The sequence below is a fragment of the Phocoena phocoena genome, chromosome 3 (assembly GCF_963924675.1).
Source record: "Phocoena phocoena chromosome 3, mPhoPho1.1, whole genome shotgun sequence".
NCBI classification, from domain to species: Eukaryota; Metazoa; Chordata; class Mammalia; order Artiodactyla; family Phocoenidae; genus Phocoena; species Phocoena phocoena.
In genome coordinates, this window is record NC_089221.1 from 93,445,735 (window position 1) to 93,589,913 (window position 144,179).

The window sequence follows — 144,179 nt, forward strand, 5'->3', positions numbered from 1 at the left end:
TGTATTTTATGTATTTTAAAAATTCTTTCCTAAGAGTAACTGAATCTACCAACCAGCTTATCAAAACAGGCAATCCTTGGAAGGTGGTTGTTTTTTTTTTAAAAGTTTCCATCTGCAGCATAATGTTGTATATCCAGACCTGCTTCTTTTATCACTTCTTTCACCCAAAGTTCCCTCAACACATCGTGAATCAACTTTTCAAATTTCTATTCTGGCTCACCACATGTCAAATCCTGCTAAGCAAATGAAGAAACAACACTCAACATATCTCTTCCTGTCAACGGCAACATCTGCGTTCGAGTCATTAAGGACTAGATACTGAATTTTATCCCACTGTTTACTCTCATATCAAACTTGGTAAGGAATGTATACAAGCACTTTCCCTTATAATTATGGACTGAGGTATGCAGGGCTCAGAATCAGCGCTCTTTGGTTTAGCATCTTGTGCCTTGATTACTAATTAAAGTAACTCATCTCCAACTAATTCCATCACATGATGCGTATCCTGCCTGACAGGATGCAAATTTAACTACTCTGCTAGACACAGGATACCTTCTACTGCAGACAGGGAAACTGTAGTCACCAGCATGAAATGTCATCTGCTTAAGTCATTTTAACTCAAAATAGTAGTTTCTGTATCTACTTAGATACAGAATACTTTGTATTACCTAAGTTTTTGTACTTTAGTTCCTGCAAAGATTGTTTCTACTTGAGGGCATTGAATGCCAGTAGATCCTAAAAAAGTCACTAAAGCCAAAATAGTCATTGTGCCCAAGAAATGACACTTAGTCCAGGAAGACATGAAAGTGTTGGGTAGCTGGTAATTTGCCATAATTTAAGACCCATCTGAATAAATAGTGAATGAGGGAACCACCCTCTCCACCTAAAAAGCTTGATAGAACAGTTGTTTTATACACATTTGAAACTAAGCTATTGGGTTTTAAAAATTCAGTAAACAAAGAAATATGGACAGTAGTTGATTGTATGTGCAGGTTTCAGCTCCTCCTGCCCACTTACACCAAGTGTCCAGCACATCAAATTATTCATCTCATATCAACAATCTCCTGTTGGAAATCCAACAGTCACTTTAAACTCAGCAAGTCAAAAACTGATCTGATCCCTTTCCCTCTTATATTATGCTCCTTCTTTTGACTTTGTTACCTCAGTGAACGGTAACCTACTTACCCAGATGCCCAAAGCTAAACCCTGGGAGACATCCCCACCTTAACTAATCACCAAGCCCTCTTTTTTCTTATATGATATTTGATAGTATATGATATTTCTCAGTTCCTTCCTGTTTTATTCTCAACATCCATGTCTTTATTTTGTTCCTCAAAATTTCTTACCTGAATAAGTGACATATCCTTCTAATTAGTCTTTCTGACTCCAGACTATTGCCTTTCAATTAATTCTCCAATTGTAGGTCAAACCAGCTTTCTGAAAAATACAAATAGGATCCTTGGGCTTAACTATCTTTCAGTACCTCCTCATATCTTTAAATGCTTTTTAAAAATCCAAACCCCTTATCATGGCATACAACCTGCTTTATAATCTGACCCCACCCTTGTGCCTTCACCTGATTTCCTGCCACTCTTCAACTCTCACTTGATACCGAAACTGTAACAAACTACTTGTAGTTTCCTGAACAAGGCCTGTAGTTCCTCTCTAGCCTTTACACCCTAGCTTGTATCTCAAGTGGGGCATCTGTGACCACCCCCCGCCCCAGAACACATTAGGCAACATCTGGAGACATTGTTGATCGTCAGGCCTGAGAGGGGTGCTACTGACATGTACAGCACAGTCTCCCACCACAAAATATAACCCAGCCCCAAATGTCAATAGTTCTAGGATTAAGAAACCCTACCCTGTTCCTTTTCCTTCCCTTGTGTGGCAGAGATTACTCATTATTCGCAGTATCATTCTTAATTTTTCTTTGAATCATCAAACCTCCCAAGTTTAGCTGGGCTACATTCCCCAGCTTCCACTGCAGCCGAGTGTAGGCATGTGCGCCGTAAAGGGTTATTATTGTGGGCCTGAGATTTCTATCCTTAGGAAGCCCTGCTAGCCAGGCTGACCTTTGGCTGTCATCTGGGAACTCGAATTTCGGGAGGGTTCCCACCAGTCCCTGATAGGAGTGGGTTACTATGCTTAAACTGTATATAAATATATAGTTTATGGTGACCTCTTGCTTTTCTTCTGGGGATCTGGAATTTTGGTACATTCTCAAGTAGAGAGTGACATGACCAGCTCCAATAAAAACCCCTGGTACCGAGTCTCTAAGGAGCTTTCCTGGCACAGAGCACTTCATACATGTTAACCACAGTTTGTTCGTGGAGGAATTAAGTACATCCTATGTGACTCGACTGGGAAAGTACTTTCGGAAGCTTGCAGCTGGTTTCCTCTGTACTTCACTCAATGGGCCTTTTCCTTTTGCTGATTTTTCTTTGTATCCTTTTCTTACAGTAAATCTTGGCCATGAATTGAATTGTATGCTGAGTCCTGTGAGTACTTGTGTATCACTGAAACTGGAAGAAGTCTGGGAATTCCTTATAAAACATGTAACTAAATTCTAGCCAGGGAGAAGTGAAAAGAAATTAACTTCTGGGTCACATCCTTAAAACAAATTGTTTCACCCTCCTTTCTCTTTTCCTTCTTTCTATATACTGGATTGTAGATTGGTACTATCCAGCCAGCTTCAGTCAGGTGGACAAGGACCATACCCTGGAGTAGAGGTTGGCAGAGTTTTTCTATAACCAGGCCATATGGTCTCTGTTGAAACTATGCATGTCAGCCACTGTAGCACTGAAACTGCCATACACAATATGTACATGAGTGTGTATAGCTGTGTTCCAATAAACCTTTATTTACAAACACCAGAGGGGGGCCAGATTAGGCCTGGGGGTCATGATTTGCCAATCCCTGCCCTAGAGGACAGAGACAAAAGGTGTAGAAAGACAATTATCCATGGGTTTAACTCCTATGATGTGATCACCCCCACTTGCTATCCATACAAATATCCTAGGAGAGTACTCTCCTAAGTGTTTCTGTCTAGTCCCATATATATATCTATCAAAACAATTACTCGTCTGAATTGTCATCTCTCTACTCCGTTATTCTGTAAGCTCTTGAGAGCAAGGACCATTCATCTCCATATCTTAAGTGCCCATCACAGGGCTCAAGATGTATCGGGACTCAAAACAAATTTTTTGATGTGGTTAATCAAGTACACTTTGCTTTTTTTTTTTTTTTTTTTTTTTGCGGTACACGGGCCTCGCACTGTTGTGGCCTCTCCCATTGTGGAGCACAGGCTCCGGATGTGCAGGCTCAGCGGCCATGGCTCACGGGCCTAGCCGCTCCGCAGCATGTGGGATCTTCCCGGACTGGGGCACAAACCCATGTCCCCTGCATTGGCAGGTGGATTCTCAACCACTGCGCCACCAGGGAAGCCCACACTTTGCTTCTTATACTCTCTTTTTCTTTTATTTCATTTTTTAATACAGTAGGTTTTTATTAGTTAACCATTTTATACGTATTCGTGTGTATATGTCAATCCCAATCTCCCAATTCATCACACTACCACCACCACCCCCGGCCACTTTCCCCCCTAGGTGTCCATATGTTTATTCTCTACATCTGTGTCTCTATTTCTGCCCTGAAAACTGGTTCATCTGTACGATTTTTCTAGGTTCCACATATATGAGTTAATATACAATATTTGTTTTTCTCTTTCTGACTTACTTCACTCTGTATGACAGTCTCTGGATCCATCCACCTCATTACAAATAGCTCAATTTCGTTTCTTTTTATGGCTGAGTAATATTCCATTGTATATATGTGCCACATCTTCTTTATCCATTCATCCGATGACGGACACTTAGGTTGTTTCCATCTCCTGGCTATTGTAGATAGAGCTGCAATGAACATTGTGGTACATGACTCTTTTTGAATTATGGTTTTCTCAAGGTATATGCCCAGTAGTGGGATTGCTGGGCCATATGGTAGTTCTATTTTTAGTTTTTTTAAGGAACCTCCATACTGTTCTCCATACTGACTGTATCAATTTACATTCCCACCAACAGTGCAAGAGGGTTCCCTTTTCTCCACACCCTCTACAGCATTTATTGTTTGTAGATTTTTTGGTGATGGCCATTCTGACCGGTGTAAGGTGATACCTCATTGTAGTTTTGATTTGCATTTCTCTAATGATTAGTGATGTTGAGCATCCTTTCATGTGTTTGTTGGCAATCTGTACATCTTCTTTGGAGAAATGTCTATTTAGGTCTTCTGTGCATTTTTGGTTTGGGTTGTTCTTTTTTTTGATATTGAGCTGCATGAGCTGCTTGTATATTCTGGAGATTAGTCCTTTGTCAGTTGCTTCATTTGCAAATATTTTCTCCCATTCTGAGGGTTGTCTTTTTGTCTTGTTTATGGTTTCCTTTGCTGTGCAAAAGCTTTGAAGTTTCATTAGGTCCCATTTGTTTATTTTTGTTTTTATTTCCATTACTCTAGGAGGTGGATCAAAAAAGATCTTGCTGTGATTTATGTCAAAGAGTGTTCTTCCTATATTTTCCTCTAAGAGTTTTATAGTGTCCAGTCTTACATTTAGGTCTCTAATCCATTTTGAGTTTATTTTTGTGTATGGTGTTAGGGAGTGTTCTAATTTCATTCTTTTACATGTAGCTGTCCAGTTTTCCCAGCACCACTTATTGAAGAGATTGTCTTTTCTCCATTGTATATTTTTGCCTCCTTTGTCATAGATTAGTTGACCATAGGTGTGTGGGTTTATCTCTGGGCTTTCCATTCTGTTCCATTGATCTATATTTCTGATTTTGTGCCAGTATCATATTGTCTTGATTACTGTGTCTTTGTACTATAGTCTGAAGTCAGGGAGTCTGATTCCTCCAGCTCCGTTTTTTTCCCTCAAGACTTCTTTTGCTATTTGGGGTTTTTTGTGTCGCCATACAAATTTTAAGATTTTTTGTTTTAGTTCTGTAAAAAATACCATTGGTAATTTGATGGGGATTGCATTGAATCTGTAGATTGCTTTGGATAGTATAGTCATTTTCACAATATTGATTCTTCCATTCCAAGAACATGGTATATCTCTCCATCTGTTTGTATCATCTTTAACTTCTTTCACCAGTGTCTTATAGTTTTCTGCATACAGGTCTTTTGTCTCCCTAGGTAGGTTTATTTCTAGGTATTTTATTTTTTTTGTTGCAATGGTAAATGGGAGTGTTTCCTTAATTTCTCTTTCAGATTTTTCATCATTACTGTATAGGAATGCAAGAGATTTCTGTACATTAATTTTGTATCCTGCAATTTTACCAAATTCATTGATTAGCTCTAGTAGTTTTCTGGTGGCATGTTTAGGATTCTCTATGTATAGTATATGTCATCTGCAAACAGTGACAGTTTTACTTCTTCTTTTCCAATTTATATTCCTTTTATTTCTTTTTCTTTTCTGATTGCTGTGGCTAGGACTTCCAAAACTTTGTTGAATGATAGTGGCGAGAGTGGACATCCTTGTCTTGTTCCTGATTTTAGAGGAAATGCTTTCAGGTTTTCACCATTGAGAATGATGTTTGCTGTGGGTTTGTTGTATATGGCCTTTATTATGTTGAGATAGGTTCCCTCTATGCCCACTTTCTGGAGAGTTTTTATCATAAATGGGTGTTGAATTTTGTCCAAAGCTTTTTCTGCATCTATTGAGATGATCATATGTTTTTTTCTTCTTCAGTTTCTTAATATGCTGTATCACATTGATTGATTTGCATAAATTGAAGAATCCTTGCATCCCTGGGATAAATCCCAGTTGATCATGGTGTATGATCCTTTTAATGTGCTGTTGGATTCTGTTTGCTAGTATTTTGTTGAGGGTTTTTGCATCTATATTCATCAGTGATATTGGTCTGTAATTTTCTTTTTTTGTAGTATCTTTGTCTGCTTTTGGTATCAGGGTGATGGTGGCCTCATAGAATGAGTTTGGGAGTGTTCCTTCCTGTGCAATTTTTTGAAGAGTTTGAGAAGGATGGGTGTTAGCTCTTCTCTAAATGTTTGATAGAATTCACCTGTGAAGCCTTTTGGTCCTGGAATTTTGCTTGTTGGAAGATTTTTAATCACAGTTTCAATCTCATTGCTTGTGATTGGTCTGTTTACATTTTCTACTTCTTCCTGGTTCAGTCTTGGAAGGTTATACCTTTCTAAGAATTTGTCCATTTCTTCCAGGTTGTCCATTTTATTGGCATTGAGTTACTTGTCATAGTTTCTTAGGATGTTTTGTATTTCTGTGGTGTCTGTTGTAACTTCTTTTTCATTTCTAATTTTATTGATTTTAGTCTTCTTACTCTTCTTTTTCTTGATGAGTCTGGCTAACGGTTAATCAACTTTATCTTCTCAAAGAACCAGCTTTTAGTTTTATTGATCTTTGCTATCATTTCCTTAATGTCTTTTCATTTATTTCTGATCTGATCTTTATGATTTCTTTCCTTCTGCTAACTTTGGGGGGTTTTTGGTTCTGCTTTCTCTAATTGCTTTAGGTGTGAGGTTAGGTTGTTTACTTCAGATTTTTCTTGTTTCTTGAGGTAGGATTGTATTGCTATACACTTCCCTCTTATAACTGCTTTTGCTGCATCCCATAGGTTTTGGATCATCATGTTTTCATTGTCATTTGTCTCTAAGTATTTTTTGATTTCCTCTTTGATTTCTTGAGTGATCTCTTGGTTATTTAGTAATGTATTCTTTAACCTCCATATGTTTGTGTTTTTTATGTTTTTTTCCCTGTAACTGATTTCTAATCTCATAGCATTGTGGTCAGAAGAGATGCTTGATATGATTTCAATTTTCTTAAATTTACTGAGGCTTGATTTGTGACCCAAGATGTGATCTATCCTGGAGAATATTCCATTGCACTTGAGTAGAAAGTGTAATCTGCTGTTTTTGGTTGGAATGTCCTATAAATATCAATTAAATCTATCCGGTCTATTGTGTCATTTAAAGCTTGTGTTTTCTTATTAATTTTCTGTTTGGATGACCTGTCCATTGGTTTAAGTGAGGTGTTAATGTCCCCCACTATTATTGTGTTACTGTTGATTTCCTCTTTTATAGCTGTTACCTTATGTATTGAGGTGCTCCTATGTTGGGTGCATATATGTTTATAATTGTTATATATTTTTCTTGGATTGATCCCTTGATCATTATGTAGTGTCCTTCCTTGTCTGTTGTAACATTCTTTATTTTAAAGTCTATTTTATCTGATATGAGTATTGCTACTCCAGCTTTCTTTTGATTTCTATTGACATGGGATATCTTTTTCCATCCCCTCACTTTCACTCTGTATGTGTCCCTAGGTCTGAATTGGGTCTCTTGTAGACAGCATATATATGGGTCTTGTCTTTTATCCATTCAGTGAGCCTGTGTCTTTTGGCTGGAGCACTTAATCCATTCACGTCTAAGGTAATTATCGATATGTATGTTCCTATTACCATTTTCTTCATTGTTATGAGTTTGTTTTTGTAGGTCCTTTTCTTCTCTTGTGTTTCCCACTTAGAGAAAGTTCCTTTAGCTTTTGTTGTAGAGTTGGTTTGGTGGTGCTGAATTCTCTTAGCTTTTGCTTGTCTGTAAAGCTTTTGATTTCTCTGTTGAATCTGAATGAGATCTTTGCTGGGTAGTGTAATCTTGGTTGTAGGCTCTTCCTTTTCATTACTTTAAATATATCATGCCACTCCATTCTGGCTTGTAGAGTTTCTGCTGAGAAATCAGCTGTTAACCTTATGGGAGTTCCCTTGTATGTTGTTTGTCATTTTTCCCTTGTTGCTTTCAATAATTTTTCTTTGTCTTTAATTTTTGTCAATTTGATTACTATGTGTCTCGGCGTGTTTCTCCTTGGGTTTATCCTGTGTGGGACTCTCTGCACTTCCTGGACTTGGGTGGCTATTTCCTTTCCCATGTTAGGGAAGTTTTCGACTACAATCTCTTCAAATATTTTCTTGGGTCCTTTCTCTCTCTCTTCTCCTTCTGGGACCCCTATAATGCAAATTTTGTTGCATTTAATGTTGTCGCAGAGGTGTCTTAGACTGTCTTCATTTCTTTTCATTCTTTTTTCTTCATTCTGTTCCGTGTGAATTCCACCATTCTGTCTTCCAGGTCACTTATTCGTTCTTCTGCCTCAGTTATTCTGCTATTGATTCCTTCCAGTGTATTTTTCATTTCAGTTATTGTATTGTTCATCTCTGTTTTTTTGTTCTTTAATTCTTCTAGGTCTTTGTTAAACATTTGCTGCATCTTCTCGAACTTTGCCTCCATTCTTTTTCCAAGGTCCTGGATCATCTTCACTATCATTCTGATACATAGCCCTCTGCCTTTTCATCTTGTTTATATTTCTGTGTATGTGGCTTTTGTTCCACAGACTGCAGGATTGTGGTTCTTCTTGCTTCTGCTGTCTTCCCTCTGGTGGATGAGGCTATCTAAGAGGCTTGTGCAAGTTTCCTGATGGGAGGGACTGGTGGTGGGTAGACATGCATGTTACTCTGGTGGGCAGAGCTCAGTGAAACTTTAATCTGCTTGTCTGCTGATGGGTGGGGCGTGGTTCCCTCCCTCTTGGTTATTTGGCCTGAGGTAACCCAACACTGGAACCTATCTGGCTCTTTGACGGGGCTAATGGCAGAATATGGGAGGGCTCACACCAAGGATTACTTCCCAGAACTTCTGGTGCCAGTGTCCTTGTCCTCACAGTGAGCCACAGCCACCCCCTGCCTCTGCAGGAGACCCTCCAACACTAGAGGTAGGTCTGGTTCAGTCTCCTATGGGGTCACTGCTCCTTCCCCTGGGTCCCAATGTGCACACTACTTTGTGTGTGCTCTCCAAGAGTGCAGTCTCTGTTTCCCCCAGTCCTGTCAAAGTCCTGCAACCAAATTGTGCTAGCCTTCAAAGTCTGATTCTCTAGGAATTCCTCCTGCCATTGCCAGATCCCCAGGTTGGGAAGCCTGACATAGGGCTCAGAACCTTCCCTCCAGTGAGTGGGCTTCTGTAGTATAAGTGCTCTTCAGTTTGTGAGTCACCCACCCAGCAGTTATGGGATTTGATTTGTGATTTCACCCCTCCTACCATCTCATTGTGGCTTCTCCTTTGTTTTTGGATGTGGGGTATCTTTTTTGGTGAGTTCTAGTGTCTTCTTGTCGATGATTGTTCAGCAGTTAGTTGTGACTCTGGTGCTCTCGCAAGAGGGAGTGAGCGCATGTCCTTCTACTCAGCCATCTTGAACCAATCTCTGCTTCTTATACTCTTTACTACTTATTCCCCAGGGTCCTTGGCAGTCAAATCAAGAAGGCAGTATTACTCATCCAGTCAGAACTCTACCCTATAGCATTCTCCCAAAGCCTTCTAATCTCTAAGCTACATCTCAGAAGGACACTCAGGGGTACACATGTCTCACTTTAGGGGTGCACTTGTTCTAGACCTTACATAGCACTTAATGCAATAGAACAGGATATACACTGATAGAATGTTTATATCTCACTCCCAGAATCAGGTCCAGCATTTAAAAATTTTACCCAGTGAACTTCATGTTAATTGATCACAGGATAATGCTTCTTCTTCTGTGAAAATAAGGGTACCAGAAATGTCCCAATAATTCAGCTGCTGTCACTTTTAGGAGTATTTGCTAACACAGCCAAGGGACAAATTATACCCAATGGGACTTGTCTTGCTTATGAGAGACAAAACTGCTCGCTTGTCGGCCACAATTTCTGGCTCTTGTATATCCTCCAAATCCTGCTTCACTGTGCACACTCTCTACAAATGAGTTCCAAACACCTTGCTATAAACCCTCCTCTGTTTTTGGAAACAGCCCCACTGGGCATGTTGAAGCTATAGCATCCTTATTTACATAATTCCTCTTTCTTTTCCCTGTGGCCATGACTGGATGTTAGCCTTCTAACATCCAAAGTTGTGTGAGATAAAGACTTGATTGTAACTGGGAGCCATCTGGCACAGGTCAGAACATGTTTTATGGGTAGGCTGTCCAAGTGCAAAGGCTTGGGTGTATTCTCTGCAGGCCATCAACTTCCCTATGACTAACTGGGCCATCACTTGCAGTTCTGATTAAGCACATCACTACCCATATGAAGCATTCTCTGGTTCCAAATGTTCACATTGTTTCCATCATGGCTATCTTTTCTGGTACCTGTCTTCAACAGTGAAGTGACATCAACCCCTTGATAGTTCCCTGAGGGAGTCAACAGAACCAGCCTGTTTCTGGCCTCAGTGTCTCCTGAGGCTGCTTGTATAACTCCTTTGGATGTCAGTTATTGGCTGTTAATTGTTTCTTAGTTTGAAATAGAATAAATAATAGAAGGACATTGAGACTTTCTGAAACCCAAGATGGATATGAATTACATATTCATAAATATTTGTAAATATTGACAAATAGGAACTTATCTGACTTGACCATTCATAAGGCAAGAGAAGCAAATGTTACGTGAAAGTGGTATGTCAAGGACTGCGTGAAGCCTGGGGTGGAAATGGATCTGATCCCAAATAGACAATATTGAGCATAATAGCATAAAATTGTTGGCTGAAAGAAAATGATGATATTGAAGGAGGATATGGTGTTTTGGCCAAAGTTTATGAGAACTGGGAGTGTCATCCTTAAACCCAAAGGGCAGATGTAAGTAAATACCTAGGGATTATCTGAATCTGTATCAAATAGAAATCAAATTCCTTATCTTGCATCATATAAAAAGGTAATACAAGATAATGAGACAAAATGATAAATCAAACCAATCTGGTCTGTTGTCCTATGCTTTAGTTAGTTCACTATTTCTATCTATCTGAATAAATTCAGATAATTTTTCTTGCATTAAAGCCTTTAGTATCCATCCACTATTTAATTTCTACCCATCCTACAAAGCCTACTATAAATCTATTTCTACTCGGAAGCATCCACTGCTCTCCCTTTAGGATCCATCTTTACAGAACTTGTCTGCCACTCACGTGAATACCTTCATGACACACAGCCTTGTGTTATTCAGTGTTCCCTTTTATGAATTATTTTTATTATCTCACCTCTTGAGATTGGAAGCCTTCACCAAAGCAGTTAGCTTAGCACAGCTATGTGGCAGCTACTCACACTTGTTGATGGGTGGGGTTTTAAACATTGTAGAAGTGAAGAAAAACTAAAATAACAAACACTGTGACACAACGGACATGACCGATGTGAAAACCAATTTGTATGGGAGCTGAGGCCTCCCAAGGAGTTTCAGGGCTTCTTTCTCAAGAAGTTCCCAGATGCCAGGCCTGAAGCTGAGTTCCCAGGGCAGGAGCTCCCTGGCTGCTCCCTTCCCCGAATTCGGAAGTCCAGTATAAAGTCCTAGTCAAAGGCCCCAAACTCGCTGTCCAGAAAGAAAACTCAGGTTTGTACTGTTTGACAGGTCACCTTGCAGGACAGACCCCGGACTTCAGCAGTTGTCTTCAGTGACCCAAGCACGGGCAGGACATTCCGCAGGAGTTCTTGGATCCCAGCACGAGGCCATGTAGGGTGAGTCATGTGGGGCCTGAGAAAAACCAGATGCTTGGGAAAAAAGTAACAGGAGATACTGGAAATACTGTATGGTCTAGACTGAATGCTTCAGTGGTTTCAAGATAAATAAAGTAGGCCAAGGGTGAAATGTGTGAGCTCAGTCAGCTTTACCCAGGAGACTTCCAGCTCCTATCTTCAGGAAACAGCTAAGGCTCGCTTATGTGACCACAGGCAAACTTGGCATGCACTTTCCTTGCTTTCTTTCAGCCTGATCTGTGTACTTGAATTTATAGGATGGCACATTCCCATTACAAGCATTTCTCCAGATTCTAGGGCCTGATCTTGGGGCATATGGAAAGGCAGTCTCTACAGGCGTTTCATTCCTGCAGGAGGTGCTAACTGAGGTACCTTCCCCTGCCGAGGAAGGATGGGTGTTCTGGGGCTCTGCTCTGGCTATTTGCTCTCCTCAGATGTTACCTGCAAGTGGATCAGTGCTGATGATTGGCATGTTCACCAGAGACAGATTTGCAAAGGCTGAGGGAGGACTGGCTGGATCCAGGAGGGGCCTGAGCCTAACGGTGCTTTAGCCAGATGGCATCAGAGAACATTGTCATTCACACGGACATGAGAGATGGTCAGTGCAAATCTTTCGTTCAACAGGCTAGGGAAACAATGCTCCAAAACTAGTGCTTGCAGAATTGTCTCTCAACATTGTTTTCTTCACATCAGGTTCGGAGGTTCCATCCAGGCTCTGGTACTGTCATAACACAGGTCCTGTCCAGCTGGGCTCACCCATCTGTGCCTACGATATGCCAGAACATTGTCTCAGCTTTCCCAGGGTGAGTTCCTGAATTGGCTTTGTTTCCAGTCATCCTGTTTCTGACCCTCACTTTGATCCTTTGGCTCATGTCCCACTCAGCTCCTCTAGCCTGATGACCTTTTTGATTTATTATTCTTTTGACTTGACTTAACTGGACTTTTAATCAGCTTTCTTCCTCCTGCTAGTCCTATGCAAGCCCCTGTTGGCACCCTTCCAGGCTCCCTCCCACCCTTGCAGACTTTTCTCCAGGATAGCCTGATTGGGGATGAACTAACTTCACCATCCCTCCCGCATCTGACTTTGCCTGAGAAGGCTGTAGGAAGCAGCTCTGCAGAAACAGATGTGTAACCAAGTTATGTGAGAAAGCCAGAGTCATTATACTTAACAGACCCAAATTCTCCATCAACAGATAGACTATCATAATATTTAGTCTATTGACTAATCAAATTAATGTTGAAACCACCAAGCCCTTAGAGGACCACAGGTGGCAAGTGTCAAAGAACTGACTTTGATGGGCAAGTAAACTTTTAAGTGTTTGAAGAAAATCCAGGCTTGAGATCCCAGGCTTACAAATGGAATTCACAACCAGGCTTGTGATTACAGTGGCAGTATATAGTGGTAATAAAAAAAATGAAGAAATACAAGTCTTCTGAAGAAAATTGAAATTGTATCCACATGAACATAATTTAAGTAAATACTCTGAGCACTAACGCAACGCCTTTCAGATTGTCAGCTTTCCAGGCAGACACATTCAAATACCGGAGTCTGCATTCCCAAGATAAATTCAGTTTTTCATGCCTCTCAGACCTAATATGTGAAGTTAAGGACAGTAAGTGAGCAGTAATGTTTTTCTTCATCGTGTTTTACTATTTATTTAGCCCAGCATTGCCTCTGTGATGTTGCAGTCTGCACAATGGAGAATAAAGCATCTTATAATTTCTTCCTTTGGACTTGTGGTTCCACTGTGCCTTCTACCCAAGAAATTTCCCCTCTCATCTCTGTTTTTCCCAATCCAACCATCCTTGAAGGACAGTGAAAAGTCCTGCCTCTTCCTTGAAGCCTTCTATGATGTTATCAGCCAAGCGTGTTTTGTTTTGTCTTATCTTTTGAGCTTTTGTACTGATCATTGAACTTCCCATTCTTCTAGCATTGCTTGATTATACGAACCAAATATTAAAGCTCATGAAAATTTACCCGGGGATACAGATCAACATACGACCTCATCTAGCGTGCTTTCTATCAAAATACAGTTACTTATTTAGGAATTTGGATTTTTATTTTAATGATATCTTAGTTCTAGGATTAAGCGTGGCTTCCTTTTAAAATGGGTTGCAAACTGGCAGCTTGTGGACAATATTCAACACAAGAAATGGGTTTTTTTTGCCCTACCCAGTGTTGGGTGGCCCAATGTTTTAATCAAGTCAAATTATTATATGCTCAATATTTTAAAATTTGGAACTTTCCTCAAAAATATATATTTCTAACTTTGCTTCAGCTCTCTGAAGATTTGGCAGCACTGGGCCCTCCTGATTACCTGTAGGAGGGACGCTCACTCCGGATAGAGTCAGCACTCCGATTGCTCCAGTCCTTATGTCACTCGTGTTTCTACAGCACGGAAACTGAGGGCCCTTTGCCTTCCATCATCTTCCAAGCATCTCACTTCATCCATTTGCCTTATCTGTCTTGTCTTCATAAGCATCTGAGTTTGCAAGGTCCCTTTTCTCTAAATTGTTTTTACCTACAGTTTAGCCTAACTCTTTTTGCTTTCTTCAGATTTTAGTAGCAGTTTTAAACTTCCTCTTGTCTTCACTTTAGGTGTCAACATTCTCTGACCTAGCTCACTGGCTTGCTGAGAGTCTTCAGAACTTCAAAGCAACTTAATTTCAAAAGCTCTTAAGGACATACCTTGAAATAATCTGCCTTCTTAACTCTTAATTATCGAAACACTTCTCATTCACTCTCTGCTCCCTAACTCTTTTTTGAAGAGAAACTGACTTCTGATCAGTATTGCCTGCTCCATTCTGTTCGGTGAAAGTTAGAAAGAGCAAGATGGTAGCATCATCCCCCCTGCCCGTGTCCCTAGACAGTGGAGAGCAGCCTATTTTGCAATACAGGTGAGAGAAGTCTCCCACCAGCTTGAGGGTCATGCTGGCATCCACATTATTGTAAGTCACCTCCAGGAAGCAAGAACTGATACCTGCAAGGACCACACAATTGTGATGATCTTCCCTGTGGACGAGACCCAGGGAACCAACCTGGCACTTATGGAAACTAAGCCTGGAGAAGGGCTGTGTAGTTCAGCCTGTTCTCCTCCTGATCCAGTCTGTAAATATGCAGCCAAATCTCGTGACACTCTGAGCTAATGGCGTTCAGCAACTGGAAGGTCTTTGGAGGGCAATCAGGTGCTAATAAAAATATGCTAATGACAGCTTGTGATCTAGCAGCAGGACCCCAGGATTTGGGGTTGGCATGGCAACTGCCAGCAGATAGTTCACGCAGAACAGGAACAACGGAAAGAATTAGAATGAGCTGCTTAAATGCAAGTGTTAATGAAAAATGTGAAACACAAGTGAAGATCAGAGAGAAGGTTTGGTGCCCTCAGCGGCAAAAACAAAACACACAAACACACAAAACCTGAAAGCAAAATGAAGCCCTTCCTTTCTGCTATGGCCATAGAAGGCAAGCCAGTCACTGGGAAGAATTTAGTATTTAGCCTGATGGTTTTATAGAAGACCTATGACCCTGTAGAAATCTGTGTCTCATATATGGATGAGAGAAGTGTCATATGTGTATGTGTCTCCCTGCCAAGGCTGAAAGAAGAGGTCTGACAGGGAACAGCTTTTAGCAATCTACTGTATCAAAGGCAGTACAGATGGCCGTTTTTGCTTTTAGTTTAACTGAATGTCAAAGAAAGAAAAGGGGAGCTCCCTCACAAGAGCATATCCAATATGTAGAAAGAGCTTGAAACTGGGGCTTGTACCCATGTGCATATCAGTCACTGTGAAAACCTAAGGCATGTTTCAATGTGTGTACACATGTGGGCATTCCTGTAGTTTACACATGCCCTGCTCTCTTTCCCCTCTTTGCCTGAAGCTGGAAGTTTCATAGTAAGTCAGTCTCTGCCACTGTGGGCTTGAGACCACAAAGAACAAGATTCTTTCCTGCTTTTCCACTGCAAAGAGTCAATGCCGTTGGAAATGATTTTCCATGGCGGGGATGGACAAGAAGGCTAAGTTCACTGTCTCCGTTAGCTTTGCTAGCTTATGTGGCTGAGGGGAATGATACAGAATAAAATCATTGGAAGGGAGCTGTCTGAGACAGGCAGGGATGGGAATGACTCCAGGAAAACAGAAGTAATTTATCTGCAGCCATCACAGACACTCTCACGTGCCGAAGATGGAAATGAAGCCAGCTATGCAGAAAATGAGGCATGCTTATCTCTGGGGGCGCAGAGGAAAAAGGAAACAGAGAGGTAGATGGACCATGAATTAAGTGAGTTTGGGAATATAGGGGATCCTGGGAAAAATCTGTAAAAGCTCAAAGGACAATCCATAGGCAGAAGAGTAGGAATTCAACTCCTAAGATTCGTGTTTCAGTTCATGCTGTCCTTAGCCTCACCTGAAACTTCTACTTTGGGAAAAGGTTGTGTCATTTGACAAATACACTTTTCCAATGACTTAGGCATAGCTTCCTTTTCTTAGTCACTTCCTTCCTTCTCTTTGATACAATAGGCCCTTAAAGAAAGACCAGGGGAGAAAAGCTGGTGGAAATGCGTGAAACTTGAAACAATTGCTATTGTCCTAGACACAGTCAATCTAGCAGTGACTGACAGGTGTTCTGCTGCTGAAAGGATGGTCCTAGGTATGGCTTCATGTAAATAATATCTGGGGAAATCAAGATTTTGTGGGGACAGCCTGAAGTTTATATAATTGGGGAAGCCCCATTTAAGAAAAAAAAAAAAAACAGAATTACAATACAAAATTGCTAAGACCCTCCTAGAGCCTTGGAAAGGGTCTGGGCAAGCGAGGAGCATGTCAGATAATATTCACTACCTGCCGTATATTATGATGTCAGCACCTGCGGGGGCAGGGGAGTGCCTTTCCATTGAGGAGTCCTTAGGCAAGAAAAAATAGGGTCCATTTATTCTTTTTAATTTAAGCAGTCAGCCAAGATGTAGCCTGGGCTTAAAACACCCACACTGTTGTCTGCTCATTAGACTAAATGCTGCATCCTGTACTGTTAATAGCACTTCCTGAGGAAATGGGCTGAAATTCCAAGATAATATCACTAAGAAACCAAGAGACGTTAAGGTGACAGGCATATTTCTAGAGACACCTACATGACTATAGTATGTCACCTCAAATAAGACACAATCTCTTGGTCTTGTAGCAGACCTGATGGTGATGTGTATGGTATAAAACTGAAAGAAGCCAAAAGGTTCACTTTGAATCCTTCTAGACGCCAAAGGCAGGCAGCTCATTGCTTAGAGGATAAGTACAAATTTGACTGGAGCTATTGTAAATAGTATGAGACTCCTAAAGAGTGATGTGACATAAGAAAATAGAGCCCTGAGGTGATAATAGGAGTCTTTTGTTTTGGACTCACAGGAACACCTGTGCTTCAGCTCCATAGGAATTTAAGGGAGCCACGGAATTTCTGTCTTCATCAGGGGATGTCTTCCTGCTGGGCTCTTCTGAGGGGCCGTTTCTTCTCGGGTTGCTGCCGTCAGGCACAAAGGATGTGAATGGATGAATGAGGACTTTCTTCTGCAAGGGCGCCCTCTTGTGGGAAACTCATTAATTATCTTGCAAGGGAAGGGGCTGTCCACCTACCCTGTCATCTTACACAAGGCACAGTTGTGAAGATTCCCAAAGTTTCCTATAAAGCCTCAAAGACCAAGTCTCATCTGGCACTGATCTCTCCTCTCTCTTCTCACTGTGGCTGAACTGGTGTATTTCTCAATTCTATGAGATCCTTCTAAACCGGTAACCCAGTTCCCTGTCAAAGTGAGTGTCCTGAACACAAACTGCTTGCACCCTCCTCGTTCATTCTCCTGAATTCTCCTAAATGCACAAAACCCTGAGTTAATCTGTCCCTTACTTGCTTCTTCCCTGGCCTTCACCCTTCATTCCTGCAGTCTTTCAACTCGCTTTTGCCTCCAGGCTCCCTCACAGGCTATTTTCCTTATCTGAAACCCGCTTCCTCTTAACCTTCTCCAAATCTTAGTGATCCTTCAGGTCTCAGCCTAAAAATCTGGGGAGATCTGTTCTCCTCCTCCAAGCCTGGAGTTGGGGCATGTCCTACAAGCATCCACAGTGCCCTTTGCTTCCCAGGCATAGCTCTTATTGGGTTCTGTTTTCATTACCTTTTTATTTATCAGCATCTCCCACTAGACCAGGCTCCCCAAAGGCAAAAATTCTGTTTTTACCTATTTTGTTCCTGGTGGTGACACCAGTGCCCAACCTGTTGTCTGTCACTTAATAGGTGTTAAATAGGTGTTGGGTGATGAATAAATGAGTGGCACACAACAAGACACCATTCTCTAACACTGCACACACTCCTTAAACACTAATGCACACACATTCAATACAACTCCTGGGCAGTATTTGATCACCACCAGTTTAGTAAACAACTACCCAGCACCTACTATGTGTCAAACACAGAAATTGACGCAGTGTAAAAGGAATCAACAGAGAAATTAAAGAGAAGTAGAATATAGCCGGGGCTACAGCGCCACAGGGGGAAAGGAGATCACACAGGAGAGGTATGATCCGCTGAAACTTCACCTGCTGAGAAGGCAAAATTCTCAAAGGCTTTACCACTTAGGTGGTCATTGTTAGAAACATCATCACGAGCAATTTCAGTTGAGTGGTGAAAATGACTGGCTTGTTACTTTTAATCACATTTGGAGGCGTCTAGGAAGAAGGAAGGAGTAGGCACTTTAGTGTCTCTTGCAAGAAAGATCCCTGAGCAGGTTTTAGTTTTGATTAATTCTTGGCCTTCATGTGGCTCCAGTAAAATGATCTGATTTGGCCGGCCCTCTAGTCAGGACCACCACCGTGGAGCTTCACATCCCCCATATCTCTCTTCTTTGAATATTTAGCCTCCTTGTCTTCTCATAGGGCTCAAGGAACAATCTAAGATTGTGAGAGTAGGGTAATTGCTGTGACTCACTAAAGAAGGCCTCCCAGCACCAAAGTGTTACCATGAGCTCTAAAACCTGCAAATCATATGATAATTATTCCTGAAGTTCCTTGGCAGCCCTTAAGTATAATTATCATGTAATCTGCAAGGCATGTAATGTTTTCAAAACAAGCATGAATGGAAAAGAAAGCTAATGAGCCTCTCCCTTTTTTATTAGCACAGCCCTACTCTGAGGTCAAAGGGACCAAGATGTAGGTAGCCACAGGTCATGTCCGAAAGCGCCTCCCTCTGGTGGGAGGTCTGTTACTTTGTAATCTATTGTGACAGCCTAGTTTGCCCATTGGCTCAGACGGTGACTCTGTGCCATCGTGCTTTGTTTCCTCTCTTTGACACTGCGGGTGGCTCTAGCAGTTCCTATCTGAAATATTCAAGTGGGTCCTAAGGATTCTAAGAGGAACTCAGAACAAATTACCTTTGTCAGGCCTGGTGGATGGAGGCTTTTCAGTTTGCTTAGATTGCCATGTGGAAAGGGGGGAATTGGGATAAATAGGCCCAGAAAGCCTGTCAGTTCTACTCCTGATCCACGAGGATTGGGGATTTCCTCCTGGAGAAGAGTATGGTGATCACTTATCTCCTCTGGAGCCATCAATGCCCTGGTGTGAAATGGGGCAACTATGTTTAAGAAACAAAGCACAGCACAATTTTACAGCTCAGGGCAGGAGACCAAGAAAGGCGAATTGTGTGGCTACTTGAGGAGATGTTAAGTGAAAGGTAATTTTGAAAACTGCAGCCCATGTCCAGCAGAGGAGAGCTTATTTAGCTGCAGCAGTGGCAAGGAGCTTGCCTGTGTAGCATGGCAGTTGGAATCACTGGATGCTGAGGTCCTACAGGGTGGAGGTCCTCTTGGTGTTCCAGGACACAGGTTCTGACACACAGAGGGACCTCGATAGTGGCTGAATCGCTATGATCCACACAAAAATGGAGACTCTTTCCAGAGCTCTTGGAATGTAGTAAATTGAGACAGTAGACTGGAGAGAGAAAAGAGAATGGAGTTTGCTAGTGTGGAGGCTACAACCTCTGTCTCCATGTGTTATCAGGTGTACTCCTGCTCTTGCCCAACCCCCCACGTTCCCTGCCCCAACTCTGGGGAAACTCTCCTCTAGCCAGGGCAGGAAGATCTTTCTTTTCAAACATCTATCCCTTGGCCAGCTGGTCAACCCTCAAGGACAGAGCAGTCAGATTCAATATAGGACAGTGCTTGGTCTCACAGCAGAGACAAAATGTCAAAAATGGATTTTTAAACATAAAATTTTATTTGATTTATTTCATAAACCTATTTTTAAAAAAATAAGTAAATATAGAAAAGACCTGGAATCACTGTAGCCTTTGATAATATTTTGAGCAGTATTATCTCTTATCTCTTTTTCTTATCTCTTTTTCTAAGCAGTATTTTGTTTTTTCTGTAATTGTGGCATATGGCACAAAGCGTTTGTATCTTACTTTAACTTAAGCCATAATTGTTTCCCTGTGATGTTATTATATACTCTCCATAAATATTTTTCATGGCCCTATGATGATAGGGGAATAGTTTATGTACCCATTGCTCTAGGGTGGCAACATGATATTATACCCACTTTTTCACTGTTCACTAATAGTGCCATAAAGAATGTCCTTAGGCATATAACATTTTCTTTCTTTAAAATTATTTTCTTAGGGAAATCTTTTATGACCTAGGGTTAAGCAAAGAGTTCTTAAGAATGACACCAAAATAGGATCTGTAAAGAAAACAATTAATAATTTGAACCTCAGCAATTTAAAAACTTTTGCTCTGCTTAGGATGTCACCAAGAGAATAAAGAGACAAGTTATAGATGGGGAGAAAATATTTGCAAATCACCTTTCTGACAAAGGCCATGTATTCAGAATGTATTTTTAAAAGGTCAAAACTCAATGATAAGATAGCAAACAACCCAATTAAAAAATGGGCAAAGGACTTGAACAGAATCTTTACCGAAGAGGATATAAGGATAGTGAACATAAACACATGAAAAATGCTCAACATCATTAGCCGTTAGATAAATGCAAATATAAAACCACAGTTAGATATCACTAAACCCCTATCAGAATGGCTAAAAGAAAAAGTGCTGACAATACCAAGTGCTGACAAGGAACTGGAACTCTCATACATTGCTGGTAGGAATGCAAAATAGTACAGCCACTCTGGAAAACAGTTTTGTGGTTTTGTATGAAGTTAAACAAATTCTAACCACTGACCCCGCAACTCCACCCCTGGGTATTTACCATAGAGAAATGAAAACTTATATTCTCACAAAAGCCTGCACACAGATATTCATAATATTGATAGATTTGTTTGTAATAGCTAATAGCTGGAAATACCCCATGTCCTTCAATGAGTGAAGGCATAAACAAACTGGTATATCCATACAATGGAACACGACTAAGTAGTTAAAAGGAACAAACTATTGATGTACTAAACAACTTGGAAAAATTTTGAAAGCATTATGCTGATTAAGAGAAGCTGGTCTCTAAAAGTTACATATTGTATAATTTTACTTATTTGACATTCTCAAAAAGACAAAGATAGAAACCAGATTAGTGGTTGTCAGGGGCTAGGGGATGAGGGCGTGACTATAAAGGGAGTTTTCTGAGTGATGGGACAATACAGTTTCCTGATTGTGGTGGTACAAGAATCTATCCATGTGTTAAATCTCATAGAATTCTACTCCAAAACAAAAAAGGTCAAATTTACTGCATGATCATTTGGGGAAATTAAATTAAATTTTAAAATAGAGTTAGTTTTTAGGGAAAATCACCAGAAGTTGAAAAAATGGGATAAACAGTCTGTCACAGGATGAAAGAGTTATGAGGAGCTTCATTAACTATTCAGCTCCGACTGTGGAAACTAAGATGAGATGAGACTTTCCCAAGGTCAGTGGCAAGCCTGGAACAAGAAGGAAAAGCTACACCCACCTGCTTTGGTTCTGTTTCCTTAACTGCTCAAGTCTCTTCAAATGAAAGATGTGCTGTACCGTTATGGAATAATTTCCTTCTCACAAATCCAGTCCAGAGAGGGTATGGTACAGATAGGGAGCAGAGGGGAATTGCATCACTGCACTTTGGAAAATCAGCCCCATTCTGTAGAAAATCTTGTTTTAATCGGTTTGTGACCATATGTTCTCCTAACCAGTAAGCAAATGGGTGTAGCTACAGGATTTCAGGTCCCAGCGCTGTGTCAGAAGGAAAAGAAGTTCAGAAAGCTGGTTCTTGGTTGGCTGGTGAAAGCTCCCAGTTACAGAGGGAAAATCTGTTACAACTAACAAACTGTAACACAAGCGTAAGACCTGAAAACTGCAGAGAACTATATAATCATTCATCAAAATGATGATAACAGGAACAATTCAGGGGCTTCCCTGGTGGCGCAGTTGTTAAGAATCTGGGGGACACGGGTTTGAGCCCTGGTCCGGGAAGATCCCACATGCCGTGGAGTAACTAAGCCCGTGAACCACAGCTAGTGAGCCCGTGTGCCACAACTACTGAAGCCCATGCGCCTAGAGCCCATGCTCTGCAACAAGAGGAGCCACTGCAATGAGAAGCCTGTGCACCACAATGAAGAGTAGCCCCACTCACTGCAACTAGAGAAAGCCCGTGTGCAGCAACTAAGATACAACACAACCAAAAATAAATAAAATAAATTTTAAAAAACCAGGAACAATTCAGTCTTTCCTATCAGTGAGTTATTTATTGGTTACATGAAAATCTATGCATTTAAATATGGATATTCTTAAGGGAAATATTTTTTTACTCATTGATATTCTATTTCATGATTGTTAAATGTTCCATTCAAAACTGAAGGGAGGGATTCCCTGGTGGCGCAGTGGTTGAGAGTCTGCCTGCCGATGCAGGAGACGCAGGTTCGTGCCCCAGTCCGGGAAGATCCCACATGCTGTGGAGCGGCGGGGCCCGGGAGCCATGGCCGCTGAGCCTGCGCTTCTGGAGCCTGTGCTCCGCAACGGGAGAGGCTACAACAGTGAGAGGCCCGCGTACCACAAAAACAAATAAACAAGGGAATGATTGAAGGGAATGATTCATATATTTTCCTATCTGTTTTTTTAGGATGCTATATAATATGATGGAAAGTTTTAATTCAACTATCATGTATATTCACAAATGTTTGTCTCATCTTCCCTTATTTTCTCTAGCTTTTCTTACAAGCTAAAAGTCACTGAAAACCTCAGGGTAATAAGACAGCATAGATCTGCTAATAAATAAAACAATCACAATTCCAACTAAATCAGTTGAGAAATAAATTTGTAAATGTGTTCTTGTATGTTGTAATAATGGATCATATGCATGATAAAAACCACATGCATAAAATCTTACTAAGAACAATGTTATATATCTGTTGGTTTGTAAACTGGCCCCAGTGCATGGAGGACAAGGAGAAACTGAAGAAAGAGGAAGACCACTCCAGATTGGCAGGCGGCAGTTTTCATAAGCAAGAAAACTTACGTAGGAGGCTTGTCTTGGGTGGCTGCAAGACCAGTAGATCTCTGAACCTGATAGCCAGAATATGAGCTTATATGGGGTCTTAACTGGGTTCAGTCACGTATACCATCCACATGGTCTCAACAACACATTACTGTCTCAAGGCTGCATCCCTGAAAATGGCTCCAGCTGTGGGAACGGTGGGCGGAATGTATATTCCAAGGAAGGGAAGAGCGTGGGGAGCCTCCAATTGCCTGGGTTCAGCTTACAGGTCACCAGGCAGTCACATCCACTCGATGACCTCCTCCAATAATATCTAGTTTGAATGTGTGTCAAGAAATCTGTTCTAAGATATTAACAAGCTGAAAAGTCCTTAATAAGCTTGCCATACGTTGGAATGTTGAAAACGCATTGTTTTCCAAATTTATTTGATTTTATTCAAATAAAAATTGAAATTGTAGATTTTTTAAACTGTAAGGTGCTTTAAAGATTCCTTATTAGCACCCTTACAGATGAGGAGATTGAGGCAGGAAGAATCCCACAGCTAGTTTGTGCAGAACTGACATCTGCTGTGAGTCCTGCCTCCTTCCTCTTCCCTCTGCTCTTGAGAAGTTCTCCTCCCTTGGCCCCTAAAAGTGTAGAATTTTTCCTGACTGGTTGTGTGAACTTCCGATTGGTCAGATAGCCTTCTGATAACATGGCCTGAAAACAAACAGAAGATATGCTTGCTGAAGTTTCAGAGCACTGTGTCCTGAGGGGCAAGTAAAATGATCACAGGTTTATCCATTTTACTCTTTATTTTACATAGAGCTAGAGAAAATCTAGAAGGGAAAAGGATAGAAATTGTTTTGTTTGCCTGCTACACTCTGGATATCCCTATTTTAGCTCAATATTTGGTTTGGGGAAGTAACAGGAAAATATGATAATGACTAAATTGCAAAATCAACTGAGGGAAGTATTTTAGGAGAGGCAATTAGATTTGTTGTAGGGAAAGAGATTTTCCGATGAGGCTGGGGTTTGGTGTTGGACAAAATCAATTACAATTGAGTTACACCTATCTCCAACTTGACTGCACCTTGGCTTGTGAGTGGGGTCTACTTGTATGAATGCCAGCTGGTAACGGGCAATTAATGTTCAATGAATGAATGAATGAATGATTTTCTTGCCCCATAAAATGTCGTCAGAAAGCTTTAAAAGTATTAAGATATCTCAGTTCAATATAAAGAAGAATTTTCTTAATTTTGCTTAAAAATGGAAGAGAAAAACTGTTAAAAAAAAAAAAGAATGAGATACCTTGTAGAATATTTACTCTTTTATTCTCTGTGCAAGCAGAGGCCAGAAAACCACTGGTAAGGAATTTAGTGGATGGTGTGTATATACAAAATCTAGGATTCCTTCCAACTCTAAGATTCAAAGATTCTGTGGTAAAAATGTTGCCTCATATTCAAAATTATTCAAAATGCTATTCTCTTGTTCACATCTTTATTTTTTCCTTCAATCTCTTAAAAGATTTGGTAAAAATGTTGATGAAAATTGAGGGAGTTATGCTATATGAATATAATATCTATCTTATATCTATCATCTATTTCCAAGCTAGGATAAACATTCATATATAGATCACATATAGTCATGTAATTCTACATATGAGATGATTTTAAAAATCCTAAGATCTCAGTTACGTAATTGATTTATTTAGGTATCAATTAATTTCTTATATCTGTCATGAATGTCAAGTGCCAAAGAGTGATATCTGGTCATTAAGATCAGCAAAATGCCCCACGTGGCTATTTCTATTCCATTTACTACTAAAAGGGATTGGTTATTTGGTGATTCTCTCTACAACTTGGCAATGATTCTATACACCATTTAAACTTATGTAGTATGCATCTATAAGCCTCAAATGGGAGTTCATATTTGAACATTTTTTTTCACATTAACCTTTCTCTCAAGGAAATGGTAATGATAATATGATAAATATTTGTATAGGAATTTATAGTTTGTAGAGCAGTTCTACACATTTATTTAATATAATGAATTTTACACCTTGTTATAGCCTCAATGCAATTCTACTGTGACTACCATTTTATAGATTAAAAACTCTCGGATTCAGTGCAGTTGGGTGTCTTGCCCAAAGTTACCCAAACAGTAAGTGATTGAGTTGAGACTGAAAACCCGGTTTCCCAGTTCCTGATACCACATTCCTTCCCCTTTACATAATATTGATAAATGTTCTCAGCAGTTTCTTCAGAGGTAATTCAGTCAATAATGGGGCTCTTTGATTTCTGTTTGAATGCTCTTCAGTGTAAAATGTGGGAATGTGATAAATCTAAGTACTGGAGAAATAGGCCCTACAGAAACAGACTGTTTGATTTATAAAATTTCTTCAAAGTCCCTTTACAAAATTGTAATAACGACATATGACTTTTTAAAAAATTATTTATTTATTTATTTATTTTTGGCTGTGTTGGGTCTTCGTTTCTGTGCATGGGCTTTCTCTAGTTGCGGTGAGCGGGCGCCACTCTTCATCGCGGTGCGCGGGCCTCTCACTGTCGCGGCCTGTCTTGTTGTGGTGCACAGGCTCCAGACGCGCAGGCTCAGTAGTTGTGGCTCACAGGCCTAGTTGCTCTGCGGCATGTGGGATCTTCCCAGACCAGGGCTCGAACCCGTGTCCCCTGCATCGGCAGGCAGATTCTCAACCACTGCACCACCAGGGAAGCCCTGACATATGACTTTTTAATAAACGTAATTTGGAAGCATTTAAATGTTGGCAAGATCTGCTACTATATAATGAAATGACCAATCAAACTGTGGTATAATCCCAAATAGGAATATATCATGACTGTATCTATATGACTCCAAACTAACTGCTTTTTTAAAGAAAATTGATATTGCAGAGTCTAATTTTTAAATTAATCTTTCCATTCGTTGGTCGTATTTTTGACATAACAGAGGCAAAGCCTCTATCTAAAAAATAAATACTCAAATGAAAATTGAAGAATTCAGTCCAATAGATCTGGTTTTTCTTACACGCAGTCATTTTTATATTTGACTTCAGGGTCTGCTCTTAGATCTTGAGCTTCTCGAGCACAAACTGTATCTAGATTATACTTTTCTCCAAGACACCGTTAGGCATAGGGGAGTGGTCTAATAAATGTGTACTGAGTTGAATAAAACATCAAACAGATGGGCTTCCACAATATTCTACTCTATGATCTGTGGTAATTTTCCACAGCTGTTTAAGTTTCTCGCCAAAATGAGAACCATTCCTTTCAACATGGACAGCCACACCTTCTTTCTTTAAATCATTTCATCCCACGGCTTGAGAACATTTCTCTCCTGGTTTCCAGCTCTCCTTCTTGCTTTGCCTTTCTCTTTAATGTTGGCACTTCCCAGGATCCTCTTTTCTACTTTTTCTGATCCCTTTACCCGTTATCCCTGGGTATCTTCATATATTAATAACCCCCAAATATATATCAGCAGCTCATAACTTTCAGTTGAGTTCTAGATCTATATATCTAGGTTCCCACTGGGTAGGTTCACATCTTCACTTGAATATTGCACACATCAAACTAAACTTATTTGCTTTCTCCACAGCTGGTTCCTCTTATTATGTCCATCATCCACTCAGTCTTCCAAGCCAGAAACCCCAGAGTCCTTGCCTCCCTCTGCCCCTCACTTCCCACCTTCTATGAGGCCCCTTGCCATGCACATAACATATTCATAGGTTCTAGGGATTAGGATGTAGATGTCTTGAGGGGCATCATTCTGCTTACCACATGGTCCATCAGATTGTCCTATAATAAAATGAAATGGCTGCACCTTTCTACCTCTGCCTCAATTAGTTATTGGATGGAGAGCCACATCCCACTGGATCTAAACCCCAGGAAGGTTGTGACCTTGGTGAGGTCTCTGTGGCAGAGTTGGTTCCTGATGGGCTGACAGCTGAATGTTGTCTACTGACAGCGCTCTTAGAAGCTGGGACAGTAAGCTCCTTTCTTGAAGGAAGAACTGCGTGGTGCATCTCCATGTTCATCACAGTTCACTCTTTGAGCCATCTGGATCCACTTCTTCATAGCTATTTGGGGAACAGCTCCTCTTGGATTCTGGTGTGTCTCTTAATCTGGGGGAGTCTTAGAGGAAGTGATGGGAAAAAGTACAATTCTGACCACTGCTGCAGGTCTTGGGGTCCCAAGTGGTACTCATTGTCCCCCTCCCCCACTAGCAAGTCTAGATTCCCCTTACCCTCAGAGAGCTGGCCTCAGTGGCTTACCTCATGGCACAACCCAGTTCCTCATCTCTGATTGTGACACTTGTTCATTTAATTATAACTGAACAAGGGAGTATTAAAGTGGTGCCCAAATGAATCACACAACATATTCCTCTTTGCCCCTATTGTATAACTATAGCCCTGCCTCTTCTTAATGACTGGGGTCAATGACCTCAGCAAAGATGTTGACTTTTCTTCTTGACTGCTGATATCTGTATCCCTTGGTAGAAGAGTTCTTCCATTGAAGACCAAGATTTCTAACCCTGCAAAGGCAAGAGCTTTGTGGACAGGAGGCACACATTTCCCAAAGGGGTCATGGGGAGTCAAGGTAAGTGTGGTCACTTCTGCTTCCACCCCTTGGCTTCTAGACCCATGTAGTCTTCCTAATGGGGATGCAGCACTATATGAAGCCTTTGATTCAAGGTATATCCTGTGTCCTGGAGGGGGGTCCACTGTTCTCATAAAGTATCACCCTCAAGCTGGTGTTTTAGCTGTACTTCCAGGAAGCTGTTCTACTTCTCTTTCCAGAAGCTTCTTGGTGGTGCAGTATGTGATATGACCAGTGGATCCCATGATCATGAACCCCCTCCTGTGCTTCAAGTAATGTGAGTTAAGTGATTTGACATAGTGTTATGTGGGATCTCATGCCCGTAGAGCAAACACTCTGTAAGCCCTTGGATAGTAATGCTGGCTGAAGCCCTGCAGGTAGGAAAGGCATACCCATACCAAGAATGTGTGTCTAGTGTAAGCATGAATCTCAGGCCTTTTCAAACTAATAGTGGCCCAATGTAGTCAACTTGACCAACAGGTGAACTGATGGTCAGTTCATCTCCTCAAGGAATAGTGCCATATTGGAACTCTAGTATTAGTCTCTGTTAATGCCAGGCTAGACATCTGGCAGCAGTAGCAGCAACATCAGCCTTTGTTAAGTGGGTGCCTATATTGCTGGGCCCAGGCATTCCCTCCATTTCTGTCTCCATGGCTGCTTCATTCATATGCCCATTGTGCTGGCACTGGGGTGGCTGATGACAGGGCCTGGCTGGTGTCATCTGGCTGAGTTATTTTGTCTACTTTGTTGCTTAGTGCCTCTTCTGTGGTTGATCCTCTTTGGTGGACTATAAAATATGATAGAAAGGTTTTCACATCTTTTGCCCACTCCCATGTGTCCTTTCATATGTTTCTATCTAGTCCTTCTTGTCTCCCTGTTTTTCCAATTTTCCTGCTTTCATGCTCCTGACCAGCTGGCTAGACCATTTGCCACTACCTATGAGTTGTATATATTCTAACTTGGGCCATTTCTCTCTATACATAGTAGATGACCACTTGAAGCTCTGCCCATTGGGAAGATTTTTTTCCTTGCTACAGTTTTGGTTCTCAGGGAAGATACCTGGAGGTAGAATATGGTGTGCAAGATATCTATTAAGGACTGTCCTTGAAAGGACTGTGGGAAAAAGAGAAAGGAAGCAAGATTAGGTAAAGGGAGAAGTATAGCTTGGTGTGGGCCTAATGTCAATCTGATAGGAAGCTCTGGAGTTAAGTAATCTTTTAGAGTTGTCCTATGTTGGTCTTTCATGGGCCTTCATATCTCCACCTCAATCAGTCACTGGGTTTCGGCTGCTCTGAGAAAGTCATGACTCTGGTCAAGGAGTTTCTTTGAGGCTGAGTCAACCCCTGAACAGTTTGACAGCTGCAGGCTGCCACTGATGACACTCCCAGCAGCTGGACAACAAGTCTTCTCTTGAAGGAGGATTGGGTGGCACATCTCTGTGTCCACACAGAATCAGATAGCCTGAGTTCAAGTCCTGTCTATGCTGATTACTTCCTAGGTGATCTTGGACAAATTACTTAACTGTTTTGCCTTTCGGTTTCCTCATCTGTAAAATGGGGGTCGTAGTGCTATTTATTTCTTAGGGATATTGTGAAATTCCAGGACATAATTCATGTAAAGCACATCATATGGATCACTAGGAAGAGCCCAGTGAAACTTAACTATTATTATTTTTTATTAGAAAACTGGATCAGGCTATGCATCATAGTATTACCAGGACCTTTATTGTTGGATAGCTATCATCAGACCTTCTCCTTTAAAATGTTTTCTATTTTTTTTGTCTGTGTTTAGGTATAGGAAGTTAGCTATACAGTATTTAGATTCAAATCTCTGGAGAAGCAGTTTGGTATTTTCTTTGCACACAAAGCACCTCTTGTATGTAAGAGGCTTGCATTTCTTCTTGCAGCTAAAGGGTATGGCAAACACAACATGGAATCTTGGAGCAGGCTGAGTGTGTGGATGGCTGTGCATCGTCATCACTCTCTCCTGACCTCAGATGATGACTGGCTCTCCAGCCAACTCCACCCCAGCTATGGCGAGTCTGGCAGGCTGTGAAGGGGAGCCTTCTATCTGGCAGTTACTCAATGTTGGTTAGCTTTAAATAATTCCTAGCTAAATATCATCTCTTGTAAGGAGCCTAGGTATCCTGGATTTAAGCTGAGCCGCCATACTTTGTGAGGGCTCAAACTGGCCCCCCGTGAAGGAAACAGTGAGACCAAGAGCCCCAGAGAGAAGCAGCCCAACCCAACATCATAGGCAAAGCCCCTAGGGCGATGGTTTCCAAACTTTAGATTGCAACCCATAAAATGCCAAATCATTTTAGTGGATGGTGATCAGCTTTTTTTTTCTTATTTAAATGAGCTGAAGAAATAGAAAACATCTGAATGTATTTAACCTAGTAGTCTTATATATTGTTTCAGAAAACCTTTTCATTTGTGCATATATTGCTTTTTTGGGGATACAATGTAAAAAGAGTGTGTATCTGGTTGTATATCTGGCCAAAATACATAACCTTAGGGAGAAGATACTTGTAGCAAGAACAATTACCCTGACACTCTGAGCCAGGAAGCCTTACTTTTCTTTCCTTTCTTTTGATGAGGAAAGGCTTGAGACATTTCTCTTAATCCTGTCCATTTCATTCACCTTCTGTTCATCACACTTGGGTTAATCACGGAAGAATGCTTTTTATTTCTGTTCTTCCTATGCCCCTTCTCAGTTCCAGGTGGTTTCCAGGTGGGTCTAGAAGGCCGGACTGCTCCGTTTCTCTCTCCTCTGGGGCAAAGCATTCAAGAGTGAGCTAGTTTGCTGGGTTCTGGGAGCGGGTTGGAGCAGCTGTCTTATCTGAGATAGGTGACGCCAATGAAGGAATTACAGAAAATCTCATTTAGATCCTCAAACCTAGGTTGCTAGACAGAAATCTGGAGCCAATGTGCAGAGGCAAACAGTGTTTGAAACAAAAGTGGAGTTGGAAGGGTTGATCTTGCAGTGTTGAAATAGGAGGAGGGGAGGCTAAAGGGAAGAATTCCCAAAATGAGGAACATCCACAGCAATGCTTCATGATCTGAAAATGAGAAAAGCTAAAAACCTGTAAGTTGTTTCCTTATCTATACATTTACATATTTTAAATGTGACCAGAAGGAGATAATAGGGGCGTGTGTTATATGGGCATATCCATTTCTAAATTATATAGCTAATTGTGCATTTCAGTATGTATACATTTTACTTTAAAAAACAATAAGCCCCTCCCACAATGGGAGGATACAGTGAGACTGCTCCAGCTATAAAAACTGGGGAGGAGGTCCTCACCAGAGAAGGAGACCATGATGGTGCCTTGATCTTGAACTTCCAGCCTCCAGAACCGTGAGAAATAAATTTCTGTTGTTATATATAGATATAAAATTGAATAAGAGTGGGAAATGTATGGAGGAACAAATGGGTCAAGAATGGCTGATTTGGGGATTCATTATACTATTCTGTTTACTTTGTGTTTGAAAATTTCCATAATACCTCAAATGCCTTTAATAGTCTTCCTTGTAATTAATCCATCCGAGGGCTGATATTACCTTTTTCTCCATAACCTCAAACCAACATGGAAGCAATGAATGGGTTATACTTTTTCTACATTCTTAACTGCTCCCAATAGCCAAGTCCTGAAGTCAAGGGAGATCAAGCTCTCTAGGAGAGGCATATCAACCATAGTCACTTTGGGCAATCAGAAGAGATCTAAGAGAGACAGTAGATTTGTGTCTGAAATATTTAGTAAATCCAGCATTTCTCCATGGGCTCCACAAATCTCTTTAATGTTAGACCTTTCCAGAAGTCTATGTAGGTAAGAAGAGACTTGTGCTTGTTATTTCAGTTGTGCATTGATAATTAAGGAGGCAATAAGACCTATGACTACCTAGAAAGTACCCGATGTTGTGAATTATGACTAGAGAAGGTGGTTGGCAACAGCTGGCAATTAAACACATGTGGTTTGCTCTAACAGGAAGTCACAAACTAATCTTTGAGGCCCAACACAGCATGAAACCTGCAGAATTGCTTGCTCAGGGCTAGGAATATAAAACCTTGCTGGTGAGGAAATGCTCCCCCTCAACTACCTCCTCATTAACAGGTCCTCTGTGCTGCCAGAGGCTGATCTTGATGTCTAATGATATGAGGCAGAACTGGAGCACTGATGTGAAATGATGTAGTAGAAAGGCATTCTAGTCTTGAGTCTTCAAGTAACCATACAGTATTGGACAATCCATCCAGCTAAGCTATACTTTCCTTTCCTCATATGCAAAATGATTCGGTTGAATTCTAAAGGTCCCTTTTATTGCTAAAGTTCCATGATTCATTTGCCATAGTTAAAGTTTCACTCACCCATATCCATTATATTGGCAAATTATCAGTGAGACAGAATTGTTCTCTGCTCATGCATTACCCTAATTCTTTTTTTTTGAATTGAAGTATAGTTGATTTACAATACTATATTAATTTCAGATAAGAGTCAGTCTCACAGGGAGAGTAATAATTACTTCTATGTGATTATTTAGGGCATAATAAGATGGAATCCCAAATTTGCAAACTCTTCACTAGCTATAGCATTTCCTGAATTACACAAAAGAGATTTATGTCTTTGCACTTTGGAGATCTCTCTTTAAGACTCCTTTATTAAAATGGAAATGTCCTTGGAAGAATATTTAGTCCTTAGCACTGATTTAAAACTTTATGGAAGTAGTCCATTAGGTAGATCTTGTGGGCAGGAGGAGAGGAAGGGGCTGAAGAAGAGTCCAAACACCAATGTGAATCTAGCGCACTTCTTGGGCTCCACTACCCTGAGTGATGGATTAGTTGTTATGGGAAAGGTAATATAGAGAGATTAAGGATAGACAATAGTTTGGGGAGGGTTGAATCAGTTGGAGTCAACATGAATTTTAGCACTTGACTCTGAAATTCCTTCCATCTCTGTTATGGACTGAATGTTTGCATCCCCTCAAATTCACATTTTGAAGCTCTAATCCCTAATGCTGTGGTATCTGAGGATGGGGCATTTGCGAGGTAATTAGGGTTCAATGAGGCTATGTAGGATGGGGCCCTCACGATGGAATTAGTGCCTGCATAAGAGGAATCTTGAAAGAGTTTGCTCGCTCTCTCTCCACACACACATAACAAGGAAAGGCCATGTAAGCATGTGGTGAGAAGGTGGCTGTCTGCAAGCTAGGAAGAGAGCTCTCACCAGAACGGGATCCTGCTGGATGTTGATTCTAGGTTTTCCAGCCTCCAGCACTATGAGAAAATTAATTTCTAGTTTAAGCCTCAGCCTGTGGTATTTATTCTTGGCAGCCTAAGCTGACGAATACAATCTCCTTTTAATCATGTAGCCCCCTTCCCTTCCAGTGTTAGCCATGAGCCAATTTGCCAAAGTAAGCATGACAGAAAAATCCTCAAAACATTTGAAAGCATTATTCTTAAACATTATTCCTCAACCAGTGGTTACCAGGTTGGTGTTTCTTCTGGAGCTGTTGCTGAAGTTGACTACTTTTGGATGAAGTTGACTACTTTCAGATGATCTATTCAAACAAAGTGGTTGCATTTCTTAAAGCAATTTTTACTCTCTTAACCTGTCCTACATGTGATGTAGATTTATTAACTAGATACCTGTTGGAGCTGGAAAGACTTTTTTTTTTTTTTTTTTTTTTTTTGTAGTACGTGGGCCTCTCACTGCTGTGGCCTCTCCCGTTGCGGCGGGGCACAGGCACAGGCTCAGCAGCCATGGCTCACGGGCCCAGCCACTCCGCGGCATGTGGGATCTTCCCGGACCCGGGCACAAACCCGTGTCCCCTGCATCGGCAGGCAGACTCTCAACCACTGCGCCACCAGGGAAGCCCTGGAAAGACTTTTTAAAAAATTATCAACATTTTCAAACATGTTCCAAAGTAAAGAGAATGGTACAAAGAGAACTCTTATACTCATTACCCAGATTCAGTGATTACCGGGATTTTGCTGGTGAAGATTTTAAAGAAAAATATCAGTGAGAGACAAAGTATTATATTTACAAAGTACTAAGTGTGCCATGGGGAAAGTAAAGTCATTATTTTGTGGAGTGTAAATATAGTGTTAAGGTAGAGAAAAATGTGTCTAATTCTTCTTCGACTACATGTAAAGGTAAATTTGGCCTAAGCTTTAAAAACTAGATTCTTTAATAAAATGGAAACAGTAAATATTTAGTGATAATTTTTTTTTCTGTCAGTAGTTTTTTTTTTTTGATGTTTTCTTCTCTTCAGAATGTCCCAGAAAGTGATTTCCAGGAGAGGTCTCCACAAATAGACAGGTTCTCCCTCTTCATATCTGAGTTCTTTTGAACATTCTCCTGAGGGAGAAACTTAGGGACATTCATTCTCCTCACCCTACTGCATCTCCTCTCATAGATTCTTATCTGATTCTTCTTATAATCACAGCTAAATCCTTGATTTTTACAGCCTACTCTTGACTGGCCTCCTAACAGCTTCATTTCCTTACAGTTCTACAGGGATGTATGCCAGTGGGCATATTTTTATCACTCCTGTCTTCAAGCCACATAGTGGTTCTGCTTCCCTGTAAAATCAATTTCCTCTTCTGCCAGACCATAGACTAGACTTACACATCTCCCCTCAGGTCACTGCTTTCTTCCTTGCTTCCTTCAACCTGCCTCGCCTTGTTCCCAGTGGGTAGTCTTCAGGGTTGTGACATGGTACTTTGTCTTCGACACCACCCCTTTGCTTAGAAAGTTCTTAACTGTGAGCTTTTCCATACCTCTTCTCTCTCTCTTTTTTTTTTTTTACTGTGCATCTCTTTAAAATTACATCTACTTAAAAAAAAAACCTAGCAAGACTTCACCTGGAAGAGATGACCTTCCTCCTCTCCTCGGTTATCCTCAGCATGAGATAGCAGGTACTGTTTTAGTTACACAGTGCATTTGCTGGTCTATTGTGTTCTCATTTTGGCACTGAGCTTTAGTATTTAGGAGAGGTTTAAGGGTGTCCCAGATATGTTTGAGGCACATCCTGTAAAAATATTCATTTAAAATTTACACTCTGAGATCTAAAGCACCATGTGTGTTTAAATTTTTCCCTGAGTGCTGAATATATAGCGTTCGATGTTTCAGGTAACAATTGGAATAGTCTATGATGACATGATAGTGGATAAGAAAAAGAGGAAGAATCCAAAATAGTTGATAGAAACTTTCAGAGAAAGGGTTTATTTTTATGGTTTTTAAATGTGCACACTGCCTCACATGAACCCAGTCTCTGCCATCTCAACCTCTACTCTGATTGCTGTGATTATAGTTGTTCACAATTGCATATTAAAACCAGTGATGGTCAAGGAGGGCCTAGAGCAAAAGATCATTTTCTAGTACCACCTTGTGGCCAACCTTTTAATATACCTTTATGTAGATAGATATACAGAGTATTAGCAAAATATATATTTTTGATGTCTGTGTAATTATACATGTAATAAATGATTGAGCTGGAAGAAATTTCACAATTAACTCAGGTAGTGGGGACAAATTTCACTCCACAGATTCTGATATGTAGGACTTCATTTCTCTGTAATTAACTTAATCTCAGTCAGTTCAGTGGCCCCTAATATACCCCTAGGCTTGCTTCTAAACTCTGGAGGACTTAAGGGGTATCAAGTCATCAGGAAATGTGGGAAGGGTTTCTCTCTTTTGTTGTCAAACAACATTGGTCACTTCTAAGTCTTTCATTCCTTGTTCCCAGCTGCACAAAACCTTCAGGTCTCGTGTATGTCTCTGCCAATTCTGGGCCCCTTTTGGGCACCAGGAATCCCCTGCTGTTATACACCACACTGAGCCCCACCTGCCTAGACAGGCCGCACCACCACTTTCCCAGGCTGCCTCCTTGGGGATCCACCTGGGAAAGCTGCACAGGTCAGGCTCTTAGAGGATCTCCCAGACCGTCTGGAGTTTCTGTTTTGTTCTCCTCTAGGAGGGCAGGGCTCAGGATCCTTCTTAAAAATTAATTAATTAAAATTAAAAAAAAATTTTTGTCATGCTGCGCAGCATATGGGATCTTAGTTCCCCAACGAGGGATTGAATCTGTGTCCCCTGTAGTGGAAGCTTGGAGTTCTAACCACTGGACCGCCAGGGAACTCCCTCAGGATCCTTCTTAGTGAATCACAAGCATGTTAGTACATGACTTCTTCCTCCCCCTGAGTCTCCCCATTTCTTCCACCTCCCAGCCCCTGACAAGCACCTTTCTATTCTCTGTTTTGATTAGTTTGACATTTTTTTCTTTCTTAAAAAAAACAAATCCACATATAAGTGCTTATAATTCCACATGCAGTGTTTGTCTTTGTCTGGCTTATTTCACTTAGCATCATGTCCTCCAGGTTCATCCATGTTGCTGCAAATGATAGAATTTCCTTATTTTTTTAAAAAGTGTGAATAATATTTTATTGTGTGTGTGTGTGTATATGCCATATTTTCTTAATCCTTTCATCTGTTGACAAGCACTTTGTTTCCTATCGTGAAGGATGTTACAATGAACATGGGAATAAACATATCTCTTCCAGATAGTGGTTTTGTTTCCTTTGGATTTCTACCCAGAAGGAGGATTGCTGGATCATATGGTAGTTCTATTGAGAAGTAACAATTCTCTTTTCCACAGTGGCTGTACCAGTTTACATTTCCACCATTCGTGTACCTGTTGGCCATTTGTATGTTTTCATACAAATGAAGAAATACTTATTCAGGTCTTTTGCCCATTTTTACTTGGGTTATTTGTTGTTTTGCTATTGTGTGAGTTCCTTATATATTTTGATTATGAACCCCTTATGGGATATGTGGTTTGCAAATATTTTCTCCCATTTCATAGGTTGCCTTTTCATTCTCTTGATAGTTTCCTTTGCAGAATAGAAGGTTTTTAGATTGATGTAGTTCCACTTGTTTATTTGAGCTTTTGTTGCCTAATCCAAAAAAGTCATTGCCAAGGCCAATGTCAAAAAGCTTATTCCCTATGTTTTATTTTAGGAGTTTTATGGTTTCAAGTCTTATGTGCGAATCTTTAGTCCATCTTTAGTTAATTTTTGTGCATGGTGTAAGATAGGGGTTCAGTTTCATTCTTCTGTTTGTGTATGTCCAGTTTTCCCATCACCATTTATAATTAGAATCCTTCTGTAAGGAAAAGCTGTCCTATCCCTTCTTTACTTATACATCCAGTTATGTATTAATATTACTGTGGGCTCATGGATGTTTATTTTATTTTATGGGTTATATTCCAATACTATCACTATTTTATTTGTCAGATTGTGCCAGCTTTAGCCCCTAGGAAAGAGCTCCTTGAGGTTGGCTCCTGTGTTCTTTTGATAAGCCTATATCCTGTTTTGAGCAATTCCTTACCTTCTGACAAATAAAAATGTTTCAGGTTCATCTTGTTTCTGTCCTGTCCCAGCCCCAGAGTCAGCCATTTCTGTAGGGAGCCTTGGTTCTTTTTATTGGAGAATGGAATTTGGAAACTAGGATCTGAGCGCTAGATGTACACAATAATATTGGGATGTCTGCTTCTAGGCCATCTCAGTGTTTACACTCACACATACATTCTTACATAGTTATTTTTATTTCTCTACCTATCCCTTTGCGTATGTATATTAAAAGCCATGATTTCATACTGATACTGCTAATTCCAGTCCAACACCACAGACCTCATTCTGGCTTTCCCCCTTTCCTTGTTTGTAATTCCTTCTTCCAAAATCTGGCTGCAGACTAGAGAAGAGGGAGGATCGTGAGAGGGGTAGGATAAATCACTTCTGTCCACATTCCACTGGCCGGCACTTAGTTAGTGTCACAATTTCACAGCAAAAATAGGGACAAAAACATGGGAGAATGTGGAAGAAATGTGGTCTAGTGTGCTTAGAAAGAAGAGGAAAACATGAAAATTTATGAGCACTAGCAGCTTTGCCATAGCCACAGTGCCATGAAAATATTGTAATTTTCTATGTGTGCCATGAAGTGAAAAATTTGAGAAGTACTAGAGAGACTCAATAACTTGTCAAAATTAAGGAGCAGCTAGGTTTCTTCCAATTAAATCATATTATCTAACTAGGGCTGAGCACAACAATTTTATTATTATTTGGGAATATTTTTGATATGTAAATAATGAAGTCAGTGGGAAAACACCAAAACTTGAGTGTAATAAGTAGACTCAAGGTTTCAATTCAGGACACATTTTCTTCACCTTAATCTCTAAGACAAATAAAAATCTGAGTGTTTATGTATATAAGTCTCTTTGTTGGGTTAGGTTTTTGGGTTTTAGTTTCTAAATTATCATTATTTGTAACTCTGTGACATCCTGTGAGGTACTGTAGGAAAATGACTAACATGGTGGGACAATAATTATTCTTTGACTGATACTGAGTTGCTAATTCAAATTCTATATGGATATATTAGCAGTTGTGTGGTCTTTTCTACTTTAGTGAAGGAGATGGCTGTTCTCTGTGGCTTACTTTCTAATTTCTTATAAAGTCTTAATGTATCTTCTGGACATCCTGTGAGGTACTGTAGGAAAATGACTAACATGGTGGGACAATAATTATTCTTTGACTGATACTGAGTTGCTAATTCAAATTCTATATGGATATATCAGCAGTTGTGTGGTCTTTTCTACTTTAGTGAAGGAGATGGCTGTTCTCTGTGGCTTACTTTCTAATTTCTTATAAAGTCTTAATGTATCTTCTGGGAATTAAAATATTCTGCCTTCCAAGATAGCCGTTCTTCCCCTTTTAGCAAAACCATATCTGAGATATTTTTTTGTGGATAATTAGACATGTTTACTTTAGATAAATTAATTATCTGAGCTAAACAGACCTACAATTTGGTACCTTGTATAAGGGAATATTTAATTAATACAGAATATTTGATCATTCAATTTGGATTGAAATTATATGTCAGTTTAAAACATAAAAGATCACACAACTCTTTATCTGGAGGTCCAAGAATGACTTTTATAAAGGAGGGAATATGCCTTCTGATATTATGTAGGAAAAAATAGTACTAGACTCAGAGTCTTGTAGGTTACTTTTTTAAAAAACAAATTTATTAAGGTATAATTGACATACAATAGCACATATTCACAGTGTATAATTTTAAAAGCTTTGATATATGTATACATAAGTGAAACCATCACCCAAATCAAGGTAATGAATATATCCGTCACCCCAAAGAGTTTCCTCATGTCCCTTTGAAATTCCTTCCTCTCCATGTTATCCCTAGGCAACCACTGATCTGCTTTCTGTCACTATAGATTAGTTTGCACTTTCTAAGTGTTATATGAATGAAATTACATAGATGTACTCTTTTTGTCTGACTTCCTTCATCTGGCATACTTATTTTGAGCTTCATCCATGTTACTGTGTGTAACAATATATAGTTCATTCTTTTTATAGTTGAGCAGTATTGCATTGTATGCATGTATCACCATTTGTTTATCCATTCACCTGCTGATGAATATTTGGATTCTTTCCTGTGTTTGGGCTATTACAAACAAAGCTACTATGAACATTTGTGTTCTTGTCTATGTACAGATATATGCTTCCATTTTTCTTGGATAAATACCTAGGAATTGAATGGCTGGATTTTTTGGTAACTGTGTGTTTTACTTTTTAAAGAAGCTGCCATACTGTTTCCAAAGTGGTTTCTTTCCCATCACTAATGTATGAGAATTCCAGTTCCTCAACTAGCTCTCTAATACTTTGTAAAATCAGTTAATTTTAGACATTCTGATAGGTATGTAGTGGCATCCCTTTGTGGATTTAAGTTACATTTTTCTAATGATGAATAATATTTAGCATTTTTAATGTGTTTATTTGCCACCCATATATCTTCTTTGGTGAAGTGCCTGGTCAAACTTTGCCCAGTTTAAAACATTGGGTTGTTTGTTTTCTTATTATGGTATTTGAGAGTTATTTATATATTCTGGACATGGCTTTTATCAGATATATGATTTGCAAATTTTTCCCGCCAGTCTGTGTTTTATCTTTTCATTCTTTTAACAATGTCTTTCAAAGAGCAAAATTCTTTTGGCTGTGTTGGGTCTTCGTGGCTATGCGCAGTCTTTCTCTAGCTACGGCGAGCAGGGGCTACTCTTCGTTGCAGTGCACAGGCTTCCCATTGTCATGGGTTCTCTTGTTGCAGAACATGGGCTCTAGGTGTGTGGGCTTCAGTAGTTGTGGCACATGGGCTCAGTAGTTGTGGCTCGTGGGCTCTAGAGCGCAGGCTCAGTAGTTGTGGCGCACAGGCTTAGTTGTTCCACAGCATATGGGATCTTCCTGGGCCAGGGATCGAACCCATGTCCCCTGCATTGGCAGGCGGACTCTTAACCACTGTGCCACCAGGGAAGCCCCCAAAGAGCAAAATTCTTAACTTTGATGAAATCCAATTTATCAATTATTTCCTTTAATGGTTTGTATTTTTGGTGTTATATCTAAAAAGATCTTTGTCTAACCTAAGGTCACAAAGATTTTCTCTTATGTTTTCTTCGAGAAGCTCTGTAGTTTTACCTCTTATATTTAGGTAATGCCTATAATCCATTTTGAGTTAACTTTTGTGTATGGGGTGAAGGAAGGTTTGGGATTATTTTTAAAATCTTATTTGCATTTGGCCATTCAGTTCCAGCACCACTTGTTGGAAAGGCCAGCCTTTCTCCAGTGAATTATCTTTTTACCTTTGTCAAAAGTCAGTTGTCCAAATATATGTGGGTCTATTTTTGGACACTCTATTCTGTACCAATGATCTATTTGTTCACCTTTATGTCTGTACCACACTATCTTGTTGAATGCAGCTTTATAATAAGTCTTTAAATCAGGTTGTGTTAGCCCTCAAATTTTTTTCTGCTTCAAAGTTGTTTTGGCTATTTTAGTGCATTTCCATATGAAGCATCAGCTTGTTAATTTTTTTGAAAAAAATTGTGCTGGGATTTTTTTTTTTTTTTTTTACGGTACACAAGCATGTGGGATCTTCCTGGACTGGGGCACGAACCCATTTCCCCTGCATCGGCAGGCGGACTCTCAATCACTGCGCCACCAGGGAAGCCCTGTGCTGGGATTTTGATTGGGATTATGTTGAATTCATAGACTAATGAGGAGAGTTGATATCTTAACACTACTGAGTCTTCTGATCCCTGAACACAGTATATGTTTTAATTTGTTTGTCTTTAAGTTTTTCTCAGCAATGTTCTTTTGTAGTTTTGGAGTTTTTAAATAATTTGTAATAAGATAAATTCACTTTTCTTTCTTAGACATGTTTTGTTAGTTGTTTGCAGCTAACTGCAGCGAAAAGTGAGGTCAACATGAAAGTGAAACATAGCACTTCAACTCACTCCTCATTGCCCAGAACTAATCATATGTTCCCACCTAACTGAAACAGGGCCAGGAATTATAGTTCTGGGACATCCCTGGGAAGGAAGAAAACCAGAAATATTTGACAAACATCACTGCTGACTACCATAATATCTTTGGTTGCCTACCCAGTAGTCATTCTCCATCCCTTTTTACTTGCTATGAGAACCCCAATTTTCTCCATTCTCTTCTAGGTGACCACCTCGTTCAAAAAAGACCAGATCTTTCATGGTAATCCCATTTTTCTTTGCTGGTTATTGGGTTAGCCATGTTCTGGCTAGGAGACATAAGGATGTCTATGTCTGGGACTTCTAGGAAAGTTTTTCTTTACCTTAAAAAGAAATATCAGATGGGGGCACTTATCTTGCCTTTATCTGGTTCTGTGTGATGATGTGCTTACTTGGATCTGCAACCAAGAGGGGAGTGTCAAACACTCTTAGGAGGCAGAGTGCTAAGCTGAACAGATTCTGCATGACTGAGGGCATTGATGTACAATGTTGAACTAATCATTCCTGGAACCACCCTATCCCAAGACTTCTTGCTATGTAAGATGATAAATGTCCTTATTTTGGGCCTTTTTAAAATCTTTGGTTTCCTGTTACTTGAAGTCAAAAGCATCTAGTTAGTACTGAATGCTAAGGATGAGCCAGGAATTGTACTAAGTACTTCATCTGCATAAAGGTAATACAGTCTAACTTAATTCCCATAATAATGCTGTGATATAGGTGTTTTTATCACACACATTTTATGGATGGGTAAATTAAAGCATAGGGAGATTAAGTCCTTGCACAAGGCCATAACTATAAAGTGGCAAAAACAAAGATTAAAACTTTAGGTCTGGGGCTTCCCTAGTGGTGCAGTGGTTCAGAGGCCGCCTGCCGATGCAGGGGAAACGGGTTCGTGCCCCGGTCCGGGAAGATCCCACATGCCATGGAGCGGCTGGGCCCATGAGCCATGGCCGCTGAGCCTGCGCGTCCGGAGCCTGTGCTCGGCAACGGGAGAGGCCACAACAGTGAGAGGCCCACGGACCGCAAAAAAAAAAACCCAAAAAACCTCCCAAAACTTTAGGTCTATCTGACAGTAAGTTCAACTTGAAATCATTTGTAAATATTCCATATCTTCCTTATTTTTAATTTTTTTCTGAAGCACATGTAAAAAGTAGAATTGCAGTGTTCACCCTAAGCACCAGAAATTTCTAGGAGTATGCAAAAACATTAGATAATGTAGAATCTGATTGACTTTATAATTTACTGCTATGTAACTTAAGTAAATATTCTCTTTTATTTCAATGAACATATTCCATATGTTTACGAGGTACTAGGAATACAAATATTTTGGCATTTATTCCAAAATAAAGGAAAGAAGGAAAGAAGAAGCACACATTAGATCAATGCCTAATACTTACATATTATGTCAAATTCACAATACTATAAAATGAATATTAAATATACTCATTTTACAGATGGGAAACCAGAAGCTCAGAAGGCAAAGTAAGTAGTCAAGTCACAAAGCTAATAAATGATGGAGCCAATAAAGTGTGGAACAAAGAGGTTATCGAGTGAAATTGAAAGCAATATGTGTCTTACCCCACATAAAATGTTTTCAGTTTTATCACAATATATTTGGTGCATCCAGGTATTATCTTCTATTTATGATTTGTCCTGGAATGAAGCCAGGCCTCATGATCAGCTGGGCTTTTTTTCTATTACCTCATTAATTATCACTAGCATGGCCTTGGACCAGTTTTTAACCTCATCCAGCCTGTTTACTCATTTGTATCATGAGGTAATATAACTACTTCATATGGTTTTGTGAGGATTGGAAAAATAAAGACAGTGCCCCTGGGCACTTAATAAATGGCAGGCATTATTACGAACAGCTAAGAAAATTAGGATCAACATAGTAGAAAATGTTCACACAGTTCACTGGTAACCATGACAGGACCAGGACACAGGACTTATTTCTGCTTATCCAGAACTCTTTCTAGTAGCAAATCAAATTGATTAGGATCCCAAGGATTATGAAGAAAGTTTTCAGAGGATAGAGATGACAAATCTTAATTCCAGATTCTACAATATGGAAAACCAATAAATTTTTATTGTATGCCCATATAGTTCTAGCTACTGTTGAAACAGTGACAAACAAGATAAGGTTCCTGCTCCTAAAAAGCTTATATTATAGTGAAAAGAGCAAATAATAAATATATAAATAAACAAAATAATTTCAAACAGTGGGAAATGATAATGGGTTGATGTGGGAGAGCCTATCTAGGTAACGGATGGAATCCTGGCTTATATGAGGAGAAAGAGGCATCCATGTGAAGTACTGGGAGGAAGATTGTCATGTGCAGGAGAAAACTGTGCAAGTGGAAAGTTCCCCTGCTGTAATAAGCTTGGTGTGTTCAAGGGACAGAAAGAAATTAGTGCATTTGAGCACTGTGAGGATGAGAATGGTGGGAGGTAGACAGAGGCCAGATTAGGCAGGGTCTTCAGGGTCATGGTAAGGAATTGAGGGTGTTTTATAGTTGCAATGGGGAGCAATTGGAGTGCCTTGTGTAGGGGTGTTAACCTACTTGGCTTGTACAGTTGTCTCTCTATCTGTGGGGATTGGTTCCAGGACTCCTTGAGGATACCGTAATGCAAGGATGTTCAAGTCCCTTGTATAAAATGGCAGTAATATTTGTATATAACCTATACATATCCTCTTATGTACTTAAAATAATCTCTAAATTACTTATAATGCCTAATGCAATGTAAATACTATGTAAATAGTTGCAGTGCACAGTAAATTCAAGTTTTGCTTTTTGGAACTTTCTGGAATTAAAAAATTTTTTTTTTTTGGTTTAGTGGTTGGTTGAAGCAGTGATAAGGAACCCAAAGATACTGAAAGCCAACTGTGTTTTTAAAAAGATCACTCTAGTTGCTTTCTGGAGAATGGATAATAGGAAGACTAGAGTGGAAGCAATTAGGGTGGCTGGGTTGAGGTTTATGTTAGTGGAATTGTATACAAGCAAATGGACATTCTCATAATCTTCCTTGACATCCCAAACTAAAGGGTTGCATCTTCCTATTCCATTATCTCACATAGCACTTACAACTACCTTTAATCATTTTTTTTGTCTACTGTCTGTTATTCCTATATAGGTTGTCAGATAAAATAAGGCCACTCAGTTGAATTTGCATTTCAGGTACCGGATAATTCTTTACTCTGTGTGCTCCCAAATATTGCATGGGAAATACCTATACTGAAATTGTGTTCCTTATCTGAAATTCCAATAAACTGGGCATCCTGTATTTTTGTTTACTAAATCTGGCAACTCTACCCCCACTAGAATGTAAAATCCACGAAGGCAGGAGCCCTTTCTGTCTGGTTCCCCAATGTATATCTAGGGCACATAGTAGAAGCCCACACATGCTTACTGAATGAATTAATGATTTAACCAAATAGCGAGCGACTGAATAAGTAGTTGAACGAGAGGCCCTCGGGACGGTGGCGGGGGCGCGGTGCGTGGGGACAGGAAACAACAGGAAGAACCAGCTCGACAGGGAGCTGGAGATTTGGACGCAGCGCGCAGGACGCCAGGGACAGTCGGCGTGCTGAGGTCACCGGCGCCGGCCCCGGTGACGTCATCACGCCCGCGCTCTCCGCCCGGCTGGCGCTCTAGTGCCGCCGGCGCCTCATCGGCTGCTGTGGACACCGGGAGCTTTCCGGTGAGCCCGATCCAGCGCAGGCAGCCTGTGGAGCCTTTTGGCCCCGCCAAGGCCCCCGAGGCCCACTTTCCCTGTCGTTGGCCGTCAGCCAGCAGGCCTGGCCGCTGTACCGCGAGGAGAACACCTCCTCAGGGCCATGCCCAGGCCGAGTAGCGTCTCCCAGCGGCCGTCGGCTCCTGGAGGGGGCGGCGGTAGCGGCCCGGCGCCGTGTGGCCCTGCGGGAGGCGGCCGGGCCAAGGGGCTGAAGGACATTCGTATAGACGAGGAGGTGAAGATCGCGGTCAATATCGCTCTGGAGCGTTTCCGATACGGGGACCAGAGAGGTGAGGTTCCCGACAGGGACCCCGCCGGCTGCCCCACCTCCCGGAAGCCCGGTCCCTCGTGGGAAGGGGCTGCCTCACCGGAGCGAGGGGAGACGGGGGCGGTCCACCGGGCCCGAGCGAAGCGGGCGCGGGGCTGGGGCCAGAGTTGTGAGCCTTGCCCGGGGATGTGAAGAGCCCCGTGGCGTCCTGCGGCTCAGCCGGGTTACGGGGCACTTGTCTGGCGTCCGAAGACACGAAAATCAGGTTGCTCAACTGCAGGAGGCATTTCTTTCCCCAGGGAGAGGCCTTTCGGTAGCTTTGCCACAACTTCTAGGTATTGTTAAGACTCTACTTTTTTTTTTTTTTTTTTTTTTTTTTAAAGGAGGTGGTGGTAGCCTTAATCGAGGTACGTTTAGTTTGAGTTTCGGAAGTAGAGGAACAGAAGGAAATTCGACGAATAAATGCAGTGGCAATATGTACTGCTTTGTTTACATCCTGGAAGTATCACTCTAAACACTTAAAAAAAAAAAAAAGAAACTCGTTCTGTTAGACGAAACGTCTTCCATACCTCTTAAGGTTGGAAAGCTACTTGTCTTGGGTCACACAGTGCAGAACCGGCAGCTGACCTGTGATCAGTACAGGATATTGAGAGCTCATTCCGATTTGCTCCTCTAAGTAGAGGACCCCTTATTCTGGAAGCTTAGAGTCTTTCCCTCTCCCCGCAAAAAAGGACCTGGACAGAGTGATTCTGAACTTTCATTAAACAGAGGTGAAGCCCCAGAAATATACAGCATCATATCCAGTCTGAGACAGTGAAATAGGGATTCTATGCAGTTTTTGAAGGCAAAGACACTGGAATCTGATACTGAGCATTCATAATACTTGAGCATACCTCATCCTTGAAGGAAATAAACATTTTGTTGGTTAAGCAAGTAAGTTAAGATAGTAAAATATGTTCATCAGGAGCTCAAGATTTCAGCACAAGAGGACTAATCTTTGGTGAACATCAGGGTCCTTTATCACATTTAGGTTTAAATGTTATTAATATCAGAATTCTGGTAGACATTCAGTGGTTAATTAGTACAGGCATATCTCATTGCACTTCACTTTATTGTGCTTTGCAAATACTGTGCTTTTTTACAAATTGAAGGTTTGTGGCAACTCCATGTTGTCAGATGATGGTTAGCATTTTTTATCAATAAAGGATTTTTAAATTAATTGTGTATGTTGTTGTTTAAGACATAATGCTATTGCACACTTAATAGGCTACAGTGTAGTGTAAACATAACATAGGCCCTGGAAACCAAGAAAATTTGTATGACTTGCTTTATTACAATATTCACTTTATTACAAGGGTCTGGAATCAAACCCACAGTATCTCCTAGGAATGCTTATATCTGTTTTTCACATAAAATATGATAATTTGATTATATGTTTATATGATTTTTCATATTTTATAAACATATATGTGTATTGAAGTACCTTGAAGGAAAATTGCCGATCCACAAATGATGCTTTGTGTTTTTTTCCATGTAGAAATGGAATTTCCTTCTTCTTTGACCAGTACGGAAAGAGCCTTTATTCATCGATTGAGTCAGTCTCTTGGTTTGGTTTCTAAAAGTAAAGGGTAAGCTGACAAGTTTTCTTAATTGAAAAAATTATTTACCGAAAAAGAGAAATGTTTTTGACTAGTTATTACTGCTTTAGTTAGATTCACATCCTTAATTATATTGTGTGTAGATGATCTGATTCATGTCTGTACCAAACTCAGCTCTTTGCTTTTCTTACTGTCCCCCTTTTTTGTTTTCCCTGATTGGGGGAGAGTGGGAGAAGAAGGTAAATTTTAAGATATAAAGAGAATGGTTTAAAAGTTGAAGTTGATTGCATTGAGAAAGGTATTCTCTTCTTGTATGGAAACCAAAACTTTTTTCTTGAAGAATGGATGGACTAAAAATAATAAGTACAATTATTTACAGAACTTATCTCTTTTGATGCTACTGTACTATAATGGTATGCTTTTAGAACACATGCTTGTTGTTTTTTTTCATACCAAGTCACGAATCTGATGATTAGAACTGATTAAATAAAACTGAACAAGAGGAAACTTAAATATTTTTTGAAGATCACTTATCCATAGTGGGGAAAAGTCATTTGAGCCATCCATATTGAAGAACTCTAAAATTCTGTGGAGTTATTTCATTTTGGGAATAAGAATGATGGGACTGATATAGAGTTCTTAGTATTGGTGCTATTGACGTTTTGGACTGTATAATTCTTTATTGTGGAGGGCTATTTTGTGCATTGTAGGATGTTTAGTAGCATACCTAGCCTTTACCCACTACATGCCAGTAACACTTCCACCCCCAGTTGTGACAACCAAAAATGTCTTTAGGCATTTCCAAAATCTTCCCTGGGAGCAATATTGCTCCTGGTTGAGAACCACTGAGATTGGGGGAAAAAAAGATGAAATTTCAGCTTCCAGCTTTTAGGTTAAGAAGAGGGAAAACAAAGCCTTAATTGAGTAAATATATTAATGACTAAATAGAAGGTCCTAAGGTGAAAGTAGCTGAGGTTGCAATGTCTTGCATATGAATGTCCACCATAGTGATGGTACAGTTACTGACTGAGACAAGGGATGTAGCTTAGGTGCATGTGCACTTTGAACATAACTGAAACCAGTGTTGGCATCCTGGAAAGGTCCCACCCATATTATAGTCATCTGGATAGGTAAAATATTGCACTTGAAAATAAAAATAAGGTGCAGGGCCACAATCCAAAAGGGCCTGGGCCAAATATGTTTTGAGATGCAGATTTTCAGATTTCAGAAAGGCAATAGGGTATATTAGCAGTATGTTATATTTCTTGCTGAAAAATGTATGACTATTCACACTAAGGTAAATAAAGATCATAAATAGCTTCATGTTAATTTAACCAGGCTTTGCTGCCAAATGAAGTTGCTGCAGACTTTCAGAAGTCTGCCACTTTTCAGAGCTGTTTGGATTTAAGGGTAGTAGATAAGAGATTGTGGGCCTGCACTAGAAAATATCTGTTATAAACACACTGTTCTGCAGCTACATCATTTCTGTGGTCACATATGGGTTTTTAATTCTAAACAGTGAACTTGGAAATGACCTTTAGAAATTACTCTTAGAAAAGCAGTCCATTGGACTACTAGACTACCTCTACTTTTGTTCAGTAGCATGATCCTTTAAAGGATGGTCCAGAGATGAAAAAAAGTTTGGGGGGGAAGGGGAGAGCAAGTTATCAGGACAAAAAAAGGGGGATGAAGAAACATTGAAGAGACAGAAAGAGGAAACAGGAAAGAGATGCTAAGGGAATCAAGGCAACTCCACCTATTATCTCATCCCTACTCCCTATATCTAGTGCTCCATAAATCCTCTTCTTCGTAAATGTCCTAGCTCTTTCCCAATCCCTTTTTATCTCTGAGCAAACTTAGTACAGTGTTTTTCTAGTGGTCCTTGTCATTTTCAAATGCCTTTCCTTCTTTTTACATATATAAAGAACTAAATCACTTTGAATATATTTCTTAAATCCTTTCTTTTCATTTATATGAGAATTTGTACCTGACTTGTATGGGTTTTTCTGTTCACTCTTGAGTAACGATCTTTTATTTTTAACCTCCTAGAATTAACTTTGTTAATTTAGGATAGTTAAGTTAGTTAATAATTGTTAAGTTAGTCTTTCTGTTGTGTGTTTTTTTTTTTTTTTTTTTGTGCCTGGTGTTATGATTTCATAATGCCTATTTGAGAGGTGTGGAGGAAAGGACAAGAAACCTGGATTCTAATCCCAGTCTGTCACTGCTTTGTTCTTTAGCTTTGGTCATGTCCCTTAACTTTAAAGGCCTGTTTTCTTAAATGTAAAAAATGAAGGAGTTAATCTCTATGTGTTGGTTAAGATTCTGTGATCCCGTAGTTTATTTTGAGTTTCTTACAAGGTTTTTAAAAAACAGATTCCAGACTTACTGTGTGATAATTTACAGGTTTTTTTTTCTGATCACTTTTTAATTTTTTAAAATCTCCTTTCTTTCAAAATGAAGCCACATGTGTTGGATTTTGTTTTTCATCTCCTCTTAGAGAGTTGGGTTTACTTTGAATTGATTATTTTCTTTATAATTGCTCATCTTTTGGTAAAAATACTCTTGTTGGAGTAACACCCCCATTTTGTGTTCTTCACTATATCCTAACGTTTTCTTAGACATTCCAGTCAAGTTTTCCCATACCCAAAATTTCACCTTGTAATTTGTTCTGTTTTTCCTCAACCTATGTCACTGTGTTTTGGTTCTAAGAGCACACTTTTCTGAGTCTTTAATTTGTTCATGAATAAAACAAAATTCTTTCCTATTCTTCTTAGTCCAAGTTAGACAAAAAGAAATTTACAAGATGAACTTTGTTAAAAACTTGTGGAAAGAGAAAATATAAAGTGTATGAAAGCAGGTTTTCCAAGTACAGGTTTTTTATCCTGTGATTGCTGAAGGTGCTGCTTAATAGGTATCCAGTTATTCTACTCACCCTGACCAGGAGGCTCTACTGTACAACAAGACCCCCTTTCAGATCTTAGTTACTGCCTCCCTTACCTCCTGCCATGGAAGATTGCATACCGCACTTCACCTCTCTTCCCCTAGCTAAAACAGAAAATGGGTTAAAAGTGATGAACCCTGTTAGTGAAGTTTTGGATATCCATTAAATAAACACCTACAGTGCGCAGTAATAATAGTAACAGTAGCTAACGTTTATTAAGTGCTCTTGTGCAACAGGCATTGTGCTAGGTGCTTTAAGTAGATTATTTGATCCTCACAACAGTCTTGTATGGTAGGTTCTATTTTTTCAATACCTGGTGCCTGTATAACAGATGAGGCAATTCGAGCTTAGAAAATTAAATAGTTTTCCCAAGATCACACAGCTAGCAGGTGGCAGAGCCAGCAATCAGACCTAGTTAATGTTTAGCTAATTAATTTTTGTTTTTCACAGTGAGTTCATAACAGTGTTTTAGGAACTGCGAGGAGTTAAGACAGAGATATTGGATAAAGCTCATCTCTAAGTTGCTTATTGTCCATTAAGTCACAAAAAGAAAAAAATTTACCACAAACATAGCATCACATGAAAATAATTGTGTTTAGTGACAAAATTAACTCGTTTGGTTTATTATTTTCTAGGTAATCATAATAAAGCACAAATTTGTATGATTCAAACTTTAATAAATTTGTAATTTTGTATTACAGTATTGAGGAGAAAATGGTTTGGAGTTAGATCTTTGCATCTGTCTGCTTAGTGGAAGTATAAATTAAAGGGATATGAAATTAAGTATATACTAGACATCAAACAAATGTGTATTTTTTTTAGAGGCATTAGCTCCTTGGTGGATGTGAGCTTTATAAGCAGTGATTTCAGATTTTGGCTCTTTAGCAGATTTTTAAACTGTTCTCAGGTTTGTAAAGTGGGGAATAGCAAGGTGTATGGTTGTATTTGAGGTAGATTACTCAGTAACATGCTGTGTAAATGAAACATTTATTAATATTAAAATTGCATCAAATTTGATTAGTTATATCATCATTTTTCTTTAAAAAGAAGAAGCTATTGAAATGTAAGTTCATTATAACATGCATGATTACTTTTCCCTTTGAAAGTTAGAAGTTATGATGTTCTTATCTGTATTTGTAGGCCATTTACTTTTATACTTAAATATGGCATATAGGGCTTACATGTTATTATTTTAAAAAATTCTTGTGAAGTTCATTTATCTAGCATCTTTTCCATGTTGTGCAGGTAGTTTCTAGTCAATTTTGCTGTGTAAAGGGAACTACTAGATATTCATCAAATTATAGTGTTGGTTACCTTGGAATGAAAGCATGATGATGAGATTTCAGTGTGTTAGTTTACATAGTAGGACAACTCTACTATATTGAATGTTTTCATCCACACAATAATGAGGTGAATATTTTGCCAAAATTTCACTAATTTTTTAATTATATATCAGTGTCACTGTGGTGTTGAATGGGGTAGGAGTGAGCCCTAATAGCACTAATAGTAGAATTTTTTTACTAAAACATAAAAACTATCAAGTTGATATTCTCTCTCTGTCCCACCATCTGGGTTCAAACTGAATTTAGTAAATTGTAAATGGTAATGACTAAGTACTCACACTCGCTTAGTATGAGTTATTGTTATAGATTAATGCTGAATTATTATTAGGCAACCTATGTTAGGAAAGTTTCAATCTGACCTGTTATTTTAGTTGTGAGCTTATTGAGGAAAGAGTATATTTTCCTCAACTTTGTAATTGTAGCTTCTAGCATAGTGCCTGGCATACAGTAGGTAATCAATATATGATGAATGATTGAATGAATGAATAAAATAAAATTAAAGGTGAAATATAGCAAAACTTTCCTGAGATGATTTCTGAGAAAATTAAAGCATCTTGGAGCTGATAGAAATATTAGAGGTTTTAAAATTCTGTGTCAGAGAAGTAAAATGATTTATTTTTGATCACATAGCTCGTTAATTGAAAGATTATTACTAGCTGAACACAAGCCTCCTGACTGTTGCTCTAGTGCTCATTTCAGCACACTTCTGGCCTTCTATAGTTAAAATTTTATGAAGTACATGGAACAGAAGGGGAATGAATAATTGAGTCTATCATGACTGTACTGAGGTTTCAGAAAAGTCCATGGGAAAAGAACCTACTACAGAGAACATCTCTAGAATCCAATAATTCTGATTTACCATGGAAATGACTAAAATTTCTAGATCAGTTAGATTTTAATAAGCTCATCTTTATGCCATCATTTAAGCATCACTAAGCACTTGTCCAGGAGTAGATGATGGCATAGAAAGGGTATAATTCATTGAGGAGTTTCCAGAAATTAAAAATCTTGGTAAATTGAAAACCTCACTTAGAAGACTTAGATAGCTGAAGCTGTATAGGTTAATCTTCAGTTTCATGTCACTCTATAGTGAAGATATTGTTGAAAATATTTAAATTAGATTTAGGAATTAGGAAAATTCTAAAATTTAGTTTAGAATTAGTAAAATTATATATATAATTTTCATTGTATTTGTGGCTTTGTTGCTCATTTCTATAATATGATAGTGGCATTAACAAATGGCAAAACATTTTATGAAATGTTTTGTGTAACTATTTTTGGTACAAGAAATGATATTTTTTCCTGGCTATAATTATAATAATATCTTTCATTTATTTAATGTGTACTTTGTAGCAGATACTGCCCTTTACATGCATTATCTTATTTAATCATATGAAGAGTCCTTTGAGGCAGGTATTATTATTATTATTATTATCATCATCATCATCTTAGGCTCAGAGCTATTAAATAATTTGCTTGTGGTCCCACAGCTAGTAGGTGGTAGAGATAGGATTCAAATCCAAGTCTGTTTGCTTTCATAACCCAAGCTCTTTACAGTACTACATTGTACTAGATTATAGACATGTATTATTAAATCATTCAAAATACGTTTGAGGACTTCCTGTGTGTATAACATTGTAGTTAGTACTCCTAAAGCTACAGAAGTCATCAAAGACACAATTAGGACCATTTAAAGAAGTAAATATACCTACATCAGGTAACTTGAGAACAGTTATAAATCATCATTACCTTATAATTGAAGGCTAGAGTCAGAAGCTTTGAAAAACTTCTTTTTTTTTTTCCCCCAGTATACATCTGAAAATACTTTTCAGTAGTGCTGATTTATGTTTTTTTGGTCCAGCCACTAAACTTGGCTTTCTTAACAGGTTTTCATGGGAGTGTGACATTACCAGCATACTGGAGAAACATTCAGTGGGATATATTAGTCTGGACCACTGTTATAATTGGACCACTATAATGTTTTCATTATCAATTTTAGATTCTATTGTTCAAATTGATTTTCTCCCTCTATATGTTTCCCAGCATGTATTAACTGGTGATGTTTCATCCACCATGAAGCCTGCTAAGACAAACTTTAACACTTAAGGGTAAGTAAGCCTTTTTTTTTTTTGCTGATTTAAAATTGGATTTGCAGCATTTTGAAATTTTAATTGAAAATGGTCTTGTGGCCAGTTTAGCATTAAATTCCTCTTTACTGAATTTTCTGGAATTTCCAGCATCTTATCCCAAAGCATTTTGATCTTTTTCAGTGTTTTGCTTGAGACATGTTTTCTAAGTAGCCATACATCATATGTGAACAAATTGACTATATATAGTAAATAAATGATTTTTATTAATATTCAGAAAGGGAGCAAGTAGATACCTAACTGTGAAGAAGAAAGATGGATCAGAAACAGCTCATGCAATGATGACCTGTAATTTGACTCATAATGCAAAACATGCTGTTAGGAGCCTAATTCAAAGATTTCCTGTCACCAGTAAAGAGCGTACTGAACTTCTGCCTAAAACAGAAAGAGGAAATGTGTTTGCAGTTGAAGCTGGTATGTATTTTCTGGGGAGCTTCCTTGTTTATCCTATTATTTCTTGACTGTTCTTTTTCCACTTAAAATTTATTTTTAAAAACTAACATGAAATATGATTTCTCAATTTGAATAGTTGGTTAGAAATGATTAAGAGTTGTGAAGATTTTGGAATGAATTGCAGTGTTAAGGCATGTCATTAAGTTAGACAGGGTTTTTTGTAAAGTGTTACAGTAATAGCTAAACATTTATTGAGCACTTATTGTGTGCTAGACAGTATACTAAACTCTACATAGAGCCTCATAGCAACCCTTGCAAGGTAAGAATTTCCCCTATTTCACAGGTGAAGAAACTGGGGCTCAGAGAAGTTAAATTTGTTCAAGGCCACTCAACCAGCCAGTAAACCACAAAGCTGGGATGTGACTCCAAAGTCTGAACTTTCCTATATTATGCTGCTGTGACACACTAATGAGTGGGATTTTGAATTGGGACTTTAGCTTCTGGAAAGAGACAGGACAGAGTCTTCAGTACATTAACTTGTTCAAAGGTAGATAAATAAATATATTTAGGTTATAAAATGAAGTAATTTTACTATTTGGAAAAATAACTTTTCTAATGAGAAAGTTATTTCTTTTATTATCTCCAGTGAAAGAATCTGCATAATTTTTATTGGCGGAGTACGTTTGCAGAATGTAGAAATGCATGGTGCTAGCTATCAAGGAGTTTTAAAAATACATGCACATAAAAATATTTTGGGTTATGTGAAGAGTATAAAGCACATCATGCCTTTTGTATTCCTATCTGCTTAAATGTAGATGTTGGCTAAAATGCACAATTAGATTTGTTAATCATTAGGACCTTATATTTACACATATTATTCTGTTTGATCACATGATCTTACATGCTAACTTTAAACATAGAGGGTTTTTTATTTTTCATATGTGTTTTCATACTGTATGTAACAGAATTTATAAGTATAATATACATTGTTTCCTACTCTAAAATTATAATTTTCTGTGTTATAATTGATAGAAACAAAGCTGAAAATTATTTTAGGATATCAAAATTGGGTTTTATTTTTAATGATTTTTGAATGATTGGTTTTTGTTCATTTTTAAACATTGTGCACCGGAAATACTTTTGGGGAATTTGCCTTCTGATTGATATAAAAATGTGTAACATTCTCTAAGAATATTGTGTGGCAGTACAACAGCTGAGGCATTGCTTTTTAACTTTAGACTGAGTAGAGAAGAAGCACTTGAAAGGAATTACATTAGAAATTACTTATTTTTGTTTTTTAACTCTTTTTATTGTTGATCATAAATTTTTTTGTTCTCTTATTCATTTTCAAAGAAAACCGGGAAATGAGCAAGACAAGTGGGCGACTCAACAGTGGCATATCTCAGATTCCAGTGAAAAGAGGAGAATCTGAATTTGATTCTTTCAGGCAGTCTCTGCCAGTGTTTGAGAAACAAGAAGAAATTGTTAAAATAATTAAGGAAAATAAAGTAGTTTTGATTGTAGGAGAAACTGGGTCTGGAAAGACTACACAGGTTTGTTTCTTCTTTGTTGTTTATAGAAGAAAAAATTATTTTATCTCGTGATAGTTTTATGTCAAATTTACACTACATGTATTTTAACAAAAAACAAAAAAGGAACTTTTGTTTATTTTAATGGTTATTTCAGAAATAAATTATTACTGGAAGTACATTTTGAGAATTTGTAGAAAGGTAATGTTTTAAAATATTTATTCTTAAATTAGTACATAAGGGCTTTATTTAAACAGAGGTGAGGTTGTGATTTGGTATCATGAAAGGAAAATGGACTTTGACCTTCAGTTCGGATTCCAGCTTCCACATTTATTGAATGTGAAATTTTAGGCTAGACTTGTAACTCTTGAAGCCAGAGTCCTCATTTATAAAATGCTACTAACAATTGCTACCATTCGAGGTGGGGTTTAGAGGTAATGTCTGTGAAGTGCCTAGCATAGTGTTTTTACATAGCTAAATTAAAAGTAATATTGATAACAACAAGAAGTGTTAATATAAAGTTAACATAAAGTGGGATTAATATGACATGTTTGACTTGGATGTTTAGAATCATAGTACTTCATTGTTATGAAGTTTCACTCATAGGCTGACAAGGTTGGAAGTAAGCATGGTACAATGATATGACCTTTTCTTGTTTATATTCTTTAACATGTTAGCATGTTGAAACAGTAAAATTACTTTGATTTTGATTGAGGTGCAGATAGAATAGTCAGTATAATTTTACATTTTCTTCTTTTCTTTTATGGACAAATAAATTTGCTTTTGACAATTGCTTAAGATTTCCTATGCTTATATTGGTTGGTTTCATAAAGTTAGATAAATAAGGCAAGGTGGTAGGAGAGGTTGACTATAAACTTTATCAGTTATTTACTTGTGGGACTTAATCATTTTCACAGAAGTGTAACTCTTTATACCTAAAACATGAGCCTATAAAACTAATTACAAACGTGATGAAATTTTTATATGAAGACAATGTATAAGATTTTTCTTCAATATGATTATGATTAAGTGAAATTCCATGGAGTCATGCCAAAGAATCTGTTCAGATGTCTTAGATTGTTATAATTGTTTTAGTATTAGAAAGTTTTGTCAGTTGATGTTAATTGTAGCCATTTTAATTATATCAAATAGAGATAATGAAAGTTTTGATAAAATATAACAAATATGGTTTTATTTAAATTGAGTGTTCTTCCTAAGGATATTTGTATACTGGAATTATGGATGTCTATTTTCACAATTATGTGTATCATTTTACTAGGTATGAAAAGATCTGGAGAATTTAGTTAGGAATTAAATATTATTTTCTTTGCTTTTCAAAAGAAACTATTAATCTAAATGGGTTTAAACCTAAGAAATAATTGTATCTTGTTCAAGGAGTTCAAGTAAAATTACTAATGTTCCTGTCCTATGAAATACAGATATGACAGTTTGAAGTTAATATCATTAGCCATTTTCATCTTTCCTTTGGGAGCATTAGGAAGTTATTTGCCCTTTTTTTTTTTTCCCCGTTACGTGGGCCTCTACCGTTGCGGAGCATAGGCTCCGGGCGCGCAGGCCCAGCGGCCATGGCTCACGGGCCCAGCCGCTCCGTGGCATGTGGGATCTTCCTGGACCGGGCACGAACCCGTGTCCCCTGCATCGGCAGGCGGACTGTCAACCACTGCGCCACCAGGGAAACCCTTATTTGCCTTTTGAATGTTCATATTCATTATATAAAATTCAAACATTATAGAAAATATAATGTTTTTATATTTCTCCCTGGTTTATTGTCAGAAACTTGGAGTATATGTTTCTGGGTTTTTCGGGGGATTGTTTGTTTTGTTTTTGTTCTCTTTACAGTATTGATATAGATTATTTTTAAAACAAACATGGGATAATATGTATACGCTTTGCATCTTGCTTTTTTCACTTAATTGATATTGAATATTTTTCTGTGTTAGTACCTAGCGATAGACCTCATTTTTTAAACAATTGAGTAGCATTCCTGAGCATTTTTGTAATAACAGTGATAAAATAAATGACTGTTTACTGCGTGCTGAAGTTTTACAACAGTTATCTTAATTAAACATCTTATTAACCCAAGATATGTAGGCTTGTTGTTATCTCTTTTTACAGATGTGGAATAAAAACTAAAACTTACAGATGTTAATCTACCCAAATTCACATAACTAGGAAGTGGCAGAGCAGGAATCTTACTCTGTACTTACTTTATTATATTGCATCCTAATATTTCTTTTCTAATTTGTGGGAATGTTTTAATAGGATAAATTCCTAGAAGTGGAAATGCTGGATCAAAAATATTGCATTTAAAATTTTAGTAGCTAGATTAACTAGTTACTGTCTGTTAATTCAAGAAAGACTTATCATATTAAAATAGTACTGAATGTACTGAAAGTTCCCATTTCTCTAAAACTTAGGCAACAATGGATATAATTTATTTTTTACCTTTATCAATCTGATAAGCAAAAAATAATGTTTTAATTTCTCTGATTCTTAGTTGAGTATCTTTTCGTTTGCTTATTATCTATTTATATTCTGTGAGTTACTTATTTATATCTTATTTTTCTTTAGGTTTAATCATTTTGGATTTATTTTTAATAATGCTTTGTACATTATGGATACATGGCTGTTATGTGTTAGATATCTTAAAAACAATTTCTCCCAATTTTTTGGTTGCTTTTTTAGCTTTGCTTATGGTATCTTGATTAGTAGTTTTACATTTTTATTTAGTCAAATCTGTCAGTCTTTTTTTAGGGCTTCATGCCATGCTCAGAAAATCACTTTCTACCCCAAGATTAAAAAACATTTTCCTACAAATATTTTATTCTAATACTTTTATATTTGTAGTTTTAAAAATCCATCTGGAGTTTATTTTATTGTGTCATATCAGGTAGGAATCTAACTTTTTTCCTTATGTTAGTATCTAGTGTTCCAATATAATTTTCATTTAATAATCCCTTCCTCCGATTTTAAGATGCTACTTTTTAAAAATTGAAGTATAGTTGATTTACAATATTGTGTTAGTTTCAGGTGTACAGCAAAGTGATTCATTTATATATATATATAATTATTTTCAGATTATTTTTCATAATAGGTTATTACAAGATATTGAATATTGTTCCCTGTGTTATGTAGTAAATCCTTGTTGCTTATCTATTTTATGTAGTGTGTATCTGTTGATCCCATGCTCCTAACTTATCCCTTCTTCCCTTTTCCCTTTGGTAACCATATGCTTGTTTTCTATGTCTTTGAGTCTGTTTCTGTTTTGTAAATAGACTCATTTGTATTATATTTTAGATTCCACATATGAGTGATATCATATAATATTTGTCTTCCTCTGTCTGACTTACTTAGTATGATATTCTCTAGGTCCATCCATATTGCTGCAAATGGCAACATTTCAGTCTTTTTTTATGGCTGAGTAATATTCCATTGTGTACGTGTGTGTGTGTGTGTGTGTGTGTGTGTGTGTATGTATGTGTGTGTGTGTGTATATATATATATATATATACCCACGACATCTTTATCCATTCACCTGTTGATGGACACTTAGGTTGCTTTCATGTCTTGGCTATTGTAAATAGTGCTGCTGTGAACATTGGGGTGCATGTATTGAGATACTACTTTTGATCAAATACTAAATTTCTATAGTACCTGGGTATATTTCTGGAATTTTTGTTATGTATTTTTAATTATCTGTTCCTACACCAAGATCTCACTTTTTGCATTTTGTAGTTTTACAGTATGTAGCATAATATTCCTCTTTATTATTAGCTTCTCTTTTTAGATATTTCTTAGCAGTTTGTTTGCATTTATGCTTCCGAATGAACTGGTCAAATTTTAAAAAATCCTGGAGGGTAAGACGTGCATGAAAAGATGTCCTTTTCACTCATAGTTAAAGAAATGAAATCAAAACAATAATTATATTTTTCAACTATTAGATTGGCTGAAATTTAAAAATTGATGAAATCCAGCATTTGCATAGGTGTTGGGAAAACAGCATCTTCTGCTCTGTTGGTAAAAGTATAAATTGTTTTGAAGAGCAGATTGATAATTTTTCTATGAAAATTTAAATTTGTATACTCTTTGACTCCACATATATTAGTCTTTGCGTAAGTATTTGAAGATAGATGTTCACTGCATCATTCTTTTTAATAGTAAGCAACAGCATCAAAAATAACAAGCCTAAACAAACTGGAAATTACTTAATGTATAGTCATATTTGTTAAATTATAGCATATCCATAAGATGGAATGTGCAGCTATTAAAATGGATTAGGTAGATCTGATGTGTTATTAAGTGACATCTGCAAATTACAAACATTAAGTATAATAATGACTTTGTGTGAATAAAGACCTGTTTATATACACAAATAATTTAAGTTGTATAAACTTTTTTTTTTTCCCCAAAAGAGTTTATAAGAAAATTAACAGTAGTTACTTTCATGGAGAGGTCTATTGGTAGTAGTATGGGTGGGGAAGACTTTTACTTTTTATTTTAAATCTTTCTGACCTGTTTAAATTTAATTATAGAAAAGTGTCTGCAATCCTGGTATTAGGCTATTTCTGGTTTCTTTATATTTTTCACTATTTAAAAAATTCCAATGGAATTTTGATTGTTGTTTCATTGACTTTATAGGATAACTTGGGGAGAATTGACATTTTTGCAATATTGATTATTCCTATCCAGGAATATGTTGTATTTTTCTAGTACATTCCCGTCTTTTATGTTTTTCAGTAGTGTTTTATAATCTTGGTTTTTCAGTAGTGTTTTATAATCTTTTTCATGTAAACCTTAACTATTTCTTTATAATTTTGTTTTTGAGTGTTTTAGTTTTAGTTTCTATTGTGAACAAGATCTTTTTAAATTACATTTTTTAGCTGATTATTAGCAGTTACATGAAAGTTGTTGGTTTTATGATTATTTTATGTTTGGACATGTTACATAACTTTTTTAGTTCTGATGGTTTTTCAGTTGATTGACATGGATTTTCTGGATATACAATTATGTTGTCTTATAGTACTTTAAAATTTGTTTCAGATTCCTCAGTTCCTTTTAGATGATTGCTTTAAAAATGGTATCCCCTGCCGTATATTTTGTACTCAACCAAGACGATTAGCAGCTATTGCTGTGGCTGAAAGAGTTGCTGCAGAGAGAAGAGAAAGGATTGGTCAGACAATTGGGTATCAGATCCGTTTAGAAAGCAGGTAAAGACAATTCACCTGTAGCTTTTTATCATTCTCAGAAAAGACTAAATATTTATATTTCACTAAATATAGAGCATGTGTTAGTTGAAAAGTTAGATGATCATTTTGCTCCAAGTAAGTTTATAATAGGCCATTGAGCTGATGTCTAAACTTAGGTTTTGAATAAATAAATAGCTTGAAAAAGAGTTTGGGCCGTAGATAGAAATCCTGTTTCATAGTTTCATGATAAAGTGCAAGTTATTTCACCTCTTTGAGTCTTAGTTTCCTCATCTATAAAATGGGGCTAATGAAAGCATCTAGAGCACAGGTTTGATGTGAAGTTTATAGTAAGCACTCAGTAAATGTTAGTGACTGAATTGATTATTATTATTAGTAGTAGTAATGCTAGTAGTACCTTCTTGAGAAGTAGTACCATTTCTTTGCTCACAGTTATTTGGATATAGTGATTCAAAAAGCTAATCTCATTTATGATACACTTTTTTCCCCCAAGTAAAAAATGTTTAAGATCTTTAAAAAAAATCTTTTTAAGTTCTTTAACAAAATAATTACAAATTAATAAAAGGCTGTTAGTAATAATAAATTTGTGAGATTATCAGGCATAAAATACATATTTCACATAACTTTGCTAATAAAGCATATATACTAGTACATTGTTATATTAGTAACACTTATTAAAGTACAAAGGACACTAGCATTTAATATATGACCTTGTTTTAATTACATAAAAGATTTGTAATTATGAACTTTATTTTGATTTTTTAAAAAGGGTTTCTCCAAAGACACTTCTGACATTTTGCACCAATGGGGTATTGCTTCGTACTCTGATGGCAGGAGATAGTTCATTGTCAACCGTGACACATGTTATTGTGGTAAGAATATTTAAATTTAAATATCTAATTAAATTTTTAGAATAGGATATAAATGAGAACCAATTTTTTTAAAACAGGCTATTCTAATCAAGTTACTTTTTTTTAAACTTTTATTTTTAAAGATTTATTTATTATTTATTTATTTATTTTATTTATTTTTGGCTGTGTCGGATCTTAGGGTCTTAGTTGCAGTATGTGGAATCTTCGTTGAGACATGCAGGATCTTTCGTTGTGGAGCAGGCTTCTCTCTAGTTGTGGCCTGCAGGTTTTCTCTTCTCTAGTTGTGGTGTGCAGGCTCCAGGGCATGTGGGCTCTGTAGTTGTGGCGTGCGGGTTCCAGAGCATGTGGGCTCTAGTTGAGGCTCAGGAGCTCAGTAGTTGTGGCGTGCGGGCTTAGTTGCCCTGCGGCATGTGGGATCTTAGTTCCCTGACCAGGGATCGAACCCGTGTCCCTTGCATTGTAAGGTGGATTCTTTACCACTGGACCACCAGGGAAGTCCCTCAAGTTACTTTTTATTGTCCATAATTGTTAGAAATAAATATTTTATATTAAATAAAGATATTCTTACCATCAGGTTTTATGAGTGAAAATAAAATAAGTAGATAGTTTTTTAAAAAGTGCTTTTTATATATAAAAATGGCACATGTATTTTAAGAGTTCTCCAGAATGGTGAAAGTTTTCTTTTTTTTCTGTGCTTAGTCATCTGATTTCTCTTCCAAATCTTAGAGGCATACTTTAAAGTCATTTAACTTCATGGTTAAGCTGCTAAATTAACTAGCTCCTGATGAAATAAGTAGATGAATTACCACCTTGTTAAAGAATTCTAAGCTTTTATCCAGTTTGTGTCAGAAAACTTAGATTAAGTTTTATAAGCTTGTGATAGGGCAGCTTTTGGAAACTTATTAGTTCTGTGCATTCAAACCACAGGATGCACCTGGTCCTGATGCTAACAGAAGCATATTAAAATAGATTTTGTATTTATTAAAATTACATTAAATTAGACTCCACTAATTCAGCATTTGTTGTAGTTTTTGTGGAAAAAAGGGCAGTGTTTTGTTACCCACAATAGGTCGTTAATGTCTGATTATTTCTAAATTGTCCATAATACAAAATTTTCACTAATTGGCTGTGTCCACATTTAACTTGAATTAGTGTGAAACCCAGCAGCTCCATAATTTTAAAGACTTTATTTTTGTATTTTAACTGTTCCATGGTTTTGTTTTTGTTTATTGCAGGATGAAGTACATGAAAGGGATCGGTTTAGTGATTTTTTACTTACAAAGTTAAGAGATTTGTTGCAGAAGTACCCAACTTTGAAACTAATTCTTTCTAGTGCTGCCTTAGATGTAAATCTTTTTATGAGATATTTCGGGAGTTGTCCAGTGACATACAGTAAGTTAAACTGTCAGATTTCTTCTAGGATTTGTATGAAAGAATACTTTTTTGGCTTGATTTTATTTATTATAATAGAAATTGGGGAATGTTCTGATGTATAGAGCATCTGTTTATGTTTTCTCTGAAATATGCTTAATCAGTCATCTCTATATATTTTCATCCTCTCCTTTTCCATCTATAACTCTTTGGTATTGTGTAGTAAGCCTGCTCTCTAGTCTTAAAAGGAGATATGCTTTATTTTGTATTCCCCTTTAAATTCTGTCCTATAGCTTTGCCTTTATTGCTAGACTCTTTCAAAGAGTAGTCTTAATGCCCGTGTTTACCTCCCATGTACTTCTAAATATGTTGCCACTTAATTTTTGTCCTTATCCTTTAATCAAATCTGGTTTTTCCACCAATCTTTAAAAAAATTATTGATTTCCTTCTCAAAAATTGAAAAAGTTGTATGTGTTTACCTCAGTGAAATAGTACAGACATTCAGGGAAAAAGTTCACAATCACCTGTCTTCTTTTCATTTCATATCTTTTCTTCCCTGAGATTACTTGATATTGAAGCCTAGTGTATATCCTGTCTCACCTTGTCCATGCTCATACAACATAGGTAAATATATACATATATATTGGGTTTATAGAAAATGGTTTTTACATAAATGGGCACATGCCATATACAATGTTTTGCAATTTGCTTTATTCATATGACAGTATATCATGAGCAGTTCTCCAGTTTAGAAGTCTAGATGTAGTTCATTATATTAAAGAACTGCTTTTATATTTCCTAGTGTGAATATACCATGATTTATTTAACCATTTCTTAATATTTGGACATTAGATTGGTCCTGGATTCTCCCTTTCCCCTACTATAAACATCGTTGTTATGAGCATCCTTCTACATATATTCTTATATATTGGTGCTCTTATTTCTAAGGATAGATTCCTGAAAGTGAAATTGTTGAGTAAAAGAATGTATCTATTTTTAATTTTAACAGTAAGATGGTTTTGTCATTTTACTTTTTCAAAAGGCTGAAATGATTCACATTTCCGCAGTTTATGGGGCTATTCATTTGTGCATTCTTACCAGTATTGTTTTGAAATTGATTTAATTTTACATAAAAATCTTACTTATATTTTCCGTAGTATTTCTCATAATCGTTACCCTTTTTTTGTGAAATGCTCGTATCCCATAATTTATTTGCCAGAACTACATCCTAAGTCTCATTCTGTATTACAGCCTGTACTTTCTTGGTCTCCTCTGTGGGCTTCTCTTCTTTTGCATGGTGCTTAAATATTGATATTTTTGAGGATTTTTCCCATGACCCATTTTTTTCCTCTTCTTCCCTTCCCTCCCCTTCCCTTTCCTCCTTCCCTGCCCGTCCCTGCCCTTCCCTGCCCTTCCCCATCCCCTTTCCCTTCCCTTCCTTCTTTGATTTCTTTGCTTTTTCTCTCTTTCCTGCTCTATGCTGTTCTCTACTAGGTACTGGGGGTGCACAGTTAGTTTTCCTGGAAGATCTCATTCTTGCCCTTGGCTTCTACTTTCTCTTGCACTGATGGCTCCTGAATCTTTATTTACCAGTTCAAACTGTTCTCCAGAGCTTTGGACTTGGTTGCTTATAAGCAGTTCACCTCTAATATGCCCAAACTGAATACTTAATCCTTTCTAAAAAATCTGCTTCTCTTGTGTTGCCTGTTTTGGTTAATCATACCATTGACCTAATCACTTAAGTCATAAACCTGTAAGTCTTTTTGCTCATAATATTACTGGGTGGTAAGGCACATAAAATTTATGCATCTGCTAATTGAAGGTCATTTTGGCACCTAACATTTGACATGTCTAAAACCAAACCCTGGCTCCCACAAGCCAACCTGTTTTTCTTTTAGCTTTCCTTGTCAGCCTCAGAAAATGACAACATCATCCATTGAGTTTTGTAAGCCAGACTTTCAAGAACTGTGGTTGACACTTCCTTATCATTCTTCCATATCCAATCTAATGCTGAGTTCTGTGGATTTTACTTCCCATCTATCTAGTCTGTCTGTCTCCTTCCATTTTTACTATCACCAGTCTTGTTCAGGTTATTGTCTTCTTCAGCGTGAACTATTGTAATTGCTCCTACCTGGTCTGTTTCATCCACTCTGGTTTCTTTTAAATCCATTCCCCATGTTGCAGCCAACGTGGAATTTTCAGCCAGATTTCTGAAGTGGAATTTTGATGATGTTAAATACTCTCATGAGCTTGAAACGTTGAACAACCTTTACCTCAGAATAAAGACCTAAACCCTTAATAAGACTTATCTATTTCTTCTGCCTCATCTTGAACTACAATCCCTTCTTCACACCCCTCTTCACATCATGTTCCAACTAGCTTGGCCTTTTAGTTCCTTGAGAACATCATACTCTTTCCCACCATAGGGGCTTTGTACATACTGTTTTTTTCTTCAAAGTATACTCTTTCCTCTCTGTGTAGCTTAGTTATTTTGTTTACTCCCTTCTCTTGATTCTCATTTTTCTCAGTGAGGGTGCTTTTCTTGATTCCTTCAAATTCTCCTATTATGTACTGTCATGGTATCTTGTACTTCTCTCTCACAGGACTTTTTACAACTTTATTTTTACATTGATGTTTTGGATTATTGGATTAATGTCAGATTCCCCTGCTAGATTACAAGCTTCAAGCTTCAAGAGAGCAGGAGGAACTCTGTTTCTGCTTACCATTTATATTCCTAGTGCCTAGCATGATGCCAAACAATCAAGTAAATAGTAAACACTGGAAAAAAACATGCAAATGAACAGTTGTCTAAAATATAGATCAGAGTTATATTTAAAGGACAATATGAGGATCACTTGACCTGTGGAATTGCCTTTGGATTAATACTCAGATTTATTAATTTGAGAATCTCATGTTTTTATGTGAATTATCTCTAAGATGCAAATTGACTGTTTGAAAAAATTCCTGTTTAGTACAGGGAAGACCATTTGAAGTAAAAGAAATGTTTCTGGAAGACATTTTAAGAACTACTGGATACACAAACAAAGAAATGTTAAAATACAAAAAGGAAAAACAACGAGGTAAGCTTTTTATCAAACAAATATAAAAGAAAATTACTATTGATATTGACTTTTTGGAGTACTCCAGTCTTATACTATGCAGATACAAGGACACTTGAAAGTATTTCTCTCTGTGTATAGTTGTAGAATATTATATTAGAATACTGTCCCATATGGAAGTTCTACATTCTGGTTTATGTCTAGAAGTTATAATCTATAGAGAGGAATTGAAAGGGGATGCCAGAGTTGAGGAGGCTGAGTGTGTCTGTATCCAAACATTCAACCACTATTTTAAGGAGGCAGAAGATTTGTGCTGGCTGTCCCCAGCATATGTTATAGAGTGGGAGTGGGGAGTGGGTGAGGAAGTGAAAAGGGTAGCATATGAGTAATAACAGGCTTATCTTTGGTATAATTGTTGAGTTTTTCAAATCTTGATATTGTTATGAATTGCATCAGTACTTTGAATTTAACATTACTTGCCTATTAATACATCTCTTATGATTTATACTATATCTCAGCTTTTGAATTAAGGTTAAGTTCCTTTTGCTTACTTTTAATTACATTATTCATGATGGAAGACTTGGCTTCAAGCTTTGATTCCTTTGTTTAGTTAGTATAACCTTGGACAAATAATCTTAACTTCTTTGGATTCTTCACTTGAAAAAAGCAATTAGCAATGCCTGTGTCACAGTGCAGTGCTGAATCACTAATATGTAAATTATAAAACTTCTGGTTCTCAAAACTTTTGAAGATGAAAATTGAATATAACTTGTATCTCAAACAGAATGGTGGTAGAAATTCAATAAATGATTTTCTACAAAGTGCTATATGCATATTAGTCATTGATTTAAACAGTATTTGTTATATGGCTAAAATACTGTTCATTAAATTATGTCCTGATTCAGAAGTAAACTTCTTACTAGTAGATGAATAGATGAGGTTTTATAAAGCAGTTTCATGTCTCCTTTTGGTTCAGCATAACACATTTTATTGAATGTTCCTAATTAATATATTTTTAAAAAGTAACTTTAAAATAAGGCCAACTTTTAGGTATTTTCAGATTCACTTAATTTTTTTTAAACAAAGAAATATATTTCAAAAAGCAAAGAATTTATCTACTTATTTTCTTTGGTAATTAATTTAGAAGAAAGACAACAAACCACACTTACAGAATGGTACTCAGCTCAAGAGAATACTTTCAAGCCTGAATCTCAGAGACAGAGAGCTGTCCCAAATGTAACTGAAGAAAATGATTTATTGGATGATGGTGGTGATGCCGTCTTCAGTCAGTTGGTAAGACCTCAGTGGTTTCACACTGCTATTTTGAGTGAAAATTGTGTAATTTAAAGAACATTTTATGAGATTATATTTTTTATTACATTATTAAGGCATAATTCCCTTAGTTTATCTTAGACTACAACACATTTTTCAGAATAATTTTCTACACACTTTTTTTTCAAATAATACAACATCTTTTATTGTTTCATTCTGAGTTAAAACTATTTCAATATTTTCTATAAATTTTGTGAAGAAAATAGTTGTAGATATTATGTATATATACATACATTATTATTGCTAGATATTTTATCATCTCAGAAGTTTAAGAACCTATGAGCTAAGCAATGCAAGATAAGCTAAGTTAGGAAAAAACTGAGAAAAGCCTCTTGGTATTAGGGCAAGTAATCAAGACTGATGTTTATACCACAAAGCCATGTGAATCTGTAAAATCAGTTACCCACTATAGACCTCAGTTTCTTTTTCTCTCTGCTTTTCTCCCTTCTATTTTGCCACAATATCTTTTACAAATGAAATATTTTGTAGAAATCCTGCCTGCTCATCCATCACTCTCCATCCCCACCCCTAAGCGGGGCTTCTGCTACTTTGGATTCCTTGGAGTCTGTTTGAAAACTGGAACCAGCGGATTTCCTAGGTCCCTTCTGGTCTTTGATTCTGGTTTAGAATTCTTTAAAAGGCATTGGTGATTAGTGAGATGGCTGGGACTATGCACTTTTTAGAAAAAGAATTTAACTCTTTTGAGCATGAGAAGCTACATAATGCAGATATGCTTGCAGTTTTCTCCCAGTGTTTAAAGTTCTGATGGCATCCAAATGAATTATAGTTTTAAAGAATGTGTACTTTTAAAGAATGTTTAAAAATTGTTATTTAGTGCAGGGAACATCCATTGGGTTCAGTGAACAGCATTTTGACCATTTTAAATTAGTGATTCTTTTTTTAAAAAATTACTTGTTTATTTTTGGCTGCATTGAGTCTTCATTGCTGAGTGTGGGCTTTCTCTAGTTGCAACGAGTGGGGGCTACTCTTTGTTTTGTGGTGCGTGGGCTTCTCATTGTGGTGGCTTCTCTTTGTTGTGGAGCACGGGCTCTAGGCATGCGGGCTTCAGTAGTTGTGGCACATGGGCTCAGTTGTTGTGGCTCGCGGGCTCCAGAGCACTGGCTCAGTAGTTGTGGTGCACGGGCTTAGTTGCTCCGTGGCATGTGAGATCTTCCCAGACCAGGGCTCGAACCTGTGTCCCCTGCGTTGGCAGGCTGATTCTTAACCACTGTGCCACCAGGGAAGTCCCTAAATTAGTGATTCTTAAGCCTGGCTGCACAGTAACATCTCCTAAGGAACTTTTAAAGTCCTATGGAATCTGGCCTCCATTCCAGAGATTCTGAAGTACTTGCTCTGGGGTGGGACGTGGCTTCAGTGTTGAAAAGCTCCAGGTGATGTTTCCTCTGTTGTGCAGTTGGGACATAAGACCACTGATAGACAGGTACATTTAGCAACATTCTTTCAGAAGCACAGTTAATATTGTGACTGTATCATACTCCTTTGTTGACAGGCTCATTCTCAGATAAAAGATGAATGTGAAAACAAGATACAATATTGTGAGTGATTATGTTTGTGATGAGATGAGAAACTTTTATGTCAAAGCCTTTGCTGTAATACCGAATGGTTAGTAGTTCTTGTGGCCGTTATGGCCATCTCATGTTCTTTGCAAGCAAAGGTTAAGCTGTTAAGTAATTTATAATCTTTGCTTCTTTTTAAAGACAGAAAAAGATGTGAATTGCCTTGAACCATGGTTAATAAAGGAAATGGATGCTTGTCTTTCTGACATATGGCTGCGTAAAGATGTTGATGCCTTTGCTCAGGTCTTTCACCTTATTTTAACTGAAAATGTTAGTGGTAAGTATAATTTATTTAAGTTTTTTGTATTACTCTTGAAGTTATTTATTATGATAGAAGTGTAGCTTAATTCATAAAATTCAAAATTCACTTTTTGTTCACAACCAATATTTTGTTCTTTTGGAGTACTATTTCAAATGTACAAATCAGGATCTTCTTATTAGCATAGTAGAATAGATAAGTATTGTATTAAATCAGGGACTCTTAACCTAATGTCTCCAGAATAGTTTCATGGGGTCTGTGAATATATGACAGTTATATGCAAAAGTATTTTTATGTGTATAAAATTTGTGATATAAATATACTACCCCCTATGCATCACCTTTACCCCTGGAGTATCTTGGGTTTTCAAAGAGATTTGTTATTTCAAAACAGGGAAAAAATGTTAATAACTTTAACTCTAGATTATTCATTCAATAAGTGGAAAATTTTAGTATACCTTTAGTTATATAGGTTTAAGTTCTGATTCACATGTACCTGCGTTATGTCACATGACATATTTTCACTAATGATTTATTCTGATTTCGTTAGTTGGTTATAATGGATATTGGCAATCAGGGGTGAGTTTTAGGACCCTGAAGGCTTTTAGGCAAAAGGTAGAATGATGATAATAAAAGGTCATTACTGGCAGGGATTTAGATGTCAAGTAATTTATCCCCTCACTTGAACTTCTCAGCATTATTATTACTATACTTGATCACTCCTTTCTTGAAACATGTTCTTCAGTTAACTTCTGATATTCCATACTTGATTTATTTTCTTCTCATCGCCCTGGCTGGTATGTCTTGGTTTCCTTGGCAGGATTTTTTTCTTTTTCTTGACCTCTGAATATGGAATGTCCCAGGCCTCAATCCTCAGACCTTCCTTCTATTTACACTTACTCCTTAGATGGATCTCATCTAGTCGAAGCTTTAAATATTTATTTAAAATGACTCCTAATTTTACATCTCCAATCCTGAACTCCCCCCTCACTTCAATACACCTCACCACTTGACATCTCCGGTTGGGAGTCTGTTAGGGGAATAAAACTAGATATTCCCCAAACAACTTGATTCTCTGTTTCTCTACCTCTCTCTCAACCTGCTTTTTCCTTAGTGTTCCCTTAGTGATCATTATCAGTTGTAGACCTCTTTAAAAATGCATGTGCCTGGCCATCCCAGGCACACTGAATCTAACTCTAGGGTACTACCATTCACCTAGTTGCTAAGGCAACAAAATATAAAATCATCTTTGACTTTGCTCTCATACCCCACATATAATCCATTAGCAAATCTTGTTAGTTTTACCTTCTAAATAAATCCCGAATCTCACATGTTTTATTTCCTCTACTGCTGCCATCCTAGTCAAAGCCAACATTTTTTCCTGGACTATTACAGTGGACTATTAACTGCTTCTATTCTTATGTTACTAGTCTGTTCTCCAGAGAACAATCAGATTGATCCTTTTGACAAGGAAATTGGATCATGCCACTTCGCTTCTCTTAGCTGTCCCATGGCTTTCAATTACACTTTGAATAAAAATCAAAGTTCTTTCCCTGATTTAGTCTCTGACAGTCTTTTTTATCTCATTTTCTACTACTCTTTTCCTTGTTCACTGTGCTTTAGCCACTCTTGTCTTCTTGCTCTTCATATATGCTGGCCCATTCCCATCTTTGGGCCTTTGCTTTTGTTGTTTTCTGTGCTTGGAACGTGGTTCCCATGGATACTCATATGGCCCAATGCCTGCTTCATTTAGGTTTCTATCCATAAGTTAGGAAATTTGAACTCTGAGACATGTTGCTTTAAAATATTTATAAAACATTTTAAAGTATTTTTGTATTATCTTTGACCCTCTTCCTAGATATTTCTTTAGAGAGTACTAGACTATTACTTTGATAATGGTCATCCATTATGACCATCCAGGTCCCTCTCCTTTATAGTTTTATTGGACATTTTCCGGAGCCCAGTATTCTAATGTCTTAGGCCATGTGTATGTAGTAAACTAAAATGTTATGGTATCTCTATGAACAGTAATTTACTTCCCATGTTTTTATTTCTCTTCTAAAATCTCAACTCTTAATTGGCACCAGAGTTGTGAATACTTCATGTGATCCAGGAAGCCTTGGGCTTGGTAGATTTTTTTTTAATCATATCAATTTCCCTCTGTGATCTTGTATAACCAGGTGGTAATTAGCTGGTTTTGTAAGACTAGGCATTCTATGGAACGCTGGATGCTAATCATCTATTGCTGCATAACAAATGATTCCCAAACTTAGCAACCTGAAACATCTATTATTTCACATAGTTTCTGAGAGTCAAGAATCTGAGAGTGGCTTAACTGAGTGGTTCTGGTTCCTAGTCACTCATGGAGTAGTAGTTAAGCTGTTGGCAGGGGTTCAGTCATCTTAAGGTTTACTGGGGCTGGAGGATCTGCTTCCAAGAAGGCTCACTCATATGGCTGTTGGCTAGAGGCCTCAGTTTGTCTCTGGCTGTTGGCTGAAGGCCTCAGTTCTTTGCCATCTGGACCTCTCCACAGGATTGCCTTATTCTTCCCAGAATGTGGCAGCTGGCTTCTCCCAGAGTGTGTGATTCAGAAGAGAAGAAGAAAAGGCAAGCAGGAAGCTATAGGTACCTTTCATGACCTAGTCTCCAAAGTTGCACACCATCTTTTCCACTTTATTCTATTTGCTAGAATGAGTCACTTAGTCCAGCTCACACTCAAGGAGAAGGGAATTAGGCTCCACCCCTTGAAGGGAAGAGTGTTAAAGAATTTTTGGATGTTTTCAAACTCCCACATTTATCCATACCCCAATTGAATATTCCGTTGAACAGTAATTCCCATATATTGAGTACAAATCATAATCTTTGCAGATCTCTATAATAATGCATGTTCCTGGCCATCCCAGACCTACTGAATCTTAATCTAGGAGTAAGGCATAGCTATCTGTGTTTTCAGAAATAAAAAGCCTGAAGTAATTCTCTCCATAGGTTCCTCTCCCCACCTTAAAACCGTTGGCTTATATTAATAACGGATACCATGTTTTAGAGAGTTGTTAAATTATGAGGATAATTGGGTATATATGGAAAATTAAATTTTTCCTTTTGTAATTATCTTAAATTTTACTACAGAGGTTTTTTTTCAGTGGTGATTTCTTTCTGAGATTTTGTAATTTTGTAATTTATGAAAATTTGTTCTCAGTAATTATAGTATGTTGCATTGCTTGAAATATATTCTAAGAATGAATTTAAATTCAATAAAAGTTTAATTTTTTCTCATGGAAGGGTTTTATGGGAAGTAAACTTCCTGCCAGTGTTATTCTCATTAAGCATCTAAGATAATAAGAACCTGGCATGATGGGGTAATAAAAGCAAAACAAAAGGACCTCAAAAAATCATTTTGAACTTTTCATTTGCCCTTTTAAGTATTCATTACCAGATACTGATGAAAATTAACTTTTTAATTCTTCTTTAATTATATCTTGTCATTTGGTCAAGGCATATCTAGGAAGATTACTTAAGGATTCTACAAAGCTAGTAGCTTTCCTTTTCTGTTTTAATTAACAACTATCTTTCCTTCTCCTGCCTTCCAACTGATAATACCTATTTCATCCTGCTTATACTAAGGACACATCAGTATCAGATCTTCTTGGATCAACTGAGTTAAAGGTTATACAATGCTGTTATATACTTAGGTAAAGGAGCAAGTCCCAGGTTAATTCTCCTAACATTCAAGAAAATTAAAATGATTTTCCAAAGTAATTTGGAAATGTAACATTTATGTATCTTTTCCTTCTTTTAGTGGATTACAGACATAGTGAAACCAGTGCAACAGCTTTGATGGTTGCTGCAGGACGAGGTTTTTCAAGTCAAGTAGAACAGTTAATTAGTATGGGAGCCAATGTTCATATTAAAGCATCAAATGGCTGGTAATTTTAAATTGCATTCATTCTTTGTATATCTTTGTATAACTACACATATCTTTTTTGATTTCTTGTATGTCTTTATATTAAAAGCTATTTGTAATAATTGCTCATACATCTTTACTTTAATGGGTGAATGAATAAATTTGAGTAACTGGTTTTATAATTTTGAGAATATTATTTCTCTTTCTTAATTCGATATCTTTGAATTTTGGCAGGATGGCTTTAGATTGGGCTAAACACTTTGGACAGACTGAAATTGTGGATCTTCTAGAATCTTACAGGTAACACTTTAGACTATTTTTTATTAATCCTGACTCCTTTTTAAAAAACTTAGCCATATAAATCATAGAATGTGACAAATGAAGGCTATTTATAGTCTCTTATCCAGATTTTTTTGTGTGTGTTTCTAAGGAGTTTTTCTAATAACAGCTTTCAGTTATTTTGTAGGTTGTTAGTAAGATCCACTGTATTATAGTATTTACCTTATTTTTTATTTTATCTTAAAAAAGAAGAAGGGGAATCTCCAGTTAAACTTGGTATTTGTCTCTCTGCATTTCCCCAAAACCTCACTAAATGGTAAGGAAGGAATATAAAATGTGTAAACTAACAAAGTCAAAGAGAATGGAAGAGGATATGCAACTGATGAAAGATGTTAGTAAATTTTTGGATGATATATGGCTAATGGATTACTGATGTTTGACTTAGCAAAGCTTAGAAAGCTGAAGCCTGAGTGCCTAAAGAGGGAAGTGCCAATGAGAAACAACCTCATTTTAGCTTTGAACTTCTTAGAGGCTCATTCAACTACTTCTGAATGAAGCAATGAAAGAAAGGGCTAAAAAAATAACAGAGTTAGTTGAAATTCTCTATGAGAAATATTTGGAATTTCAGATTCCCTTCTTCCCTGCCCTCAGGTGATACCTCTTTCCCACTGTAGCAGGATGTAGGAAGTTTATTGAAAAATTAAACCATTTAGAGTTTGGACTTGGGGTGACCAGGTACAGTGGGAGAGTGGGAGTAAGGTATCAAACAAAAGGGGTTTAAGAGAAAGTCTACTTAAAGACTAAAAGTTGAGATACCATCCACTCCCTTCCCCTGCTGTCCCTATCTCCTTTTCCTGTTTGAAGCTTATGTTCTTTGGCAGAAAACTTGAGAATTCCTTCCTGGAAAAAGACCAAGCCTAGAGAAAAGATTTAGAACTTTAAGAGGTTTGGTATTCCTTCAATGAAATGACCATCTTTAAACCAGATAACTCAATTTTCCCCACTTGTACACATGGAGGTTTTTGTGCTTTACTCTTTAAAAATAAACAAACTGCCACAGGCATTTGAGTGGAAAAAGCACTCAAACATCAAATAAACAGTAACAACAAAAACCCCCAAGAAGTTGAATAAAACTGAGCATCAGTGACCAGAAGAAAACTTCAAAAATAGTAATCGAAAATAACATTCATGAACCAGAAAACAGTGTGCTTAAAAAAAAGAAAAAAAGGAACAGACCACAAATCTTTGTTCAAATTTCATCTTCATGAGGGCTACCCAAATTTACCTATCTATTGCAATCTGCCTCCCCCACAGTTGATCCTCTTTAACCTGTTCTACTTTTTCTTTTGTCCATAGGACCTACCATCCTTTAATAAACTATATAATTTACTTATTTACTGTATTTATTGGTTTATTGTCTGTCTCTTCTCTCCAGTGGAATTTAGTAAGCTTCTTGTCTCCTTTGTTCAGGGACAGTGTCTGGATATAGATGTTCAGTGATTATTTTTGAAAGAATGAATAAACAAGAAAGAGCCCTTGAAAATTAAAATATGATAGCAGAAAAATAATTCAGAAGGGTTGCAAGGTAAAGTTGAAAAAAATTGCTGACAGAGTAGGAAAAAAAGACAAAAAAATAGAAAATAGTAGAAAAAGGATAGGAAAATTTATTTCCTATGTATTTTTTTATGAGGAAGCTGTTAGAGAATGTGTCCTACAAAAATGAGGAAGTGAAGTAAAACAGAGAAGAACACAGTAGATCCAGCACAGGAGATAGGTGAAAGAAATGCTTAGTATGTTGGTGCACAGGGCTGTTCCTATGACAGCTGCCCAGTAGGCCTTGTCTCATAGAAACAGAAGATAGAGAGCTCCGGGAGGAAAGTCCCTCTGGGGTAAAAAGGATTACCTGATCGTTTTGATCATATTAAAAAGATTTTATGAATTTGTTGGACACTTTGGGAAAATTAGTGCTAAGTACACAGAAAACTAAGCAAATAAAAATTAGACAGTAATTACTCAAGGAAAACCAAAAAGTTACAGAAGAAAGGGAGTGTAATCATAGTTTACTATTTAGCTCAGGGATAAATAATGTTTACATAGCAAAGTAAAGCTGAATGCAGATTTAACGAAAATTGTAGGGGTTTATGTGTGTGGAAACTATATGGGGGTGGGGGTGGTGACCTCATTTTTCATTAATTGGAGATTCACAGATAATTACTAAATTGTTAAATCAATAAATAGCAGAAGATGCATGTTGCTTAGAAATACAGCAGTAAATACCAAAAGAAATGGCTAAAAGAATTGAAAAAGGTCCTAGGCAGTGTGACTGGGAGTGGAGAGGGGTTTTTGTTATAACTTCTATAAAACCCTTGTTTATTAACACTATGTACATGTATTACTTTGATTTAAAAAAAAAAAGGGCAATACTTTCAAAATCCTATAAAACTGTTATAATTCTTCTTTTAGATAATTATTTTAGATAAATTTTGATGTTTATACAGAGTTTAGACATTTAAAGAAAAAATATATTTAAAAGAAATTTAAAGGAAATGTATTTTATAGTACGCTGATAGCTTTTATCTATTTTCAACCGATAAGACTGTCAAAAAAATAATAGAGTATGAAGTTAAAATATATTAAAACATCTATTATTCAAGAACATATAAAATGTTTTATTTGACTTGGGTTTTTGTATTTAAGTCTATAGATGAAGTCTCGGGTATTAGATGAAGTAAACATTTGAAATATGAAATTAGTTTTATCATTTTAATTTCATTAAATGATAATGTAGAGTCTCAAAGTCTTGGCAGATCCAAATGCTAATTCTGGTGTGGTGGGTTTTATTATCATTTCATTAATAGCACCAGAACTTGCACCAGAACTTCCTTTTAATGCTAACACTTTGAATGTTCCAGATACTGTTACAGTGTTAGGTGTAGCTCAATATGTACTACAGATTACCATGTAAAACAGTTATCTGGATAATATTTTAATTATCCCAGCTAAGTCAGCTTTCTTTTTATTCCACAGATCATGATGTTATCAACTATAAATTTCAAATATTTAAATTAAATTTATTATGTTTGCTGGATTATTGATACTTGATATCTAAAGTTTATAGCATTAAACAAAGAACATAATACCTCCTTAATTTACCTGGTAAAAATAAGAAAACAAAAAACTTGGAATGTTTTAAATTGGATTTAAAAATTTTAAATACTACAATTATAACGTTGCAGAAGTTTCATATTTTTCCTATTGAAAGCAGTCTTTTTTTTTTAAAAAATATTTATTTTTGGCTCTGTTGGGTCTTTGTTGCTGTACATGGGCTTTCTCTAGTTGCGGCGAGCAGGGGCTGTTCTTTGTTGCGGTGCATGGGCTTCTCATCGCTGTGGCTTATCTTTGTTGCGGAGCACGGGCTATAGGCCTGTGGGCTTCAGTAGTTGTGGCTCGTGTGCTCAGTAGTTGTGGCTCATGGGGTCTAGAGCGCAGGCTCAGTAGTTGTGGCGCACAGGCTTAGTTGCTCTGTGGCATGTGGGATCTTCCTGGACCAGTGCTTGAACCCGTGTTCCCTGCATTGGCAGGCAGATTCTTAACTACTGTGCCACCAGGGAAGTCCCTGAAAGCAGTCTTATGTTATTTTTCTGCTAAGCTCTTTAAGAAAGATTGGGCTGAACTGAATTTTCTAGAAATCATATTGATAATTACTAGTGATGGCAGTTTTATATTTTCACTTACAGGATGAAGAAGCAAGGGGGTTATTTCAGTAATTTCTACTGATTTTGGCTTTCAGGAAATAGCATAATCAACCTGCTTTTAGTGTAGGATAACTGAATTAGTCATTTTAAGCTGATACCTGTAGACTGTTTTTTTTTTATGTATGAACTATTCTCCAGAATATTGTTTATAATAATGAACAATTAGAAACAACCTATTAAGAAAAGGTAAATGACAACCAAAAGTTTGTGTTTTTTTAAGTTTTATTGGGTTAAAATTCACATACCATATAATTCACCTACTTAAGTGTATAATCCAGTGGTTTTTAGTACATATGTTCAAAGAGTTATGCAGTCATCACCACAGCCAATTCTGAGAACATTTTCATCACCCCAAAAAGAAATCTGTGCTCATTAGAGGTCACTTCTAATTTCCCCCAACTTTAGCAGCCCTAGGCAACCACTCATCTACTTCCCATTTCTATAGATTTATCTGTTCTGGACATTTCCTATAAATGGAATCATATAATATGTGATCTTCTGTGATTGGTTCTTTCACTTAGCATAGTGTTTTCAAGGTTTGTACATGTTGTAGCATCTTTTTAACGACTGAGTAATATTCCATTCTATGGATAGACCACAGCTTGTCTATCCGTTCATCAATTGATGAACATTTAGGTTGTTTACACTTTTGGGGTGTTATGAATAGTACTGGTATAAACATTTGTATACAGATTTTTATGTGGACATATATTTTCATTTCTTCTTGTCTATATACCTAGGAGTCTAACTGCTGGGCCATATGGTAACACTATGTTTAACAGTTTTGAGGATCTGCCACATTGTTTTCCAAAGTGGTTGCACCATTTTACATTCCCACTAGCAGTGTATTAGGGTTCCAATTTCTTCACACCCTCTCTCACACTTATTATTATCTGTCTTTTTTATTATAGTCATCCTAGTGGGTGTGAAGTGGTATCTCATTGTGGTTTGAATTTCATTTCTCTCATGACTAATGATGTTGAATGTATTTTCATGTGCTTATTGGCTATTTGTATATTTCCTTTGGAGAAATGTCTTCAGATAGAGTTCTTTTAAAAACACATATTGCCAAATTTTACTTTGAATAATATACTTGAAACCAAAATATGAATTACATTATAGTGTATTAATTGTCACTTACCCTCTTTAGAGTATATTGAAAATTTGAACATGGACATAATGGGAATCATTGGCCTTTAAGCGTTACTCTTTTTAATGAAATTTAACTTGGTCTGTGTTTTTCTTTTCTAGTGCTTCATTGGAATTTGGAAATTTAGATGAAAGTTCTTTGGTTCAAACAAATGGGAGTGATCTCAGTGCAGAAGACAGAGAGCTCCTGAAAGCTTATCATCATAGTTTTGATGATGAAAAAGTAGACTTGGATTTGATCATGCATCTTCTATACAATATCTGCCATAGTTGTGATTCTGGTAAATAAGTATTGTCTAAAAGAACTGAAGCAAAAATATATTCTTTGACTTAAATTTAGTATTTTGTGTGTGTACAAATTTTTATACAGTTTTGTTGATAATAATGCACAAATAATCTCTTGTGTCATTTTATAAGTATTAGAGTTTATCAGTACTTGAAAACACATGATGTAGTTCATTATAGCTAGTTGTTTTGATTGATTCTGGTTTTACAAAGAGATTTAATGTTTAAAAAAAAGTCATTCTTCTTCAAGGTGCAATATTGATTTTCCTGCCTGGATATGATGAAATTGTTGGTCTGAGGGATCGCATCCTGTTTGATGACAAGCGGTTCGCTGACAATACTCATAGGTAAAAACTAAAGCTTTATATTTATTGCATTAAATAACAGTTAGGTACCACAGTATATTTTCTCTTAATTGTCGACAGGTACCAAGTCTTTATGCTTCATTCAAATATGCAAACATCTGATCAAAAGAAGATATTAAAAAACCCACCTGCAGGTGTTCGAAAAATAGTAAGCTTCTTAAAATCTTCTTTTTTCCATTTTATTAGTCATTGGTTTTGCTTTCATATTAACGATAACATAATATCCTATTGCAGATCCTTTCCACCAATATTGCTGAAACCAGCATCACAGTCAATGACGTTGTCTTTGTTATTGATTCTGGTAAAGTGAAAGAGGTATGTATGGATAAGTTGTAATTTTACCTAAATGACAAAGGTTGAGTTCCATAACAATAAATGCTTTTATAAGCAGAATTCATTTTAATGGGAAAATTTCTGGTTCTAAGATGAATTTAACGTAGTAAATGTTGGTTTCACTAAAGTAAATATTCTACCTTAAACAACTCAGTTTGTAGGATCTGTCTTATTTTAACAAATTATACAAAAAATTTAGCCTCTGCTCACTAAATTTTAGGAATAAAATAAAGGATTTGGCTAGTTACAGTGAAAATTTTGTCAGTGTGGGAATTTGATTACATATTTTGTATGTTTTCTTTCTACTCATGGGCATGGACCGTGTCCCTCTTGTTCATTGTTATATCTCCAGTGCTCCACATATAGTAGGTATTCAAAAGATACTTAGTTCAAGAGAACCATGCTGATAGGAAACAAACAAACATAAAACCAGGCTTCAGCAAGTGATGGCTAGCAGTAAAATTGGGCCCATCATCTGCTTTCGTAAAAATAAATTTTGTTGGAATACTGCCATGTCTACTTTTTACCCATCGTCTGTGGCTGCTTTCACACTCCAGTGGCAGATTTGAGTAGTTGCAACAGACCCCCTCTGCAAAGGCTAAAATATTTACTGCCAATTCCTGATATAAATAAAAGGCAGCATTTATTTCCTTTTAGTGTTGGAATGCCCAGCAATTCTCAGCACCCTTAATTTTGGTCGATCCTTTCACTGAAATAATTGAAAGTGATAGAGGTAATTGATTTTTCAAGGAGAGCAATGCTATCCATGTTGGGAAAGCAAATTATATCTGTTCTAGTGGATATGAATGATCATTTTTAATGTGAAAAAATTAATTACCTTTAGGTGTTATTTATCAAGTAAACTGTGATGGTAGTGCCAAAAGTTATTTTATATACAAAATTGTTAAATTTATTAAAAACAAAATAAGCAGCATCTTTTCTAAAAATCCCATAATTAAACAATTATGAGAACACATTTGTATTTGCTCTATGTAGTAATGTTATGAAAAGGAAAGTGTAAAGTCACTGAATGATTGATGTATATATTCTAGCAATGAATTCTTTTAAAATATTTTTCTACATAAGTTTCCACTTTAGAAGTGAAAGTATGGGGATAGTAATGGTTCTTTTTTACTTTCTCTTTTGTAACATTCTGGATAGGCTAACTGCATTAGTAGTTCAGCAGGAAGTAAAATGGAAGGGGTTAAAAATTATTCAGTTGGGAATAGGATTACTTTAGTGATTATTGTTATTCTTCCAATCAACTTCCTGGAAAGTATTTCAGAAAACGTCTTTCCCTGGTCACTCCTATTACCCACAGTGATGGAAATCTGATAGAAAATGACCTCAAGGAATAGATCAGTTCTCTCCAATCTTGATGCCTTCTGAGAACTGACTGCCATTATCCAAGTGTAGCAGAGAAAAACAGGTAGCTTAGCAAGGCACAGAATGAGGAAGTTTTACAGCTCTTCTAAGTTTAGTTTTCATTCTTTTTCCTTAGAATGTTTGTGGCCAGAAATCTGGATTTTTTTTTTTAAATCAGTATCCTGTTCTAATTAATCAAAAGGGACTTTGAATTAAACTCAATGTGCTAAAATATGTTCATAATATTTTCTGCTATTTCTTCTTAAATACCTTTTATGTATTAACATGAAGGTGATTTAAATATTACAGAAATCCTTCGATGCACTGAATTTTGTTACAATGTTAAAAATGGTGTGGATTTCCAAAGCTAGTGCCATACAGCGAAAAGGCAGGTAATGTATATTTAATGGACATTGATTCAATTGCCTATAAAATGGAAACATTTTCATATGTATTACATATTTAATGTATATTCTACTTTCTCTAAAATGTTAAAACTTTCGTGTTAGTCTTAATTTTTATATTATTTTTGCAAAGCATACCATTTTAATACTTATTTTAAAAGTTGAATTTAGGTTATGTTAAAAATAAAAATTTTTGTCCAGTATGATCTACACTCAGAAGACATAAGAAACTTAAAAAACAAAAATAAAAGCAGTGTAAGATGTAGGACTAATTTCTGTACAATACATAAAAAGCTCCATGAAAATCAATTAAATAAAGACCACTACATTAACCTCACATATACCACATATATCTCATACATACCTAAAGTAATGCGAATTAATGAGGTACTATGTTTTACTTATCAGATTGGCATCAATGAAAATTTTTAACAGCACACATAACAAGAGTTAACAAAACCATGGGCCAGTAGGCTTTCACAGTTTGCTGATGGGAGTTTATATTGATGTGACTTCTTCAGAGGATGATTTGAAACCGTTTATCCAGTTCTCCCCTTTAGCAGTGGATTCTACTTCTCATAATTTATCCTGAACATACTTGTACTCAGGATAAATGTGTGCCAAGTATGTGGCACTCATAGTATGTGTGCCAAGATGTATGTTTAAGAATGTTTTTTGCAGTATTATTTGTAGTAGTGAAAAGTCTAGGAACACTGTAGTATCCATAAGTAGTGAAGTGATTAAGCAAATTATATTATTGTCACACAATGTCATACTAAGTAACTGTTAAAAGGAAATATGTAGATGTATGTGTTTTATGTGGAATGAGTTTTCAGAAGCTCATATTAATTGAAAAAAGTAAGGTATAAAACATGTATCTAGTATTTTCTTGTTCTAAAAAATATCTATGCATGTGTATGTTTGCATGTATATTTAGACACACATATGTTGTCGAGGCTGAGCTAAACATTACAAAACAGTGATTGTTGACTCTGAGAAGGAGGATTTGTGGGGCTCTTGGAGGAAGGAGACAATTTTTATTTTTGTATTTTTTGTATTTCAGTTATTTAGCACATACTTGCATTACTTTTTCATTTTTAAAAAGGCAAGATTAAAAAGAGTCATATTTTTCAGTAATTATTTGACTAATTTTTCTTGCATTTTAACTAACAAGAAAACATCAGATACTGACTTTAAGAGTGCTGCCTACTGAAGATGGTGGATACATTGATTTCTGTACTTTATAACTATAGAATGCTCTTTGTTGTTGTTATTGTGTCAGTTGTCTTCTTATGACAAGTGTGGCTTGGCACATTGAGCTGGACTTACACCATGTTAATAGTATATTATCAGGGATAAAAATCAGAAATTATAGAAATTTTCTTTGTCATCTTTTTCAACAGATGTTTTTTGGCAGCCTTCACTGTGCAAGTGTTAGGGGTGCAATGATGAATAAACTATGGTCTGATGGGTAAAGTTTGAGATGGGGAAATGTTGCAGTCCATCTTGGAATCCAATAAATTAAGCAATTTTAATACTATGTGATCTGCACTGTAACTAGATAATGCTTCTAGAGGAGTTAAGATAGAATCTGAGACAAATATGGTTAAATAGTTATTTTGGGAAGGCATTTCTGGCAGAGGGAAAACATTCACAGAGGCCTAAAGGCAAGAGTGACAAAGAAAGTTGTTTGGATGGAGTTTAGTTTAGAGGAGAATAATGAAAAATGAGTGGAAAGAGGTAAGTTGCAGACTGGTCCTTTAGGACCATTTTGTATTTTCTCTCTCTCCTTTTTCTTCTTAATAACATGGTTATAGTATTCTTTCATCTTTTTGAGGAATGAATAGATAGAGACAAAAATGATGGTAGGATGACCCCAGTAGGAGACTCTTTTCATTAATCCTGTCATTTACAATAAGGGAGAGATGAGAGTAACCTGAATTATTATAGTGGTGGTTGAAATAAAGAGGAATATAGGCATACCTCCCCTTACTGCACTTCTCAGATACTGAATTTTTTACAAATTGAAGGTTTATGGCAATCTTGTGCACCCCGTGTTGAACAAGTCTATCAGCACTATTTTTCCAACAGCGTTGCTCAATTCTTGTCTCTGTGTCACATTTTGGTAATTCTTGAAATATTTCAAACTTTTTCATTATTACTATATTTGTTATGGTGATCTCTGATCAGTGGTCTTTGATGTTATTATTGTAATTGTTTTGGGGTACCACGAACTGTGCTCGTATAAGAAGGCAAACTTAATCCATAAATATTGTGTGTGTTCTGACTGCTCCACCGATCAGCCATTTCCCATCTCTCTCCTTCTTCTTGGGCTTCCCTATTCCCTGAGACACAATACTGAAATTAGGCCAATTAATGACTCTACAATGGCACCTAAGCGTTCAAGTAAAAGGAAGAGTCGCACTTCCCTCACTTTAAATCAAAAGCTAGAAGTGAATAAGCTTAGTGAGGAGGGGATGTCAAAAGGTAAGACAGGCCGAAAGCTAGGCCTCTTAGCACCAGTTAGCCAGGTTGTGAATGTGGAGGAAAAGTTCTTGAATGAAATAAAAAGTGCTACTCCATTGAACACATGAATGATAAGAAATTGAAACAGCCTTATTGCTGATGTGGAGAAAGTTTTAGTGATCTGGATAGAATATCAGATCAGCCACAACGTTCCCTTAAGCCAAAGCCTAATCCAGAGCGAGGTTCTAACTCTATTCAATTCTGTGAAGGCTGAGAGAGGTGAGGAAGCTGCAGAAGAAAAGTTTGAAGCTAGCAGAGGCTGTTTCATGGGGTTTAAGGACAGAAGCCATCTTCATAACATAAAAGTGGAGGTGAAGCAGCAAGTGCTGATGTAGAAGCTGCAGCAAGTTATCCAGAAGATTTAGCTAAGATAATGAGGGTGGCTACACTAAACAGATTTTCCTTAGAAAACAGCCATTTCTTGGAAGAAAATGCCACCTAGGACAGGCTGACTCCCTTGTTAGGAGCTAATGCAAGTGGTGATTTGAAGTTGAAGCCAATGCTCATTGACCATTTTAAGAGTCCTAAGGTCCTTAAGAATTATGTTAAATTTACTCAGCCTATGCTTTATAAATGGAACAACAAAGCCTGGATGACAGCACATTTGTTTACAACATGGTTTACTGACTATTTTAAGCCCACTGTTGAGACCTGCTGCTCAGAAAAAGTGACTCCTTTCAAAATACTACTGCTCATTGACAATGCACCTGTTCACCCAAGAACTCTAATGGAGATGCGCAACGAGATTAATATTGTTTTCTTGCCTGCTAACACAACATTCATTCCTCAGCCCATAGATCAAAGAGTAACTTCAGCTTTCAAGTCTTATTCATTAAGAAATACATTTTGTAAGGTTATAATTGCCATAAATAGTAATTCCTCTGATGGATCTGGGCAAAGTAAATTGAAAACCTTCTAGAAAGGATTCACCACTCTAGATGCCATTAGGAACATTTGTGATTCATGGGGAGACATCAAAATATCAACATTAACAGGAGTTTGGAAGAAGTTGACTCCAACTCTCATGGATAACTTTGAGGGAAGAGGTAACTGCAAATGTGGTGGAAAGAGCAGGAGAACTAGAATTAGAAGTAGAGCCTGAAGATGTGACTGAATTGCTGCAATCACATGATGAAACTTTAACAGATGAGGAGTTGCTTCTTATGGATGAGCAAAGAAAGTGGTTTCTTCAGATAGAATCTACTCCTGGTCGAGATGCTGTAAAGATTGTTGAAATGACAACAAAGGATTATATTACGTAAACTTAGTTGATAAAGCAGCAGCAGGGTTTGAGAGAATTGACTCTGATTTTGAAAGAAGTTCTGTGGGTAAAATGCTATCCATCCAACAGCATGGAATGCTTCAGAGAAATAGTTTCTGAAAGGAAGAGGCCGTTGATGTGGCAAACTTCATTATTGTCTTATTTTAACAAATTGCCACAGCCTTCAGCCTTCAGCTGATCTGTCAGCAGCCATCAACACTGAGGCATGACTCTCCACCAGCAAAGAGGCTATATGACTTTGAAGTCTCAAATGATGGCTAGCGTTTTTTTAATAATAAAGTATTTTTAAAATTAAGGTATGCACGTTGTTTATTTAGACGTAATGCTATTGCATGCTTAATGTACTACAGTATAGTGTAAACATAACTTTTCTGTGTATTAGGAAACCAAAACATTCTTGTGATTCACTTTATTGCAATGTTTGCTTTATTGCCATGGTTTGGAACTGAACCTGAACTATCTCTGAGGTATGCCTGTAAGTAACTAATTCAAGAGATATCCAGGAGAGTAATATTGGTGATTGTATGTCCAGGGGGTGGGGGGTAAGGAATAGAGTGGAATGAAGGATGTCTTACAGGTTTCTTTGAAAATTTTGTGGATGGTGGTGCTATTGTCGGGGAAAATGTAAAGCGTGGTTATGTGGGGAGAATTAATTTTTGGTTGTGTTGTTTGAGTTGACTGTGGAAAATCCAGGTGGAGCTAAGAGCCTTCTGAAATATAGGTCTAGAATTAGGATAAGGAGACCTAGATGGACGGAACTTGAAGTTAGGAGGATTATTAATATCACTTGGGAGAGAGCAGGATAAGGAGAGCAAAGGGCTAAGGTCTGACCTCAGAGGAACATCAACATTTAAGAACTGGGAAGGATAGAAATCTTTCAGAGGAGGCTGGATAGGTGGGAAAGCTAATGGGTATGTAGTGAGGGAAATATTTGATGAAGGAGGGAATGGTCCAACAATGTCAGATTTTCTAACTTGTATCACACTGTGTTATAGTTAGGTTTGTCTCTTTGGATTATGAGCTTTGTGAGGCTACGTAGGGATATTTCTGTATCTCTGTCACTTGGCATATTCAGCCTTGCTATTAGCTGATACAGGGACTTTGGATGAAATTAAAAGTGACTGCTTTTCCTCAAGACGTATTTCTAGTGCTTTCCAGAAAATTATGCAAGTCTCTATGATCGTGGGGTAAATGACACTCCCTTAGAGTTGTGTAATGCATAACTTCCACAACTCTGTGTTTAGTGGGCCTAAACACAGTGCTTAGTATCAGCTCTGTAAAATTGATTAAATTTAAATTACCATATATTTATTAATGCCTTATTTTTTACTCACTTTTATTTTTGTGTGTGTGTGTGTATATATATATATATATATATATAGTATATAAATTTTTACCACTGTCTAAGAAGTATTACTTGTCAGGTAGTATTACTTGTCATTCATGAATCTCACTTTATAAATGAAATAATTGAGTCCCACAGATGTGAAGTACCTTTTCAAAGGTTAGGGGATCAGTATCAGAGTAGAGGTTCAGACTCACATGTCATGCCACTGGTTCATTGTTCTGTCTCCTAAATCATATTGCTTTTACAGTTTCCTTATTATAGTCTTTATTCCTGGTTTGAGCCTTAATTTTGTGTTTCAATTTTAAGGGCAGGGCGATGCAGACCTGGAATTTGTTTCCGGCTGTTCAGTAGACTTCGATTCCAGAATATGTTGGAATTTCAGACTCCAGAACTTTTGAGAATGCCATTACAGGTGGAAATTTACTTAACTCTATCTAAAAGGCTATTTTTTGTGGGTGAGGGAGGAGAGGGACCATTTCAACTCATACTGATTGGGCTTTTAAAAAATCAATTTATAAAATAAAATTATAAAGTATATATTATTGAGGGTGGTTATATATAACTAATATTTTTTCTGTATAAGAAAATTTAACTCAAAAACCTCCAAAATTTAAAAGAATTACTTGAGTGCATTTGAATTTAAGTATGGTTTATAGATATATTGTATTTTTAATGTAACATTCTAGGAGTCTGTCAACCACATGAGTGTTCACCTTTTAAATTCTCAATGAGAAGTAGAAAACAAATCATTTAAAGTACAAAAGATAATACCAAAATCTCAGTTTAAGATGCTGATCTTACCTTGGTAGTTTTGGAATTGAGTTCACTGAGATTTCCTGGCCTGTATGAATTGTTTTCCTTTTGGTTTTCTGACTTCATGGAACAGCCAAACACTATGTACTTTCTAGGGAAAACTATCAGAAGTGCATTAATTTGATTCTCTGGTGTGCTGAGCTAGATGCTGGCTTCCAAACCTTAAAGAGACACTGGGTCATATTTTTGGCATCCAGGTACCTGGATGACTTCCCACTTCTCCATGCCTGTGTACCATTTTCTATTCTTCTTAGGATATGCAAAGTTCTTAACAAAAGCCTAAATTATCTCTCCTGCTTGTGTCTCGTTTTAATTTTTTAATTCTTGCCTTTCCTCTTCTCTCTGCTCATACCAGTAGTTTCAGTTTCTGAAGCACATTTTGTTTCCTTCTGTCTTAGGGCCTTCATGTGTGCTATCCCCTCTCCATTGAAACCACCCCCTTATTCCTTTTCTGTTTAATTCCTAATTAATCTGTACATCTTAAGTGTCATTTCCTCACAGAAATTGTCTTTGACTTCCCATGGCTGCCTCCTCCTACTCTTTCTTGAACTTGTGTTTACGTCTTTAGTTCCCTGTATCCTTCATAGCACTTATCCCAGTTGTAATTAAGTAGTTAATTATATAATTATTCTGTTTTTCACACACAGTGAAAATCCATGGGGGCAGTGTCTGCCTATCCTCTTCTTTTTCTCCAACTTGATACATGGTGCCTGGCACCTAGCAAGCACTTAAATATTTGTTGAATGGATAAAAGATTCTAGAATGTAATATAAAGGGAAAAAAAAGATTTTTGGACAGTGACTGTTATTGTTATATATAAGAACTGTGTGAGGAGACATTGCCCGCTGTTGATGGAGGATGGTTATTAAGATTCTTGCACTAAAGTATGAGCCCATCTTTCATAGAAAGACATTGTTCCCTTTGCTGTTCATTTTAATCAGAGACTCTACTAGTCTGTGTTGGGAAACTATAGTTCCCAGGATTTTTAAAAAAATAAATATCAATTATAAGTGTCAGTATTTCAAAATTATTTGCTCTTCTTATTTACAGGAACTTTGTTTACATACCAAGCTCTTAGCCCCAGTTAATTGTCCTATTGCTGATTTCCTTATGAAAGCTCCTGAACCTCCACCAACTTTAATTGTAAGAAATGCTGTGCACATGCTTAAGGTTGGTGTCTTAATAGTTTCATTTTACCTGAAATTTAAACCAATTGAGAATGTGTCTTAACTAATTTTTTACCTAAAAAAAATTATCTTCGTATTATGTATTTTGAATAATACTCTCGTGGTAATTATAGTAACACAGTAGGTATAGTTCATTTTTACATAATATATTTGAAGCAAAGTATATTTTTTACAAGGTACAGTAGCAAAAGAAAATTTATGTTCTTGTATCTTACTTATGGATTTTTAAGTATGTGGTTTGATTAAACAGTTTTTGGTCTTGTCAAGTTCTATTTTATATCCTTTTATTTAGACAATAGATGCAATGGATGCATGGGAAGATCTCACTGAACTTGGATATCATTTGGCTGACTTGCCAGTAGAACCACATCTTGGTAAAATGGTCCTATGTGCTGTGGTGTTAAAGTGTCTGGACCCCATCCTTACAATTGCCTGCACACTAGCCTATCGAGATCCTTTTGTCCTGCCAACGCAGGCCTCTCAAAAACGTGCAGCTATGCTTTGTAGGAAACGTTTCACTGCAGGGACTTTCAGTGACCACATGGCACTTCTCAGAGCATTCCAGGTACTATTATTGTCATTTTATTTTTGAAGTGTTGCTGGTTAAACACATTTCTAGGGTAAGTGTAACAAATTAGAAAATAGATATGATTCTGTTAATTTTGTTTCATTATAAAGTCACATTTTATTAATTGCTCGAAAAATACCTTCCTAAACTGTTAATATGTTAAAATTATCATATTTTTCTCTACTTTTTTCTTTCATTTTCTCAGTTTTCTCCTTGTAAAACTATGTATATATTTATTTTTATTTATACTTATATGTATATTTCTTTTTTATAAACCCAAATTCCTTATCTTTAATCATATCTTGTTTAGGAATGCTCTAAAATTTTAGTTAAGAAACATTGTACATTATTCAAAGTATATAGAACAAAACTTAGAAGAAAATTATCTTGAATTTAATATCCATTTATTGATTTTTTTACAGTGTGTTCCTTTCTTGTGTGCTCAAGACACTATGTTAAGAATTTAATTTTGTAAAGCAAAATCCAAAAATCACTTAAAAATTTTAAGATAATATTAGTGAGAAATTGAGGACAGTAATAAATGGGAAAGAAAAGATAAGTATAGTGAGCCTGAGTAAAGGAAATGATATATAATTTAGAAATTCAGCTATGTGGGGGAAGAATATGTTATTTCTTGAAAAGGTAGACATGTTATTTATCCTTTAATTCTCTTGAATGTAGGCTGTATCTATACATTAAAAAATTGCGTTTTTGCAGAAAGTACTCTTTTCCAGGCATACAGGATTTTTCCAATATATACAATTAAAAAAGTAATTATAAGGTCTTTTGTGGGCATTATTGAATAGTGGTTGATGCATTGCTATTAATTTGGTCTATTAGATACCATATATTATAGTAGATCAGTTGAGTGATTATAACTGGGGGGAGATTTGGAGTAGAATTCCTATCTATTCTTTGTTTTTTCCCCAGCTCCTTCAAAAACAGAGAAGGTAAATTACTGCTTTTGTCTTTCAGTTATATTCCAAAACAAGAGAACTCATTTTCAAAGAGAGCTCCATTATACTACATATAGGTGATTTCTAGGAATCCCACTTTCCATTCTCAGACAGATTAGGAGGGTGATATAAAGATTATTTTTAGAGGCCTGAAGTGGCAGGTTTCTTAGATATAAATGGTATTATGATGGCTTAATTGAAAATCTCCCATACTTCAGTGGAGGAAAGTTAGCAGGCACATCTGTAAAGGTAAATATTTTTACATAGCTAGGTATTTAGGTTGCCTGATACTTTGTTCTCATTGGGATTTTATAAACTCAATGGCTTTCATAGCATTTGAGTATAAATTGAAAATGATAAATTCTATTTGGTCATAAAGTCTTAGATTTTATTTTAAAATTATTCTAAAAAATTAGATGTTTTTGACATATAACGTTATGTTAGTTTTAGGTGTACAACCTAATGACAGTATTTATATATATTGTGAAATGGTCACCACAATAAGTCTAGTTAACATCCATCACCACACATAGTTAAAAAATTTTTTCTTGTGATGAGAACTTTTAAGGACTACTCTCTAGTCTGTTAACTAGAGTTATGATGATTTCACAATACAAATCATTATGTTATGCACCTAAAACTAATGTTATATGTCATTATGTCTCAATAAAAATATTTATTAAAAAAATTACTCTCAGGGACTTCCCTGGCAATCCAGTGGTTAAGACTTCACGCTTCCAGTGCAGGGGGTGCAGGTGCAATCCCTCACTGGAGAACTAAGATCCGACATGCCGCTCGGTGGAGGCAAAAAAAAAAAAATTTCTCTCAAATGAACTTTTTACAAAACAGAAATAGAATCACAGATGTAGAAAACAAACTTATGGTTACCAAGGGGGAAAGAGGGAGGGGAGGGATAAATTGGGAGATTGGGATTGACATATACTCACTACTATATATAAAATAGATAACTAATAAGAACCTACTGTATAGCACAGGGAACTCTACTCAGTACTCTGTAATGACCTATAGGGGAAGAGAATCTAAAAAAGTGGATATGTGTATATGTATAAGTGATTCACTTTGCTCTGCAGCAGTAACTAACACAACATTGTAAACCAACTGTACTCCAATAAAAAATAATTTAAAAAATGTTGATGTTGAAAAATGAAAAAAAATTACTCTCTTAGCAACTTTCCAGTATACAGTACAGTGTTATTAACCATAGTCACCATGTTATATATTATGTCTCCAGGACTTATTTATTTTTATAGCTCAAAGTTTGTACCTTCTGATCCCCTTCACTTATTTCATCCACCCTCCTCACTCCTCTAAGCCCCCGCCTCTTGCAACCATTAATCTGTTCTCTGTATCTATGAGTTTGTTTTTGTTTTTCATAGTCTTAGATTTTATAAAGTAATCAGAAAAAGGAAAACTGACCTTGAGTGGTTATTGTAGTGATTTTCAGTTACTTTGGTTCCTAAGAAGTGATTAGAAATGTGTCTTGTTATGTAATTATATTTTTATAGGCATGGCAGAAGGCTCGAAGTGATGGGTGGGAGCGAGCCTTTTGTGAAAAGAATTTTCTTTCACAAGCTACTCTGGAAATAATCATAGGCATGAGAACTCAGTTGCTTGGTCAACTTAGAGCATCAGGTAAAATTTTCCTCCAAAGAACCTATTTAAACTACTGAGAGTTGCCTGTACATTATAGTATTCCTAGTGTTAACTAATGCCATCTTATATTATTTTTATGACATTATCATGTTGTATATCTTATGTTCATGAACTGCTTTGTAGACTTCTGCATGACCTCAACTTTTGTTTGTTGATTAAAAAAATGATATTGTAGAAGCTATAGTTGAGAAATATATGAATGCTTTTTGATACTGTTGGCAATGAGCAATTTATAATATATTTGTTGGCAAAAATCAATTTAGAGATTGTACTTGTAACATTTTATCATTATTAATAAATATTTAGCTCTATGAAAGAGAAATTACAAAAATTTAAGTAGATTGATATGAAAGCTGGCCTTTATATTTTTGGAACATAAAACAACTAGTAATCACTTGAAGGCACTTGATTTTTTTTTTTTTAAAGAGAATGTCAGTTTTGCTATTTCATTTTAGAACTGCTCCTTTGAATTTCTTTTTGAGTGGCGTAGTACATTGAGGAAACAGAAGAAAAGTACCAGAGCCTGGATTTATGGAATAGCTGAAGTGCCAAAGTAATATAAGGAATGAACCAGAGGATTCAGAGTTGTCTCAAATATGGGGACATATGAAGGACTTTTGAAATTCAAGCAAGAATACTTTATATTTACTTGACTTCACTTCCAGGATTAGTTTCTGTCACAACCAAGATGTTATTAATACCATTCAGCAGAATAGTTTAGGTTTTCAGCTATGATTTTAGTATGTTTCTGATAGCAGCTTATGAAGAACTTTATTGCAAGAATATGTATTTGTTTCTGAAGTCCCTAACTCCTCAATGAATCTTCTGCTTACTTTAGCCTAAGCAAACTTAAACTTTCTTCGAACATTGACTATATTATAAACTTTTCAGAGGAGATTTTATGAATTATTGTGGCATTTGAATCATTAAACTTGTATGGATTATACAATTTTTTGTTAAAAACCCAAATTTAAAAGTATATTTTGTGCAATAGAAAAGGTTGGTGTGGTTTGTTTCCTCTTTCTAGGTTTTGTGAGAGCACGAGGTGGTGGTGACATTCGAGATGTTAACACAAATTCTGAGAACTGGGCTGTCGTTAAAGCTGCATTGGTTGCAGGCATGTATCCTCATTTAGTCCACGTGGACAGAGAGAATGTAGTATTGACAGGGCCAAAGGAGAAAAAAGTACGGTTTCATCCCAGTTCAGTTCTCAGTCAGTCTCACTATAAAAAGGTAAAACTTTTTGAATGCTCTTAGGCCTTGAGGTAAAACTAATCTAATTTAGATAGTTGAAGATCAATAAAAAAATGCTCCCAATGCCAACCTGCTTTAAGAAATTAATTAGTTATGTATGTATAATTCAACATTGGAACAATATTTTGGTTGAGTCTTAAAGTTGGAAGAGGTAATGTGTTAAGTATTGAGGACTTATGTACAAACTACATGACCAATGACTTGCTTTAATTTTTGTTTGGGTACTAATATACAACATCTATTTCGCTGAGGGACTTTGTACTTTTTAAAAGTATTACCAGTAAATTAAGTGATAAATTTACTTAACAGTTTTAAAATTTATTTTCCTAATAGATTCCTCCAGCTAATGGTCAAGCTGCAGCAATTCAGGCACTGCCCACAGATTGGCTTATTTATGATGAAATGACCAGAGCTCATAGAATAGCTAATATTAGATGTTGTTCAGCAGTGACACCTGTCACTGTATTGATATTTTGTGGACCAGCTAGGTTGGCAAGTAATGCTCTTCAGGAACTTTCATCTTTTCGAGGTAAATATATTATTGAAGGAAATACAAATCTATTTGAAATAAAATTTTTTCTTCTTACTAAACCAAACAAATTTTGAAATTATAAAAATTTATGTGGTAGTAGCTCCCTTTTGATGTATTAAGACTAATTAAAAATTACTAAAGTGTACCATTGTTCTTGAAATTGATTTCTAAGGTAACTTGATATTCATTTGTGCATTTTTGATTAATCTTGTTGAGAGTCTGTTTTTTTCTTCCACTTGAATTTAAATGATAGTTTAACATAAAAAACAGGTAATTGTTTAACTACCAAGTATAAAATAGATAGCTAGTAGGAAGCAGCCCCTTAGCACAGGGAGGTCAGCTCCTTGCTTTATGACCACCTAAAGGGGTTGATAGGAAGGGTGGGAGGGAACCGAAAGAGGGAGGGAATATGGGGATATATGTATATGTATAGCTGATTCACTCTGTTATACAGCAGAAACTAACACAACAATGTAAAGCAATTATACTCCAATAAAGATGTTAAAAAGAAAACCAAAATAATTGTTTAAAGGAAACGTTACCCATAATCCCACTACCCTTACGCAAACACTTTTTAATATTATACATTTTTTTCTGTATGTTTACATATTTTAGGTTATTTTACCCATACTGTTTATATTCTGCTATTTTCATTTCACAAAATATAAAAAACATTTTTAATATTTCATATTAATGGCTGGAAAATATTCTATCACATTATAGTGACATAATGCATTTGAAATGTTCCTTTACAGTCGGACATCTAGATTGTTTCCAATTTTTTGCCATTTGGTGATTCAGCAAATATTTATTGGGCAACTATTACATGTCAGTTATTGTGCTAGGCATTGAGGATATAACAGAAAACAAGATATACAAAGTATTTCTGTCTTCAGGAGTTCACCTGTTAGTGGGTGTTGACATATAGCAAAAAAGTAAATAACATGCATGGTACTTTGAAGAAAATGAAGAGGGTCTCCTTAGGAGTGACCTACTTTAGAAAGGGACCTTAGACAAGTTTCTATGAGGAGATGAGATTTAAGCTGAGCTCTAAAGTATGAGAAGAAATCAGCCATGTGAAGATGCAGGAATATGCTCTAGGTAGGAGAAGATGGTGAGGACCAAGATTCTGCACTAGGAAATGATACAGGAACAGACAGAAAGATTGTGTGATTGGGACCACAGTGATCAAGGTGAGAGTGGGATGATCTGAGGTTGAAAGAAAGACATGGACTTGTAAAGGAAAATGCAAGGGAAACTGTTGAAGGGTTTTAAGAAGGGAGTAACATGGTGTGATTTATGTTAAAAAAAATCATTTTGGCTGTGAGAATGGATTGCTTGAAGGAGCAAGAACGGAAGAGAAGAGGCAAGTAGGAGGCTTTTGCAGTGGTCTTATGATAGATAATGATGGCTCATAACTACAGTGATGGCATCTGATATGAAAAGAAGTAGATTTAAAATTATTTTGGATGTACTAGTAATGGCTGGATTGAATGTGGGTGGTGAGTGAAAGGGAGGAATCATTAATTCTTGGGTTTTTGGCTGTGATAGCTAGTTGAATAATTGGTGCCACTTATTTGAGATTCAGAAAACTGGGAGCAGCAGGTTGTGTAGGGAAGTCAGGGGTCCTCTTAGACATGTTAAATTTGAGATGGCTAAGGAATCCTAAGTAAGATTTTTTCTTTTGGAGTCAGTGGATTTATTATCCATATCTGGAGCTCAGGGAAAAAGTTTGGACTAGCAATACAAATTTGGAAATCATCAGCTAGTAAATGATATTAAAAAGAAGAGGGTTCTTGACAAAATTTGAAAAATTCTTATATTTAGAATTTGAGTAGAGAAATAAACAATGGCCAGATACTGAGTTTTAATTTGTGACCTGTTGTTTTTGGAGAACTCCCCACACAAATTGTTAGTATATCAGGAGGATTTGTGTAAATGTAGAGTATCTATATTGACTTACTATTTTGTCTGTGATATAAGATAGTAAAAGTGAAATTTTTTTCCTTTCAATATGTGTGAACAGCAGATGGTATTCCTAATGACAGTAGTGATAGTGAAATGGAAGACAGAACTACTGCTAATTTGGCAGCTTTAAAACTTGATGAGTGGCTCAATTTCAAACTAGAGCCAGAGGTAAGTTGCTTTTTAGTAGTGTGATAGATTTCTTTTATTCAGTTGTATGAATTGATACACAGTGTGATGAAAATTATATCTTTAAAATTGAGCCCTTAGTATGAGAGAATACAGCTTGTTTTTCAGTTTTCATACATTCTCTGCCATATTGGGGTTTATTCTCTAGAGGATTTGAAAAATCTAGGTGTGGCTCAGTATTTGAGCATGGTAATATTTGAATATTTTTGTGTATATAAGAAAATATTGAATATTGGGTACACAAGAAATCCTTTTATTTCATGTAACTCTGTTTATAAGGGAAAGGTGTGAGTTCATCCTGTTTTCTCTTTTCATATTTCTCTGGAGTAGGAAAGATGAATGTTTTTTTTCAAATTAAAAATTTTCTTGATAAAGCCTTCCCTTAATTCCATCTTTACTTTTAAAGATCATTCTATATCCTTTTTTGGGACAATATCAACTGTTAAAAGTCGATACTGGCTAGGTTTACTTTTTTGCCATACATTCATTTATCACTTCAACCTACTGCAGTCTCATTTCCATTCCCATCGATCTTTCGCTTCACTGAAACTGTGCTTGCCAAGGTCAATATTGTCTCCTCCAGGTTATCAAAGCCAGCCTGCTGTCCTTGATAAATTTGACCTTTCTCTCATATTTAGCTATTGTCCATACCCTTGTTTTTATTGATTCTGCCCTTCCCCATTTTTCTTCCTCACCCCTGTCCCAACTTCTTTGTCACTAGTTTATATGACATTACTCTTTCCTGATTCTTCTATCTAGAGAGGTCATTCCATCTTAGGTTCTTTCACTAACTCTTCTGTATGTGTTTGTGCCTTAAATGTTAGATGTTCTCTAGTAGTCTGTTCTTTACTCTGTTCTTCTGTCTCTGCACAATCTCTAAGGACCTTACATCTATGTGTAGATTTAGTAACCATTTATGCATTGATAACTTCCAGGTACATCTTATCTGTATCTCTAGCTTAAGCTTTTCTCTGGACCTATGAATTCACCTGCCTTATGGACATCATCATTTGGCAGTAAAAATAAAGTATGAATGGAACTAAATGTATTTTTCTTTATTTACCCTGCTGTTACTTTTCCAGTATTAATCATAATTACACTCTACCACACATTGTTTACTTTCTCTCTCATTGGAGTGTTTCATTTGATTTTGGGTCTCTAGTGCCTCAAAATGGTAAATAAGATATTTTATTTCTTTCATGTAACAGAAAGACTGAAATTGATAGTAAATGATATGAAATGTAAAACGTGTTCTTTGGAAACAGTTTTAGACCTTAACTAATAAACAAATAGTTGTCTTGGAAGTGTGATAGATATTTTGCTTGTATCTATTTGAACTGAAGAAACCATTTTATTATAGGCAGCCAGTTTATTGCTGCAGCTTAGACAGAAGTGGCATAGCTTATTTTTACGCCGAATGAGAGCTCCATCCAAACCTTGGTCCCAAGTTGATGACGCTACCATAAGAGCAGTTATAGCTGTTTTAAGCACTGAAGAACAGTCTGCAGGTTTACAACAACCATCTGGGATTGGCCAAAGGCCAAGGCCTATGTCTTCAGAAGAACTTCCTTTGGCATCATCTTGGAGGTCAAATAATAGTAGGAAAATTTCAGCAGATACTGAATTTTCTGATGAGTCTACTACTGCAGAAAGGTAAATTCGTAACATTTTATCAAAATGAGATATTTTCTCTAGGAAAATAGTTATTTATCATAGAATCACATGCTTTTATAATATTTAAAAATTACTTTCTTATAATCTAAGATACACAAAAAGGTCACAATAAAATGGGAAGAGTTACTTTCAAAAGATAATTCTTTCAAGTGTTAGATAATATTAAGGATTTCAAGCTCCTGGGGTCTTGAGTTATTTAACAAGGAAATTTTTTTGTCAGGAAAAGCTTAAAACATTTAATTTCCAGAATTTACAAATTTAGGGTCTGAGAAAAAGATAGCAACATTTTTTATTATGTATTTTAGTTGATATATGTTAAGCCATATCTTTCCTAGATACTTCACAATGAGAAGTGTTGGCTGTGGCCATTTAGAAGAACAGCCTCCCCACAAGCCTTACCTAGATATTAATAACACTGACTAGTATTCCTACAGAAAAATACTTTATTCATTCATTCATACAGGGACACATTGAATGCCTGTTGTTCTTAGTGTGAAGGATATGGCAATGTGTAAGACAGACAAAATCTCTTTCTTCAGAGTTTACATTTTATTGAGGGGAGGCATACATATATTAAAAAAGTAAATAAATTTACTGTCTTGGCAAAATTTTTTAGTTTAGCTAACTTCTTTTATCTTTTCTAGCATTTGGCAATTAGATGTGATTTTTTGTTTATTATATGATTAGTAATAATAATGAGAGCTCTTATATTGAATTATTTATCCAAAAATGTATTGTGGTATAATAGTGGTTATAATGAATTGTTGGTCATGATTCAGAAATATTTCTGGTTGTAAAAATATTTGTTAGAATCAAATTTAAATTTCTTTATATCAGTTAATTTTTTTTTTTTAAACCAGGTTAGAATTGATAACAGAGACAAAATTCTTGCTTGGAATGCTAATTTTGGCAGTATGGTAGATAGTTTCTGTGATAAGAATATGATTTCATTGTTAAAAACCTGAAAATAGGATCAATGGAAACATAAAAGATATGTAGTGCTTATTGTTTTTCAAGGATCAGATGGAGTATATAGTACCTGCCTTCTTTTGATCAGATTTTACTTATTTGAATGAAGCATAAAAGCATGTTATCAGTTAAGACTTCAGTTGAAAAGGAATAATACATGGTGGTTTCCAAGTTTTTCATATATTACATTTTAGGAATAATTCAACCAATTGCTTAGAAAACCTTCTCATAATATGCATCCCTGAACCTTTTTCTCTGATATAGACACTGCCAAGTGAAAGGAAAATAGTAAAAAACACATTTTCTACTTAGACACGCCTCACTTTTTAAAAAGATTGTTCTAAAAGTTTACTTGAACAATGATTGTTTAGAATGTGAGAATACATTTGCATAGAAATTATGTGGTAGAGTTATTTATAGACTAATCTGTAAAAAACCTGTTATGTTCACAGAGACTTTTTACACACATATGTGTCTATATACATACATACTACACACATACATTTTTAGGGAAAAAAACCCTTCATTTTTTTTTCTTTATAAAAGTAAGACATACTCATTTAATAAAATTTGGAAATACAGAAGAAGAAAATCAGAATTATAAAGTGTAGTATTAGTTATGCTTTAGAAACTGATTATCTTATAAATTCATTTTTCCGCCTGTGATACCAGTGTCTACCATTTTCCTTTCCTTACAAGTTGTAGCCTTGCATTCTTCATTCTCTTGTCTGTTGAACAGTGAGATACAGAATTTCATCCACTTTTAGACTTTTGCTAGCATTAATAGATAAGGCCTGGAATTGATGTAGCTTGGTGAGGAATAGAATGAGGACTCTTAGGAAGATTTATTTTTGAATGGAGAAGTTATAATCTTTCTAGGATTACTTCTTGGAGAAAAGGGATTTATAGTTAGAGTTTTCATGCTAGCATGGCAAGATATAGATTAGATAATTTCTTTTAATAAAAGCATTTTATTGAAACTATTTTTTAAAAGTTTAAGAAACTATTTAAAAATAGAAGTTGCCCACATCCCACCTTAAAATTAAACCAATTTTTATTGTCATTTTCTAAATAATAACTTGCTCATTTACAGAGAATAAACATATCTTTTCTATAAGAAAAATGAGATATAAATGAGTTATCAGAGCTCTTTGTTCCTCTTAAATAAAAATTTAGGTTAGAAGGGTTTACACGAATGTTTTGTTTCTACGTGCATGAAATTTTGGGGGGGAAGCCAAGTATGAGAGAAAAACTTAGAATAGAGCACAGAGTCAAAGATCAAATTGAAAACCACGAAAGTAGACATTTAGTTCTATTGAAAACATCATTTTTATTTTAATAAGGTATTATACTCAGTTAAGTTCTGTTACCTAATTTTCAGGTAAATAAAGTACCAGGGAAAGAATGATGGAATTTTAGAGGTGTAACTTGATAATTCATTGAACGTCAATTCATGAGAGGGAAAAAAACCTGAAAAGTTGGTTCTTTACATTTATCAAGTTGTTATTAATTATTCAGATGTTTATTCATTATGTATTTTCGTTAATATTTTTAGGTTTTTAGCTATTTTATTTCATTTTTGAACGAAATAGTATTGGATCTAAGATACTTACTGAAAGAGAAGCAAATTGTGGGGATAAGCTATTTTAACTTCTTTTGAAGGCAGAATAATTATAATTGCAAGACTCAGTGGAAGTTTATATACTATTGATGACTTGGCCTTTTTTGTTTCGTTTGTTTATTACAAATATTGTTAAACATAGCAAAGTAAATGATATGTCATGGTGAATTCCATATTTCAGCTTCACTAGTTTACCAAGATTTTCACCTATTTGCTTTATCTACCCCAATTATTTTTTTCTTGCTTCTTTTCTTTTTCTGTTTACATATTTCAAAAATCAGTCTCATGCATCATGTCATTTTACCCTTCTGTATTTAAATATGCATCTTTTAAAAATAGAGGGATTTTTCCTACATAATCAAAATCCAATTATCAGTCCCAAGAAAATAATCATTTCCCCAATTCTCAAACTATAGATTTATTTGAAACAACATCTAGGGAGGACTCATGCATTGTATTAGGGTGTCTTGTTTCTTGAATCTCTTGTGATCTAGAGCAGTTAGTTCCTCTGCTGACTTTTTTTAGGGAACGAGGTCAGTGGCATTAGATGTACCACATTCTGTATTGGTTTCTTTTTATTGCTATACCCTATGTATTTCATGGAAAATGGTGGTTAGCTCTCAGTGCTTGATTAGATCCAGTGTTTTGGCAAGAATATTTTATAGGTAGTGCTATGAACTTTATATTGCACTACTTTAGGAAGTACTTAATGTCTTTTTTTTAATGTCTGGTTGTTCCACTAAGATGTATACTTTTTAAAAAATTATAAAATTCCTGACTGCTGTTTTTGCTGCATTTATTGATAGAATTTTAAAACAGAAGAATCTTAGCGTTTATCTAATTTACTCCCTTTATCTAACAGGTAAGGAAATTAAAACTCAGATAAATTAAGACTTGCCCAGGATCACCTGCCTCGTTAGTTGTAAATTTAGTACTGTCCCAAAAATCTTCTCTCCTGACTCTAGTCCTGTCTTATTTCCACTTTACCATACTGTAATTTTTAGTATGCTTTTGAAATCTATTGTATTTGGCTTTACGATATTATATGAAAGTGGAACGGAAGCGGAGTCAGTGATATTCTAGTAAAGGCCGTTAGCACAGGTATATTTAATTAATTTTATAATGTTAAAAGACATTAAATATCAATATAAGACATTATAATTGTTAAGGACTTATCCTGGACTGACATTAAAAGAGATTAGGAGTTTTGTAAGGGAATAATACTTGGGTATTTAATATTAAGTTAAAGATTTTTATAGGTTGTTTTAAATGTATTTTTGTATTATTTTAAATGTTGTTTTTGTAAGTATACCGTAATAATACAACTCTTTCATCTAAATGTAATTGAAGAATGAAATTGCCTTTTTAAATACTATTCCATAAATCAAAGTGTCATTGGAGCTTTGGTTTGAAATGGACTGTGCTTTGTATTATGAACTTATGTATAACTGATCTTTGCTTCCTCATTTTCACTCAAGAGTATTGATGAAATCTCCATCTCCAGCACTGCACCCACCTCAGAAGTACAAAGACAGAGGAATTTTACATCCTAAACGAAGCACTGATGACAGGTCAGATCAGTCTTCTGTGAATACAGACAGCAATAATTATCAAAGTCCTTGTGCTAGTCCTTCTCCTCCATCCTCAGGAAAGGTAGAGTATCAAGGATTTGTAGCAAATCTGATGTTACATATTTAAACAAAATTATAAAATTGTTTTTAAGTGACTAATCATGGCCTCTGTTCTAGATATAAATAGAAGCTGACAAACAGTAAATTTTTTAGTTTTTTCCTGCTTGCCAAGTATTTTAGGTTATTATCATCTTGGGGTGTTTTAAACCTAATAGGTCATTCACTGATGGCATGTAGCTAGGCAGTTCATGATTTCCTTTCTGTATCTTTAGAACCTTTTTTTGTTCAAAACAAATGACAAGAAGATTTTCTTAAATTAATTTTGGTTCATACCTTCAGAATTGAAAACAATAGTTTCTTTCAATTCTTAATTGATTTCTCCAATTCAATGGTTATATTAAAAAACACAAGACTGGATGGGGTTAGGAAGATAGGAAATGTTGATAAAGAATTGAGAACTATGTATCTTTTAAAAAATTTGTAATACGAATGACTTCAAATGTCTAGAATATGTTTACATTTACTTTCCTGCATTGTTAGTACCTGAGTATTCGATTAGTGTTCGTTAGCTATATGATGTGGTTCTGGTGAAAATGTCTGCTGAACTACTCTTGTTAAATAAGAGGAAAAGCAGTGTTTTTGCAGATTTGCATTCTTAGGTTTTAAGATTTTTTTGTTTTTAATTTTAAAGTGCCTTTATTAAGGCATAATTTACACAATAAAATTCACGAATTTAAACTGTACAATTGAGTGAATTTTGACAAATGTATACAATCATGTAACTGTACTATAGTCATGTAGAGAACATGCGCATCACCCCTAGATTCTGGCAACCACTAAACTGCTCTTTGTTCTGGGAATTTTGCTTTTTTTGGTACTTCCTCTAAATGGAATGTATATAGCTTTTTATGACAGGCTATTTCACTTTTGAAATTCATCTGTATTATTGAGTGTATTATTAGTTTATTTTTATTGCTGAGTAGTATTCCATTGTATGGATATGCCACAGTATGTTTATCTATTTACCATTGATGGACATTTGGATCATTTCTACTTTTTGACTATTATGAATAATATTCAGGTACAAATCTTTACGTATAGATATGTTTTCTAATCTTGGGTACATACCCAGGAGTAGGTTTGTTGGGTTGTATGGTAAGTATAACTTTACAAGAAACTACTCAACTGTTTTCTGAAATAGCTGTACTATTTTCTATTCCCTTCAATAATCTATGAGAATTCCATTTGTTCAGTATTCATAACAATACTTAACATTACTAGTCTCTTAATTTTAGCCATTCTCGTGGGTATATAGTGATACTCCACTATAGTTTTAATTTTCATTTCCCCAGTGACTAAGGATGTTGAGCATCATTTCATGTGCTTTTTTGCCATTTCTGAATCTTCTTTGGCGAAATATCTGTGCAAATTTTTGTTAACCTCTTTACATTGTTTATTGGTTGTCTTTTTTTATTTAGTTGTAAGAGTTTCTTAGTATATTCTGGATACAAGTCTTAATTTTATGTTTTGAACATTTTTTCTAATAGTCTGTGCTTGCATTTACATTTTCTTAATGGTGTCTTTTTTTTTTCTCATGTAACCCATCACTTTATTTATTTATGAGTGTTTTTAAAATTTTTTAATTTTTTTATTGAGGTATGCTTGATTTACAATAGTATATTAGTTTTATGTGTACAACATAGTGATTCAATATTTTTATAGATCATACTCCACTTAAAGTTGTTACAAAATAATGGCTGTATTTCCCTGTGCTGTACAATGTATCCTTGTTGCTTATTTACTTTATTTTATTTTTTATATTTTTAATTTAATTTTTATTATATGTTGGAGTATAGTTGATTTACAATATTGTATTAGGTTCAGGTGTACAGCAAAGTGATTCAGTTGTCTTTTAAAGAACAAATATTGATGGAAATCCATTTAATCTATTTTTTTCTATTTTGGTTTCATCTGTTTTTTGTATTAGGGTTCATATTTTTGGTGTCCTAAGAAGTCCTTGCCTAACCCAAGATTTTCTCCTGTGCTTTCTTCTAGAGATTTTACAGTTGGAACTTTTACATGTATTGATAGGTATATGATCTATTTCATATACCTTGAATTAATTAATTTCAAGTTAATTTTTGTTTATAGTATGGGTGGGTGAACAATAATTTTTTGGTGTTTGCCTATACAGTTGTTCCAGAGCCATCTGTTGAAAAGATCTTTTTTTCATTGAATTACCTTGGCACCTTTGTCAAGAATCAATTGACCATAAATATGTTTTCTACTTATTGGACTCTATTTCATTGATCTGCATACTTCTCCTTTGCCAGTGCTACAGTGACTTGATTATATAATAGCTTCCTAGTAAGTCTTGAAATCAGTTAATGATTTTTCTCCAACTTTGTTCTTCTTTTGCAAAATTGTTTTGGTTCTTCTACAATCTTTGTGCTTTTGTATAAACTTAGAAGAAGCTTGTCAATTTCTACAGAAAAACTTTTTGTATTTTGAGTGGAATTGCATTAAATCTATAGATCAACTTGAAAATCTACAATTAACAATTTTTAATCTTCCAATCCATAAGCATAGCTGCATTTATTTAGATATTCTTTAATTTCTCTCAACAGTGTTTTGTAAATTTCAGAGTTCAAATATTACAGTTTTCTTCTTACATTTATTCCTAAATAGTTTATATTTTTGATGCTGTTGTTTTTTTTAAATTTTAATTTTCAGTTCATTGGTATCATATAGAAATGCATTTGATTTTTGTATATTTATCCTATATCCTATGACCTTACTTCACTTATTAATTCTATTAGCTTTTTATGTAGATTTCTCAGGATTTTCTACATGGACAATCATGCTGTTAATAAAGGTAGTTTTACTTCTTTCCTTTCCAAAGTGAACGCCGTTTATTTCTTTTTTGCCTTATATCTATGGCTAGAACCTGCAATAAAATATTTAATAAAGATGCTGAGAGTCCTCCTCTTTGTCTTGACCTTAGAGGGTAAATCTTAAGTCTTCCACCATTTAGTGGGATGTTTTCTTTTGGATCTAGTTTGATAAGAAGGTTTGTTAGGAATAAGCATTGAATTATACTCAGTGTTTTTTTTTTTTTACATCTATTGAAATGATAACACAATTCTTTTTTTTTTTTTTTTTGGTCTGTTAATATAATGGATTTCATTGATTGATTTTCTATTGTTTATACCTCTCTTGGTAATAATCTATTATCCTTTTAAAATATTGCTAGATTTGATTTTGTTCAATCAAAAATTTTGTTAAATGAGGGATCTTTGTTTATGAGAGATATTATTCTCTAGTTATCTTTTCTTATGTTATCTTTGGATGGTTTTGGTATCAGAATAATGCTGTACTCTTAAAGATTAGTTGGGAAGTGTTCCTTCCACTTCAATTTTTGGAAGAGATGTATAGATTTGGTATTGTTTCTTCCTTAAATGTTTGATAGAATTCACTAGTTAAGTCATTTTTACCTTACCCTAATGTATCCTGAATCAGTATTATGCCCTTTCAGTTACAGTTTGAGAACCTTGCAACAATGTACTTTTATTTTACCCTTCAATCCATTATGTTATTGGTTTCATACATTTTTTTCAACATATGTTATAAATGCCACAATGTATTGCTTTTTACTTACATAGTCAATTATCTTTTTAGCAAAAGTTAGGAAAATGTCCTTTATATTTACTCAATATTTACAGTTTCCTGTGCTTTTTATTCTTTTGTGTTGACACGAATTTCTGTCTTGGATCATATTCTTCTGGCTGAAAACCTTCTTTTAACATTTCTTTAAGTACAGATCTGCAGGAAATGAATTCTTTTAGCTTTTGTGTGAAAATTCTTTTTCACTTTTATTTTTGAAAGATATTTTTACTGTGTATATAATTCTAGGTTGACAGTGATTTTCTTTCATTATTATAATACTAGATTAGTAATTTACATAGTTTCTCATGGGATGTCTAGTATCATTCTTATCTTTCTTTCTCCATATATAATTTGTCTTTTTTTCCCCTAGCTGCTTTTAAGATTTTCTTTTTCTCACTGGTTTTCAGCAATTTGATTTTGATATGACTCGGTCTGGTTCTCTTTATGTTTCCTGTTTAATCTGTATATTTATAGTTTCCATCAATTTTGGGAAATTTAACACCATTATTTTTCATATATTTTTTTATATCTCATCTCTCCCCCTTCTTCTCTGGAACTCTAGGTATACAAATGTAAGACTACTTGATATTGTTCCATGGGTCACTGATATTCTCTTCATTTTTTTCAGTTGTTTTTGTCTCTTTCCTTCATTTGAGATCATTTCTATTGCTACATCTTTAAATTCACTGATGTTTTTATTTGTAATGTTTAATCTGATGTGCATTCTTTTTAGTGTATTTTTACTTCATATATTATATTTTAATCTCCAGAACTTCTTTTGGGTCTTTAAAAAAATACATTATATTTCCCCACTCATCACATTTATGTTTCCTCCACCTTCTTGAACGTAGCACATAGATTTAGGATAGCTGCTTTAAATTCTTATCTCCTAATATCATCATCTGTCAGATCTCACTCTGTTCCTGTTGATTAGTCTTTTTCTGGTTGTGTGTCATATTCTCCTGTTGTTTGCATTCCTTAAAATTTTGTTTGGCTGCTATATTTTTGTTGTATTTCTTTAAATAGTGTTAGACATTTTTCTGATACACAGTTAAGTTAGTTGCAATCAGTGTAATCCTTTCGGGATTTGCTTTTAAGCAGTGTTAGGGTGGATCCAGGGCAGTTTTTATTCTGATACTAATTTAGTTCCAGTACTAAAGTATGATCCTTCTGTGGGCTAATGCACTATGTATTACAAGTTCTTTCTCTTCTGTCTGGAATAAGATGAAATATTCCCAACTGTGTGTGAGCTCTAAGAACTCTTTTCCTTTGGATCTTTCCTGGCCTCAGGTCATTTTTTCTTACCTATGTGCAGGTCACTACTTACCCCAAAACTTCTGGGAACCCCTTCTGCAGTTCCCTGGGAGTTCTCTTCCCATGAAGCTTCCTTCTATATAGTACACTGCCGTGGAAAATCTAGTTACCTTGGCCTCTAAACTCTTAAGGTCTATGTCTGCAATTCAGTAAGACCATTGGATTCTGTTTGTGTTTCCCTTCCCGCATTGCCGCCTGGAAACTGTATCGAGGCAGTAAGCTGGAGCAATTTTTGTTTTGTTTTCAGACTTCGCAAGTTTATTAAAATATTTTCTGAAAGTACATTTGGAGTGTAAATCAAAGTTGGCAAACCAGGATCCTTTCTTTCTTTTTTTTTTCTGTGGTGTGTGGGCCTCTCACTGTTGTGGCCTCTCCTGTTGTGGAGCACAGGCTCTGGATGCGCAGGCTCAGCGGCCATGGCTTACGGCCCCAGCCGCTCCATGGCATGTGAGATCTTCCCGGACCAGGGCACGAACCCGTGTCCCCTGCATCAGCAGGCGGACTCTCAACCACTGTGCCACCAGGGAAGCCCAGGATCCTTTCTTGATAAGGGATTTTGAATACTCTGAAAATGAGTGCTTGGTTTTGGCTCTTTAACCTCATTTTGACTGAGCCTTGTGTAGGTTTTCAGGCATTATAGAGCTATTTGCATTTCTTGACTATTTGGTAAAATATTTTGGTTTATATATTTATGAAGATGTTTAATGGAGCCTATTGATTTTGAAAGGTCAAATTACTTTTCAAGAATTTACACTTCCTTTTTTAGGGCTCAAAATCTCCTTCACCAAGACCAAACATGCCTATTCGATACTTCATAATGAAGAGTAGCAATCTGAGAAACCTTGAAATTTCTCAACAGAAGGGTATCTGGTCTACAACCTCTAGTAATGAGAGGAAGCTAAACCGAGCCTTTTGGGAAAGCAGCATGGTTTACTTGATATTTTCTGTTCAAGGATCTGGACATTTCCAGGTGAGCCATCCTGAAGCAGTAAAAGGGCATTGTTCTTCTGTCTGCAGATTAGATCATTTAAATCATAGTGGTTAAAAAGAAGCTGGCTTTTTATTGCATTGGAATGGAAGAATACATTGTGCTTGGATGAGGAATATATTGCACCTCTTCAAAGGAATGATGTATAGGGATCCCTTTACTTTTGCCTTGTTTTACCAGAGCTTTTCCAGATAAACAATTTTTCCTTTTGAGACAACTTTAGATTTACTATTTCTCAGGTGGATTAAAAGTAATGAGAAGTGTGGCTTTTTGATAAAATGTTTATTTAAAATAGGCCAAAGAGATTAGTTTTGACTGTCAGGAAACTGAGTGTGTTTCTTAATTCATCTTTACTTGATGTATATCTGAATTTATAAAATAATGAATTATTATTTGATATTATTATCATTTTTGGAATTAAAAACCTAGAAATTAGATTGTATCCATTTGTAATGGATAAATGTGGGTTTAGAACTATGATATATTATTTAGAAAATATCTGTATTTGAAATTATATTAGAAGGTTGGAATTGGTCTTTCCTCTAAAATTTGCTAATTCATCTTTTTATAAAAAACAATGGGTGGCTTTCTGGATTTTTGTTATATATCTATTATTTTTATATTACATTTTTACCTTAAAATAAAACAACTCAGAGTTTCTCAGATAAATTGAATTCAGAGTCTTAATGTCATCCTCACCTTCACCATTTCCCCTCATTTTACCCACAGGGATTTTCTAGAATGTCTTCTGAGATAGGAAGGGAGAAGAGTCAGGACTGGGGTTCAGCTGGACTAGGAGGAGTGTTTAAGGTGGAGTGGATACGAAAAGAAAGTCTTCCCTTTCAGTTTGCACACCATTTACTCAATCCTTGGAATGACAACAAGAAAGTCCAGATAAGCAGAGATGGGCAGGTATGCAATGGCATTTAATATTTTTCTTCTACTCTTCTTTTTGTTTTGTTTGGCTGTTATTCAGTGATTTGTTTGAGGAGCAAATGCAAGAATACAAATTGTATATTCTATGTGCACATGGGGAGATAATGGTTCAGATTTGTAAAAGAGGTAGTTAGAAGCCTACTTTCAAATGTGCCTGACAGAGCTCATTGTTTTTTTTAACATTTTGTAAATTTGACTTCTCTCTGTCATTGCATATATAAAATCTTTCATAAGTCAATTCTTGGAGGTTCCTGTTTAACTAAAGATATGATCAAAACCTAGTGTAATTCTGAAGTAATTTCACTAAAGTCTAAGGATAACAACAGTATCTAAGTTCTTTGTGGCTTTAACTAATAATATAACATAAATAATAACCTTTTAATATTTTTGTGGCTTGTTTTATTTCTATTATGCTTTGCTTTGCCTTCATGATGCTGCTATGTATTTTAAACTAGTTAAGGTGATGGGAATTAACATATATTGATATATTGACTACTGTGCTAGCTTCTTTATATGAGGTAGTTCAATTCTTAGGCCTAAAATGAGTTATTAGCCAAATATTTTATAGGAGAAAATAGATTCAGAGAATCTATCTAGTCTTGCCTAAGGTCACATCTAATACTTTATTTGAACAAGTGTGACTCAGTTCAAATCACCATATGAAAAGTGTTAGGGTTCCTTTTAAGTGCACATGATGTCACAAGGGGACTATAAATGCTCTTTTCAAATATATAAAAATATTTTCATTTTTATTCTATAATAATGATTTTGAAATAAGTCACATTCCTTATAGTCATCCAAGATACTTTCTTGAGAAAAATACCCCAAACATCTAATATGCTAAGTATCACCATAAACCTTTGGAAGTTTAAGCTGAGTGCTTTTGCTAAATCTCCACGAAAACAAAATTTATTATTTCCAGATAGAAAAAATTGCAGAAGAACTTCCTGGAAATTTCTCACCATTTTGTCACAGATAGTTGCAATATTTTCAGGTTAACTACAATCTTGGAAATCTGGAAGTCAACTCTGAATCTTAACGAAAAGAATTAGAGCAATGCATAACATAGGAGTTTAGCATGTTCTTGTAGAAACATGGAATTTGAGTTGATTTTCTTACATTTTTATCAGTATAGGTTTTGATGATAAAAAATTCAGTCTGGTCCTTTTTATGTTCATTCTGACTTTTGGTTTATCTAGGAACTAGAACCTCAGGTTGGTGAACAGTTGCTCCAGTTATGGGAACGCCTTTCATTGGGAGAAAAAACCACAACTGATTGACATTCAGGTTATAACATACTTGACTTTGAGTACTGGCAGTATTTGTGATCATTAAGGATATCTTTCAGATTATTTATCTTTTCTTTTTTTCTTCTTTTTCTTCCTCTTCTTCTTCTTCTTCTTCTTTTTTTTTTAACCCTTCCAGACTTCTTAGCTTCAGAAGAACATCATGCCTACTCATAACCACTGAATGCACTGACTTCCAAAAACTGAAATGGGGTTGTGTGTTATTCTGAATGGGCTTTTCTGGTTGAAAGTGTTGCTTTAGAACCACCATCTTCATATAAAAGAGAAAAGGATAATTTAATTTTTATAGTGATCATAGGGAATGATTATATGTTTGTTAATATGTTTATAATTGAATGAAATAGAGTTAGTTTCATTATTTAACACAATAGCAGTTAAACATACTTAATTTGAAGTTAAACATTTCATTTGTTTGAAACACTGACTTTGAACTCTTATTGGTGATTTTTTTTAATGCAGAGTAAATTGTTTACTTTTAAGAAAGGTCTGACTATATCTGTCCATCTGAGCAACATTTTAAAAGAGTCGACTCTAAAGATTTATCATTAAAAAACAAGCAAAGAAAAGCAAATGACCAAAATCTAAAAATGTCCCTTTCAAAAATAATGTGTGCTGATTAAGGACTATTCATTGTGCCATTTTTAACCTGAGGCACATTAAGGAAAAAAAAAAAAGAAAGGATGTTCTTTTTTTGCAACTATGAAATGCAGTAAAAACTGAAGAAAGGCAGAATTCCTCCCTGACTTTGATCAGATTAAGTGCTTAGTTTTATTCCTGGTGCTACCTCTTTAAACCTGATGTGTCCCAAACATTCTTTTCTCCTACATTACAGTCGTCACACATCTCTGATATAAAAACAGTGATTATGATCTCTTTGTTTTGGCTAGAGAAAGTTGATTTAGACAAGTTAAAAATTTAAGTAAATTATACAAGTTGAAAAGAAATGCTCTTAACAGTTACTGGTAGCTTAGTTTCTCTATGTCTTCCAAACTGAAGCCTCCAAACGCCACAATTCTAAATGCCTTCTATTTGTTTTCTAGTACTTTTTATTCTACTTATGTTTCCAGGTAAGATTTCTCTTTGTTTGCATTTGTGGTTTAATAAATGGTGGGTAACTTTTTGTAAACCCATGTTAGTGCCAACTCTCATATATTTCTTTGCCATCTCAGAATTATTTGGTTTGCTCTCTTTACCACAATTGTCTATGAAGTTTCCTTAGACGCTTTCTGAAGAGAAATGGAGGTACAGGGAGAAATCAAAGAAATGTCTTGGTTACTGAGTTCTATCTGGTTTGATAGCACTTCTCATGATGCAGTTGGGTCATTGCCATGTAACAAAAAACAAACATGAATATGATTTAAAGACAAAAAGAAAACTCTAAGTCCTCTTCTTCTGTATTTGAGAACAAAGAAGTGAAAAATCATGGGTCAACATAAAATCTTGGGAACTCTTCTACTTTCTCTGGTAAAGCATTATATGTTGGTGCATTAGTTTAAAATGTCGGCTGTGACTTTTGCCTGTATTTGTAGGTACAGGATTTTTGTTTGTTTTATACTTTGAAACATACCTGTAAATTAAGCCTATGTGAATTATGTTCCACTATATGTGTATTACACTTCTTTTCCTATTAGAGCAAGTTGTGGTTTTCTGATAATGGATACATTTTGTTTAGGTACATATTTAGCAGTTCACAGTGTCCTAATTTGGAAGTAAGAACTTCTAAAAAATAGAAGTTGTTTTAATTTCCATCTGTTTTCTAATATATATCCCTGTATGTAAATGATGTGTTTGTTGATATTTAAGATGAACACAATTTGAATGTAATTAAAATGCTGTTTTTTGGAAGAGATGAACTTTAAACATACTTATTAAATGAAGTTCTGTTAAATCATTAAAATTTTGTTATTTCTGACACTATATAGTAGGACTAAGGTAACAATGATCAACAATACCCCTTGAGATATTAATGAATTTCATACACTTTGAAGAATACTAAATTGCAATAGAAGGTGATGGCCTCATATCAATACCTCCCCCTCAAAAAAAATTGCCTTATTACGATAGGGGAATGGGGAAAATCCCAAGACGTGTTTTTATATAAAATCCTTTGCTTATTAATAGAATATGTAGCCGTGGACCTTTTGTTCTCAGGACACTGCATGATGGTACTGCATTATTGCATCCACTGAACAACCCAGCTTCACTCTACCAATTACAGCAAAGATAGACAATAAGGAAAGAATAATCTCAAATGAGTACTTCAAGAAAAGACATGTTCATTTAAGAATTTATGCTCAGAGACTCATTCTTCACCATTTAAAATCTTATATCCTGAGACAGAGAAAGTGTTAAGGAATAAGTCAAATGAACTTAACCCCTGAATCAACACCAGGGTGAAAAACTGGACACATAATTCACAAGTGGCCACACCTCTCAGTCCGAATGAGCTTCCCGCAGCACACATCCTCACTGTGCTCCTGAATTCTCCATGATTCCTCTCTACCCAGAGGACCATACAGTGCAGTCAGTATAGCCAAGGCCACTGGATGCATCATGGTCTTTCTAGCCAAAAATGAATTTCTACTTGGTTGTCTAATAAAATGTCAAATTATGTATATTCAAAATTGAACTACAGTTCTTTCCCCACAATCTATTCCACTTAAGGCTGTCCTATTTTCAATCGATGCCAGTTTCATTCTTTTGGTTGTTCAGACCAGAAAACTTGGAGTCATCCATGATTCCTTTATTTCTCTCAAACTAATCCATCAGAAAATTTTCTTGGCTTCACCTTCAAAATATATCTAGACTCCAGCTGTTTCTCACCACATGTGTCATAACTACTGTGGACTGAGCCACCATCATTCCTAAGATGTCTTCCCTTTTCTCCTGTTCCTCATGCCACCAATCTGTTTTCAACACAGAAATCAGTAGTCCTTTAAAAACATTAAATCAGTTCATATTACTCTGTTGCTCAAAACCCTTCAGCGGCTCCCCATTTCACTCAAAGCCAAAGTCCTTATAATGGTATAAGCACCTTTTATGATCTGATCCCCCATTACATCTATGAACTTCTCTACTCTACTCTCCTCTGCTCATTCCACTTTAGCCACATTGACCTCCTCACTATTCCTTGAATATACCAGGCACCTTCCAGCATCAGAGACTAGTTTTAGCTATTCACTCTGCCTACTCTTCTCAGAATATCTGTTTGGCCAATTAGTTGTGTCATCATTCAGTGTTAGGTTTACTGTAAATTTAAAAAAAAATTTATTTAACTTCTAGAATTAACAAACAGTAAAATCAAATTTTTCTTAGATATATAGCTTTATGAATTTTAACACATGTACTGATTTATGTAACTTCCACCACAATCAAGATACAGTTCCATCACCTCCAAAACTCCCTCATGCACCCCTTTGTAGTTATATACCCTTAACACCTGCCAGCCATTGGTCTGTTCTCTGACATTTTTGGCTTTCTCCTTTTGAGAATATCATTTAAATCATACAGTATGTAACCTTTTGGGTCTGGTTTCTTTCACTCATCATAATGCCTTTAAGAGTGATCCAAGTTGTGTATATCGAAATTCATTTCTTTTTATCGTGAGTAGTATTCCATTGTATAGAATGTGCCACATTTTGTTTTTAACCATTTACTTGTCAAATGGTATTTAGATTGTTTTCCATTTTGTGTGTGTGTGTGATTATAAGTAAAACAGCTAAACATTTGTGTACAGTATTTTGTGTGGAAATATGTTTCCATTTCTTGAGTAGATACCTAGGACTGGGATTGCTGGAGCATATGGTAAGTGTATGTTTTATTCTATAAGAAACTGCCAAACTGTTTTCCAGAGTGGCTGTACCATTTTTCATTCCTACCAGCGATGTCTTAGAGTTCCTGGTTGCTCCACATACTTGACAGTACTTACTATTGCTAGTATATTTTATTTTCATCATTCTATTAGGTGTGTGATAGCATCTGATCATCGTTTTAAGTTGTATGTCTCTAATGGCTATTAATGTTGACCATCTTTTCATGTGCTCTCTTAGTCTCTTTAGGATGCTATAACAAAATACTACAAATTGTGTGGCTTGTAAACAACCAAAATTTATTTCTTATAGTTCTGGAGCCTGGAAGGCCAAGATCAAGGTGCCAACATAGTTGAGTTTGGGTGCAAGCCCTCTTCCTGCTTGCAGATTGCTGACTTCTTACTGTGTCTTCACATGGTAGAAGGGGATTTTAAAGTCACTAATCTCATTCATAAGGGCTCAGCCCTCATCGTCTAATCACCTGCCAAAGGTCCCAGAAAGATTCCTAATATCATCACATTGGGCATTAGAATTTCAACATAAGAATTTTGAGGGCACACAAACATTCAGCCTCTAGCAGTCACCCTCCATCTTTGGTGAAGTGCCTGTCCAAGTGTTTTGACCATTTAAAAATTAAATCATTTGTTTTCTTACTGTTGAGTTTGGGGATTTCATTATATTTTTGGAATACAAGTTCTTTGTCAGATATGTGATTAAAAATTTATTTTTCTCTCTGTAGCTTTTAATTCTCATAACAGTATTTTTTGTATTTTTAAATTTTTTTAAAAAATCAGTTTTTTTTCTTTTATGAATCATGATTTAGGTGTCATATCTAAGAAGTCTTTTGCCTAATCCTTAGTCATGAAGATTTTCTCCTATGTTTCCTTCTAAAAGTTCTGTAGTTATATGTCTTATATTTAGATTCATGATCCATTTTGGGTTAATATTTGTACAGGTTGTGATATTTAGGTTGAGGTTTATTTTTAATGCATATGAATGTCAAGTGGTTTCAACACCATTGTTGAAAACTTTACCTTTATTGAATTGTCTTTGCACCTTTGACAAAAATCAGTTTGCCTATTTCTTTGGCTCTATTTCTGGACTCTCTATTATGTCCCATTGATTTATATATTTGTCCTTCAATACTGAAGTCTCGATTATTGGTGTTTTAGAGTAATTTTTAAAAATTGGGTAGTGAGGACTTGCGCTTCTAACCAAGATGGGGAGTAACATGGGCCGTATTTACCTTCTTTCCTGAAACAACATTAAAAAAATAAGACAAAATACATGAAGCTGCAGTTTTCAAGACACTGGACATCAGGTGAAGGACAGTAATTCCTGAGACATAGGAAACAAACAAGGTGAGTCCTACAATTGCCCAAGCTTACTGCCTCAGAGCGTTTCCAGGCTGTGGCATAGGGAGGGGAACTGAAGCAGAACTTGAAAGTTTCTGAGTTGAGGAGACAGAGGTTAGAGTGGGGAAACCAGAGCAGCTAGAGTTCATAGAACAGAAGACCAGAGAGGGTAGAACTGCATAGCAGGTGAACCCCAGAGATCTGTCGGTCTCCATGGAACACTCATCAGAGTGCCGATCAGGTCATGCATGCACAGAAACTGCCTGAGGTCAGGAAAAGAACCATCTGAAAGGATTAAAGGGAATAGTGCCTGGTGCTTATAAAAGGCTAGTAATAGTAACTCTTTTCACTAGCCAGACTTGTAAAAATTCGAAAGAAGGCAGAAAAGAGGAAAAAAGAAGGAACAAATGGAAATAACAAATGGAAACAAAATAAATAGAAAACAAATAATGAGATGATAGACTCAAACATAACAAAAGCAATAATCATATTAATGTCTAAAAATCCCAGTTAAAAGGGAGAGCTTGTCAGACTGGATAAAAAAAATCAATACTCAATTACATGATGCCTACAAGAAATATACTTTAAATATGAAAACAAATAGGTTAAAAGTTTTAAAAAATGGGAGAAGTTATACCATGCTACTATTAGTAAACAAACAAACAAAAACCTAGAATGGCAGTAGAATTCAGAGCAGTGACTATAAAGACAGGGTTGAAGACAGGCAGTAATAATAAAAGGATCAATTGACATAATCCTAAATATTTAGGCACCTAATTAAAAGAGCTTCAAAATACTTAAGTGAAAGTTGATAGAACTGAAAGGATAAATTCACAGTATTGTCAGATTTCAATACCTCTCTCAATAGTTGATAGAAAAAGTAAGCAAAAAATCAGCAAATATATTGTAGACTTGAAGAACACTATCAACCAAATGGACCTAATTAACATTTATAGAACTTACCAACCAACAGCAGCAGGATATACACTCTTTTCAAGTACACACAGAATATCATGATAGACCACTTTGTGGACCATGACACAAATCTCAATACATTTATTTATTAATTTATTTTTTCTTGTGGTAAGAGCATTTAACATGAGGTCTACCCTCACCAAATTTTTAAGTGTACAATACAATAATGTTAACTATAGGCATGGTGTTGTACAGCAGATTTCTAGAACTTATTCATCTCCATTTCCCACTCCCCCTGTTCCCTGGCAACCATTATTGTATTCTCTGTCTCTATGATTTTGACTACTTTAAATACCTCATAAAGTGAATGATGTAGTATTTGTCCTCCTGTAACTGGTTTATTTTAGTTAGCATAATGTTCTCCAGGTTCATTCATGGTGTTGTGTTTGGCAGGCTTTCCTTCCTTTTCAAGGCTGGATAATATTTCATTGTAGGTATGTACCACATTTTCTTTATCCATTCATCTTTTGATAGACATTTAGGTGGTTTCTCTATCTTGCCTATTGTGAATAATAATACAGTAAACACAGAGTGCACGTCTCTTTGAGATCCTGATTTCAGTTCTCTTGAATATATCCAGAAGTGGCATTGCTGGATCATATGATAATTCTATTTTTGAGAAATCTCAATAAATTTAAAAATGTTTCCGGACATACAGAGTATGTTCTCTAACCACAATGGACTTAAATTAGAAATGAGTAACGTCCTACTTTAAACCAGCTAGAAAAAGCAACATTTTCTCACTAGTTTCCTCATAAGCTCCAGGATTGACTCTCATTGGATCAATTGGTCATGTGCTTATCTCTATACCATTCACTATGCTAATTGGCCAAATCTGTGTCAAATGTTCACCCCAAACACATGGACCAAGATTAGAAGAGAAATGATCCTCTAAAGGGATATCAAAGTAATATTACCAGAATAAGCATTCTGGGGAAGGCAAAATTATTAGCTATCCACTACCAAAAGCTACTAGAAATAATTAGTGTGTTTAACGAGGTTGCAGGATACAGGGTCAGTTTTTTAAAAGTGTATTTTTATACAATTGTAGATTAAAAGAAGTAACATTTATAGTAACATTAAAAATATCAAATACCTAGGAATAACTGACAAAAGATGTGGAAAAACTTGTACTCTGAAAAGTACAAAATATTGCTGAGAGAAAGAAGACCTAAAAAGCAACTTGCGACTTAAACTTGTTCATGGGTTGGAAGACTCAGTATTGTTAAGATGTCAGATCTCTTCAAACTCTTTATTTAACAAAATCTCAATCAAAATCCCATAAGCCTTTTTTGTAGATATTGACAAAATTCATGTGCATTGCAAAGGATCTAGAGTAGCCAAAACAACTCTGAAAAGGAACAACTTCAGAGGACTCACAGTACCTGATTTCAAGATTCATAAAAAACTATAGTACATAAAACAGCTTGATATTGGCATACGGATAGACAGGTAGATCAATGGAACATAATAGAGAGTCCAGAAGTAAACCCAACATCTAGGGATAACTGATTTTTTTAAAAAAAAACAAGGGCACAGAAATGCGCAGGTGAGGCTGAGGCTGAGGGTCTGGGGATCACACTTGGAGAACCACTATCCAGAGGAGACACATTGCAGCCCAACATCTCCAGCCTGCCTGACTTTAAGCCAGCCCCAAATTTGAGAAGCTCAGGATCAAGCTACTTGCCTGGACTTCCCAAAGGATAAGAAGACCGAATATATTGAGGGACATCTATAATTCTACCATCTGGAAAGCCCTAATCTATAGAAATGAAGCCATGGGGCTGACAGGGTCTTGGTGCTTCAGCTGGGTGTCCGGCCTGTGCCTCTGAGGTGGGAGAGCTGAGTTCAGGACATTGGTCAACCAAAGACCTTCCGGTGCCATGTAATACCAAATGGCAAAGCTCTCCCAGAGATCTCCACCTCAATGCTAAGACCCAGCTCCAATCAATGACCAGCAAGCTACAGTGCTGGATACCCTATGCCAAACAACTAGCAAGATGAGAACACAACCCCACCCATTAACAGAGAGGCTGCCTAAAATAATAAGGTCACAGACACCCCAAAACACACCACTGGACACAGTCCTGCCCACCAGAAAGACAAGATCCAGCTTCATCCATCAGAACACAGTCACTAGTCCCCTCCACCAGGAAGCCTAGGCAACCCACTGAATCAACCTAAGCCACTGGGGGCAGACACCAAAAACAACAGGAACTACGAACCTGCAGCCTATGAAAAGGAGACCCCAAATACAGTAAGTTAGGCAAAATGACAAGACAGAGAAACACACAGCAGATAAAGGAGCAAGGCAAAAACTCACCAGACCAAAGAAATGAAGAGGAAATAAGCAGTCTACCTGAAAAAGGATTCAGAGTAATGATAATAAAGAAGATCCAAAATCTTGGAAATAGAATGGAGAAAATACAAGAAACATTTAACAAGGACCTAGAAGAACTAAAGAACAAACAAACAATGATGAACAACACAATAAATGAAATTAAAAATTCTCTAGAAGGAATCAATAGCAGAATAACTGAGGCAGAAGAACAGATAAGTGACCTAGAAGATAAAATAGTGGAAATAACTACTGTAGAGCAGAATAAAGAAAAAAGAATGAAAGGAACTGAGGACAGTCTCAGAGGCCTCTGGGACAACATTAAAGGCACCAACATTCGAATTATAGGGGTCCCAGAAAAGAAGAGAAAAAGAAAGGGACTGAGAAAATATTTGATGAGATTATAGTTGTAAACTTCCCTAACATGGGAAAGGAAATGATCAATCAAGTCCAGGAAGCACAGAGAGTCCCATACAGGATAAATCCAAGGAGAAACACGCCAAGACACATATTAATCAAACTATCAAAAATTAAACACAAAAAATATTAAAAGCAGCAAGGAAAAAAAAACAAATAACATACAAGGAAACCCCATAAGGTTAACAGCTGATCTTTCAGCAGAAACTCTGGAAGCCAGAAGGGAGTGGCAAGACATATTTAAAGTGATGAAAGGGAAAAACCTACAACCAAGATTACTCTACCCAGCAAGGATCTCATTCAGATTTGATGGAGAAATTAAAACCTTTACAGACAAGCAAAACCTAAGAGAATTCATCAGCTCCAAACCAGGTTTACAACAAATGGTAAAGGAACTTCTCTAGGCGGGAAACACAAGAGAAGGAAAAGATCTACAATAACAAACTGAAAACAATTAAGAAAATGGTAATAGGAACATACATATCGATAATTGTCTTAAAAGTAAAGAGATTAAATGCTCCAACCAAAAGACACAGACTGGCTGAATGGATACAAAAACAAGACCCATATGTTTGCTGTCTACAAGAGACCCACTTCAGACCTAGGAACACATACAGACTGAAAGTGAGGGGGTGGAAAAAGATATTCCATGCAAATGGAAATCAAAAGAAAGCTGGAGTAGTAATTCTCCTATCAAACAAAATAGACTTTAAAATAAAGACTATCACAAGAGACAAGAAAGGACACTACATAATGATCAAGGGGTCAATCTAAGAAGAAGATATAACAATTGTAAATATTTATGCACCCAACATAGGAGGACCTCCATACATAAGGCAAATGCTAACAGCCATAAAAGGGGAAATCAATAGTAACACCATCATAGTAGGGGACTTTAACACCCCACTTTCATCAATGGACAGATCATCCAAAATGAAAATAAATAAGGAAACACAAGCTTTAAATGATACATTAAGCAAGATGGACTTAATTGATATTTAAAGGACATTCCATCTAAAAACAACAGAATACAGTTTCTTCTCAAGTGCTCATGGAACATTTTCCAGGATAGATCATATCTTGGGTCACATATCAAGCCTGGTAAATTTAAGAAAATTGAAATCATATCAAGTATATTTTCTGACCATAATGCTATGAGGCTAGTTATCAATTGCAGAAAAAAAAATCTGTGAAAAAATACAAACACATGGAGGCTAAACAATACATTACTTAATAACCAAGAGATCACTGAAGATATCGAAGAGGAAATCAAAAAATACCTAGAAACAAATGACAATAAAAACATAGCGCCCGAAAACCTATGGATGTAGCAAATGTAGTTCTAAGAGGGAAGTTTATAGCAATACAATCCTACCTCAAGAAACAAGAAACATCTCACATAAACAACCTAACCCTACACCTAAAGCAATTAGAGAAAGAAGAACAAAAATCCTCAAAGTTAGCAGAAGGAAAGAAACCATAAAGATCAGATCAGAAATAAAGAAGAAATGAAGGAAACAATCGCAAATATCAGTAAAACTAAAAGATGTTTCTTTGACAAAATAAAATTTTGATAAGCCATTAGCCAGACTAATAAAGAATAAAAGGGAGAGACTCAAATCAATAGAATTAGAAATGAAAAAGAAGTAACAATGGACACTGCAGAAATACAAAGGATCAGGAGAGATTACTACAAGCAACTCTATGCCAAAAATGGACAACCTGGAAGAAATAGACAAATTCTTAGAAAAGCACAACCTTCTGAGACGGAACCAGGAAGAAATAGAAAATATAAACACACCAATCACAAGCACTGAAATTGAGACTGTGATTAAAAATCTTCCAAAAAACAAAAGCCCAGGACCAGGTGGTATCACAGGTGAATTCTATCAAACATTTAGAGAAGGGGTAACACCTATCCTTCTCAAACTCTTCCAAAATATAGCAGAGGGAGGAACACTCCCAAACTCCTTCTATGAGACCACCATCACCCTGATACCAAAACCAGACAAAGATGTCACAAAGAAAGAAAACTACAGGCCGATATCACTGATGAACATTGATGCAAAATCCTCAACAAAATACTAGCAAACAGAATCCAACAGCACATTAAAAGGATCACATGCCATGATCAAGTGGGGTTTATCCCAGGAATGCAAGGATTCCTCAATATATGCAAATCAATCAATGTGATACACCATATTAACAAATTAAAGGAGAAAAAACATATGATCATCTCAATAGATGCAGGAAAAGCTTTCGACAAAATTCAACACCCATTTATGATAAAAACCATCCAGAAAGTAGGCATACAGGGAACTTACATCAATATAATAAAGGCCATATATGACAAACCTACAGCTAACCTCGTTCTCAAGGGTGAAAAACTGAAACCATTTCTTCTAAGATCAGGAACAAAACAAGGTTGTCCACTCTCACCACTATTATTCAACTTAGTTTTGGAAGTTTTAGCCACAGCAATCACAAAAGAAAAATAAATAAAAGGAATCCAAATTGGAAAAGAAGAAGTAAAGCTGTCACTGTTTGCAGATGACATGATACTATACATACAGAATCCTAAAGACTCTACCAGAAAATTACTAGAACTAATCAATGAATTTGGTATAGTAGCAAGATACAAAATTAATGCACAGAAATCTGTTGTATTTCTATACACTAATGATGAAAAATCTGAAACATAAATTAAGGAAACACTCTGATTTACCATTGCAACAAAAAGAATAAAATACCTAGGAATAAACCTACCTAAGGAGACAAAATACCTGTATGCAGAAAACTATAAGACACTGATGAAAGAAATTAAAGATGATACAAACAAATGACAATATACCATGTCCTTGGACTGGAGGAATCAACATTGTGAAAATGACTATACTACACAAAGCAATCTACAGATTCAATGCAATCCCTATCAAACTACCAATGGCATTTTTCACAGAATGAGAACAAAAAATTTCACAATTTGTATGGAAACACAAAAGACCCTGAATAGCCAAAGCAGTCTTGAGAAAGAAAAACAGAGCTGGAGGAATCCGGCTCCCTGACTTCAGACTGTACTACAAAGCTACAGTAATGAAGACAGTATGGTACTGGCACAAAAACAGAAATATAGATCAATGGAACAGGATACAAAGCCCAGAATTAAACCCATGCACATACGGTCATCTTATTTTTGATAAAGGAGGCAAGATTATACAATGGAGAAAAGACAGCCTCTTCAATAAGTGGTGCTGGGAAAACTGGACAGCTGCATGTCAAAGAATGAACTTAGAACATTCCCTAACACCATACAGAAAAATAAACTCAAAATGGATTAAAGACCTAAACGTAAGTCCAGACACTATAAAACTCTTAGAGGAAAACATAGGCAGAACATTCTCTGACATAAATCACAGCAAGATCCTTTTTGACCCACCTCCTAGAGAAATGGAAATTAAAAAAATAAACAAATGGGACCTAATGAAAGTTAAGAGCTTTTGCACTGCAAAGGAAACCATAAACAAGACAAAAAGACAACCCTTAGAATGGGAGAAAATATTTGCAAATGAAGCAACTGACAAAGGATTAATCTCCAAAATTTACAGGCACCTCATGCAGCTCAATATCAAAAAACCAAACAACCCAATCCAAAAATGGGCAGATGATCTAAACAGACATTTCTCCAAAGAAGATACACAGATTGCCAGCAAACACATGAAAGGATGCTCAACATCACTAATCATTAGAGAAATGCAAATCCATACTACAATGAGATACCACCTCACACCAGTCAGAATAGCCATCATCAAAAAATCTACAAACAATCAATGCTGGAGAGGGTGTGGAGAAAAGGGAACTCTCTTGCACTGTTGGTGGGAATGTAAATTGATACAACCACTATGGAGAACAGTATGGAGGTTCCTTAAAAACTAAAAATAGAACTACCATACAACCCAGCAATCCCACTACTGGGCATATACCCTGAAAAAACCATAATTCAGAAAGAATCATGTACCACAATGTTCATTGCAGCTCTATTTACAATAGCCAGAACATGGAAGCAACCTAAGTATCCATCGACAGATGAACGGATAAAGAAGATGTGGCACATATACACCATGGAATATTACTGAGCCATAAAAAGAAACGAAATTGAGTTATTTGTAATGAGGTGGATGGACCTAGAGTCTGTCATACAGAGTGAAGTAAGTCAGAAAGAGAAAAACAAATACTGTATGCTGACACATATATATGGAATGTAAAACAAAAAAAATAAATTTCTGAAGAACCTAGGGGCAGGACAGGAATAAATACACAGATGTAGAGAATGGACTTGAGGATGCCAGGAGGGGGAAAGGTAAGCTGGGACGAAGTGAGAGAGTGGCATGGACATATATATACTACCAAATGTAAAATAGAGAGGTAGTGGGAAGCAGCTTCATAGCACAGGGAGATCAGCTCAGTACTTTGTGACCACCTAGAGAGGTGGGATAGGGCGCAAGATGGAAGAGATATGGAGATGTATGTATATGTATAGTTGAATCACTTTGTTATAAAGCAGAAATTAACACACCATTGTGAAGCAATTATACTCCAATAAAGATGTTAAAATAAATAAATAAATAAAATCAAGGGCACAAAGGCAATATTGTGGAGAAAGTATACCCCTTTCAATAAATGTGATGGAACAATGGGGTATCCATATACAAAATAATGAACTTAGATCCATACTTCACATAATATATGAAAATTAACTCCTAATGGATCATAAGATTAAAATATAAGAGCTAAAACTATAGAACTTGTAGAAGAAAACAGGAGAAAATCTTTCTTGGTTTTGCAGAATTTTTAGATCCACTATCTCTAAAAGAACAAAAGGATAAATTTGGCTTCATCAAAATTTAAAACTTCTCTTCTTTAAAAGACACTATTAAGAGAATGAAAACACAAGCTGTAGACCGCGAGAAAACATTTGGAAGACATACATTTAATAAAGGACTGGTATCCAGGACACTTAAATTCTCCAAAATCTATAATAGGAAAAACAACCCAATTTAAAAATTGGGCCATTTCAACAGGTAGTTCACCAAAGAAGATACAGAGAAGCCAAATAAGCACATGAAAAAGATGCACAATACCATTAGTCATTAGGAAGTTAAAACTGCAATGAGATACGATTATGTATCTAGTAGAATAGCTAAAATGATAAAGACTGGCCATGCAAATGTTGGCAAGGACAGGGAGAAATTGGATTTCTCAGTCCAATGTAAAATGATACAACCACTTTAGAAAATAGTTTGGCATTTTCTTAAAAATTTAAACATACACTTACCACATTCCAGTCCTAGGTATTGACATAATTTTTCCTCACTGTTTTGCATATTTTAATTATAGTTATTATCAGATACTTTAATTGCTTATGATTCACTGTTTTCATGTCTGCCTTCTTCTCTGTCCACAGACATTCCTTGGAGGTGAGGAATCTTTCAATTTTATATGCTGAGTTTCTTGCCCAGTGTTTAGTAAGCATTTAATAAATATTTGCTAAGAAATTACTAAGAGCAATAATGAAAATAGCAATGAGAAAAAGTCATTATTGAATATTAATTTTACCTAGTCTTTTTTATAGTACAGTATAATATTTTATTTTCACTTAAAATTATATGATGATTTTCCCCCATGGTATTGCAGACTTCTGATTCATTCATAGTAATGGCTATATAATATTGAATACATTTCATTTTTTTAGAATAAAATTATTTCATTTATTTTCCCTATTGTGAATAGTATTATTGCAAATATTTTCTTATTTTAAATAATTTCATTAGGACAGATACCCAGGAGTAGTATTACTAGATGAGAGGGTATGAACAATTCTACTATGTATTTCAAGGTATACTTAGCTACAAGTGGAGGATATGGTTCCTTAAACAGAATGATTTGGGTATGGAAATGGTCTTAGCTATACCTGGATACTTTTTTTAAATTTTCTTTTATTTATTTTTTGTTCTAGTTTTATTGAGATGTAATCGATATATAGCACTGTATAAGTTTAAGGTGTACAGCATAATGATTTGACTTACCTACATCTTGAAGTGATTATCACAATAAGTTTAGTGAACAAAAACTTTTATTTTTAAATCAGGGAAATAATCTTTTTAAAAATTAGTCCTATTCTGTTTGAGTTTGAAAAACACACACAAACCTGTTGGTGGTTCTTTCCCTTTCGTGTGGCAGTTTCTTAAAAAATGATTCCATAGTTACAATTAATTTTTTTCAGAACATGTTTCATCTACCCTTAATTCATCCTAGTTAACCATCAGAAACACTTATGTGAGTATGTAAATATATAGAATCCTTTATCTTGTTCCAAAGTGTATTTGAGATTGTACTAAACAAATTCTGGTGTGAAACATAGGGGAAAATAACAAAATAAGAAATGACTTATTGTATAAACAGCAAAACATAGGGTCATCAGTTAAGAGAAGTGTGCATGTAAGACTGACTTATATTGCTGTAATGCACTGTCAATACTTGATCATCTTTAGAGATGTGGCTTCTGGAAATTTTAGTTTTCAGTCTTTTGTTTTAAGTAGAAGTGCTGGTAAGTAAATGATAAAATATGTTGTATTGAATGAAAGTTAACTTTTGGGTCACCCCTAAGAATTTGGTGTGTGTATCAATCAAAAAGTTTGGTGTAACTTAATTGTAAGCAACACATTCTGACTTAAGCCGTAAAGGAATTTATTTGAAGGATGTCAAAGCAGTTTAGAGAACTGATGGGATTAAATATATGGAAATGGGCAGGGGAGTGTGTAGATGGAGTTAGAGCCAAGGAAAAGTTAGTCCAGGATCTTACCACTGGCTTTGCTGCCACTGGACACTGACAATGCTAGATTCCCACTTCTTTCTTCAATGAATTTCCCAGTCTCCCCTGTATCTTTTCCCCACCCTCTCAAGAATCAAAATTGGTGGGAGCGAATGACTGGCCAAGTGGGTAACCTTCCTGTCAAAGAGTAGGAAGCAGAAGCATCTGGCCTCTTCTGCCATGGACAGTGGGACCCTGCCTCCCAACCACCCAAATACAATGAAGTATCCCTCCCAAGAACAAGGAGGTTTGAATTATGGTTAGATTTTTTTTTTTTAAGGGAGACATAGATCTATTATAGCATCTACTGATTCCTGATGATTATAGTATCATTTTTTATTTTCCCAATGGTTGAAATAATATAAACAGTGGAGGTTCTTAACCTGTGGCCCATGCATGATTGGAGAGGCCTCGACAGGGCCATATGTTCCCTGAAATTGTATGCAGAATTTAGGTATATATGACTTTATCATTTTGGGGGGAATCTCCAAGAGGCCCACAATGTATAAAAAGTTAAGAAATACAGGCTCTTCCCTGGTAGCACAGTGGTTAAGAATCTGCCTACCCATGCAGGGGACACGGGTTAGAGCCCTTGGTCCAGGAAGATCCCACATGCTGCGGAGCAACTAAGCCCGTGTGCCACAACTACTGAGCCTGCGCTCTAGAGCCTGTGCTCCACAAGAGAAGCCACGGCAATGAGAAGCCCGCCCAACTGCATTGAAGAGTAGCCCCTGCTCTCTGCAACTAAAGCCCGCGCACAGCAACGAAGACCCAATTCAACCAAAAACAAATAAATAATTAAAAAAAAAAAACTGCCTGGAATGTTCTACATAATTACTTTCTCCTTGTGAAATTTCATTTTGTTTGTATTAATTATCCCTAGTATTATTTCCTTTTTTCCACTAGATGGTGGTATTGCATGGTGCTTTCAAACTTCAATCGTAAGCTTTATAGACGTGAATGAAAAAGTGCAGTGATTTAAATGGCACGTTCTCAAGAACATTTTAGGGTTGGAAGGAATTTAAGAAATCACAAAGTGCATGATTTTTTTTTTTAACAGTTGAAGAACCTAATGCCCAAAGGTTAAGGGAGAGCTTTGACGGAAAACAGGACTTTGGAAAAGTCAAAAGGATGCCCTGATCGGGAAGAACACTTGGAGCTGGGGCTCTTCTTCAGTCGTAACATACTTTAGGGATATGCCTCTGGCTGCTGAGGGACCAGGGTGATACTGGTTGTGGACTTGGATTCTTTGGCTCTGAGACATGTCTATATTTCAGTTACAATCATGACTTAAAAGCCGGTCCTTCTCCCTTGAGGCAGAAGGGGTCCTAGTAATGCTGAGAGGCTTTGGTTAGGGAGGGAGCTTGCCCAGAGCCTTCCTTGTAACTAACCTTCCCTACCCCTTTCACGTACCTTATAGTTATGTGCTTTATGTTCTCTCCACAGCCAAAGGTAACACTATAAATGTGTGGATACGGAGGATTGATGACACATAAGGAACATATTATAAATACTGGTGTTTGGAGTCCTCAGACATGAAGAGCGAGAAAACCCAAGTCAAATGGGGAGACCACTTGGGCAAAGTGGCTATACAGATTCTCTGCAGCATCCCTTGTGTACAGACCACTAAACAAAGGCATGAAGAAGAGCCGTGGCATGTGCTCAGGACCCACCTCTCTAGAGTATAACCCTTCCATATTCCTTTCCCCAAAATTTTTTTTTTTTTTTTTTTTTTTTTGCCAAGACTGCGTGGCTTGCAGGCTCTAAATAATTCCCTGGCCAGGGATGGAACCTGGGCTCAGGGCAGTGAAAGCACCAAGTCCTAACCACTTGGACAGCCAGGGAATTCCCCTTTTCCCCCCCAAATTCTTGAAGTGCCTAAATCTCCAAAAGATGTGCTATTTTCCCCTCTACTTCTTTGTTCTCTTTTTCCTCCAGTCCTTTCTGACTTTGGTAATATCCTCAGCCACACTCCAGCAAAGACAGGAACTAAAGTGCTCACTGTTCACACCTCTTTCCACTGAAGATAATATTGAGTCAATAAAGTGTCCTTTAAAAGAATAATCTTTTCATTTGCACTGATAAACATACCTAACTATATCTAAAACTCAATGTTGTATCTTAAATTATAGTGAGCAATTGTGAAGGTTGCTATGATGGATAGACCTTGACTCTACAGATCACTCTCCTTTGTGCCCAGGATACTGGCTTTTATGTCCTCTGACTTCTTGTTGGGCTTGGCCAATGGAAGGCAACAGTGAGAAATGGGAAGGTGAGAAGATAGAGAGCTGAGAATTTATTTCCCTACATCCGTCTGCTAGGTCATTGGGCAGGTTCTCTGTGTCCTTGATCTTCTGCTAAAAGCCACAGCTCCTGTCAGATAGCTCTATCCTCCAGCTGGGACTTTCTGGTTTCCAGCGACTTCTTGTTCCTTCCTTTGCTCCATCTGGTCTAGGGGTGGTAGTAGCCTCCTGCTCTTGCCAGTCATTGGGTACTTCATTCCCCCTTGTTGTTTTTCCTTAACCCTGAGTCCTTTGTAAATAGGCACTTCATAAAAATCTCTTCAATCTTTCCATCTGTTTTCAGTCAAAACCCTGACCTGTTCAATGAAACTTTATTGAATTTCTGTAGTATGAGATTCCTTCTTAACATCTGTGATGATGGATTTATATGTGAATTTTCAAATTGGAGCATTAATGGTCAAGTTTTGTTAGATTTAATTTGAAAACATTTACTGGGTGCCAGGTATGGCATTGATGAGGCTTAGGCCATGCTGCCTCAAAATATGCCCTTTGGCATATTAATCATTTGGAATTAAAGTTATTTAAGACACAGCTGGTGCAAGAAGGACACTTTGATTTCCATTTGTCCCCCTGAAAGCAGGAAATAAATCTCCCTTGTGAAAGGTACCATCACTGTACCAGGAGGGAGAGAGACATCCTGATCACTAGAGACAGGGAATTCAGGGGGCCAAGAAGGCTGTATAAACAAACCTTGTTACTTCTTTACTAATTTACTACTCCAAGCCCAAACCCCTTTGTCTTGTCATTTCTTCACGAATTTACTGTTTCTTTGTCTAAAAGGTGTAAAAGCTGCCTGCTTTTGTCACTTTTATGGATCATATATCTATGGGACCACCCTAAATATAAAATTAAATTTGTTTTTTTTTTCCTTCCTCCTGTTAATCTGCCTTGTGTCCATTTAATTATTAGACCAGCCAAAAGAACCAAGAGGGGTAAGGGTAAAGTTTCCCCTCCCTGACAAAATGAGGCACTTCAGTTTCTCATTATGTATTATCCTCATCACAACCCTCTAGGTTGAACTGAGGGCTTTATAGCTGAAACTTTTTAGGCATTAACATAATAGTTGAACATTGACATTTTTTACTGTGTATGTATTTGTATGTGTGTTTTAAAATACTATCATAAAAATCCATTATTTACTGCTAGTCATAGTTTCTATGTAGGCACTCTGGTACGTTACCCAGATACCTGTTTAGGAAGGAAACAGGTCCCCTTTCTGCCTGGGCTGCTGGCAGAAAGCCCTCAGATGTCAGCCCCTTGTGGGTACTGCCTCAGTTGAAGAGAACTGCCTTGCCCAAGCCATGCCTGCTTTCCAGGGTGGCCCATCTCCAGTGACTGATTGACGTTTGGGGTGTAAATGTTTAGGCCTCTTGTCCCAACTTGAGACAACTCTGAAGGGTCATTCCAGCTTCAAGACTTTCTGTAGAGAGGGCTGAGACCTCCACTGAGATTGCATTGTGGCTCATCTTCTCCCTCTGCCCAACTCTGCTTCTTTGCTTCCCCTCTTCAGGTATTTATCACAAGAACACTCCTGCATGCCATAATCCTTCTCAGAGTTGGGTCCAACCTGTGATATTTGGTGCCAGGAGTGATCCAAAAATGTAGATGCTGGCAGAAGATGTTGGATCTGGATTATGCACCATTTGGTTGACAAAAAGGACTCTCATCACTGGTGGTAAATGGAATGCAGATAGCCCCTGGCACAAGGTAGCAATGCAGTTGTTAAAACTTTGACCTTGCTTGAGTCACATGACCATCTACTCTCTGGGGACTGGATGGGAGGGGATAGTGCTGGACCTGACCTGGGTCATGTACTTTGCAGCAGGGGAACTGGCAAGGTGTTGTGACGGAGATTTAACAGAACCCTATGGGGGATGGTGAGAGTTCACCAAAGAAAAGGATGATGAGATGTCTGGTGCAGTTGGAGATGCAGTCCTTGTTACTAAAGTACTTATTATTGCCGACAAGGCTGTACTTGACCTGGCCTCTATCTTTCTAAACTTCATCTCCTTCCACTGTCCCCCTCCCCAACATTCTAGGCCACGCTAGCCTTCCTGCTGTTCCTTAAGTATGCTAAGCATTTAATTCCTGCCGTGGGGCCTTTGCACCTGTTCTCTTTGCTTGGGAGGCTCTTCCCTCATTTTACCATGATCACTCCCTCACTACGTGGGTCTCTGCTCAAATGTCACTTAGTCAGAGGGTTCTTCCCCAGCCCTTTCCATACGGTCATTCTATTCACCTAACTCTTTAACTAGTTTAATTTTTCTTTATAGCACCAAACTGTACTTGAAATTCAATTATTTTTGTTTGTTACTTTGTATCATCCACTTGAATATGAGCTAATAGATCAATAATTATACCCTTTAAAGTACTGTATCCATAATCCTTAGAATAGTGCTTGGCATATAGTAGATGCTGAATAATAATTAATGAATGAGGACAAAGGGCAGATGGAAAAATAGAAATGCAAAGTAGGGAAAGGTTAATTTTGACTGGAGAAAACAATGATAAAGGCTTCATGGAAGAGAAAGCATTTACAATGGACATTGCAATGGGTAAAACTGGCAGGCAGAATCAGAAATGTTCAGGTAGAGAGACTTTTGTGGGGAAAGGCACTTTTGTGCAACATATAAAGGAATGAGTAGTCCATTGTGACAAGAGTTATGGGGTAGTCTGGTGACCCAGGCCAGGTGGTCTTGGGGCTAGTTCATATTGTGGTCCAGGCACTGTTAATAAGTAGTGCCTAACCATGGAATTCATACTCTTAAAAAGTATTGTTGGGCTTCCCTGGTGGCGCAGTGGTTGAGAGTCCACCTGCCGATGCAGGGGACACGGGCTCCTGCCCTGGTCCGGGAAGATCCCACATGCCGCGGAGCGGCTGGGCCCGTGAGCCATTGCCGCTGAGCCTGCGCATCTGGAGCCTGTGCTCCGCAATGGGAGAGGCCACAACAGTGAGAGGCCCGCGTACCACAAAAAAAAAAAAAAAAGTATTGCTGCTGCTCTTTAAGTTATTTCTTCCTAAATCATGTGCAAACCATCATTTGTGGTTCCTGCTCATAGTTCAAACAAATTTACCTACCTACTCACCATGCCAGTCGATATGCATACTATGTACAGGTTAAGTAGTTACCCCCGTTATCTCCGTGTTCTTATAGGGTCCTAGTGTAATGTAGAGAAGACCAAGACTCCTATTAACCAGTGGTTAGTAAGGGAGTGAGTGATGTGATTTCTCGTGTCAAAGGTTCACATTTTGAACAAAGCTTGGGTAAGTACTCTTAACAATGAATATCAGAAGAGGCTTTAGATGTTTGAATTTTTTTTTTAATTCCATAGAATATACCTCTATCAATTTAAATATGCATTATTTAATCAATATTTTGATGAATATTGGATAAGGTATTTAAATATTCAAATTAGATAAGTTTCTGGAAGGATAGTAAAATAAGAGTAGGTTTGCCTTATTCCTCTCCCTGAAGACACAAAATGAACAAAAAGAATCAAATATAGAGGAAAAAATATAGTGGAAACTAGGAAACAACTAAATTCCACATCACAGATGAAGGAATATCTTCTAGATATAACATCATTTGAACTAAATTGAAAAAGGATGCTCAGAGCTGACTCCTATATCCTCTGATACTGGGAAATTGGCAGATTTCAAAATGTAAATTAGTGGATTAAAAAGAGCCCCACTAGTAACCTTTAACTTGATGCAGTAAGGATTAATCCTATGGGTGGATCAAGGAGAAGTAGGGAGGACCTTGACTGCAGCATGTTTCTATTCCCAAAACAAGGGAGATGATGTTAAAAGGGACCATGTACCTACACAGTCTTTATTGTTTAAGATCTGCTCCCAGACTAGGATAATTTTCAGAATGACCAGGATCCTAAGAGATTACCTTACAGAAACAATGTTTATTATATTATAGAGAGTTAATGAGTTTTATATTAAGTTTTATATTAAGCCTAGGTTTCTATGGAAAGGCAGAAAAATAAAAAATAAAAACCCAAAATTCCAAAAAGGGAAAATGGAGGTTGTGGCAGAGATATTCTAAAGCAAGTAGATTTGACAATAAAATAATCAAGAAATAAATTAGTGGTGAAAATGTGGTACTAGTCAGTGCTATTATATCTTGAGGAAATGTCTGACTCCTGGTTTGGACATGGAGAAAGAGGAAAAATGAAAAATTTCTGAAGTCATTTTCTAACACACATAGTTTAATTCTGTTTGATTATTGTTTCCCTATAATTAATGTTAGATCTTTGTGGCATTAGTTCTCTGCAACCTAAACACATTTTTACACTAAGTAAGAAAAGGAACTGGTGAAGCAAATTTGAAGCTTTTCCTATAATTTCCATCGTTTAGGTAATTTCTGTTTTCTGTATCCTGAGATGATCAAGAGTTGACTGGAGGTGAAAATCATATTGAAAATCTTTGTTATTGGGTGTTTTCTTTTTCTGCTTCTAGGATTTCTGGTGTACACAGGTTACCAGTTGTTCCTTACCATCGTTTCCTATAGAGATTCTGTAGTCCAAAGGCAAGGTATTAATTTATGGCTCTGCCTTTACTTATCTGTGTGACTTGGAGCAAGTTTCCCAATGTGTTCAGGTTTTGCCTTTGTAAAATGCAGATAATATATACCTCATAAGCTTGTTGTAAGGATTAAACAGTATTTCACGGAAAACAACTGGTTCAGAGTCTGGGACAGAGAGGGCATCCTCGTAATATACTATTGTTGCTAATTCAGTGGTTAGAGCTCATAAGTAATGAAATATGATAATGCCAAAAAGAAAGCTTCCTTCACTGAAGGATTTTGTCTCTCCTAGGTGGTAGCTCACCCATGACACCTGTTACATTACTCTATATTCTTAAAATTAGCATAGCATAGCATTCTCCTGGACATTTTATAGATGGAAATAATTAGAAATTTTATTTTTGGTTCAAATAATGACCTCTGAGCATATAGAAGTCTCCTAATTCACTGAAAATGAGTTCATAAGCTCTGCTGGATCTACAGCTGTGAACCTACAGTACATATCCTCCGGGCATTTTTAACAAATTTTTACTTGGTGATAATTAATAAATTAATAATTGGTGCTAAGGGAGTTTAATGTATCATGAAAGGAGAATCAGAAGCAGCAAGTCAGAAACACATGTGTCTATAAGGGACACGCAATTAGAACAAAAGAAAAGTTTGAAGGGTGATTGGACCTTGGCTAACATACTGGCATATTAGATTGATTACCTCCCACCATTTGTGATGATAAAATAAGTCTTGTTCATTTAAACACTGATCACTGATGCTATGGAAGTTATCTTGCTTTATTAGAATAATGATATTATGGGAACTCCTGAATTATTGTTAATGATTAGTGCTTAAGTATTAAATTCATACAGAATACATCTGCAGCCTTTTAAGGAAAAGTGATGCTTATATTGTCTCTGAAAAATTGTTGCTGTACAAAGTCATATTCTTCTACATAATCCCTCTCCTTTAGTAAGGAATCATTCTCAGTAAGTTACCCAATGTTCAGTACAATTGTAGGCACCCAGTAATAAGAGTTCAGAATGTACACAATGCTTTTTAAAGAGCTTCCTCAAGTTGTTTTGCATTAAATATTTTATTATAATAATAATTATTATTTAATGTCCAGGGATCAGGAATCTTTGTTTATCAGAGATTATAGGTTGTAGTGCTCTTCAGATAGAGTCATGGCTTGAGAATGAGGCTGTCCTAGTAAGAATCATACATCTGGCTTCATTAATTTCCTTGGAAAATGGAGAAAGGAGTAAGATAGGTACATGAAAAGAATATTGTTTGGGTGCCTTTTTCTTTCTTTCTTTTTTTCTTTGGTAAACTTCCAAGTGTGATCAGAGGCCATATGAAAGGCTTAAGGTCCACACTGCTTCCTACTCACTATTTTCACTGGATGTCTCCAAGGAAACAAATCACCATGTCTAAAACTACCAAGTTCGCTATTTGGATGCCCCCTTCCCCCACTCCACAACCCCCTCCAGGTGTTCCTCATTTTTGATTTACTAACTCAGCAAATGGCACCCCAGTTCATTCGGATGCATGTGCCAGGAGCTAGGGGTTATTCTTAATCTGGATACATCCCTCTGCCTCACCTTCTACAGCCACAACTGACCATTTTACTTCTTAATATCTTTCAAATCCATCTGTTTCTCTCCATTTTCATTGTCACTGCCCTGGACAAGCCATCCTCACATTTTACCTGGAGTACTTCAGTAGCCATCTAATTGGTCTCTTCATTTCCATTTTTCCATTCCAATCCACTTTCTGCAACTCAAGAGACCCTTTAAAACCAAGTTGGATTACATCCCTGACCTATTTCAAATCTTTGCTGTTGGCATAAAAGTCTGTTTGATCTGGCCCCTGCTTGCCTGTCCAGGTTTTTCTGACACCTCCTCTTCACTTGCTGCACACTTTCTTAAAATCCTTCGTCTGAGATGTGCTCCTTCCCACAGCAGGGCTTACCTCAGTCCACATCTTCAGATTTCAGAGCAAAAGTTACTCCTGGAGCCTTCTCAGATTTTCAGGCTTGGTCAAATCCCCACTATGTGCTTTTATTGCATGAGGTATTTTTCTTTGAACATTTATGAGACATATACCTTGTGTGATCGTTTTTTCAGTGTTTGTGCAGGAACCCTATCTACTAGGTGCACTATTGCAGCATGCCACCTGGGACATTGTAGCCTTTTCCCCCCCTTCTTTTTACATTATTGCCTTGGCTTCATTCACTGCTCTTTTCTGTGTGCTATCTTCAGAGTTGAGTTGGAGGAGGAAGTAAGAGCCTATGATAATTAGCCATCTTGTCAGGAACAAGGAATTCCCTATTTCCATTCCCTGTGACTTTCATAATTAAATTTTAGTAGCTTCTGTATACTCCATCTTATTGATGAGCAACAACGTGAGACACTCATAAGGCAGGGAAAACTAAACTACAGTATTCAGGATCATATGTAGGTGATGAAACTATAAGAAAAGCAATGAAGTTATTACCATAACAGTCAGGATAGATATTATCTTTGTGGGGAGGGAAGGGATTGTAATTGGGAAGGGACAAGTTGGGGGCTTCTGAAGTGTGGCAATTTTTTTGTTTCTTGACATGGATGGTGATCAGGATGGGCTACATAATTTGCAGAGCCATTGCAAAATGAAAATGTGGAGTCCCTTGTTTTAAAGATTATTAAAAATCTCAAGACAGTGACATTAGATCAACCATGGGGACCTTAGTATGGGTCTCTGTGTAACTGCACATGAGTCAGCCTTGGCGGTGATTGGATGAGTATTCACTCTATAATAATTTGTTAAGCTAGGTGTTTATGTTTTATGTACTTTCTTCTGTTTGCTATGTTTCATAATAAACAAATAAAATAACTGAATAAAATGGGAACTCAAAAATAACGAAGAATGAATTAAAACTAAGTATGATTACTTTGAGGAGCTCACACTGGTTAGGAAAAGATAAAAAGGTAAGAAATATAAACAGAAAGCCAAGAGATATGAATAGTAGAAGGAACTGTGTTAACATCTGTATAAAAATAGGAGGCCCCAAAGGAGAGAAAAAAATAAGCAAAGAAGTAAATATTTTAAGAAATAATGACTGAGAATTTTCCAGAATGAGAGAAAGTGGAAAGAATTCACTGAGTATAAAAAAGGATAGATAAGAAGATACCTATACCTAGACATACTATCATAAACTTTAAGAACAAATAAGAACCAGAGAAAATTCTAAAAGCTTCTAGAAAGAAAGAACAGATAAGTCATAACAGTACAAGGGTAAGAGTAAATTTAATGCTGAACTTCTCTTCAATGACATGGAATGCAAGAACATAATGAAGTAGTGTCTTCAAAATGTTAAAGGAAAAGTCCTTTAGACTTAGAATTTTATTTTTAGCTAAACTGTTTGTTCTAAAACTTTTTGATCTCAGAACTCCTTTGCATTCTTAAAAATCATTGAGGACTCTAAAGAGATACTGTTTTTGTGGATTATGTCTATCAATATTTAATGCAATTGATATTAAAACTGAAAAAAAGATTAAAAAATAATTGTATTACTTCATTGAAAAATTACTAGTTACATTTTAACATAAATAGCATACTTATGTATATTTCAAACAAAATACAATTAGTGAGATGACTGGCATTGTTATGACTTGACCTGACTCAGGAACTTAATCTATTGGGAAATGCTCTGTCCCCAAGGCATTTGACAAAAACAATAAGCAGCAAGTCTTTAACATCTCAGCTGCCTGAAGCTACAATGCCAGTTGGGGCAAACAAGCCTGGCCAGAAACTTTAGAGGAAAATCTGGGAAACAAAATATGTATAGGGGGTTTTGAAAAACTCTAATTTATTTCTGGTAATCTAGAATGCCATGTGCATGTGTGGGACTGTGAGCATATCCAGGAAAGGCCAGAGAGGGCCTCATTTTCTCCCCTCTGGCTGCCTTTGAGGCCACGGGCAAGCAGAAAGTGAAGGCTAAGGCAGAGTTGTAACTTCTTGAGTGTTGAAGGTATGCTCCAACACAAACTCAGAGCCATTCCTCGAGGCTCCAATCTCTTCTTAAAATGGTTCTTTCTTAAGGGTTTTATAAACAGCTTGTAAATTTCAAAAGAAGTTATGGGATGCAAACTTCTTACCTTCTCAAGAAGGTGAGAACACAGTTATGGGATAAAGAAAGATGTCTTACCCTAGAAAATAAGTGTGCTTCTGGTGATCAGGAGAGAAGTTCTGAACATATTCAGACATCTCTGTCTCCTCTGCAGATCCTGCACAAGTGATGACTTCATTGCAGTTTCTCTCTTCTCTGCTTGCACATTCTCTAGAGTAGTTCTAGAGGCTTCTGAAGTAAGAATGTGAATAATAAGAGGACACCAGCTTATCTCATCAGACATACCCTAACATGATGCTTTATTTCTACTAAACATAAAATCAGGAAACAGAAGCAAACAAATGAAATAAACCACCTAATCAGTTTTAAAACATAAAAATGGGCTCCAGGGTAGAGTAGAATCTTAGGACCACAGTGTCTTAGAAAATAAAATTTAGAAAAATAAATAATGCCAAAAGCACACAGTAAATGAAGCCTGTTTCAAAGCAAAAAGACTAAATTAAAAATAAAAACTTTCAAGCAGTTCAGGGAACACAAGAAGCATGTCATAAAGCTGAGCAAGTTGTGAATAGGGAGGAATTCAACACCTGTTTGTGAATCTTTTTCCATTTAGGACTCATAAACCAAGCTCTGTCATTTAAGGTTTAATCTTTTGAAAAAACAAGCCTTTATCAATAAAGATGCCTTGCTCTGGCAATTTTCTTTCACTTGGGATGGCACTCAGAGTGCAAATGATGTGAAAGGAGGCCGAAGCTCTCTCCCTAAGTCAGTAATACAAGTTGGTTGTGATTCCATGGGGTCTACAGTACTTTTTAGCATTTTTAATTCTATTTTGGATCGGACTGGGGAGGAGGGAGAGTGGATTCATATTATTTTTTTCATCCTGTTGCCCAGACTTAGACTTGTCCCATTTCTGAAGCATTACCATTTTTGGAGTTGAGGAAAGAGAGTTGAATCGAATCCTCTAAGTTTACTTTCTGCTGGTCGGGTGTAGGAGCCCTGCGCATGCCTTCCCTCCCACATCCAGGAGTCATATCTATTTGAGACTGATCCACTCTTACAGGCTGAACACTTTGAAAGCAGATGAAGCAACCAACAGACAAATGATCATCCCCATTCAACACTGCTATAAAGTATAGAAAAATGTTTTACAGCTGGTTTAATAAAAGAAGTTATTATTGTTTTTCAAATTCATCCAAGCACTGACATGTTACTAGGCACTGAGTTAGGTTCTTGCACATGTATTATTTCACTTTATTGTTAGCATCATTATTTCCCCCAAAGTTCCAATAGGAAATTAAGTGATACTGCAAGCCATTTGTGGGTGAAATTGCTGCCAAATGCTTAGAGGAAATTCAGAGCTTTAATTCAGAGGTTTAATTCAAGACTGAGCTGAATCAATCTCATATGCTTTCCTATTCCAGTTCAGATTGTGTTGTTTTTACCTCTTTCCTTGAATCTCCTACAACAGGTCTCAGGTCTGAGACCTTGTCACTGTGAGCACTCGAACAATGAAGACATATTTGAAACGTACAAACTCTACAGACACCAGGACTGACCTACCCTTGTCAAGAAGTCCATTTGTTACACTGATTTAGCTAAGAAATTTGCATCCCATACTTCTTTTGAAATTTACAAGCTGCTTATAAAAACCCTTAAGAAAGAATAACCAGGGCTTCCCTGGTGGCGCAGTGGTTGAGAGTCCGCCTGCCGATGCAGGGGACGCGGGTTCGTGCCCCGGTCCGGGAGGATCCCACATGCCGCGGGGCGGCTGGACCCGTAAGCCATGGCCGCTGAGCCTGCGCGTCTGGAGCCTGTGTTCCGCAACGGGAGAGGCCACAACAGTGAGAGGCCCGTGTACCGCCCAAAAAAAAAAAAAAAAAAAAAAAAAGAAAGAATAACCAGATATGAGGATGCATGCAATAATATTTTATGACAGTGGAGGAGTGCATAAAACCCTTAAGAAAGAATAATCAGATATGAGGATGCATGTAATAATATTTTATGACAGTGGAGAAGTGCGTCTCTGAAACTTAACTCTGAGTCCTTCATTCAGATGATATGTTGACAGAGGGGCCAGGATGAAGATCAGGTATGTGGGGCTTTCTGGATGACTGGACCTCAACATATATTTCTGTTCTAATTCCAGATAGAAAGCCCTTTCTCAAGGCTGCAGGTAAGAGGACTTACTGCCTCAGTTTTTAACCCTTACTCCAACTCATGTGGAAAGACATTTGAGCCCAGAGGTGATATAATACTTCCAGGACAGGTCAGAGTCCAAGCCTGAAGGCATTCATGTGGTCTGGTGCAAGGACAGGTGTTGAAGGGAGACCTAGAGGAGTCTCTAACTTCATGATCAGGACCCTTTACTTCCCTTCCTCAGTCAGGAGCTGGGATGAGCATTGGGAGATCTTGGCTCTCCTCCCTCCCTGCTTCACACTGTAAAGTTTCAACTTGTTCAGAATCTTTTATGCATGTCCACGTGATACCATCTCACAGTCAGGATGTTTTCTGAGCGGACAAGGAGTTCACCAAGTTCAACTGGCACCAAGAATGGAATCCGTCATCTGGGGAAAACAGGGAGGTAGCACAAGTGGAATGAGATGCTTTAGCTGGACAAGCTGAGGTCCTGGGGTCCTCCTCTGCCTCCTCCAATCCAGGATGAAGATCAGGCTGCCAATGCGCATGGTCATAAAGCATGACCTCGAGACAGAGGAAGGGGGTTTGCAACTGGTGAAAGTATGCCTCAGTTTTTCTAAAAAGAAAATCAGTTCCTAAGTAGTACACAGCAAGTATAGGAGCATGGCTGAGGAACTTTTTATATTCAGAGCAAGGACACAGCTGTGTGTGTGTGTGTGTGTGCGCGCGCGCGCATGCACGGGCGTATGCGTGCACGCACACTCGCATGTGTGTTTATGTTGTGGTAAAATGTATATCCCACATGAAATTTTCCATTTCAACAGTTTTTCAGTGTACAGTTCAGTGGCACTAGGTACATTCACAGTACTGTGCAACTATCACCACTGTGCATCTCCAGAACTTTTCCTCATCCCAAATTGAAACTCTGTACCCATTAGATAATGACTCCCCATTCTTTCTTTTCCTCAGTCCCTGGCAACCACCGTTCTGCTTTCTGTCTCTATGAATTTGACTATTCTGGATACTTCATAGAAGTGGAATCATACCAATAATTGCCTTTTTGTGGATGGCCTATTTCATGTCTTTAAGGTGCATCCACGTTGTAGCATGTCACAATTTCCTTCATTTTTAAGGTTGAATAATATTTCATTTTATATATATATATACACATACATACATACATACCATAATTTGTTAATCCACCCATCAGTGGATGCTTGGTTTGCTTCCAACTTTTGGCTATTGTGAATAATGCTGCTATGAATGTGAGAGCACAAACGTCCATTTGGGAGCTTAGTGTTTTTACCGTGAAAAATACACATCTACAATTTGTGGTTGGAGCATTGTGTATTCGTATTTGGGTTAACCTTTCCTTCCTTGAAGAGTGTCCCAGCATGAGAGAAAGGAGGATATTCTCAAGTGTTTGAATAGAAAAACTGGGCACAACCTGGTAGTCTGAAGCACAGAACCTGTAAATTAATGCTAGTTAAAATTTTTTTTTCTGATGACAAAATCTTTCTCAGATTAGTGTGTTTCCAATCAGCTTTTGAAAGTGTTGCTTGGTTTGACTTTCCTAACTGATCTTGACTTAGTTTTCAGTGTTTCAGGAGGTAGCTTAGGTTCAAGTGCCCAACAGTCCCTGACGTGGGCCTGCCTCCAGGCTTTGTTAGGAAGTGAGAGCTCCGTTTACTTCAGTATTTTTTTTCTTAAAACACTTGTTAAATTATATCGAGATGTGGCCTTATTTTTTTTTTAATTTATTTATTTTTGGCTGCGTTGGGTCTTCGTTGCTGTGCACAGGCTTTCTCTAGTTGCGGCGAGCGGGGCCTACTCTTCATTGTGGTGCGCAGGCTTCTCATTGCGGTGGCGTCTCTTGTTGCAGAGCATGGGCTCTAGGCGTGTGGGCTTCAGTAGTTGTGGCTCGCGGGCTATAGAGCGCAGGCTCAGTAGTTGTGGCACACAGGCTTAGTTGCTCAACGGCATGTGGGATCTTCCCGGACCAGGGATCAAACCCGTGTCCCCTGCATTGGCAGGCGGATTCTTAACCACTGCACCACCAGGGAAGTCCTGAGAACTCTGTTTATTTTACTCCCCCACACTTTGCTGAGAGAATGAGGCAGCAGTGATGGAAGGGAACAATTATGGTGACTTCTCTGTGTGGTTAGGAGAGTGAAGCTGAAACATAGGAAAGTGCTAATTCTGAGTAAAAGCCCAGTAGGAAAGTGAAAGGGGAAAGGCTACATCTATCAATACTTCCCTACAGAGATTTTCTTTGGGCTATGGGCTAACATGTGACAGGGAACTTACATAATTTTAAGGATTTTTGTACATTTTCTACCTGTAGTTGCAGGAGCACATCTTCTTTATCCATTCATCTATTGATGGGCACTTTTCTTTCTTCCATACTTTGGCTTTTGTGAATAATGCCACAATGAATATAGGGGTGTGTGTATCTTTTTGAATTAGTGTTTTCATTTTCTTTGGATAAATACCCAGAAGTGGAATTGCTGGATCATAAGATAGTTCTATTTTTAATTTTTTGAGGAATCTCCATACTGTTTTCCATAATGGTTGCACCAACTGCATTCCCAACAGCAGTGTACTATGGCTCCCTTTTCTCCACATCCTTGCCAACATTTGTTGTTTGTTGTCTTTTTGACACTAGCCATTCTGACAGCATGAGGTGATATCCCATTGTAGTTTTGATTTGCATTTCCCTGATGGTTAGTGACTGTTGATCATGCTGCTTCTCTTTGGTGCCTTGTATTCATTTTTCTGTCTTCAGAAGAGTTAAGATCTTGGGCTTTTACTTCTGGCTTGCTATTGTTGTTGCTGATACTGGGAGAAACTGTGGAGATAATTTCTCATCCATGGATATGCACACCAACTGAATACACTGTAAAATATAGACAGTAACCATTGTAAAAATGCCTCGGAAATGAAATGATACCTAATGCAAATTGTTGCTAAATGATGAAAATAAGATGAAGAGCACTTTCTTGGCATTAATGTAATTATTTCTTGTAATTTTATATCAGTAGTAAAGATTTATATATACCTATTATTAATCAAGAGAAAGATCAAATTAATAGCTCATAAGTGGCATATGTGATAAAAGGATGTCTCCAAGGTTGAATCGGAAAACATTTTAAAGAAAAAAAAGTAGAAGCAATATTTCCATACAAGAATCATGAAAATATGCACATACTTATAGATGTTAAATATGAGTGCAACTAGGATAATATTCTTAAAAATATATTGTGTTTTTCTTTTTCGTCTCCTTCCATGTGTTTTTCTTCTACAGACTGATGGATTCATATGGCTGAGGGTGGAGATGAGGTTATAGGATTATTACAGTAGGAATATAAAGAGAAAGAAAGAATTAACATTCAATTTCTGCCATATCAAACAGGATTTTGCATTAAGGCAGTAGGCTTGCATGACAAACTTTATGAGGAAGAGGCAAATTTCTGAAACTTAGCACGTCAAGAACCAAACAGGGAGAACTTGAATCAGAGTATCAGGGTTTCTTTGATAAAGGTAAACAAAAGTAAATTCCCATCTCTCTATGACAGTTATTCCATGAGGCATACTGCCCTAAGCATGAAATGAAATCCCCTTGTCATGAGGGATTGTGGGATAAAGACGGAAGAGAGAGGCAGAGTAGGTAGGGGTGAGAGGCATCCCAACCACTCCTCTCTGGGCTAAAATATGTTAAATAATCTGAAGGGAATGCCACGGTTAGGGAGCTGTGTCCTTGATTGGCATTTTGGTGTTGCAGGTTATTTTTGTAAGTTACACCCTAATTTGTGGGAGAAACCACATCAAATTAAACTTGTTGACAGTGGTTTTAGGCGTAAAAGGGGGGCTAAGCTTAGTTTTCCCATTCACGTTTGGTTCATGGCCTAGACAAGTCAAGAAGCTTCTAATATTCTTTAGGAATGACACAACATTTGGCTAAGGATTTTTTTAATTAAAAATTTTTTTTTAATTAAAAAAATTATTTTTTATTTTTTGGCCACGTGGCACGGCATGCAGGATCTTAGTACCCTGACCAGGGATCGAACCCACGCCCCCTGCAGTGGAAGCGCAGGGTCCTAACCACTTGACAGCCAGGGAAGTCCCTGCTAAAGGTTTAGATGAGGAACTTGCTCTAGGTTGGAGTGGGGGAGCGTGGGGGGAAGTTACCATGTAGCTGAAGGCTGCAAGGCAGAGCCTGTGGCTGGGATCATACAAGAGACACATACTTCCAAGTAAGCCAAGTAAGCCAAGTAAGCCAATGAGTAATGCTAGGCCCAGAACAAGCCAAAGAGACCAAACCACAAATTACACCAGGCACGGATTTGTGCTGTAAATGCTGTCAGAGAGATAAGTGAGCAGTCTGACTAGGGTGATATGCAGAGGTCAGAGAAGCAAGAAGTTACCACTGAGATCATTAGATCCCTTTGTCCACTGCCATGAGCATGCACCGCATCTGAGGGCAGGGGTGGTAGAAGGGAGAATTTCTGAAAGCCTGGCCTTGGTCCCAGCCTGGATGTCCCCAGTGGAAGTCTGGCTGTATCTCCTGTATGATCCCAGGAGGGATCAATGAGTTACTTCAAAGAATGTTCTCAGACGGACAGATTACTAGATTGGACTGAAATGTAAATGTCTTCCTCCTGCTACTAGCTGGTGGGTGCTTGTGAGCACTTATCAGAAGAGTTATAGGCAAGATTTTAAAAATGTACATTTCCTCTGCCCATCTGAGCAAAGGGTGAGAAATTTACAGTTCTAATAAATCAATATAACTCTTAAAACAAACTACATAGTATGACAAATGACAGCCAAAACAAATTAAGATGAGAAAACCCTTGTGATATTTTTTAATTCTAGAAATGTATTGAGGAAATGCTATATACCTTGGGGGTTGATTCTGACTGCTATCCACTAAGTAGGGAAAACTGCTATCCACTAAGTAGCTACTGTTCCTAAGGCTAGTGGATGTAGAGGTGAGAGCACAGGCTCTGGGCTCGAATCCAGACTCCACCATTCCCTGCACTGGAGCTTGGCCAAGTTGCATCAGTGGCCTCATCTGAAGTTGGGAAGAATCAAATGTCTTCAGAGAGTGGCTTTCAGACACATGGGTTAATATGTGTAATATTTAATAAGTGCTCATAAACATTCACTTTCATTAAAAATGTGGACTATATTGCCTTGTGTGAAAACAAACTTGAGAGTAAATAAATCAAAGGGGTCTTGTTAGGGATGCATTTTGAGTGTCCTGAGTCTATATATTTGGCAGCAGCTTTATTCTAAATCTACAGATTCTTTTTTTTTTTTTTTACATCTTTATTGGAGTATAATTGCTTTACAATGGTGTGCTAGTTTCTGCTTTATAACAAAGTGAATCAGTTATACATATACATATGTTCCCATATCTCTTCCCTCTCGCGTCTCCCTCCTTCCCACCCTCCCTATCCCACCCCGCTAGGTGGTCAAAAACCACCGAGCTGATCTCCCTGTGCTATGCGGCTGCTTCCCACTAGCTATCTATTTTACGTTTGGTAGTGTATATATGTCCATGCCACTCTCTTGCTTTGTCACAGCTTACCCTTGCCCTTCCCCATATCCTCAAGCCCATTCTCTAGTAGGGCTGTGTCTTTATTCCTGTCTTACTCCTAGGTTCTTCATGACATTTTTTTTCTTAAATTCCATATATATGTGTTAGCATAGGGTATTTGTCTTTCTCTTTCTGACTTACTTCACTCTGTATGACAGACTCTAGGTCCATCCACCTCACTACAAATAGCTCAATTTCGTTTCTTTTTATGGCTGAGTAATATTCCATTGTATATATGTGCCACATCTTCTTTATCCATTCATCCGATGATGGACACTTAGGTTGTTTCCATCTCCGGGCTATTGTAAATAGAGCTGCAATGAACATTTTGGTACATGACTCTTTTTGAATTATGGTTTTCTCAGGGTATATGCCCAGTAGTGGGATTGTTGGGTCATATGGTAGTTCTATTTGTAGTTTTTTAAGGAACCTCCGTACTGTTCTCCATAGTGACTGTACCAATTCACATTCCCACCAACAGTGCAAGAGTGTTCCATTTTCTCCACACCCTCTCCAGCATTTATTGTTTGTAGATTTTTTGATGATGGCCATTCTGACTGGTGTGAGATGATATCTCATTGTAGTTTTGATTTGCATTTCTCTAATGATTAATGACGTTGAGCATTCTTTCATGTGTTTGTTGACAGTCTGTCTATCTTCTTTGGAGAAATGTCTATTTAGGTCTTCTGCCCATTTTTGGATTGGGTTGTTTGTTTTTTTGTTATTGAGCTGCTTGTAAATTTTGGAGATTAATCCTTTGTCAGTTGCTTCATTTGCAAATATTTTCTCCCATTCTGAGGGTTGTCTTTTTGTCTTGTTTATGGTTTCCTTTGCTGTGCAAAAGCTTTGAAGTTTCATTAGGTCCCATTTGTTTATTTTTGTTTT

General features: G+C 36.6%; 1 protein-coding gene across 1 annotated transcript; it reads left to right on the forward strand.

The window, feature by feature from the left end:
• The first annotated feature begins 44,623 nt into the window (after positions 1–44,623).
• YTHDC2 (YTH N6-methyladenosine RNA binding protein C2) lies at positions 44,624–109,513 on the forward strand. The gene is made up of 30 exons (XM_065874043.1): positions 44,624–44,992; positions 46,508–46,598; positions 53,217–53,413; positions 54,746–54,945; positions 59,983–60,149; positions 60,916–61,018; positions 62,254–62,410; positions 65,362–65,469; positions 66,593–66,741; positions 68,499–68,634; positions 72,412–72,538; positions 72,751–72,816; positions 77,802–77,980; positions 78,235–78,331; positions 78,410–78,497; positions 78,584–78,664; positions 80,357–80,439; positions 85,914–86,019; positions 87,471–87,590; positions 87,900–88,172; positions 90,658–90,784; positions 91,833–92,038; positions 92,393–92,588; positions 94,618–94,727; positions 96,106–96,398; positions 100,488–100,662; positions 106,387–106,590; positions 107,338–107,520; positions 108,744–108,831; positions 108,970–109,513. The coding sequence occupies exons 1-29, from the start codon at positions 44,806–44,808 to the stop codon at positions 108,822–108,824; spliced, it is 4,290 nt and encodes a 1,429-aa protein (XP_065730115.1). The 5' UTR covers positions 44,624–44,805; the 3' UTR covers positions 108,825–108,831; positions 108,970–109,513.
• The last annotated feature ends 34,666 nt before the right edge of the window (positions 109,514–144,179 follow it).

Coding starts and splice junctions, on each gene's coding strand:
- YTHDC2 (XM_065874043.1), top strand. CDS start 44,806: ATGCCCAGGCCGAGTAGCGTCTCCCAGCGGCCGTCGGCTCCTGGAGGG. Junction 78,498..78,583: donor CTGCAGGTGTTCGAAAAATA/GTAAGCTTCTTA, acceptor ATCCTATTGCAG/ATCCTTTCCACCAATATTGC. Junction 94,728..96,105: donor ATTTCAAACTAGAGCCAGAG/GTAAGTTGCTTT, acceptor ATTTTATTATAG/GCAGCCAGTTTATTGCTGCA.